Source organism: Mesocricetus auratus, unplaced genomic scaffold, assembly GCF_017639785.1.
Source record: "Mesocricetus auratus isolate SY011 unplaced genomic scaffold, BCM_Maur_2.0 Super-Scaffold_100010, whole genome shotgun sequence".
Classification (NCBI taxonomy): domain Eukaryota; kingdom Metazoa; phylum Chordata; class Mammalia; order Rodentia; family Cricetidae; genus Mesocricetus; species Mesocricetus auratus.
Genome location: NW_024429194.1, coordinates 20,024,298 through 20,166,307, shown reverse-complemented (window position 1 = coordinate 20,166,307; position 142,010 = coordinate 20,024,298). Strand labels below are relative to the sequence as shown.

The 142,010-nt window shown below is 46.5% G+C and overlaps 1 protein-coding gene across 1 annotated transcript; it reads right to left on the bottom strand.

Moving 5' to 3' along the window:
* Positions 1-29,224: 29,224 nt before the first annotated feature.
* Iqca1 (IQ motif containing with AAA domain 1) lies at positions 29,225-140,050 on the bottom strand. The gene is made up of 19 exons (XM_040753052.1): positions 139,759-140,050; positions 131,858-132,182; positions 129,794-129,913; positions 127,243-127,434; positions 125,639-125,710; positions 116,144-116,349; positions 94,339-94,423; positions 88,653-88,793; positions 80,816-80,891; positions 73,988-74,094; positions 73,738-73,830; positions 71,329-71,399; positions 68,552-68,634; positions 61,835-61,942; positions 58,071-58,270; positions 46,741-46,827; positions 40,980-41,157; positions 35,296-35,534; positions 29,225-29,830 (listed from the first exon to the last, which is right to left on the bottom strand). The coding sequence occupies exons 1-19, from the start codon at positions 139,767-139,769 to the stop codon at positions 29,708-29,710; spliced, it is 2,517 nt and encodes an 838-aa protein (XP_040608986.1). The 5' UTR covers positions 139,770-140,050; the 3' UTR covers positions 29,225-29,707.
* Positions 140,051-142,010: the final 1,960 nt, after the last annotated feature.

The window sequence follows — 142,010 nt, the reverse complement described above, 5'->3', positions numbered from 1 at the left end:
CAGTGGTTGTCTTTGAAAGGCAATCATGGCAGGTAGATCCTGGCTTCCTCTAAAGCGGGGAGCTTCCTTTTCTCTTTTAACTTTTAAACAATCCCTGGCAGGGATGAAAGCCCCATATTTGAAAGAACTGTGTTTTTTTCTTCTTTGTATGTGTGTGGTGTATGTATACATCTGCCTATATGTGCATGTATGTGTGTGTGTGTATGTGTGTGTGTGTGTGTGTATGTGGTGGGGGGGAGAGGTCAACATCATGTGTCTTTATTTTTTTTTAATGGTTCTACCTTATTTACTGAGGCAGGGTCTTTCACTGATCCTGGGGTCCCCTGATTCATCTGGCCTGGATGACCAGCAAGCCTCCTGTCTACCACCCCTAGAGCTGGGGTTGTAAGTGCTCATTGTCGTGCCTAGCCTTTGTGTGGATGCCAGAGGACTCAGATCTTCAAGCCTGCTGCATGGGCGGAGTCGTGTCCTTAGACCTTTACCAGCCTGGATTTAAGATTAAACATAGCCAATTCTGGGAGGTTGGAAGGACTGTGGCACAAGATGTTTTTATATAGCCCAGTCCGGTTGAAACTGGTCCTTTTGTTACCTCAGCCTCTCCAGTGGTGGGGCTACAGGCATGAACCATTATGTCCAGCTCAAGGTAGGACTTTTGGAAAATGATTAGGATAAAATCCGTTAGAGTGTAGGCTCCATGATTGAGTCTGGGTGGTTTTGTAACAGGGAGAGAGACACACACCCACAAAGCATTCCCTGTCTCTTGTCACACAATAGCCATGCCACCTTGGTACTCTACCAGCGAAAAGGCCATCGCTAGATAAGACCTTTGATCTTGTACCTCCAGAACCTTGAGGCATAGGAAAGCTTTCTTCTTTATAAAGTGGCCTGCTTTAATTGCTTTTGTTATAGCAACAAATAAGGATCGAATTGACTTTTCTAGTGGCTAATTTAGTGGTTTCCCTGACTGAGAGCTGGGGGGAGTCAAGAACTTTACAATCTGGCTAAAAAATTTCGGATTCTTTCTAGCTGTGTCTCTCGCACCTTTTCAAGGACAACAATTTCAACCAAGGCGTCAGAGTGAATAGTATCAACAGTATGAACCAAGGCATTAGAGTGAATAGTATTTACAATATCAACTAAGGCAGAGTAAACAGTATCAACAGTATCAACCAAGGCATTAGAGATAACAGTATCAATCAGGACATTAGAGTGAACTTTTTCACTGTTCTGTGGAAGGATTGGCTTGCCCATCAACTTAGTGGGTGGCAGAGTGGTTTTCATGGTGACTATTTGTGTAATGAGGAAGCAGGCTCACTTAGTTGTCTCTGTGTTTTGATGGGGTGTGACACCAGTCAGGCATGCTAGGTATTTCTGGTGACTCTGGCAGGAGTTTCCATTCTGAGGTGCTTGACTTGAAGGTCTAAGCATTGTGCTGCCTAGACGGAGGATGGGGGTGAGGGTGTGTTCCCCAGAACAAATACCTGGATGTCTTTCACCAACTCCATCCCCCCACTTACCGTTCTGAGACAGGGTCTCATTTGGTAGTCTGGGATGGTCTTGAGCTCATGGTGATCCTTTTGCTTCAGCCTCCTCAGAGGTGGCTGGAAGTCTACACTTCACTGGTAAACCCCTTCTGAATCCTGTCTTAGGCCAGGCACTGGCTGTGCAGAGGACATAGCAAACCTTACACTACAGGCTGATGATAGCTTGGGCTCATGCCTTCACTTTCTGAAGTCCTGTTTGGACCTTACACTACAGGCTGATGATAGCTTGGGCTCGTGCCTTCACTTTCTGAAGTCCTGTTTGGACCTTACACTACAGGCTGATGATAGCTTGGGCTCGTGCCTTCACTTTCTGAAGTCCTGTGCCTCCTCGCTGTACTTTCTTTTCTCATAGCTCAGGGGCAGGGACTTCTGTGTCCTCACTTGGCTCATGAGAAAATGGGCAGGAAATCACTGACTGAGGTCACACTGCGTGTCCTGGTTAGGGTGACAATTACTGTGACGAAGCACCATGGCCAAAAGCAGCCTGGGGAGGAAAACATTTGTTTGGCTTACACTTGTGTATCGCTGTTCATCACTGAAGGACTTCAGGACAGGAACTCAAACAGGGCAGGAATCTGGAGTCAGGAGTTGATGAAGGGACCATGGAGGGAAGCTGCTTACTGGCTTGCTCACATGGCTTGCTCAGCCTGCTTTCTTATGGAACCCAGGACCACCAGCATAGCGATGGAACCGCCCACAATGGGCTGGGCCTTCCCACATCAATCACTAATTAAGAAAATGCCCCACAGGCTTTCCTACAGTCAGATCTATGGAGATATTTTCTCAGTGGAGGCTACCTTCTCTTAGATGACTCTAGCTTGTGTCAAGGTGACATAAAATTAGCCAGCATGGCACTGTTTTTCCAGAAGACCCGAATTCATTTTCCTGCACCCAAATGGTGGCTCACAACTGCCTGTCACTCCAACTCCAGAGACTCTGACACCCTTTTCTGACCTCCATGGGTGCCTGCATTCAGGTGCACATAACCCCTTATGCACACACACACACACACACACACACACACACACACACACACACTTAAAGACAATAGAAACAAATCTTGACAACATCATTTGATAATCTTTAATATCTATTTCTTATTATATCTTGTAGTAAACTAGAATAAAAGTGTGGGAGAGATTGTCTTTGTGAAAGTTACAGCCAGCATCTTAGCCGATGTGGGGACATATTTTTCACCACTGTCAAAAGGGAAGATAAAGCAGCTCACTGTCCCCATTTCCTGCCTGTCTTGGTTTGGAACCAATTGAAAGGAGGCGCCAGACCTAGAGGGTCAGAGTGTCAGCCTCATTACCGATGAAGCCATCTGCAGATTGTTGCTTCCGATCTGAAGCCGGATGATCTTTCTAGAAATCCCTGAATTAGACAATGTTTGCAGTCATTGCTGGCTGGCTGGCTGTTTTCTCCTCCCATGTCTGACTGAGGCTGGCCTCTGCCAGGAAGCTGAAGGAGCAAAAGATACTTCTCAGTAGCAGAGCCAAAGAGAACCCAGAAGGGATGAAGTCACACAAGCAAACTCACTGTCCTAAATGAAATCCTCGCTGGGGAAATGCATGGGACATGAGAGGGAGGCCAAGAGCATCTGGGAGTGTGGCACGGATGCAGCTTCCTAGATGCGAGCGAGTCTGTGCGTGAGGGAGTGTGAGGCCAAAGGAACCCTAGCAATGTCCTCCCTTCTTTGAGAAGTTTTAGAAATTGGGCTAGGACAGAAATAGGAAAGAAGAACAACATGTATCTTAAAAATCCCCAAATGATGGGGCTGGAGCAATGGCTCAATGTTTAAGAGCACTTACTGCTCTTGCAGAGGACCTAGGTTCAGTTCCCAGCACACATATGTTGGCTCACAACTGTCTGTAACTCCAGTTCTAGGGAATCTAATGCCTCTGCTGACCTCTTCTTCCTTTTAAAAAAGATTTATTTATTTATTATGTATACAGTGTTCTGTCTGGGTGTATGCTTGCACATCAGAAGAAGGTACCAAGTCTCATAACAGATGGTTGTTTATAATGTGGTACACACACACACACACACACACACACACACACACACACACACAATGAGCCATCACTGTCTGCAGATGATATGGCTTGTTGTTAACACAAACATAGACTGTGGAGATGACTCAGTGTGTAAAGCACTTACTGCAGAAGCCTGAGGACCTGTGATTAGGTTCCCAGCATGCAGGCAAAAAGCCAGGGTAGTGATAAGACCTGTAGTCCCAATGCTGGGAAGGCATAGGCAGGAGGATCCCTCAAGCTAAGTTGAACAAGTCTAGCTGAATGTGTGAGGCCTGGGTTTAGTGAGAGGTTTTTGTATCAAAAAATAAGCCGGAGAGAGGTTGAAGAAGACATCCAGTGTCAGCCTCTGACCTCCAGATTTGCCTGCACACAGATGTGTGCATGCACATGAACACACACATGCCCATACATACATACAGCACACACAGAGATTTTGAAAGCACAAGCAGACCAACTGAAACATATTCATTAGAACCTATAAAATGTGCAGTAAGCAAGACTATTATCCCACAGAATGACAAAAATAATAGCTTTTCTATAGACCAACAAAGTAGAAAATTGGACAAGGTGTGAGAAGGGACTCCTACATCAACACCGAGGAAATTTGACAAAAGAAGAATGTTGGGAGGAAAACCCACTCTACCAAGTATGTGCCGACTGCAGAGCTTCATGGAGCAGCCGCAGAAGAGCTCTAGGCAAAAGGAGCCAAGGACATTTATAGCTAATTCACAAGGAAGCAAAACTATCAATAGATCACTCATGACAATACTAAATCTCTCCAGTACGTAAAGAAGTACACATTTAAAGGAGACGTTAAATTAATAAAGGAAGGTTTGTATCTAACCTGAGCTGGACATAAAAATCTGGAGGGCAGAGCATATAGTCTGATTTTCCTTTTTGGAGCATGTATATGAAATGGTGTAGAGAGAAAGGTGAGTCTAGGTACTGCATTAACAGTCATTGCTAAGCAAGTATCTGTAGCTTGTAAGAAAATGACTTTGGTTCTGTGAATAGTTGATGCTGGGGATAGTCCCCAACACCTCATAAGCTCTGTGCAGTCTACCATTGAGATGCATCTCCAGCCCACAAAACGGTTACTATTATTACTATTTTTAAAAGAATACATTTGTGAGAAAACTTAGAAACCGCTGGAGAATAAGTAGAAAACAGTGTCTTGAGGATGAGAGGAGACCGTGGTTGTGAGTGTGGTGTGGCCGTGGGGATTAGTGGCTGATGGAGCACAGAGAATCACAATTGTCCTCAGTGGATGGTGGGTCTTGAAACTGTTGAGCTGGAGAACTGTCATTTGCAGGAGAGTGAGCCTTTTCTCCAGGCGAGCATTTTTCTTTGGGAGGGGCCACTTGAACCCCTGCAATCTGGAACCAGCCCAAATATCCACAAGAGGGGATTGGTTCAGTAGTCTGTGGTGCATTGATCCAGAGGGGCTTTGCGTTGCTGTGAGAGCACTGTGATAGTGGGTATTTAATGGCATGGAAATTTGCTTACTGTTTATTGCTAAATTAAAATCTGCTTTAAACTGAGTGAAGAGCGAATCTGTTCACTGTTTTTCAGTGATGTGCTTTTTAGGGGTAAGAACTGCAGGAATTTTTTAAAATCTGAGTTTTAAAAAATAGTGAAAAGCAGAAGAAAGAGATGAATTCAATGTGGGCACATGAGAGGCACAGAGATCCAATGACCCCACAAAGTCTACCTTTGAGGTCCTGGAGAGAGGATGAGGTTTAAGTAGAGGCCAGGGGTGTGTATCTAAGTGGTTCTCCTGACAAGGTGTGTTCCTACCTCTTAATGACCCACCACTATCTCCTCTGTAAGGCATCCTAAAAAGCTGTAGATCTCTTTCTTGAGAAGTTTCCCATCTGGTTGGTCCAAGCTTTTTTTCTATAGTGATTTTTTTTAATATCAGAAGAACATTTCTAGATGGACATCCATTTTGTAGATAATGGAATGGCTTTCTTGTAAGATGTGGCTTTCAAATGGTTTGAATGAGTCAATAAATGCAAAAAACAAAGTCAGCCAGAAGGTGGTTGTCAGACAAAGAAGAACCAAGGGTCAATTTCACATGTGTGTGGCTGGGAGACAGGAGTAGAGGAAGGGGTTCCTAAGCCCCACTCGTGAGAGGAGGCCTTTAGCTTCTGAACTCCAAATGCTAGATGTACGGTACCTGCAGAGGCCAGAAGAGAGTGCTGGATTCCGTGGAAATGTAGGTATAGACAGGTGTGAGCTGCCATGTGGGTTCTGGGAACAGAACCTTGGTCCTCTGCAACAACAGCCTGTGCTCTTAGCTGTTGTGGTATCGTCCTAACCCCATCTTCTAGGACTCTTGGCTGGAAGAACAAGTACAGGGCATCAGTACATAAGATTCCCCACTAAACATAGAGAATGTGAGGGCAGGGCTGTTGCCATGGTGATGCTTGATACTTACACAGGGAGAGGAGTTGGGGGGAGGGAGTCCACAGGCCGTGGGAGGGATTGGCCAGAGAAGGGGAGATCTGTACTCAACTCAGTGCAAGCTGGGATATAGATGTGAATAGGAGACTCCGAGGGCAGGTGTTCACGCAGAGACTGGGTACGGAGAAGAAAATATGGGTCAGGCGTTGTGGGAGATCACAGAGATGAGCGAGTGTGCCCTGCAAGGTGAAAGCTCATTGAGAGGGACTCCACTCCACGAAGAGTCCTGCAAGCAGATGAAGTCTACAATGGGGCGAAAGGAGCAGGTGACCTGAGAGCCAGGGCCACTAGCAGGGACATTCCGCAGATGCTGGATTGATGTGACAGATGCGGGGCTGTCCCCTATCCAGACTGGTGAGAGAGTTCTCATGGTGTCTTCTCTTCTGCTGAAGTAGAAGTCAAAGCCGCTTTGTGTGAGCAGGGCCCGAGGTCTGGGCAGAGAGCTGAAGCACAGCAGGGAAGACTGGAAGCGGCTGTGGCTGCTGGTGGGCCAGGAGGCCGTGGGAGGTAGAGACACAAACGAGTAGAGTCAGATCTGTGAGTCAAGGATGGGTAGAATTTTGGAAGATGGAAATGCGTTTGCCTAGAACTATGGTTCGCAGCCTGTGGGTTGCCACACCCCATGGGGTGTCAAATGATCCTTTCACAAGGGTCACCTAAGATCATCAGAAAACACAGACATTTGCAGTTATGATTACGGTTATGAAGTAGTAGGGATGGAGGTCATGAGGAACTGTATTATGCTCACAGCATTAGGGAGGTTGAGAAGCACTGCTCTAGGTGGAGGAAGGGAGGAGATTGAGTAAAAGGAGAGACACAGGCGCAGCTGGGCCAGCAGAGGTGGAAGGCACCAAGTGACCATGCAGCCTCGGAGAGTGGACACTGGAAGTAGGTTGGGTCCCCAGTACCAGACATCAGCTGTCAGTGAGAAACTATTTAAGTTTTCTGGAGGCATCTTGTGACCCTGGAAGAATGCCATTTGAGGAAGGTTAATCTGGCATAATTTATGGGCAGGAAAGGAAAGGGGACCCTGGGAATAAGGAGAGCATTCTCTTGTCACAGACATCTAGAAAGAATGGCTAATGAGTGGCAAAACAATGAGATTAAACAATCCATTGATTGTGCATTTAAACTTCTAATTTTAAATCTAGCACACTAATTAAGCATAAATTATTTTGCCATTCAAATGTATTCTGGTTGAAGCTTTCTCTCTGCTGGAGGTGACAGGGGAGGAGGGTGGAGGGGAAGTAACCTCAAGTCAATAATCAGGAGCGTCTTGGCTTCCCCTGAGGAGTCCAGGTTGTGTGGCCTTGCTCGAGGGTCTCACCTCCATACACACTCGGCACTATGCAGTCGTGACGAGGGTCTGCTCTCTAGGAAGGGCCGCTCTTGAAGGTGGACTGGAACTGCCTTGGCCTTTCCAGTCCTCTACTTGTCAAGGACATCTGGAGTGGAGCGCAGCAACAGGGCGCCTCCATGTCAGAACAAGCTAGAAGGTAATCACACTGAGGATATGGCCTCTCAACAAGGTTATGTGGGACAGCAGCCATTTCTCTAGTGGTAGACCAGAAGGTGCAAGTCAGGTTTAATGGGGAAGGAAGGAGGGCAGTATCTTCAGCTCTCCGTGGTGGGCCAGACTGCTTGGGGGAGAGGTAGGGTAGATGGAAGAGGTGGCAGAGAGTGAGGCAGGCTCCCTGTTCTCTTCCACTGAGAGGTGGGTCCAAAGGCCGGTGCCTCCACAGAGCTACTGTTAGCTCTGACTGCTGGGGCGGATTCATCTCCCACAGCAGTTCTGTCAACTCACCTGCCAGACAATGCCCACATTTGGGGTGGGAATAAGCTCACTTTCCCGGCCAGCTGACCTGAAGGATGGGCCACCATTGCTGGGAGAAACTCTCTCTGAGTGATCTGTTGGCCCGAGTTTAGGCTCAAACAAAGCGAGTTCCTCCTTCCCCTGAGAAGGTGGAGAGTACAGACCGTGTGAGCTCACCATCCCCGTGTGAGCTTTCTGTGGAGGCTGACAGCACCACCAGACAATCACGAGTCTGTGGGACTTACAGGTAAGGGGCAAAGGCGGATCAGATGACACACATTCGACGGCAGAGCCACAGACCATGTCCAGGAACTTGGGTTTTATTCTGGAGAATTCCTGGGAGAGATGAGCTAGTCTGGAACAATGGGCGATGCTAGAGGTGAATGGAAAGAAGACCCCATCAATAGCAGGGTCAGGGTGCAGTGGAGCCCGGCAGAGAAAGGACTTGTGGGTGACCTATGTGATCATCAGGGTGCTGGGAGTAGAGTGGTGACCCACAGAAGGCCCTCACAGGTGCCAGCATGAGGGGGTTTGCTGTGAATGCACACGAGATGCCACAAGGGAAGATGAGGGTCGGAGAATGCTCAGGAATGGGTGGTTACTGTTTACAATGACCAGGAAGTCTCTTTAGATTAGGTGACGATGGGACAAACACTGAGAGAAGGGTGGGAGAAACTCATGCACATGTAGGTGTTTGGAGTGGCAGGGGACTTTCTTTAAATAGCAAAGACAAAGGCCTAGGGGGCAAGGAATACGCTGGGCATGTGTGAGGAACAGCCAGAGTTGGGCCAGAGTGAGGCCTAGCAAATTGGGAGTACATCATGGAGGGGCTTCGAGGTCATGGTAAGGGCATTGGTCCTTCTAGAGGAGATGGAAGCTGCTGGAAGGTCTGAATCAGAGGGCAGCTTACCCTCCTTAGTTACCGAGACAACGTCTCAGGGCAGATTGCAGGGGCAAGAACCTTGATGGATAGGTGTGAATGAGGGGGCAATTGGAGGAGTAGTGGGGTTCTTATGGTCCTAGCTGGGGAAAGCTTCGAGTAGAGCTTTGTGGAGATTGATGTGGACTTTTGGAAGAGTGAACGGCCCATTCTGTGTCTAAGGGAGGGTTGAGTAGGCAGTTGGAAACACACCTGCCAGTTAGTTTCAGAAAAGACAGCCCAGGACAGGCATTCGAAATGATTAGCGATTAGATAATATTTGGGACCTTTCATCTGGGATGCTGTGATCCAGGGAGTCAGAATAGCCTAGGGGACCAGAATCAGGCAGCTAGGAAAAGAAGGTGTGGAGGGACCCCAGGAGGAAAACGGGCACAGTCAAGTCCCCTCACTTCAACTGTGTGCTCTGAGTTTTGACAAAGTATTTGGCCATGGAAGTCGCCCATTTCAGCACCACAGCTGGGACAAGGTAAGGAAATGAGGTGATGCTATCGATGAGTGCTGGGCAGAAGGATTGTCCCCTGCCCTGGTAGCATGGGAGTCTCTTGAGAACTCTCCAGCTGGAGGCTCACCAGTGTGCATCAGCCTAGGAAAGCATGCTGTGAGATACAGGTAGGTTGTAAATGGTGGTATTAACCCGGGCTTCCCCAGGATGATATGCCATAGAAGGCCAACGGTGAGCCTCCTGTAAAGGGGACCTTGCTCTTAGATAGATGAGGACCCCAAGGAAATCAAACAGCCTTCACATAACATACAGCTGAATTCCCCCATTTAAACATACTTTGTTTTTATTTTATTTTCAATTTCTCTCTCTCTCTCCCCCTCTCTCTTCCTTCCCCTCTTTCTCCTTCCCCCTCTGTGTTCGCTCACGCGCATGCGCGCAGCACGTGCGTGTGTGTGTGTGTGTGTGTGTGTGTGTGTGTGTATAGGTGCAGGTGGAGGCCAGAAGAGGGTATCAGATCCCCAGGAACTGGAGTTACAGATAACTGTATGTGAGCTGTCCAAGGATGTTGTGAACTGAGCCCAAGTCCTCTTTAAGAACAGTGCACACCCTTAACTGCTGAGCTGACTCCCCAACTCTGAATTCCCTCATTTTAAGAGAGTAATTAAGGTTTTGACAAATGTATTTGGTTGTGGGCATACTGTTGGAGATAAGGATCAACTCTGGGGTGTGTGGGGGAATCCCTCACCAGCTCCAAGTCAATGCTCTTGTCTATTCTTTGGGAAGTGTTTCTGTAGTTGCATGAGGAAGTCCGTTGGCTGTAGATCTGGCAACCGATGGGTGAACACTTTAGCAGTTAGTTAACAAAACCCTGAGTGTATTTAGTGCAGAAATAAGTGAAATAGTATTTTATCCCTCAGAGCTTATGGCGCTACTCTCTTCTTCCAGGTCATAGTGGGGCCTGGGATACCTTCCTGAGTGTGTACAGAGAGGCAGACTGGTCATCCAAGAACAATTCCATCTTGCCCCGAGACTGATCGCATTTCAGATCGGTATAGTGTCACCCTGGGTAAACTGTGGAATATTGTCTGTCCAGCTCCATTTCTGACAGGCCTCGGATCCCTCCCTGCAAGGAATGATAGGCGGGAAGCTCTCCCTTGGGATAAGGGGAGAGTTCATATCCAAGCTTTTAACTACCACTGGCTACACCAGGGAAGCTGGGGGAGGCTTTCTTAGGATGCCTGAGGGAGACACAGCAACAGCTCCACCCATTTTCCATGGAATACTCACTGTCTATGAATGGAGGGGCTGGTTCATTCCAGAAATAGCCTTCACTGGTCCATTAGAATGGTCCAGAGGTTGGCGTTGCTCTCTCTACCCTGGGATCTGAGAAGTGACTGGAGGTACTGCTCCGATCAGCCAGCAGTGGGCAGCAGTTCCCTTGCCACTTTGCCAATGGCGGTCTGACCTGGGCTCACAATCTGGGCTTGGAAGAGAATGCTAAGGCTTAGGGAGGTGAGCCCCAGCAAGGGAGTGAGCAGAGAGTGCTCTATACCCACTCTGTGAAGGAGAAGTGGGTTTGGCTATAGAGGTGGGGCCTGGAATGTAAGTGTAATCAACACAGCCATTGTAGCCTTTGAAGTAGATCTGGGTTCCTATCCCACCAGCCATGTATAGACTGGCTTTTCTGTCCCTTAGTTGTCTTGTCTAAAGTAGGAGGAACACGACACTTCTGTGGACAACCAGTAATCTTGACAGCTTTGACTTGTGGTGAGGACTTCATTGGCTGGAACCCGTGACCTCTTTCTTGAGTGATGGTGTTAGGGCAGAGTGTCTATTTATGGATCATATACCAAAGTCCTGTATTCCTGTGATTTTTCTTGGGAGCAAGGAGGGTAGCCGAGAGTGGCTCCCAGAATGCATGGTCTGATGGGTGAATCACCAAAGCTAAATAAGGTTGGATGCACAGTAAGATCAGGTGATATGCCCCTGCCTCAGTTTCCCTTCTGTGTCAGTAGCATCCTGGGCTAGCTTATCTGCAGCATTTATTAGCTCTGAGGCTCCTGATGTATGTCTGCTTTGGGTGTGAGATTCTCCCAAGGTAGAGCGTCAAAGCATGAGAGGAATGGAGAGGCTTTTCCCTGACTGCCCACAGTCCTGGGTTAGCCAGCTTGTCTGGGCACACTGAGCCTTTGCCTCCTTGCTGATGGCCGTTTGCACCATAGGACTTTGCTTCTCCATGCAAGTCCAGGGAATCAAAACAAATCAGTTTCTAGGAGGACCTGAGGGGTGACTGGAAACCAGTCGATGATTGCCAGGGCTGAGGATGGAGCTGGGCAGAAGAGAGGAGGCATCCTTTGTTCAAAGATGGGGCATCATTGGGCTGGAAATGCAGCCTGCCAGTGTGTAGACACAGACACCTGTATGTGTTCACACTGCGCAGTACACACATGCAGCTGTAGTCATGAATGCAACTGAAACAGGTAATGCGAATGAGAGTCTTGTGTTTTTGTCAGTATTTCTGTGATGTTGCATTGCAGGTTTTGTTTTGAACATTTAATTTTAGTTGTGTGTGTGTGTTCATATGTTTGCAGGTATCTGTGGAAGCCAGGAAAGGGCATTGTATACCCTGGAGCTGAAATTATAGGCAGTGGTTAGCCGTCTGACATGGGTACTGGGAACTGAACTCACATCCTTTGCAAGAACCGCACGTGCTCTTAGGAATCATGTCTCTAGCCCCTGTGTACTTTGGCAAGGCATCACCTCAGGGAAAGCTGGGGAAGGGTACATAGGCTCTCCATCTCCTCTTGGGTTATTTGCCACAACTCAGTGTAAACAGTGATCTAAGAAGAGAAAGTGTGTGTGTGTTTGTGTGTGTGTATGCGCACACACCAGTGCACATGGGCACATGTTTGTGTGTATGCTGGGCACATGTGTGCGAGGATATACATATGGAAGCAGGGGGACAACTTTCAGGGTGGTTCCTCAGCCACTGTCCACCTTGGTTTGTAACTCACTGAGTCGTCTGTCTAAGCTGGCCAGAGAACGCCAGGAATCCTCCTGTCTCTGCTTCGCATTGGGACCAGTAAAGGAGCTGATATCCCTCCTCAAAAGCGTGGACCTCACGTCTGTAAACAGAGACACGGGTCTCATACGGCACCGCACCACAGTGGAGTGCTGCCTGGGACAGCTCATCATAGCTGTGTGGCTTCACAGGCGTCCAGAGCTGCGGGTGACTGTCTCAGGCAGCCGGTACGCTGCTGTCTGCCAGGGGCTGTCTCAGGTGCCAGGGTCCTGTGCGGGCTCTCTGTGCTCCACCATCTCTTGTCTCTTGTCAGCTGACACGGATGACGTAGGGCTCTGTCCTCACTCTCCGCCTACTGTGAACTCTCTCCCTGTACACAGTGCGCTTCTCACGCCCTGGCTGAGTCCTCTCTGCATTTTGAGGGGTTCCTCCCTGAGACAGAGTCTGCTGGGCAAGCTGGAGGCTGTTTTATTGCCATGCAGTTGTCCCAAGAGCTCTGGGGAGGTGGCAACATGACAAGTATCCCGTGCCAGCTTTCAGAGTTCCGTAGCATTTGGGCCTTTGTTCCTGAGGGAAGTTCAGGGAGACCCAGGAAGACTTATTTACCTAACAACACATAGGATACTTTGGGAGAAAGCAGCCTGTGTTTCTAATCTCCAAGCAGCTCTAAATGGCCCCAGTACAGTCACATGTCCCCCCATCTTCTGGCACCTGTTATAACCCAGCCATTCTTTACCCCAGGGAGAATGGAGAATGAGAGAGGTTTTGAACCATCCTGCTCAAGAGGTTTCAGCTTTTCTCCAAGGTCAATGGTGACCTTTAGGATGTGTATAGGGTCCTAACGTAATTGTTTGAGATGATAACTAAATGTCCTTATCCATAGTGATCACCATGTTTACATTTAGAGTATAATAAGATTTACATCATGGTGAGGTCCCTGACAGCGTGGATCTGATTTGGGGCAATGGTGAGTGGAATTTGTACATGTTCACTTTAGGGATCCATGAAGCAGTAGTTGCATGGGTAACCCCCTGAGGGAGAACTGAGCAGGTGTCCAATGGTCCTCAAGCTCTCCCCATGCTCCTAGAGGTGTGAGGGATGGTTTCACACCTGTAGGGATGGGGACCATGGGCCAAGCAACTGGCTGTGTCTGTCCTCTCAGCATGGAGACAGTGCTACGTGTCCTTGGCCACTGGAAGGGAGACTGGCTGCCATTTTCTGCATGTGCAAATAGGCTCTCTGGTCTTTCCCATGCCCTCATGCCTGTCTTCCATTCGATCAGCTGGTCAGGGAGAGGCTGGGCCCCTCCTCCCCGCAGAACCCACAGCTGGGCTAGCCTTACTAGCATCAGGCTCACTGCCAAGTTGAGAAAGTCAGTCCCCTCAAGTGACAGCAGAGACCCTCGCCTTCCTAGCTGCCATCTTACCTTTGGTTGACCTCGGAACGACCTCTCCTTCCTCACGTTCCTGAGCCTTGAAGAAAAGGCAGAGCTGCCTTCCCTACGGCCACAATCGTCCCAGCCCATGTGTTGATCCTGTGGGGGATGGCATAGACTAATCTCCATAGGAACAAACAACCTGAGCCTTGGCAGCCCTGAAGTTTCTCCCCACCCGTATTCACGCCACCTCGCCACAGGGGCGAACATGGAATCGCGATGATTCGGTTTTCATCAGCTCATTACCACCGGCGCTATTTAATCCTGGTTGCGCAATAATCCCTCCCCCTGTGTATGAACGAGTATGTATTATGCGTGATTCAAAGCCCCTTGATGCTATGAGTAAAAAGACTCTGCATAGGGCAGAAATAATTTGCAAGACCAACTTGGGGTAGAGTATTCTCAAATGGACTCCAGTGGGTCCCACAGCTTTCACAGGGCCAGGCGGGCAGCGCTGGTGAAGGGCTGCGTGACAAAAGGCCTTGGTTGGGTGCATTATAATTTGCTCCAGTCAGTTCCAAAGTACTCACATTTCCAACGATGAGAGGGGAAATACTGATGGCACAGGACGTGGGCATTGTGCTTAGGATAAATACCCACACAAAGGCGAGGTGAGGCGGTTTCGGATGTCTTGTTGAGGAGAATGTAATTAAAAGTACTTTCGAGAAGGCTTTGAAGTCTGGGGCTAACCATTTTAGAGAAAGGTAGTGTCCCCATCAGTATCCCTGCCAGTTGCAGAATGCTAGGAGATTGGGAAAGTTGTGGAGGCAGAATCAATTCATTTCCCCCGGAGGGCGGGCGTTGTCTCTATTTTGGTTGTGTGAATCAGTGCCAGCCTTACTGGTGGGGACAGTGGGCCCTGAAGGGTGCTGTCCATCCTCACAGCCACTGGCGTACACAGTGGAGAAGCCTTGGAGCAGCCTGGGATCAGTTCGGGCCTAGCCTTGCCTGACTACCCTAAGGTGAGGGGTCTCATTTCTCAGAGCCTGTGACCCTTGGAACATGTCCAGGAGGAGGAAAATGCCACAGCTCATTGGTGAATGGCTATGTAAGTGACAGGACACTACACCCCAAAGGAAAGTGTCATAAGTAGCTGGGTGTTGCATAGATGGCCTGTGAGTGTGGGTGTCTGCCTGGAGTTGGACTCTCAGGGCTTCAGAGTGAGTCCTGCTTCATACCTATTGTTCACATTGGTCTTTTTGCTGATCTCACAACCAGGAAGAGCATGTGCTTATACCAGGTTCTTGAAGCTGACATCTGATATCATGCATCTACTCTACATCCCCAGATCTGATGCCACCCTGTGTGACCCCTCTCCTAAGATCCCAGAGTCTGAGAGTCACTGCGGGCCTAGAGTGTGGCCACAGGTAAGCAGACAATGGGCTCCAGGACAAGGTAGGGCACAGAGTAAAAGGGACAGGCCAGGGCAGCTGAATTATGGATTTTGTGGCTGGGCTGGGCAGGGCAGTGTGTGAAGCTGTATTAACCTCTGGTCTTTGTGGTGAGCTTGTGGTTGGCCATGGGTGTCACAGTCACATGGGCATGTGATCTAGCTCTATGCCACACCCAGAGGGCAGAAGCTATGACTGAAGCAGATGGCAGGTCCAGGAGACTGAGATGTGTGACCTTCTGTCCCTCTGTTCCTTGTCCTCTAGTGTTCTGAGGTTGCCCTGTCCCTTTACTTCCTTAGCCATTGGTTAGCAAACATATATTCGTCATATTTTTCACTATCAAGTGATTTATTAAAACTTAAAAATTTCCATGATTTGATAGACTGTCCACTTTAAAACACTCTAAAAGATTATAGATATGTTTCACTGGTCTGTGCTGAGAGAAGATGCTAGAGAAAAAATTAAACTTAAAGTAGACTATAGGGCCAAGAGACTACAAATGCTTCCTTCCTGCAGCTGAATTGATGATACTGAAGAACGGCTTCTATTCGTGCCCAAGCTCCACACATGGCATCGTGGTGGCCCCAGTCTCTATTTCTCCATGTTATCTCATTTCTCTTATGATGGGGGAAGTCCTTCTGTGTATATGTTGTCCTATTGGTTGATAAATAAAACACTGTTGGCCAACAGGGAAGCAAGATAGGTGGGACTAGGAGTTGAGGATTCTGGGAAATGTAGTGAAGAGCAGAGAGTCGCCATGTGATTCTGGGAAGAGAGGACACATGAGGCTGCATCCTTGGTAAGATAAGACCTTATAAAAATATATATCAGTAATTATGGGTTAATAATTAGGTCAGAGCTAGCCGTTAAGAAACCATAGCAAATGGCCAACAGCTTCATAATTAATATAGCGTCCTGTGTGTTCATTTGGGACTGACGCAGCTCTGGGACCAGGCTATGGGAAGATTGCATGGTACACATGGTACCCACAACGTGTGATATGGATTTCCACGTAGAATGACAAAAACTTAAAAGGGATTTTAGAAACAAAAGAACAGAGGGAAGCACTGCTTCTTGATAGCAGCATTTTCTCATGTGGGTTCTGTTTTACTAGAGACAAGCAGAGACTTGCATGGACAGTGCTGGCGGTAAACTTTCAGCCACCATCTTGGAAAGACAGAAGTTAAAACAGCAGCGGCTTTGATTTTAGCAATGTTGTTTAGCAGATAGCAGACATGTGGTCAGAAAAACATAAAGATTTACAGTAAATTCAGATTCAGATAAAGTAAAACCTCTAAAAGGTTTTTAGTGTGTTAAAAAGTATACATAGGCTTGGAAGTAAAAAGAAACAGGATAATGGCTGGGTGTGGTGGCACACACCTTTAATCCCAGAACTCTAGAGGCAGAGGCAGGCGAATTTCCACAGAGAAACCCTGTCTCAGAGAAAAAATAAATAAATAAAAGTAAAAGAAATACAGCAATAAAAAAGTCACACAAAGATGGAAAATACACAGAGTCTGGATACAGTGAGCTACTGTGTTGTCTTTCAGTTGTTCATTTGCTAAGAAAGGAGCAACAACTGCCAAGATACACTTGATTGTAAATGCTGCTGGATTAATCCAACTTATATATCTTAAAAATGCTTTGACTTCTAAGTTACATATAAGGACAGGTTACTTGGGAAAAGAGTTTTTGTTTGTGTTTCCACAGAAAATGAAAGACTGTGAATTCCTTCCAGACTTTTATGGTTTGATGAAGCAAGACCCCCTAAAACAGTGTCCCAGCTGATCCAACATCTAAGACAGCTGAGATGATGTAGCTGTGCAGACTACAAAAACTAGGACCTGACCAGGTTTCTGTGTTTTGTCATGATACCCATGGTATGGACAGCACCCCCAACCAGCAGGAAGCAGTTTGGAATGAACAATGCCCAAATTCCCAAATATTGTTTATAATTTTTTCTTTTCATTTAAATGGGGTTGCTTATAAATGGTAATGATCACAGCCAAACTCTTTCTAAAAGGAAAAAAGGGAATATGATATAGAAATGAATATTTTGTATTGGTATGGATTTTCATTTATTTATACAATAAGTTCACTTTTGTGATAAGTTTATTTCTCCTCTTGCTTAGGTATTGTGTTTGTATAACTCATTTAAAAATGTAATGTATAAGTATAAATACAGATTATAGATAGCTACTTATAATTGTCAGAAATTATAGTTAGGTTAGTTAGGTTTTCTAGATATACAGAGATGTATTTGAGATGGATGGATATTCTTCAAACCTTTCAAAGACCTTCAGAAAATGACATTTAAAATGGTTTAGGGTTTTTCTTGACAATGAGACATGTTGGCTCCTGGCAGCACCAATCTATGTTAGAGAAGATGATGGACATCGAAGAAACTCATTATGGAATTTACTTTCAATATGGTGAAACTAGCCATTTGGGCAAGAAACTGCTCTTGCCTGAACTGTTCGACTGTTGCTGTATAAACTGGACATGCAGGACCCATGGGAAAGTGACTGCTGAACTTGCAAAACAAGATGGAAAGTCCTGAAGGGTTCCTGCTTCACGGAAGAGTCTGATAGACATTCTGCAGGACACAGAAAAATGACTGTCAAGTTGCCAATGCAGATGGATAGTTTAAAATTTCCTGCTTTGCTGAGAAGTCTGCCAGACACACTGTGGCCTATGGGCTGAAAATGGATGCCCCAACGTTACAGAGGAGCTTCGGATGACTGACCAGGCAGCACAATGTCTCTGTCAGTTCTAGAGTTTATATATTATCCTTCTGTTGTCTTTGATGGAGTTGAAGACAGATAGTTGTAGTTTTCCTTAGTTATGATAAAAGATAAGTTACATATAATATTTTAGATTCATAAAGATAGAATAGATAATAGAATATTTTCTTTAAATCTTGCTAAATGGTAATGAACTAAATATTGTAAGTATAGTTCTTACTTGATAACTGTTTTGTTATATATTTTACTATGTTAATGTTAAAACCCTTCTTTTTATTTAGACAGAAAAGAGGAGATGATGGAGGAAGTTTTCCGTACATGTTTATCTTATTGATTGTTGAATAAAGCACTGTTGGCCAATAGGGAAGTAAGATAGGTGGGATTAGGAGACAAGGAGAATTTTGGGAAATGTAGTAAAGAGATGTCGCCATGTGATCCAGGCAGGAAGTGACATAGCAGGCAGTAACAGTTTATAAACAAAAACAAACAGGAAATCACTCTCTCTTCTCTTCTCTTCCCTGCAGAGAAGCTGAGCAGATTTGATGTAGACCCCAACAGAGTAAAAGGCCCGGACCTTACTCTGTAAGGCCATAATGAAATAAATAGATTAATTACGAATAAGAAGTCCAAGTTGCCAGCCAAAAGCTTATAACTATTATAGTGTCTGCATGTTTCCTTAGGGCAGAGAAAGGCAGCAGGGCAAGAAACTTCTCGGTACACTCTTAAGCAATACTTGATATCATAAATCACAGGCATTTAATTATAATTGTAAATATAGCATAGGCTGTAGAAAGGACCTATCAAAAATTAATAAAAGTGACAAAGAAATTAGGCATTTTTGTAAGCCCACTATATAGAGATGACTACTGACCTTGGTGTACAGTCTTCTGATCCTATTTGCACATGTAAACCATGAAATGCATTACAATGAATATTTTCATACAATCATTTTTGTTTTAGTTTAGTTTTTAGTTTAATCTTGGTAACTCTTAAGTGACAGATTTTTAGAGGAAAACTTACATTATTATCTTAATTAATAAATTGAAAAGGAGAGAGGTTGAATATTCAGAGTTTTCTTTGTTCTGAGAAAAGTAGAGACTTAATTAAGTCAGAAAGGGAGTAGAAAGAAAGAAATGAAAAGGACCAGAAGTCAATAAAAATAGATTATAATAGATACAGCCATTAAGTCCAAAATTTGACCCTTCGGAATTTCTGTCTTTATATTTTAAAAAGATAAAAACCTCATGAAGTCAGTGAGGGAGAAGGCAGAAGTAGTTAATGCCGGGAATGAAGTGCAGTGTGAGGTCACAGACATTAACATCAGGGCTATTTGATTCTCACAAATGTTAAAAACAAGAAAAGAATACTGTAACCGCTGTATGCTGAAAAATTTAAAGGCTAGATGAAATAGACAAATTTCTTTAAAATGCAACTTCCCAAAACTAACACTAGAAGAAATAGAAAATCTGATGTCTTATCACACATGAAGAAATGAACTCTAAGAATTAGAATCTTTTCTCCAAAGAAAACTCCAGATGTATTTACATGTGAATGCTACCAAATGGTTTAAAATATCATAGTGCTGTTTTTGAACAAATCCTTCAAAGCATAGGAGGAAGAATATTTTGTTACTGTTTCTCGTTGATGTGAAAGTCTAGTAAGAATTTTGTATGAGAAGCAGGTTACACAATGGTTTCATATAAGAACATATTGAATACTTGAAGCAAAAATATTACCAAATGGGACATGAGGATGGGCAGAACAGAAGGCAGATCAAAAATAAAACCTTGGGCTTGAGAATGCAAGACTGGTTAAATGCTTAATAGTCACTCAGTTATGATATAATCATGGTAACAGTATCAAATGTTGAAAAGCATATGGAGAAACCAAGTCACCCATATACTTCTGTGGAAATATAGTTTTTTTTCCAATCAAGACATTTAAAAAATAATATACCTAGGTATTTGTCTCAGAATTTCTTGGGAGAATAAGTTCACCCTAAACCCCCCACATGAATGCTTGTAACAGCTTTATTTGAAATGGTAAAAGAAAACCTGAATACCATCACATATCTTTGTTTGAGGAAAGCATGAATAAATTGTGGTACATTCAAAGTGTGGAATGAAAAAAAAACACTGGGCCACTGATACACAAATAATCTGGGATTCTTCCATGGAATCACATTGAGTAAGGAAAGCTATTTGCAGCTGGGCGATTGTGGTACATGTCTTTATCCCAGCACTAAGGAGGCAGAGGCAGGTGGATTTCTGTGAGTTCAAGGCCAGCCTGCTCTACAGAATGAGTACCAGGATGGTGAGGACTACACAGAGAAACCCTGTCTTGAAAACAAAACATGACAAAACAGCAACAAAGAAAGCCATTTGCAAAGATTCTGTCCAACTGTATTATCCCACTTAAGTAGTATTCTGCATATATAACACTTTGGAAACAGAGGATCGATCTGTGGTTACCGTGGCTAAAGGAAGACTTAGTTATAGCAGGGCAATGTCTTAACGGTTCTTCTGGTGTTAGAAGTGCTCTGTGTTTTGACAATGGTCATAGATACCCAAACATACACAAATGGCAAAATTACATAAAACTTGTAAAATTATACTGGGAAAGTCTGAATAAAATTAATATGTTTTAATGACATAATTATACACAGTACTACTATTGGAGGATAGTCAAAGTGTACAAGAGATCTCTCTGTTATTTCTTATTAGAATACGAATAGATAATTACTTCAATGAGAATTCAATTAAAATCATTTAGTTAAATTCAACGTGACAACTAAATGAAAGAGAAAGGTAATCATCTCAATAGACAGAGGAAAGTACCCGATGAGTATGTATATTCACACGTGGCCAAAAGTCTTAGCATGCCAAGGTAATGCTTCTCTATGTGTGTATGTATGTATATGTGCATGTATGTACATATGTATGTATGCATGCATGCACAATCATGTATGTGGTCATGTGTGTGGTGCTACACATGCATATGTGTGGGCGGGGCTGTGGAGGCCTGCAACTGAGGTTGGGAGTCTTCTTTGATCACTCCATATTGTTCATTGAGGCAGGGTTGCTCAATTAAACCCAGAGCTGGATGACACAGCTAGTCTAGCTGGGTAGCTTGCTGTGTGTGTATATGTGTGTTGTGTGCATGTATGTGTGCATGCGTGTGTGTGTGTGTGTGTGTGTGTGTGTTGGGGGCAAGGTGGGCAGGTGGGTAGGATCCTTGTCCTCACCTTCTGAACACTAGGACATGATTCAGGCTGTTCTGCCTACTTGATATTTACATGGGCTTTGGAGATACAAACTCAGGTCCTCATGCTTGGATGGCAAGCACCTTACCTGCTGTGGCATCTCTGTGGTCCCCAAATAGGTTCTAATGTGGTAAAGTATATTTCCATAAAACTTACATGGACTTTTGTACTAAAAAGCAATATGCTGAATATTCTTCCAATGGACGTTTGAGATTAATATTGCCTGTTGTTACTTCCATTCAGCATTGTAATGAAAGGACCAGTCCAGTGCAGTGAAGCAAGAAAAAGTAATAAAAACAATGATAGTTGCAAATAGATCAAACTTATTATTCAAAGAGGCTATCATCATGAACATAGAGAATTGCAGGTAATACTTAAAGTTTGATTGCAAGCTAACACATTCCTGGATATAAAATCAATGTAAAAACCCAGTCTTAGTTCTATATATCAGTAATGAATTGGTATTAAAGTCTCAAAAATAATGTAAAGATATATACCTAAAAGTACATATTAGGAAGATCTTCAGAGACACTGGTAAATCCACATTCATTTCAGTGCAGTTCATAATGCTCAGATATGAAATCAGCATAGCTGTCCATCAACAGATGGGGGACAAAGAGAATGTGGTGTGTATACACAATGGAATTTTATAAAGACATAAAGGATAAAATTATGTTATTTGCAGGAAAATGGATGGAACCTGAAACACTCATGTTAAAATAAACCAGACTCAGAAAGACAAATCCCTCACACTTTCTTTCATATACACAACCCAGTACTATTTTTATGGAGATGGGGGGCCATCAGGAAGGTCACAGGAGAGGAGAAAGTGGGGGTGACTGAGGAAAGCTCAATGATACACGTGAAGAAAATGCCACAGTGAAACATGTTGCTTTGTACATTAGAAGTTAATTAAAATGTGTGAGATTTATATGCATGAAGAACAAAGCTTCATGAGAAATTTAAAAGTCTAAGCTTCATACTGGGAAACACAACTTTCATGGGCTGGGAAATTCAACAATGCAAAGATGTCAGATCTCCTCAAAGTAATATGTAGATTTGATATAATTTACATTGACTGTCAGGTGTTTTGGTAGAACTAGACAAATCCACTCTATATTTGCTAAGAAATGCAAATGATCAAAGCTATCTACGACACTTTTGGAGAGAAACAAGGTAGGTAGGCCCACACTAGGGACATACAGCTTCTGTGATAGAGGGAGGCATTGACATAATGAGACTCTTACGAGGTTTGTTGGAGTGGGCCATCTATGAACACTTATTTTAGTTTTTCATTGTTATTTTTTAATACATGCATTGACAACACAGAGAATCCTGCAGTGGCCAAGGCAAAGGTGTGTTTTTAAATGAATGGTCCTAGACCATTGGATCAGTTGTATCTTCATACAGGTAAAAAAATAAATAAAACTTAAGTCATTAGCAAACGCCAATTCTAGATGAACAGGTAGACATGAATCTGTTAGGTTAGATATTTAGACTTCTAATAAGAGCAAGCAAGTCCCATAACCTGAAGCAGCTGAAGAGTTCACTCACAGAACACAGCAAACATTGTATCCGCATGGGAAAACTGATCAGCAAAGTGATATTAACTTTAAAAACTTGTGTTCTGCCAGGTGGTGGTGACACATCTCTGATCCTAGCACTCAGGAGGCAGAGACAGAGGCAGGTGGATCTCTGTGAGTTCGAGGCTAGCCTGGTTTACAGAGAGAGTTCCAGGACAGCCAGAGTAACACCGAGAAACTCTGTCTCAAAACAAAACAAAACAAACAACAACAACTAAAGAACTTGTGTTCGTCAAAAGACCATTTTGACAGTTGGGAGGAAACTAAAGAATAAGAGACGGTATTCATGGCTCATGTACCTGCAAAAGTTTTCCCCAGGATACTACAAACTCCAAGAAAAGTTGGAAGAAAGAGATGATGACCCAGTGAGCAAGGTGTCAACCAGCTTCCCAGGCACATTACACAGACTGTAGCAGATGAATCTCAGCTTAGGGAGAGCTGTGTCACCCCAGTAGTCACCAGGGGAAGGAAATCCAAACTCCCCTGTGATACTGCCTCCCACTCCAGGGCAGGGACTATGAAAACAGCTGGTTGTGACAAGTGTGGGGATGATGTGGAGTACTGAGAATCTGTTGGTGCTGATGGAGAAAATGCATAGCCATGGCAATAAACCACAGCAATGCTGGCCACCTTGGAGGATGATTCATCAGGAGAGCAGTAGCCCTCTCAAGTGTCTGCTTCAAAGCAATGGAAGCATGATGCGCGATGACCTTCTGTATGCTGTGAATATGTTTTATTACCATTGGTTAACAAAGAAGCTGATTTGACCAATAGCCAGGCAGAATATAGCTAGGTGGAAAATCCAAACAGAGATAGGGAGAGAAGGAAGGCAGAGTCAGAGAGATGCCATGTAGCCGCCAGAGGAGCAAGATGTCATTACCTGTAAGCTACAGCCACGTGGCAATACATAGATTAATAGAAATGAGTTAATTTAAACGTGAGAGCTAGTTAGTGATATGCTTGAGCTAACAGACCAAACAGTGTGTAATTAATACTAAACCCCAGAGTGATTATTCAGGAACTTGGGGGTGGGAGAAAAACTTCCAGCTACATGCCTATGCATACATAGAGAGGTTCTCACACAAGCGTCCACAGAGGCCCCAACTTAAGGGCAAAGGCAGATTCTCCTTAACTGTGAGATAAAAACTCTAATTGCAGTGTCTACACAGTAATCCTGTTACATGACAACAGTGGATAAAGGCTGCTGTGTAAGGAAAGTCGAAGAGACTCAGTTGCAGTTTGGATGAGAAGATACCTGGCAGAGGAGGGCATGTATTTACATCTATGTGAATTTTAAAAACAAGTGTGACCCGTCTGGGCTGTCATCTCAGGAAGGGGTAGAGTGTGTCAGAAGGAACTGGTCCATCTGGTTCATGGGGAGTCCTTTTCTGTACCTGTCACCGTTTAATAAACACAAGAGTGGCTACCCACTCTAAGATATTTGCATTTTGGTAAAAGATTGTGGAAGAGTATCTCTTTCAAAAGAACAAAGATGAAGGAATGGTATTAATTGGACTGACAAAGATCTATCATCTCTCATTAACCTATATCTATCTATCTATCTATCTATCTATCTATCTATCTATCTATCTATCTGTTCTCCATGTATTCACCCTTCATGTAACCATTCATCTTTAGTGTCTTTGCTTGGAAATAAATACTGTATTTACTTGAATTGGATACTTGATTTCATAGCCTAAAACCCACCAATATATCTTCATGTTTCTGCCTGTGGTGGAGGGTGGGTACACAGGCAGGCAGTCTCTCATCTGTTTTTCACTTGGGTGTAGCTATGCCTGTGTTGAGAAGGAATGCAGACATGTGCCCACCACTGTGGGGCTGTCTCAGAAAGCCTTCCTCATCTACATGCAGAATGTGATGTCCATTGTGATCTTAGGAATTGAAGGGTGCAGGCTCCTGAATGAATCCACAACTTACATGGCAGAGAAGTGTGGATTATATGAAGCTTTGGGAGTTCATTGGTCACAGTAGATTTACATCCATTAATTTGTATGCTATGTATCCAGTGTTGAAGCCTTGCTTGTCTTAACTCTGGATACCTAACAGCCACATGGTCAATCTTGCTTTCCTGGATTTCTCCTTCCAGCACAGCTTGGAGAGTGCAAAGAGCAGATAAACTTTATGAGAAAACACAGGCTTATGTAACGGAGTTGCTGGGTGGGGCGTGACCAGAAAGCTGGTAGGTTTTGTGTTAGCAGCCAGCAGCACCCTGGGTGAGGCAGAGGCAGCCCATCCATCTTTCCTGCAGCCTCCTGGGACACAGGCACAACCTGGCCCAGATGGCTGTGTGGGTAGCTAGCAAAGATCAAAGGCAAACATTATGTCTGGGATAAAGGCAGCCTTGGACTAGAGTGGGTTCTGGCTCTGACACCAAAGTTCAGGCTTACATAAGACAGGATGCTCAGAGAACCGCGTGCCCGGTAGGAGTGGACGCTCAACCCCCCAGCTGTTCATGTCTTTCTAGAGTGTTGTGTCTTGGCCTTTCAGGATGGAAATCCCAGTGTGCTAGTCTGTCTTCTGGGTGTGTGGCAGCACTCCTCTTCTCCTGAATGGCTCGATCTGTCATGGCTGAGTCCCTGTAGATCTTTTGTCCTCAGGGTGACAGGAACTCAGGGACTGAAGGAGCTGTCTGGGGTTCCCCCTAGGTCTTTCATGGATGAAGAAAACAAGACTCTAGGCCATCCAAAGCTCCACCTCTGTCTACAGCTGTCCAGTCAGACTTGGTACCTCAGGACTTGCATCTGCCCCTGCATTTTCTGGCCCTATGCTTAGTGGAGATGCCCTTACAATGTGGCCTCTACCCACAGCGCTTTCCTGGAGAGCATCTGTGGGCCCATCCTACCCAACTTGTGAATGAGGTCCAACTGGGAGCTGTGGTTCCTGCGTCAGCCTTCCCGCTGCAGCTGGGGTGTCCTCTGACTCCATGAGGAGCAGCAGGAAGAGGATGTTCACACAGAGTGCAGCGAGTAAGCGAGCAACACCACCCAATGTTCACACAGAGTGCTGTGAGGAAACAGTCAACACCACCCAAGCACCTGCCTGAGTGTCTTCCGCATTTGCTGGGCTGGTTTGGTCCCTGCTGCAGTTCCCGGATGTGGCCTGAAGGCCCAGGGTTGCACAGGTTAGAGGCACCAGCCATCAGCCCTCTGAGGAAGTGGAGGCCTCAGGGCTGAGTGTGTGCGTGTGTGCAAACCTGTGCACATGTGAGTGTATGTTGAATCTGTGTATATGCATGTATTTATTTTTGTGTGCAGCTTTATGTACATCTGTAGTGCCTGGTGTGTGCATGTGTATGCACATTCTGTGTACATGTGTGAACCCAGATATGTATGTGCATTTAGCATCACACAGTATGTGTATTTTGCATATGGGTTTATGAATGTTATATATGGTTATACATGCAATCTTCATACAAGCATGCAAAGTGTTTGTGTGCCTGTATGTGTGGGTGTGTTTGTATGTGTGTCACTGTACTGTTTAAGTGGGACTTAAACATGTGGGACAGGGCCTAGAATAGGGGACCATGACCCTCCTCATAGCCTGCTGTTTAGTCTAATTTCCTGTTAGGTTGGGGCTTGAGAAGAGGAGGGGACAAGGCTCTAGAGATGAGGTCAGGTGTTTAAGAGTGATGGACAGGGGTGTCCTGGCCCCATCTCCCAAGAGGCTCCTCCCTAGTGAAACAGATGAAAGGTTTGGGATAGAGGACTGGGGGCATCACAGAGGGTCCCCAAGTTCTGCAAGGCTACAGGAGGACTGCTCTTCAGGTTCTCTGGCTCCTAGAAGGGTGTTCCTGTTAGTATCCAGACATCTGTACTGGCCTACTCTTGGGGTTCTGACAGGATAAACCCTCAGCTGCAGCCACTAAGATCACCACCTGTGAACAATCACTATGTTCCCTTTTAAAAGGGCCCTGCCCACTTCCCATCTTCTCCCCGCCCCCTCTCTCTTCTCTTCTGATACTCCTGTCCCCAGAGGCCAGTCTCTCCCTTTCCCCTCCCCAGTAAAAAAATATCCCTCCATCACAGCTCTGTTTTTCTTTCTCACACTTTTTAAAGTCACAACAGATCCCAGGCCCCATGCGGGTGGAGACCTGACCGTAGTGCTACTGCTGGGCAGAACCGCCTTGTGCTGGCTTTTCTGTTCGCCTTAGCTTGCTTCATTTGCCCAGGACACCAAGGCCTAAGTGTACGACAATTAAAATGCAAGTGTGTAGACTTAGCTTGCCTCATATGTCCTGGGTTTGATCTCCTGTACGCAACACAAACAAAAGGGAAAGAAAAAAGAAACAAATTCTCTGTATTGCAGAGCTGACAAAGAAGGCTGGGGTTGTGAGTTTGAGTCGGAGTCCTTGCTTCATACAAGTAAAATTGGCTGTCTAGTCACTTTTGAATTGTTGAGTTCCTAATCCTTTGGTCAGCAACAGAATTTTCCCCTTGGTTTTTTCTCTCTCTCTCCTTCTCCCTCCCCCTCCTTCCCTCCCTCTTCCTCCTTCCCTTCCTCCCTCCTTCTTTCCCTCCCTTCCTTCCTTTTTCCAAGTGGAGGAACTGAGTTAAATACCTCAGGCAATGAAACCGTCATCCAACAACAAAATCAGGGTGTGATCAGGGTGTGGTGGAGAGACCACACCTCCTCCAGAACTTGGGTTCCCCTTATATCCATAAAGCCCACTGTGAGACCTAACATCTACGCTGCCGGACTGCATCCTGCATGCCATGGGTTTTCTAGGTGACACAGAGATGTGGATTCAGGAGAGTTGACCCATGCACCTCATCAGGCCCTGACAATTGGCAGTCCCTGAGGGGTGGGGCTAGTGGCAGTAAACCTGACCTTTCAGACCAGCTCCTAGGGCTGTCTAGAGCTTGTGGGTACCCTCATCCACACAGCATTTAGTAATGTTCTTGTTTGTACCCTCATCCATACAGCATTTTAGTAATGTTTTTATCTGTACCCTCATCCACACAGCATTTTAGTAATGTTCTTGACCATTGGACCACCCAGCAACTTCCTGAGCATCACCTAGAAGGTGACAGCCCATGGGAAATTCTAGAAGACAGACGGGCCGCCTTTAAGCCTCTAAGGAAGCAGAACTGCTAAGAGACATATGGTGACAAATGAATACCCCTGAGAAAGGTTGTTTCAGGTGCTCTGAGCTCTGTTTCACAAGGGCAGGCTGGGTGCGGAACCACCAGGGAACTCTTAACTCTATTCCATAGAATGCTCCCTTAACGAGGGGCAATGACATTAATTACTGCCCCTTCACTTAGGAACATGCTCAAGAGGCACTAATTGCCACATAACGGCCCAGGAGTAGCTGAGGCCATGGCAGAACTGCAGAGAAGTGTGTCCCCTCTTCTCACCCACCCTTCCACTGGACCCCACTGTCACTTGCTTCCTTTCCTCCAAAGGCTTTTGTGTCTCCTGGGAGAGACAGGCTGGGCCTTAAGTGTGATTTCAGACAAGCCTATCCAGTTTGACAGCTGCAGTCGCTTTGTGGAATATGGTGGGACAGACTCTCCCAGAGCCTAAGTGACAGGACTCTCCTGTGTGCTCCCGACTCTTGCAAAGGGGCACAACACGGAATCCAAAGGATGCATCAGTAACTGGGCCCAGAAATTTCTATTCTAGGAATTTATCTGGGACACCTGTGCTTTCAGGTGTGCACAGAGCATGCCCAAGGCTCGAGGGCGAGCGAGGGTCTCTGTGTCTGCTTGTTTGTGCTGTCTACCACATACAGACACAGGCTGGGACATGTGTGGCTTGGGGGAGAACTAGTCTTCCTGTGAGCTGTGAGCCATGGGTCATGCTGCTGGGTCCTAGAGAACTTGGATATCCGGCCTGGCCTGTGCGTGGGAGACATGGAGACTCTGTGCTGTACTCCAAACTGTTAGATGAGGTATCCTTAGCATTGAGATGTAATCACCCTATCTCAGTTATCTCTCCTTGCTGTAGCTAAGCCCTCAACACTATTTAGTGTGTTTCCCACAAAATAGCCTGCTATGTTCTTACAAGGTTTCTATGTTGGACCCCTTAACTCACCTATCCTCAAATATTTCTATTTATCTCTTTACATTTCCTCATTTGGGTTTTGTTTTATTTGCACTTACCCTATGCTTGTTTTTAAAAGATTTATTATTTTTGGTTATGTGTAGGTATATATACATGAGTACAGATGCCCTCAGAGGCCAAAGAGGGTGTTGGAGTCCCTGAAGTTGGAGTTCCCTGGAGTTGGGTTGACAGACAGTTGTGACCTTTGTGATGTGGGTGATGGGAACCTAACCTAGGGCTTCTGCAAGTGCAAAACACACTCTTAACCATCTCTCCATTCCCTACCCCATTTTTATGTTGTGGTTTTTGCCAAGTCTTTAGACTACAGAGGTCAGGTGGCCTCTAGAGGTCAGCCATTGCAGTGCAGGGGTCCAAATATCAGAGGGGGCGGGGGCACCCCACTTCCTGAGTCTTATCCACATGTGATAGACTCCACAGTGAAGACCTTGCTTAGCTCCAACAATCAGATTACCAAGTCAATTCAAGGACAACAGCTTTATTTCATTATGTGATATTCATTACTACTGCAAATAATTAATGTATTAAAATATGTGCAATAAAATATACAATGTGCATGGGTTAATAAACAGCTAGTGTACCAACAATACAATCATGGTGCTCTCATCACTGAGAGACCTCCCTAACACGGTATAGTCTTGGTGCTCATACTGACAAGTGTGTGAGTTGGGGAGAGTGCAGGGTATGTAGAAAGAAAACTTAAATTATAGACAGACGTTTCATGAGTTAAGGAACAGTGGCAATAAATAGAATTGGCTGTTAAGGACACCTCGCTTGGTATCCAGCCTCCTAAAGGATGGCCGAACAAGCGAGCAGTGCCTGGGATGGCTGCTTGCATCTTAGCTTCTCCTTGGGCTTCCCCAGGTGGGCAGGGGTGAGCCTCTCCCCGATGACCTGGGGCCATCACCATTTCAAAGATGCTCAGGGTAGCTCCTAAGGAAGAAATTACTTCTTCTTTTTCCCCTTTTTCCCTTTCTTTTTTCCTTTTTCCTTCTCCTTTTCTTTGATGCCATTGACCGATAGCAACATCATTCGTTTTCTCCCAAGAGGGGTTTTTGCATACCAGTTCTGAAATGAAGAGGTGTTTAGGAAATGATCAGACAACATGAATATACTGAGATAATCCTGGATGTAAAGATGAATCTGCTAGGAAGGGGACAGTAGGTGGCTGTGAGACACTGGGCATTTAATGTGTGTTCAGGACAAATGTCACATTGCATTTCTAGCTTGGGTTTCTGTGACTTAAAACTTGTCCTCAGGTAGTTAGTAGTTCTAGAGAACCACATACCAACTTCTACTTTCAGTCCTGTCTAATTAAGACTGCCCTGAGGATGTGGCTTTCCTGGTAATGTGCCCATTACCTCACGTGAGGTCAGCCATTAGCAGCTCAATTGGTAGACATGTATGACCACAGGCAGTCACCCAACTGTGGAAAACATGCCACTGATAATATTTTGTTCAAAACCAGAGAAACATTTCACTTTATAACCTTACAGATAACCTTGAGAAATTATTATATTGCATGCTGTTTATCACTTTACAATTAAGTTAAAAAGATTTCTCCTTTCCTCCTTTGCCCTTCTCTTTCTTGTGTGTGTGTGTGTGTGTGTGTGTGCCCACATGTGTGCAGGTACCTGGGTAAGCCAGAAGAGGGGCATCAGATCCCCTGGAGCTGGAATAATAGCAGTAGTACATGACCTGAACCATACTAGGGAACCACACTAGAGTCTTCTGGAAGAGCAGCAAGTACTCTCCTGAGTGCTCTCTCTCTAGCTGTAGTTCACAATTTTACATGCCCCTTGTACACTTGTGGGAGGACTTCTCTAGGAAGAGTATACAGAAAGTGAATTCCTGCTGGTTACATGACATGGACCAACTTGTTTTTGGTGAGTGGGAGATTATTTCAGTCATTTGTCTCAAAATGTCTTTGCTTTCTCCTGTCACTTGGGTGTTAGTTTAGCTGGGTATGAGTGATCATTTTTTCTTCTCAACACTCTGAAGGTATAACTTACTGTTTCCTGGAATCTCTTGCTGTTGAAGAGAGGTTTGAATGTCCATATTGTTTCTTTGGGGCAATGTAATAGTTTTTAAGCCTTGTTTGTTATCTTGTTCTTAGACTCCTAATAATGGACAAAGATGGATTTGCTTCTATTTGTCTGTTTGACTGCCTAGAATTTATTTTTAATCTGATACCTTATGCTTTTAATTTGGGAAAAATTTCTGGAGGCATTACTTTAGACTTATTTTGTGTTCTTTTCTTCTGAGAATTCTGTTAGTTGAAGATCAACTTCTTTCAATTTGTATATTTTAATTTTACTTTTATTATAGATGTTCTCTGTTTTATTTTTCTGTGATGCCTTTTTAGGGTAACTCCCCAGGATCGATTTCCAGTTCTGTGATTTTCTCTTCAACTTTATCTACTATAGAGTTCACCCTTCTCTTAGTTTCTGACATTTATTTAACAACTATACATTTTAATTTACAAGCATTGTTTTGTGGTTTAAAAAGACAATTATCTCTTATTATTTAATTTAGCTTTGTTGTAAAAGTGAACTTCTAGTGTAAATCATATTTTCACTTGAACATTCATATTTTCTTGAACATGTAATTATATGTATTCAAACCATTTTGTTATATTGTTCTTTTACATTTTTTTAAATTATTTTTTAAATTGTAATATAATCACATCATTTACCCTTCTCCTTTCCTATCTCCAAACCTTCCCATATTTCTCTCTTTGGTCTCTTTCAATTTCATAGTCTCTTTTTAAATTAATTGTTGTTACATAAGCACTATATTTTCTACAATATATTTTTTTAATTTTCAAAATTTTTAATTTAAATTAGAAACAAGCTTGCTTCACATGTCAATCCCAGCTCCCTCTTCCTCCCCTCCTTCAACAACATTTTCCTATTCTGCTTTTCACATTCATTTTAACAGTTTGTGGTTCCTGTCCACCTGAAGGTTACATTTAGTGGCTCTTATGTCTAAGCAACAAATAGCATATTCATTTAATTTTCACTTTAATGTCTATTGTTTTCTAGTAGTAGATATTCTACTTGTTTCTTTTTCTCAGGTATATGTGTTTTCTCCCATGTAATGTTTCTGACTTTTTATAATTTAATCATACTTAATATGTAGTATCCCTCAGATTTTCTGTAAGTTCGTAGTGGTCCCAGTTCTGTTACTGATATGTGCTGGGCCTCCCCATGCTATTCCATTCTGGGTTATAATGCTTTTTTATTATGAACTTGTTTTCATCAGGTGTCATGTTTCCTGTAGGAATCAGATGTCCCTTGACTTGAATGCACTTCCACACAGAATGCCTTTTCTTTTTGCTTTTGATAACGACTTCAGAGGTTTCAATGATCATATACTTTTTGAAACATATTAGCATTTCAGGTTGAGATAGATTCTGGTGCCCTGGAGTAGTGTTGATATGGATCCTTGATAGATAATGTGCAGGCAAGGTGTTCAATATAATATAGAAGACTTATTGAACAAACTCTCTGATGCCACCTGGAAGCATCCCAATTCTATGCAGGGCCCATTTTGCCATTTCCTCACATATGTGTATCTTATGCTCCTAGGACTCAGCTAAATGCATTATCTCAGAGGCTAATACCTGTCTGAGAGTTATCTAAGGACCCCTGTATCCTTCTCTTAGCCTTGGCTCCACTTCAGTCTGAGTCCTTAATTCTATGGCTTAGGGTCCAGCTAATGAATGTGGTCTTGGAGTCAGTCATGAACTGCAGCTTTGCTGCTCTTGGTTGAGTGCCCTGCAGTTATCTGTTTCTTGTATTGTTTTCCTTTCTTCTCTGTTGTTTCAGAAAATTACTTAAATCAGTACTCACAGCAGCATCTTTAGGACCTCACACACAGTTCTGGAATGATCCCACCATCTGAGGTCAAGGCATTGGTAGGACTGTGCACCTCTCTGGAGACCCCGGAGGAGAGGCTGATCTCTTGCCTTCTGCTGCTTCCCCAGGCCCCTGCTCTTCTGGCCTGTGGTTCCCTGTCCACCCACAGGCTAGTGACATTGGGCTAGATGCCAGTGAGTACCCCTCCAATGGCCCCCTCTCACTCTCCTTTCTGATCTCCTCATCTACTTTCAGGATTCCATTGAACTCACTATAATAGTTTAGGCTGGTCTGAAGATATTAGGGTCAGCCTACAGTAAGCTTACTCTCCCTTTGCCTTGCAAGTTCTGTGTACCAAGCTCTTTGAGAGACTCTTACTTACCCACTGTAATGGTTTGAAAGAAAATGACCCCCAAAGGGAGTGGCACTATTAGGAGGTGTGCCTTTGTTGAAGTAGGTGTGTCCGTGAAAAAGTGTGTCGCTGTGGGGGTGGGATTTGAGGTCTCTTTTGCTCGAGCCTTGCTCAGTGTGATACTCCATTGACTTCCTGTTGCCTGCAAACTATTTCTCCAGCACCATGTCTGACTTCAGGCCACCATGTCACACCACGATGATAATGAGCTAAACTTCTGAAAATGTACGCCACCCCAGTTAAATATTTTCCTTTGTAAGAGTTGCTGTGGTCATGGTGTCTCTTCACAGCAATAGAAACCTAACTAAGACATCCACCACACCTCTTTATGGATCAGGCCCTCTCCTCATAAAATAGAAGGTTATGAGGTCTAAATGATTATATCATCCATAACATTCCACGTTTCTTCCACCACATCCAAGGAATGGGACAGAATGTTCTTAAGGAGCTATGAGGTCAGCAGATACATTCTCAGAAACACAGTTCGGGAAAATTTATGGTTCAGATTGTGCACCATGTCAGCAGTGGTCATCACAGTATCTAGTGGTGTGATGACATCATCCCATCTGTTCAATAAACAAGTCACCAACAAATCTATGAAACATCTACTTGGGGCCAAGCATTGCCCTAGCTGCTGCACTAATGACTGGGGAATAGGCTAATGGTGGAGAAATGATTTTATTTCTTTAGAAATGAACAGGATAACTAACTCCACCAAGAATGGAGACAAGGGGCATATGCATTTTTGCCCAGAGTCACAATCAGCCCTCAAACACCCTAACTCCTAGATAACAATTTGCAAAGTTAAAAAATAACAGTTTTAGGTTTTAACATGCTAAACCACATTCCTCAAAATAAGGAGGGAACTCAGTGTTTTAGAAAGGGGTGAAAAAGGCAGAATTTCAGAAAAGATTATATCACTGGGAGATAATGAATATTTGTTAACTAACACAGTCAATGCATCATAATGTTAAATTAAACAGCTAACAGGATAGAATAAAAAAAAAACCTCAAGTGCTCAACAAACTGGCTGAAGCTGAAGTTTTCTTTTTCAGTTTTGTTGGGGATGACAAAGCATAGCAATGGGCCAAACCCAGCCTGTTGTCTGTCTTGCAAAGAGTTTTTTTGGAAATCAGCCACCGTCATTTGTGTACACTCTGTGTAAGAGGTTCTTATGTTATGATTCACAGGTGGCCCAGGCAGCAAGGCTATTAAAGCCCAACTTATCTCTGGGTATTTTCTTTTTCTCTTTCTTTTTTTCCTTTTTGGAAATTTTTTTTGAGACAGGGTTTCTCTGTGTGTAGCCCTGGCTGTCCTGGACCTTACACTGTAGACCAGGTTGGACTCAAAGTTCACTGGCCTCTGCCTCCCAAGTGCTAGGATTAAAGGTGTGCCCCACTATTGCCCGGCTCTCCCTCTGAATTTTTGCAGGAAGTGCTCACCACTCTCCAGCTGGGACACTACTACTGGGACATTATTTTTACTGTTTCTCACCGAAGCACTTGGGACAAAGTAGGAAGTTAAAAACAATTTTAGGCTTGATGGGAAAGTAATGCATTCTAGAGGAAATTTGAGCAGGCTCTTGGAGGTGAGAATCTTGAATGAAAATTTGAAGCCTCCTTTTGGTGACAGTGTGACACTATGGTGACCTTCTTTGGCACAGGTAATGCGGGGCCCAGACACTCACCCAGCCCCTGCTTTGACAGCCATGGCAGGCTGCAGAAAAGACTCAGCAAGACGTAGGCCCCTGACTCAGCAGCATGTGCTGAGATCCTGGACCTTGCCTGCACTTTCCCTAATTACTGGGAAGAAACTGCCAGATACTCACCATGTGGTAAGGAACCAATCGGAAGTTAGCTGGTGGGGGAGAAGTAGAGAGAGAGCAGGAGGAAGAGGGGTTGATTTGTTTGTGGTAGGCAGGGCCTTGTACATTCTAGGCAAATGCTGAGCCACTGAGCTCCACCTCCACATTCCCAGCTCTGAAATCTGTGCCTTTGAATCCTGAAATTTGGCTGTTTATAACTCTAGAGGTAAGGCCACAGATGACAGGTTTTTTTGAGATCCAAAAGACACGTGCTCTTAAAATAAAATTCACAAGACAAACTGACCGAGGTGTAAAAGATTTTGTGATCTCAGAATGGTGAATTTCAAATTTCCCTGCATGTGGTAGGACTTGAATCTATGGAACCTGGAAGCTGGAGGGGAGAGGATGTCATGTGACCAGTGTTTGTCTAGGATTTGGCTAGCAGGGTGTTCTTTACCTTGAAGCTCTCTTCTTCCTCTTTGTACACTGGGTTCATGGTGGTCATCATGGTGATGAACTCGACGGCGGTGAGCGGTTTGTGAGACTGCTGCCGGACTCTGCGGTCCGTGAGCACCTCCTTGACCACTTTGACGATCTGCCCTTGAGTGAAGCCATCAGTGACTTTAGACAGGCAACTGATGTTCAAGGAGTTGGTGAGCACACCTCCATTGCGGAGAATGATTTGTTTCCACAGAACTGTCAACATCCAAGACAGTGGGAAAGATGGAGAACAAAATTATGGCAGAGTCAACAACACCAGTCAAGGTCTCTACTCATCAAGAGAGGAATCCTCAGAGAAACCCACCCCAGTTGGTCTGCAATTCAAATGAGCAGACAGTTGAATCGGCTAGATGCATCTCCTCTGGGGACTTTTCCAGTATTGGAGATGCATACTGGAGACCCACAAGTCTGTCGTTCCACTCGGGTCCCTTGTAAATTCACAAAGAAAAAAGAAATCCATATGGTTTTAATATGGCACCTGTAAAAATATTTAAAAACTTCCAAGATGGGAAATTCAAAGCTCATCAGAGTGTCATGTTTTCCCCATGAGTGTGGATAAGCGGGAGATGCGTGCCTTTCTCTTTTTAATTATGAGGTTCATTTCTTATATTATCATTGTAGCTGGAATAGGAACATAGATTCCCAATTTTTATTAGTTGGTGCCAGGCTGCATGTAGCACCTATCAGCACCACACACTGGATCAAACAGCAAGTTTGTCTTCTTCTCCCCCTACCCACTCCCAGTTAGTACTCTGGCTGACTGCAGCCCATCAGATGGGTGTGTAGAAGGACACTTCTATTGGAGCACAGGGACCCTGTAAAAATGAGTCATAAAATGCTTTGTGGAGCTTAACTTTAGAGACAAGTCAGTGCCTTGTATGATCTCCACAATAACATCATGTCCAGCAAGCTATGTTCCTATTGCTCAGGGAGTTTCAAGGGGATCACCGGGGCCTGCTGTTTCCAAACCCGGCTGGGTGAGGAGTTCTGTGACTGTCTTTCTCTTCATTGGGAATGTCTGGTGAGACCTCAGAACATTTTAACTTCCCCAAGGAACACCAAAACTATATTTTAAAAATGGCCACTCTAATGGAGATCTGATGATTGGGTCTATTGGTCTGGGGTCCCTTCTGGGCCTATTCAATGACTCCATGAATCCACTCACTCAAAGCAGCCAAGATGTAAAGTTCTGCTTGCTACAATGAGGGATGACATGGCCGAGGGAAGACCCATGACTATGTTAGGGAGCACCACGGCCCAGATAAGAATTACCCAGTGTTCACCCCTAGGTTGGGTGTATGGTCCTTGAATGAGCCAAACTGCTGCAGCATGAAGAAAGATGTTTTTGGCAGCTTGTGGGGGAGCATACAGGGCCATGGGGTGCTCCTATTGGCTCAAACAACAGCCAACTTGTTGGAATTCTACTGTCTTTAGTGTGTTTATTGGGGATGGAACCCCAGTTAGTACTAGTGGGAGAAGAAAATAGAGCAGTGTACCCGACATACTTGGAAGTCCCAGCCTGTGAGAAGCAGGGGCTTCTCTGTACCTGCATTACTGCTGTTATTCAAATTATTAACATTGCCTTCAAGTTTCTTAACCCCACCCCCAATCATCAACTATGAAACACAAACCGCAGAATACTTGTGTGTGTGTGCATGTGCGTGTGTTTAGAGACAGAACATACATAGCAAGCCTATAGAATTTTCATCCAAATATAAACAGCACAGCATCCGAAATCAGAAAACACAATCTCCAGCAAAAATGGCAGACAGCAGCCTCAACTAGACAACAGTGTCACTTGCAAACAGCTCTGGCTTTTGCCCAACCATTCTCAATCTATAAAAAAACACCAGTGGTTTCCAGTGGTGACTCTGGCATGTGAGGAGGGGAGAGTCATAGGTAGCCGAAGCCCCAGCAGAAGTCAAGATGGGCTTCAGTCTCCATATACATAGGACCGCATGAGGCGGAACTGTCCGTGGGTGGGCAGTGAGAGTCTGGACGCCCCAGACACAGAGCCTTCATACTGTCTCTGCCACATGTCAGGTAGTAGTAGGTATGGCCTTGGATGTTTCCAGCCCAGACCATCCAACTGCCTCTCTCTCCACCAGTGAGGATTCACTAGTCATGGAATGCAGAGTCTGGTGTTGCCAGGAATGTTTCTTATATACAGAAACCAGACTTACACACACACACACACACACACACACACACACACACACACACACCATGAGAACAGAAGGAAGACTATCTGGAGGGAAGAAAGGGACCAGTCAGTGGGGGTGGAGGGGGACTGGAGGGTGGGGGAGGTTCTTTAGCAAGCTACAATGATACAGCATGACAATGTTTTCATGAAATTCACTATTTTATATGGCAACTAAAAATCATTAAAAAATAAATGCTAGAATTTGTGTAGCACTGTTCTGAAAATTTCTCAATGTGCACACCTTGCAGACAGTTCAAGAATCATCACCCTGAGTGGAGGCATAATGTGGATGAGAGGGGACTTGTCCTCCTGCCCACTGTCACCTCAGGGCCAGGGTGGATGAGAGCAGAAGCCTGATTTCCACCTTGTGGTTGACGAGTTTGATCTGTTAACCTTTAAAAGAATGTGTCTTATGGGTGTGACGGCACATGCCTCTAATCCCATCATTTGGGTGGGATAGAGGCAGGCAGATCTCTGGGAGTTCAAGGCCAGTTTGATCTACACAGTGAGTTCCAGGCCATCCAGAGCTGTCTCAAGAGAAGGGAAAGGAAAAGGATAAGGGGAAGAGGAGGAGAAGGAAGAGGAAGAAGAGGAGAAGGAGAAAAAGAAGAAGGAGAGGAGGAAGAGGAAGAAATAATAATCTGTGGTGCTTGGTGCTACTGGAGCCACTGTCCTCAGAACCTATGGAACCTGGCATAGAAAGTCTCAGCTGAGACAGGAGCTCCACAGTGGGCCCAGGCCTGGCAGGAAGCTGGTATGACGGGGGAGTGCAGACGGGGCGGAGCTAGTGTGGTGGGATAAGGGGCGTTCTGGTGGGGACTCCTGTGTGTGTGTGTGTATGTGTATGTGTGTGTGTGTGTGTGTGTGTGCACATGTTCTCACCTGCAGAAGCCAAGGTTGATGTGTGTGTGTATACATATTCTCACATGCAGAAGCCAGAGGTTGATGTGTGTGTATACATGTTCTCACATACAGAAGTCAGAGGTTGATGTGTGTGTGTGTGTGTGTGTGTACATGTTCTCACATGCAGAAGCCAGAGGTTGATGTGTGTGTGTGTATACATGTTCTCACATGCAGAAGCCAGAGGTTGATGTGTGTGTGTTGTGTGTACATGTTCTCACATACAGAAGTCAGAGGTTGATGTGTGTGTGTGTGTGTACATGTTCTCACATGCAGAAGCCAGAGGTTGATGTGTGTTGTGTGTACATGTTCTCACATGCAGAAGCCAGAGGTTGATGTGTGTTGTGTGTACATGTTCTCACATGCAGAAGTCAGAGGTTGATGTGTGTTGTGTGTACATGTTCTCACATACAGAAGCCAGAGGTTGATGTGTGTGTGTGTGTGTATGTGTTGTGTGTACATGTTCTCACATGCAGAAGCCAGAGGTTGATGTCCGATATCTCCCTCAGTTCCTCTCCACCTCATTCCGTGAAACAGAGTCTCTGTTTGAACCCAGAGTTCACTGAGTTTGACCAGGGTTGCTGGTGGGCGGGTGGAGTTAGGGAGCCCCTTGCCCCTGCCTCCCCAGAGCTGGACAGCAGGTGTGCACCACCACGCCCAGATGCGAAGTGGGAGCTGGGGGTCCAAGCTCAGGCCCACACGTAGGTCAGCAAGCATTTCACTGCCTGGGCCAGCGCTCCAACTCCATCATGGGCTTCCTCTTTTGGAAGGGAAGGCCCCTCACTGCAGACCAATCCATATTCCCCTTCCTCTGTGGAGAAGGGGAAGAATCTGGGCCCTGCCAGCTACTTTAGATGGCTCCAACTGGCCCGACCCTGGCTGGGCCGGCCATGACATAGTATCTTAACATTTATTTTATCTTGTGCTTCATAGGTGAAAGAGTTAAGTGATATGATTTGGGTGAGCATCTGACCCCCAGGGGCCTTGAGTCCCATACAAATGTGAAGGCATTGCCTCTGCTTTCATCCCAAGTGGGTGGGGCCTGTGATGAATTGTGTAATTAGCCAGGTAGACCCTGGGGAAGAACAGCTAGGGTGAAGCATTAGGGTGGCTTGGGGGGGGGGTTCCTGAGGACCACACGAGGCATTCATCAACCTGGGGGCGGTTTGTACAGTGGCTTGATTTGGGGACCAGGCAGACACTGAGTTATGTTTGGTAAGCTTTTCTTCTAGCCTCCTCCAGCTGCCTGCTGATCTCCGCCCACACCACCCCACTCAGCCCACTCAGCCCTGTGGCAGGTGTGTGTGTGTGTGTGTGTGTGTGTGTGTGTGTGTGTGTTCATAAGCCTCTGGAGCTCTTGCTGCTGGTAGATAAATGGCCGAGTAGTGGCCCAGCCGTGGATTTGCAGCCTCCCGCAGGGCTGGCGGAAACTGCTGTGATCACCTTGGAGGCGGGATCGGTCCTTCTCTAAGACAGATGTTCTGTTGCACTGATAGTGAAAGCCTCAAGGTCCCAAGGGGAACACCCACAGTATTTATAACAACGGCAAAAATGGTGGCCAGACAAATCACTACTGGGAAGAAATGTCCGCGAAGCAGGCCCATGGTGGATGTGCCCTGGGCCCAGGAGAGGCACTTTGTCTTCTCCACTCCGGTGATGAAGCCCGAACACAATCAGGGGAGAATCTATAGTATGACCTGAGCTCTTGAAGATGCCTGGCATTTTGTCACAGATTGCAATGGCCTGTGATGTCAGACAACAGAAGCCACTCAGTCCCAAGACAGGCCTCATATTGTAGTCCCTTAAAGTGAACACCCCATGTCCTTGCAATAAATCGATGTAAAGTAATGCAATAAAAGAAAAGGAAAAGTGATGAAGGGGGGCCCTGAGAGGAGCACGGTCTTCTCTGCAGCTCCGCATGGCACACTCTTCTCCCTGCTCCCCACAGCACAGCCCTTCAGTTCCCACCGTCTCTGCCTGGCTCCTTGATGCTTCATATCCTCCTTTCCTGCCAGGCTGCCGGCCACACCCACCAACCCACCTTCCCTCTGGTCTTTTGGTCTGGCTGGCTATGAAGAACACAGTGACCCTACGTGATAGACAAGCCCTAGGTGGGTAGGGACATAACAGGTCCCAGAGACTTCTTTGTGCTTTGTGTGTGACACTCTTTGCAGATAGAGTCACTAGCAACTTAGCTCCTGAAGTCCCCAAGTTCCTCTAAGCCAGTGGTTCTCAACCTGTGGTCACGACCCCTTTGGGGGGTGTCAGATGACCTTTACACAGGTTGCCTAAGGCCTTCAGAAAACACAGATATTTATGTTATGATTTGTAAGAGTGGTAATTTTACCATTATGAAATAGCATAATGTTATGGTTGGGGGTCACCACAATATGAGGAACTGTATTAAAGGGTTGTAGCGTTAGGAAAGTTGAGAGTCACTGCTCTAAGCCCACCCACAGCCCTCCAGCTCTACTGGCCTGCAAGCAAACCCCAGTGGTCAGGCCTTGGTGCCGCATGGAAGGCCTTAGGATACTTGCCGTATCTGGAGGCGTAGTCAGGTCGGGGCACCAGGATGATCTTTTGGTACACCCTGCAGAAGGACTGAAGCTCAGCGTCGAAAGGGCGCTGTGTGGTCCCCACAATCAGGATCCTATCGTCTGGCTTCAGGAGCTTCAGGAGTTTGGGAAGGTGCTTCTTCAGGCGTTTTGGTTCATTCTGGGAGGGGGAGGGAGGGAGAGACTAAGCCACAGGGAGAAAAGCGGAGAAAATGAGGCGGAGTGTGTGGGGACAGGCACTCGTTCTGATTGTGGCCTCTCTAAGAGTGCCCCTGGATGAGCACTGGGAGGTGCCTCCTGCTTGGCTGACTTTTTACTGTAACCATTTCCTGCCTCTGGCATTCAGGCAGAGAAGGATGGGAAGAAGGAAGGAAACACCCAGGACCTCGACCTTCAAGGGGCCATCTAGAAGACTCACTTCTTAGCGGAAGTTACCCACTTTATTCTGTGCTGTCTAGAAGATGGATTCAAACTCTCCTTTGCTACTCAAGGCTCCACAAGGATCCGAGGCCCTGGATATCATGTCACCAAGGTCTCTGCAACCGGAGCAGCATGAGGGCCGCTGGAGGCTGAGGCATTTCAGGGTCACGTCTGCACCAAGGAGATGCTGGAGTGTGGATGAGTTTGCCGTGGACCCCAGGGAGAAGCAGAGCTCGTCCTGTTGCCATGGACAGTGCCTGCCTTAGAGTTAAGCCTGACTGGTACAGCTAGATGAAGAGGAAGCATGGGAAGAGAGTTTTGACAGAGATGCCCAGTCCCAGCCTTGGTCATGATGGCACCTGTTGGCTCTTTTCATGAACTTAGTGGCCCATCATGTGTCTTCTTTGGAAAAAAATGTAGATTTTTTTAGCCCATTAAAATTGGGGGACTTTATTATTTTATCTGGCTCTCTTAAATTTCCACACAAACTTTAGGATTAGCTTTAAATATATGTGGTGGAGTCAGCAGCCATGTTTGTGGGGGTTACACTGCACCTGTAGGTGGATCTCGTGGTGATGTCACCTGTGCTGGTTAGTTTGTCAACACAAGCTAGAGTCATGAGGAGAAGGGCCCTCAGTGGAGAAACTGCCTCCATCAGATTGGCCTGTGAGCATATCTGTGAGGCATCTTCTTCTTCTTTTTTTTTTTTTTTTTACGAGACAGGGTTTCTCTGTATTGTTTTCGAGGCTGTCGGTCCGGCCTGGCCTCAAACTCACAGAGATCCGCCTGCCTCTGCCTCCCGAGTGCTGGGATTAAAGGCGTGCGCCACCACCGCCCGGCCCTGTGAGGCATCTTCTTGATTAACACTTGATGTGGACGGTCCCAGACTACTGTGGGCTGGGCCACCCCTGGGCAGGTGGTCTGAGTAATGTAAGAAAGAGAGAAAACAATAGGAACCATGCCAGTGAGTGGCATTCCTCCATGGTCTCTGTTTCAGTTCCTGTCCCCTGGTCTTGCCCTAGCTTCCCTCAGCAGACCTATAAGATTGTAATAAACCATTCCATTCTCAAGTCGGTTTTTATGACAGCTACAGAAACTTGACTTAAGCCTCCATTATAGCAACATTAAATCTTTAACTCAAGTATACTGAATGTCTTCCTGTTTATTTAGGTCTTTGGAATTTCTCGATAATTTTGAGAAAGTCTTGTGCTGCTTGTGTGACCTGGTGCTTTTTAAAAGATTTTCTGTGGAGGGAGATGGGATGGTGGCAGGCTGAGGGGTGAGCAGAGACGGGGAGGGTAGACCAGTCCTTTAAGAAGCCAAGTAGGGCAAGCAAGCCTCGTGTAGGTGGATAGAGTGGGAGGGGAGCCTGTGGGAGACACCCGAAGACTGGTGGAGAAACGGCTGATCTAAGGGTTCCAGAAGGCTCGAAACAGGGACACACCTGCATGGCTGAGCCCATCTACCCTTAGTAGCCCGGTTGCTATGGTGATGGCAGTGCCCACTCTTCCCTTTCTGGGGTGGGATATTGTTACTTGCATGCCCCGAAGTGGCAGGGAGATCTAAAATTAAGTAGCCTATTTGGATGACAAATGTTGATCCTGGGTGGCGTCCGTGGCGACACCTTCACACTGAGGAGATACGTTCTCCTGGTTTGGGAATGAGAAGGCAGAGGCGTGTTCATCCAGTCCCCGACTCCCCAGTGCTCAGACCAGTACAGTTCCATTTCAGAGCTGTTCATTCAGCACAAGACCTGCTCATCAATCATGCGGGGAAACGTCTCCTGATTAGCTGGCTACCTCCACATCCGCCACCCCCCACGGCTGGCCTGCCAGTCTCTCACAACTGTATTACTATGAGCAATTTCAAATTAGTGGCTAGCATCCACACGGCAATTTCAATTTGGTTTTCTGCAGTTAGCTCCACAAAAACGAGCACCACAGCCAGTGCCAGCAAAGCAAGCAATTCCCCGGTGGAGACCTATTGTGGAGGCAAGGAAGGCTGGGGCTAGATGGAGTAACAAAGGTAATGGTGCAGAAAATGCAGGAGCAGCACCCTTGCCTCAGACTTTATTTTCATCTCTGACGCGACTGACCGTCTGGTGATAGCAATACCATGGGGCAGACACCGGCAAGGGTCTACCAAGGCAGGGCTGGTCTCCTCAAAGCAGTGTGGGTGAATCCACTCCCCACGGGGTTTGACCTTTCTGACCTTTCTGAGGCCTTGTCAAGGGTTGCCGGGGTGACACGGAGGATCAGGAATAAGTAGGAGGGGGACAATTTCAGAGTTCCTCATTTTTGGCTCCTAAGACAAGAGGTTTTCAAAAGCAGGTCCCAGGAGAGATATGGTCCTGGGGAGACATGGGATGCAGGATGGAACAGAGGACTGGCCCTGTAGCAGAAGGGGAAAGTTAGTTTCATATTAAAGGTCTTCCAGTCTGTGAGGGGAACCCAGGCATGCTGAAGGTATGGCCTCCATATTTAGCCTGTTCTGAATCCCTCATTACTCCTTCCTAGTTGTGTTCTCTTGAGTCATTGTTTTCTTTTAGTGAGAGACCACCAGGCCTCCTCTCAGGGCTGCTGGGAGTTGACCTGATGTGTTTGCTGTGTCTTTTCTATCTGCCGTCTCTGCCAGAACCTGTCTTCACACCCCACAAGTGTGGCATCCTGACACAGGCTCCACATTCCAGTTGTCTCCTGGCTGACTAGACCTTCTCCATCATCTCATTGCTCAGATTGGGGCAAGCTTCATGAATTTTCATATGTGGGAGTCTTAACCTGAGGCAGAGCTACTGGGATGATATGTCACCGTGGCTATGATTTCAAGGGATGTTTCTTGAATCTCCAAGCATGGCAAGAAGCCACTCTGAGCCAAGTGGCCTCGCTCTCTGTGCTGTGGCGGTGGTCAGTCAGAAACGGCCTCCTGGTTTAGGTAGATGTTTTCTTCTCTGGGCATTTGTAGTTTGGAGATCTGGGAATCCTTTGGGATAGAGACTGGGATATGTTGGGAAAAAAACAACTCTGGGTTCCATGTGGACAGGAGCTGGTGAGAATGTTGTCCCAAGTCCTCTTTCCCACTGTAACAATTGCTGGCCTGGCCTTTGGCCGCCTCCTCTGAACATGGGTGTCCACTGGTGACTGCAGAGCTTGGGTAAATAGAGTGCGAAATCAGACCCGGCATGGCAGGAATGCATTGAGAACTTTGGGGCCCTGCTCCCCTGAGTCAGGCTGGAAGTTGCTGTGCCCACGTTCTTTGGATCTTCCCCACAGCCTCACCTCCTGCTGGGGTGGCTGGGTCACCCCTGGGCCTTGTGTTTAGGCACCTTAGGAATGCTTTTACTCAAAGTCAGTGGGATATTTTACGTGGTGGTTTGAATGACAATGGTTCCTATAAGCTCTTAATATCTCAATAACTGGTCCCAGTTGTAGAACCGTTTGGGAAGACTAGGAGGTGTGGCCTGTTCAAGGGGGGGTGTGTCTGTAGGTACAGGCTTTGAGGTTTCAAAAGACTCATGCCATTCCCCGAGTACACTCTGCCTCCAGTTCTCAGACCAAGATGTGAGCTCCCAGCCCTTCCTGCTGCCATGCCTACACTAGGCCATCATGGACTCTAACCCCCGGAAACCATAAGCCAAATTAAGTGCTTTCTTTTATAATATGCCTTGGCCATGTTGTTTTATCACAGCAATAGAAAAGTAACTAATAATATTCTGCGACTTGTGCAGGGTGTGATCCGTGGTCTTCAGTGTGGGGGATTTCCCCCTGACAGTCACGGATCTTCTCGCCCATGCGAGCAGAGAAAAAGTTCAATTTGTCCACAGCGAGGCCTGCGCCTCCCCAGCCTTCCTCTCCTACAGAACGGACTCAGCCGTGGATGGTGTTTGCAGGCCTGGGGAGACAAGAGTGGACGGGCAGATGTGGGTCTGGAGGGGTGGTCTGTCTGTACCCTGACTTCTCCGTCCCGCCGGCTTCACGCCTGGCACACTGCTTCCCCACGCAGGGGGTCTCATCCTGCCACTCGCCACCAGCATCCCATAAAGTACTCTCATCCCTCCCCACTGGCCTTTGACCTCTCTCATCAACAGGTCCCGTTCTTCACATTCTCTGTGGACTTGGGTTGCTGTAGTATCTGACAGCTAACTGGTAGTGCTAGGGGATCATGGGAGAGGAAACCAGAGAGATTTCCTGAAGTCAGAGCCTCTTGTGGCTGATAGTTAAATAAGCAGAGACTAGGAGAGGTTAAGTTACTTAATGGAAGACATGCAACCGGCTAAGGTGAATGGCAGAACCAACCCCTTGAGTTTCACAACACTGAAGTCCTGTGGGAGAGCGAGTTGCCATGCCCATTAGCAAGCCACACTGTGATTGCATCATGCATGTGGCCCCTGGCAGAGCGTAGCCCTGCATTCCCCTTTAGACGCACGATGCCTTTAGACAGATGATCACGAGGTGATTTCTGTCATCAGTTTCTCGGACTGGGACGTTTTTCTTCCTCAATGTCTCGACATGGTCAGCAGGGGGAGCTAACCACCAGATTCCCAGATGAAATAACAAATGAGTCTCCCTAAGAGGTTTTGAAATGACAGGGCAATCAGAGCTCATTTGGAGAAGCAAAGACGGAGCTTTCGGGCTTTACCCAAATCACCTCTACCTGCTGAAAATGATGTATAATACATAAGTGATTAAAATCCTCGCGGATTTAATCAGAAATTCACAGCTAACCACTATTTGCTTTGCTACAAATTGGTGTGGGATAACAAGCCCTCGTATCTGTTATTTTTTCTTTAACTTGTGGGAAATTTGCTGGTGATTTGTGGGGGGAAGTGTGGGGGAGGGGGCCATTGAAAAGAGAGAAAAGGAGGAAGGAAGCAATTGAGACTGAGCTCCCCAGAGGCCCCAATGCAGGGCACTTAGCTTTGCTGTTGATGGCCTTTGTTCACGAATTTCAGGCCCTTTGCTATTTGTTATTATGAACAATAGGAAATTGTAATAATAACTCCGTGTGTGCCCCTGGCTGTAACTGAGCAGAGTTCTCTGAATTGTTTCTTTGCTCTGAATCATGTTTGGGCTGAAAAACCTCCCTCCTTCCTTCTTTCCCATTTTCTTCCAAATTATGCCTCATAAAAAAATCAAGGCACTGGCTTCTTTCAAATACTGACAAGCACTTAAGGCAGAGAGAGCCCTACTGTGGAAGGATTTAAAGCCCCTGTGTCTCCTTTACTGTTTTGAAAAGCTAAGACTTTCTTGAAAAGTAGAGACGGTCCCTTGTGAGGAAGGGGGAAAAAACGTTAGAGAATGAAAAGCAAGTCACCAGGAGGACTCACCAGCCTCTCAGCCTGCGGAACTTTTTTGTAGAAGGTTTTCTCCGTGTCTTGGATCCACACCACGGAAGGCTGAAGCTGGCGGGCCACCTGCAGGGGACAAGAGCCAGCCTAGAGGTGGATATATTAGGGATGGTCGCTTTCTTTCCCTGTGGCATCCCTGGTACACCTCAAGGAAGGCAGGCCCCCAGGACGCCTAGACATGTGTCTGTCCCCAACCCCATCGCAGCTGTCACCCACACAATTAGCATCTCAGTTCCTGGCTGGGACATGGGGTGGTCTCTACCTCCACAGGCCTGTCTTAATGGACACATTCCTGTATCAATGTCCAGAGCCCCTACCTAGCTTGGCTTGTAATAAACCACGGGTTTTCAGCTGAAAGTGAATGGGACCTGGGCCACTGTTTTAATCACAGCGTACGCACAGTTCCCAGGTTCATTCAAGTTTGCTTGCTATGAGAAAACAGTTTCATCACAGGCTCCCGTGATGCTGTTTGCTCATCTCTGTTCACCTGTGCCTTTGTGACTGGGGCTCCCCTGCAGGACGGTGGTGCTGAGCCTTTCTGGAGTGAGCGGGGCTTCGTGGCAGAGTTAGGACTGGACTTAACCAGGGCATGTGAATAATTGCCACACACCTAACGATTTCCTCAAAGCACTCCCCTAGTAGCAGAGTTCAAGGATTTTTTTTTTTGCAACAATTTCAGCTTTGTGTGAAATTGTGGTGGACAAAGGCAATATCAGCTATGGCACATAGACAGAGTTAGGAACTCTTATTTATATATTTCTTGGAACATTGTTGAGGGAACATCGTCCAGGCAGCAGTCACGATTTCAAACCCAGTCATTTGTTCAATGGCTGCTAGAAAAGTCCCTAGTGGCTTGATGGCAGAGTCTGTCTCCCTGGCATGATGTGCCAAATGGGAAAGTAGATTGTGAACCTTCAAAGACAAAGTAGATGTTGACTGAACTTAATTCTACACCTGTGCCAGATGCATCTCTGTCCCCCAAACACTCAGCAAACTATAGGATTCAGAACACTTGGGGAGATAGTACGTTTTTAGACCCTGTGCCCCAGAGTTCAGAGAATTCAAGTCTTATTTTTAAATCCCGGTCCTCAGGCGGTGTGGAGTGTAACTAGGGCAGTCTAGAGTGGAACTGCTCTGTGTCAGACACGGGCACAAACACTGCACATGTCAGAGCCAGCACGCATGCGACACGGCCATCACCCTCTGAGCCCTGCCTGCTTATCCAGGGCTTCACCTCCATTCAGTGTCCTCAACCTGATCCCACAAAGTATGAAGCATTACCAACATCCAATTTGTAGACAGGGACACTGAGGGTCAGAGATGACCTGAGCTAGACAGCTACAAAGTGGCAGAAGCAGGACAGAGGCCAGCGTGACACAGGAAGCACAGATGTGTTTCCATAGTGTGTCCTATACCTAGGACATGGGGTAGAGCCAGAGTCCTGTCTCAGAGGAGAGAGTCAAGGGCTCTGGAGATGAATGCATGGAGGACAGAGGCCCAAATGCTCTCTGCTGATCCCACAAACCCAGCTCTCTTTCTTCATAGACGTTCCTTCCATCGGGCCCTACCCTGAACCATTGTGAATTGTGAATTTGGAGCAACCTCCATCTGTGGGTGCTTAATTTCTGCCTTGCTTCCGGTGGTTTATTTTTGGCACCAGAATCTGAAAAGATGTTTTCTGTTCCCTAGAGTTCGGTTGCTAGAGAAAAAGAGAATGAAGAAAGTCCAGTCAACGGGAGGGGTGGATGGCTCAGCCAATAAGGTGCTTGCTGTGTAAGCATGAGGCCTTGAGTGTGAATCCCTAGAGCCCAGGTTAAAAGCTACATAGTGATGAATGTCTGCAACCCCAGTGCTGGGAGCGAGATACAGACGGATCCCTGGGGCTCACTGGCTAACTGGTCCAACCAAAACTGCCAGATCCAACGTCAGTGAGAGAGAGAGACCTTTTTCTCAAAAAATCAGGTGTTCAGCGACTGAAGAAGACAATTAGCTTTGACCTCTGTCTTCCACACACACGGGCAGGTTAGTAGGTAAGTATATTCTCTCTCTCTCTCTCTCTCTCTCTCTCTCTCTCTCTCTCACACACACACACACACACACACAAACCCTTCTGTCTGTGCTAGTAACTGACTAAAACAGTTTGTAAATGTCCACGCCCCCCCCTCCAGCTTCAGTGTCGCTTTGCAGGCTGCCAGTGAGGGCGAGGCTGCCTGGCAGTGGGCTGAAAAAAATTCTCAAATCAATTATCTAAGGAGTGGCCAGCATCAGCCAGGCCACCTGCCCCGAGGCTGCCACCCGTACGGTGCATACAGCCCGCAAGATGAAGAGACATCCTTTCTGCTTCTGTCATCCTCATCTACAGTCTTTCATTGAACAAAACCAGTGCTCACAGATGTCGACTTATTTCACGGCTCTCCAGCTTCAGCATTCTCGAGGGAAGGTTGTGCACACACTGCAGACGGAAGGCCTAGAGCCAGTGATCCCGCTCCAGGCCTGCCGGGTGGGACCCATCACGTTTAGGCACCAAGAGGGCTCAGAGGGAGGCACAGAACGGTGCAGGATGGAGGCTCCACCTGAGCAATGCCAGCCCAGGCTGGGAAGCCATGAGAAGGCACAGTCAGAGGGAGACAGTATCAGGGAGTGTCGCCTGCAACTTGTGCTTAAGAGTTTACGCTGCCATGTATGCATGTATGTATGCATGTATGTATGTATGCATGCATGCATGTGCTGGTCAGTGGAAGGTACATGATGGGACAAAGAGGAGCCAGAGTCAGATACAGCCTCCTCTCCCCACACCACAGTAGCTCTCCTTGGGATGATACTGGAAGCTCTTGACCAGTGGTTCTCAGCCTATGTGGTTGTGACCCCTTTGGGGATTGAATGACCCTTTCACAGGGGTGGTCTAAGACCACCAGAAAGCACACATATTTACATTCCCATTCATAACAGTAGCAAAATTACAGATATGAAGCAGTAATTAGAATAATTTTATGGTGGGGGTCACCACAACATAAGGAACTGTATTAAAGGGTCACAGCGTCAGGAAGGAAGCACTAATCTAGACCATGGTGTTCTGGCTGGGAAAGGATACTTGTGTGAGTGGGTACCACTGGCATCAGGGTTTTTAAATTTTAAAAATTAACATTATAGATGGTTATGTGAGGCCGTTTTCATGCTTGTATATAATACACTTTGAGCAGATTCCCCTAATTCCTCTCTGCTCTCCATATCGCTCCCATCTTTTCTCCCGTGACCCCCTTTCCCTCAGTTTCCTGTCTATGTCCATCGGGTCTCTAAACACCTGTAGCCTCCCTCTTCTCTCACCCTATCAGAAAGGTCACACGAAATAGAGTCACCTTGCTTTTGGGAACATGAGTGTCTAATTTTCCTGCCCTTCCTATGGAAAGCTGAGTGGAGGGTGCCCCAGGACTTCCGGTGCCTGTGTAGCGCTGGCCAGAAAAGAGAGGCCTCAATAACTGAACAGTGAGATTAGAGAAAGGGGGGCCAACTTTCTTGGAGAACGAAGACACAGGGGTGAGGAACTCTGAGGAGCAGGACCAACTTTCCCAATTCTTGCCTGAATGTAAAATGAAGATAACGTTCTCTTTCTTCCTTTAGAGGCTCAGGACGAAGGAGTTCTGAGACACTGTGTGGGGTGACTGAGTCATAAACCATAAAAATCAAGAACTCAGGGACCCGTTTCAAGGAACGAGGACCTCAAAGAGCCAGGAAAGCAGGGGATGGCAGGTGCGAATGCAGGAGGATCAAGGACAGCAAAGACCAGGGGACTCAGAGGGAGGGTGGCAGGGGCACCTGGGGTGAGGACTGCAGACACAGACTAAAGCGGACAGAGCTTCAAGGTTTCTAGATGGTCACACTGGAGGGAAAGCACCTGTCATGCTTTGAGTGGGAACCAGGCTCTTGGGGACTCGGCATGATGCATAGCACGAGGAATTTTTATGGTGGTTCCAGAAGGGGTCAGAGGCTGGGAGCCATGTGATGCAACTTGCTTAAATCTTAGACGTCGTGGATAGTATGTGAGGTCTGTTGTAATTGACACTATGCTGGGAAATGGGCAGCCTTGGCTCTGTGGGCATTGAGAAGGGTAAGGATGGAGGTGGGAGGCTTCTGAAGAGGGCAGGTGAGACAGGAACAGTGGGTGCCAGGAAGGTTGGCATGCACTGGAGGGGCATGTAGAGTTGGCCATACACTCGAGAAGTTAATATGGGCCTGGTGTTTGGAGAAGTAGATGTGGGGTAAGCAAGGGAACAGTACATCTAAAGAGGACCAGATGAGGGAGATGATGTCAGTCTGAGCTACCATGATCTTGAGGGTACCTGGCATCAAAAAAGACCAGTGGTCCAGGAGGGAGATTATCTATGAATGGTGTTGGAAGTCTCTGCAAGGGGAGGAGGGTTGGATAGATTATGGTTGGCATAGAGCCCAAGGAATCTTCCACGAAGCCACCAATGAAGGAAGATGGGGCCCCGGAGGGAAAGCCATCCTGGAAGCAGGTGCAAGAAACAATTGGCCACTGGCAGTGCTGGTCAGGAAGGGGAGTAGCTAGGATGTTACTGGTGGCCTTGGTAGCAGTGTAGGGGCCAGAAGTGTGCGTGCAGAGTCTGGAAGACAAAGAGGGACTTTCAGGATGTTGTGCAAGCAGGGCATTGGGGGAAGGGCAGCCATGTCTAGGCAGTGTGTGTCTGGGCCTGAGTACAAGAAGACCACAGAGCTGTCACCTGATGAGATGGAAAATCCGGAGAAGACAGCCTTGGAGGAAGACAAGGTAGGAGATGTGGATGGAGAGAAGGAGAGAGGGCTTCCACTGCGGGACAGTGTGTGACACTGAGAGACTAGGAGTTAGACAGACTCCCTGGTGGGCAGACAGATAGATACAGGCCATTGCCAGGCAATAAAGGTGGCGAATCTCCAAGATGGCCAGCTTCTTCCTCAGCCTTCTGACTTGAGATAGAAGTCTGGCAACCTAAAACAAAGACCTTGCGGGCTTTTATCTCCCACAAGCAGGCTCTTTGCCGATGGTCTGACTCAACAAGTTCAAGGTCTGCTCAGGACATGTTACCACAGTTCTGGACCAATCAACCATCCTGCCTTTCTTCAAGCTGGCCAACTCTTCAGGGGCTTTCAGAGCCCTAGCTTTTGATAAGAGACTGGCTAGTTTTGATTTTTTGAGTCACCCTCTGCAGAGGGCTTTCTCTATGTGTGTGTCCACTGCACGGGTGTTCCTTATCCCCAGCAAACACTGTGTTCCAGCTGACGATTCTGTCCTTGGGTGCAGGAGATTTCTCTGCTGCTACCTGTTGCGCTTCAGATTTTTCCTGCCTTTTAATTCTTTAACTGGCAGAGAAAATGAACCCAATCAAGTCCCTGAACTGTGTCATTTGGGGGACTCTGAAGACTTTGTCAACTGGGCATATTGGCAGATATACTGGAAAGACATGCCTGCCATGGAGAAAGTCTCTTTTTTATTGCAGCACCCACCAGCCAGAGCTCCAGAGCACAGACTGGCACAGATATCTTGACTTCGTCCATCCCATCTGTCTTCAGACATTTCCTGTCTCTGCAAACCCCTCCATGCCAGTCACAGAAATGAGAAGGGTCTGTGACTCTGTGAGTACTGCCCCATGGACTGTCATGTAGGCTGCCATTCTCTGAATAGGAAATGTACTTCTCTAACACCCTGATAACACGAGGGACTGTCATTCATGGTTCTAACCTTATTTTGAGCATATAGATGGTTTCTGACCAACCCTAGACCTACCAGTACTTAGATGTACATTTTAGGGGCATGTGATTGATATTCCCTTAGAATGACTTCTGGGGAGACAGGGCCTGTAGTTTTAAAGTCACAGCCTTCTGGAGGGCCTACCTGTCTATACTCCCCAACCCTTAGTGAACAGACCACTACGAGGTGACTAAAAACATGTCAACTCTGGGGCCATTAATCTGTCACCTGTTAAAAGGGTGGCATTTGTTTTCTTTGCCCCGGTCTCTACACTCTTTCAAAGCTTTGTCACAAAACACCAGTGTAGGCCACAAGGCCAGACTTTGACTATGCCAGCAATGGACTATGTGTTTAGTTTGCTACCAGCATGGCTGTAGGTAATATCTCTGCATGGCAGATACGATAAATAATGGCCAAGTTGAAAGTGGTGGTTTAAATAAGAATGGCCCCCATAGGCTCATATCTTTGACTGCTTAGTCATCAGCGAGTGGAACTACTTGAGAAGGATCAGAAGGATTAGGAGGTGTGGCTGTTGGAGAGACTGTGTCACTGGGGGGGGTGGGCCTTGAGATCTCAGAGGCTCACACCAGGGCCAGTCTCTCTCTTCAAAGTTCTTTTTATCTTTCTCTTCCTGCACTTGTTGACTGTTAGTATTTAGTCTTAGATGGAGTTTATTTCCCCCTTTGGTCTTCATTCCCAAGCGACCTGCTTCTGGGAAGAACCAGACCCAGGGTGCCAGAGCCACTGCTGGCCTCACAGGGTCCACAGTCACTGAATGGGTTCCATTTGTTTAATAACAGCAGTTCTTTACAAGATCTTGCAGATCTCTGTAGTGATACAAAATGCTAGACACCTGTCTTCATGTCCTATCTGTGCCCGTCACTATCTTAATTGTGGTCAGACTCACCTCAGACCACTACACAGGCCTGTTTCTCATTTAAAAACTATATTATCAGGTGGTGGTATATGCCTCAGGAGGCAGAGACAGGCAACTCTCTAAGTTCGAGGCCAGCTTGGTTTACAGGGTTCCAGGACAGCTGAGCTACACAGAGAAACCCTGTCTTGAAAAACAAAACAAACAAAGATAGAGAGAAAAGAAAACGTATTTTGCCTAAGATAATGATGCAGGGCTAGCTAGACAGTTGCCTGCTGGAGCGGGTATGTTTCATCCACCCCACACTTGCATTTTTTCTACCAATTTAATCACAAGCTCAGTAGCCATCGTAAGGCCAGGACATCGTGCGAGATGATGCTGGCCTCAGTGGCCGTGCAGTTCTTTGAGGGAGTTGACCATCTCTAATCCACCAAGGCCAAGGCCAGGTTGTTTCCACCCAAGGAAAAAGGCTTTTAAAGCCACCATGGTGATTACCAAACTGTAGCCGGCTCCACTCCCTAATCAACAAATGGAGCAGCCTGGTCCCTCTGCTCAGCACTGGCTCCTTTGACTTGAGTTGACAAGGTTTGGATGACGGGGAATCATCTCTGCTATTTCCATGTCTAAGATGCTGACAGTCACTGTTACTGGAGGCTCTCCCTGCCTGTACCTCAATTTGTCTATCTGCCTCACTCACTTGGAGGCTGTTTACCAACACTAAGTGCTCCAGCCTGCCATTCCATACTCTTTTCATATATGTGAGTATTAGACAAAAAAGCGACAGTTTGCTAATGAAAAATGGTATTTTTTGCTCTTTTAATTTTCACATAGCGATGGAGAAGCTTCGTTTAAATCATGCAGATAGTTTGAGGTCATGGACAATTAAATGTAATTGAACCTCTAGAAGTCATGTGGGATAGTTCACTCCACGGCCAGCAGAGGGCTCTTCAGTCCTATCAAATATCAAATGCCTCTGTCAATTTCTGACTAAGCTGGATCTTCATGAAAGCAAGGAGGCCTCCATCACTGAGGTCTGTGAGTCCTAATGGTCACCACGGGCATCAGACCTCAGGGCACATTGGCTAAGCTGTTAGAACATGCTTCCATCATGGTATGCTACAGTCATGAGCCTGGATGTCTTTAGGATTCTCTCTCACAGGATCCCTCTTGACTGGAAAGGGGGAAGTTTAGGAAAACAAAACCCAACTAATACTTTCTAAGCTATTGCCTCAGTTTGCCAAACTGGAAAGGACCACTCTCCTCACTCATTCCTTCACTCATTCGCTCTTTATTCCACGAGCACTGGTAGAGCAGGCACTTTGGCTGGAGGGAAGGAATCTTCGATGGTGGGTACTCCTCCCTGCCTATAGCGGTGCCGTATCCTGTGTGTGTGTGTGTGTGTGTGTGTGTGTGTGTGAGAGCATGCATGTGTATATGTGTGAATGTGGTGTCAGAGATCGACCTAGATGCCATGATTTGGGACACTGAGGGGTCCTTTTGAATAGTACATGAAGACATTTTCTTCTACACCCCGACTAATAACATTCTGTTGTTAATTGCTGTCTTCTAGAGCTATCTTGCATACAATCAGCAAAGTGACTTCAAGTTCCAGCAAGAGGCTAACTTAGTTTTGAAACTGAAAATGATAACCAACAACAGTGCAGAAGTATCCTAAAATCAGAAGTCTAGTTGATGAAAAGGCAGTAAACTGAGGCAGGGGAGCAGAAAACTAGGGATGTAGGGACCCATAAGTAAGGCTGTTCACTCTGATGGGCAGTGTGTTGGGGCGGGCAGAGTAGGGCTGATAGGAACAAAACATAATGGTGCTGTTACTGTACTTAGGAGAGAGGTCATGATGGAGTGGTGCTACCCAGTGTAAAATACAAGGATCCTTTAAGAGCAAGGGCCACAAAATGGATTTGAATCTGTGGTTGCGAAGCAAATCTGAGGTTTGCTTTCCTGCGCTGTTTTCTGGGTAGCGTGGGATACTGAGCGCCCCTCACTGGCTGCAAGAGCATGCGCAGTTTCCTAGCAGTTGCAGCTTTCTCCGCAAAGATTAATTCAGGCATAGGGATTAGTCTCAAGAGGCATGATGGGTAATAAGACACTTCTGTATTCATCTCCAGCAAATCCCACAGAGCCAGCCTTGCTGCCCTTGAGCTCACCGCCTGGGTCCTACACTCTCCGGCTTCCTGGGGTCCTAGTGAGCCACACTCTCTGGTTTCTTGGGGTCCTAGCGAGTCACACCTTCCAGTTTCCTGCCCTTGTCTGGGCTAAGCAAGCTCCCAATCCTGCTTTCCTCTGCTTAATTAAATGCAGATAACTGCTATGTCAGTCATGCTGGGGCACAGAGGCCTCTTGGAGCAGTCTTTAATTGAATGACTCCCACTCCTGAGACTTCTGGGTCTTTCATTAATCAGCTACATACACAACAAAGGTGACGCTTAATGAGGTGTGTGTCAGGCTTCCGACACCACAGGGCCTTGGTGGATGATGTGCAGGTCTACATTTTAATAGCTGATGTCTAGTATTTCCTGTCTACATAATGTCGGGTTGTGATTACTCTAGTGAGTGCAACGATTGCTTATCTGTTATCAAGACAAGGGCTCTCACTTTCCTAGAAGGAGAACACAAGGCTCAGGTCACTGGCGGTGCCCAGAGTCACATCAGGAACTACGTGTGGAGTGAAGGAACCCAGGTACAAGCTGTTTATTCATAACTCAAGTTAGGAACTATGGAGGCTCTGGATGAACTATGGGGAGGTCACACAGCAGCACTGTGACCATGGAAAGTTATTCCTTCATATTGTGACACCAACCTGATCTAGACAATTCCTCTTTGAGACTCTCCCCGGGTGATTCCAGGCTGTGTCAAGTTGACAGTGGGAACTAACCAGCACACATACAGAGCAATGTGCACAAGAGTGTCTGTTAGGGAAATGACGATGCTTACAATTCACGTGTAGCCAGGACTTGCATCCAGGATATACAAACAATTTCAACAAACCAAGAGGCCAATACAGAAGGTAAGCGCAGAGGGAGCTGGCGAGATGGCCTAGGTGGTAAGCACCTGCTGAATAATGAAGACCTGAGCTCCATTTCCAGTTAGAACTCATTTAAAATAGCTGGGTACCAGTGTGTGCCTCCAGTTCAGGGCTGGGGAGGTAGAGACAGGCAGATCTCTGGTGCCGGCTGACCAGCAAACCCAGCCTACTTGGTGAGTCCAGACCAGTGACTGACCCTGTCTCCTGAAGTGAAGTGGATGGTATATGGAGAATGACACCCAAGGTTGACCTTTGGCTGTCACATACCTTCTTACACATGTGTATGCTTACCCTACCCTCACAAGTGCATCCTACACATGCAAGTACAAACTCACATCCATCTCACCCGTCTGTCCATCCGTCTGTCCATCCATCAGTCCATCCATCCGTCCATCAGTCCATCCATCCATCCATCCATCCATCTACCCACCCACCCACCCACCCATCCATCCATCCATCCATCCATCCATCCATCCATCCATCCATCCATCCATCCACCCACCCACCCATCCATCCATCCACCCACCCACCCACCCACCCACCCACCCACCCACCCACCCATCCATCCATCCATCCATCCATCCATCCATCCATCCATCCATCCATCTCATCCGTCCATCCGTCCGTCCATCCGTCCGTCCGTCCGTCCGTCCGTCCGTCCGTCCATCCATCCATCCATCCATCCATCCATCCATCCAGAGTAGTCAAGGTCCTGAAGAGATATTTCACAAGAAGAGTCAGTCATGTGAGCAGAGCACATTGGAAGTGTTGTGCTGTAGGCACTCCCTAAGGGCCCTATGGTGAGAGGTGACTGAGGGAACAAAGCCCATTTCACTCATCTGAGATATACTGGGTCAGCATTCCTAGGAGGGGCCCATGTCTGTGTTTCAACAGCTCTACCATCCCCATGCTTTGTAGCTCTGAAAGGCAGGCTCAACCTAGTTCCCAGCCTGGACAGTGTGTGCAGTCACATTGGTTTCTATAGTCAAAGCCGACAGTCTAATAACTAAAGGCGGGTTGACCAGCAGGCGGATAACCTCAAGGTCCTCATCCAAGTCAAAATTACATCTTGTAAAATCTTCATAGCATATATAAAAGATTCCTATCAGAGTTCTTTAGGATCCATTCCTTTTGGTGATGGGACCCAAAGGGGTTGTTAAGAACTTAACTAAGGTCATAGAGCTGGCAGTGCACTTGGTCCTCTGAGGTCTGTGACCCTGTGTCATCCTTCTCTGTTAGCCTCCTTGCTGGGCTTAGCTCCCTGCAGGTTCCTCCTTCAGACCCCTTGGGAGAGCCAGAGCTCAGAGATTACTGAAGTGCCATAATTTATACCACATTTAGACCATCCAAGCGCAGATCTGATGCTGATGAGCTGAGGAAGTCAAACGTGGGTTTGATTTTCCAGGAGACACGCAGGCATTTTCAGCAGGGAACCCTGTGGCCGCAGGAGTCAGGGCTGGGCAGCACAGTAGGGTGTTTACACCCTAAAAAAGCTGTTTCTAATTGTGGGATGCTCAGGCCAGATGTGAGAACGAGTTAATTTATGGGGGTATGAAACGGGAGTTCAACACCAGTGTGTCTGCTGGTATAGAAAAATGACCTGCAGGGATGAGGGCCACTTAGAATGGAAAGGGAGCCACAGTGCATACCTTGAAGACCAGGTGCAGCATCATCTGGAGGCCGCTTTTGCCTGGGTACTTCCCAGCGATGTTTGAGGAAGACAAGTTGAAGAGGTTAGCTCCGGTTTCTGTGCAGATGGCGTGAACCAGCATTTTCTTTCCTACCCCTGGAGGCCCGGCCAACAGCAGCGACTTCACCAAGGGAGCTTTCTCGTGCACTTCTGGGGACCCTGCAAAAGGCAGAGGCCAATGCTGTTGAGTGCTTCTGAGAAAACCAGCGTCCTCATGACGCTAGGGTGCCGCAGGCTGCGGCTGCGTTGTATGAAGGGGTCTCTGTGGCCATGATGAATACATGGAAATCATGTCAAGCCCAAGGCTCACCTTCTGCCCCAATGGGCTCTGGGGCCTCTCTGGGGTCCTCCAGGCCAGCTTTTGTTCCCTGGTCCTGCATTTTTCCAAACTCACAATTTTAAAGAGCATTCCTGCAATAGCTTACCCAAGCTTTTTTTTTTTTTCTTTTGTGATGGTTGTGGGGTTTCTCTGTCAAGAGCTTCACTAAATCCTCTGAGAGCTTGGGAATGGAATGCAGAGAGACAGACAATGAGGTCGGTTGAAATGTGTTCATTTTCCCCTGGAACCTTCTTTTCCACTATGTATTGAAGCACACGAGACAGACGAAAAGGTCAAGGGCCAGGGGACAAAGCCTGGAGGTGTTCCAACTGAGCTGGGCCTGGACAGTCGGGAACCAAGGTGACCTGGCACTTGGCAATAAAGTGACTTGGATTACCATCTTGCTGCCACCTGTCTTCATCCCCACAGCTATACTTCAGGATAGGTGTTCTCCAACACGGGGTTGGGAGTGGCAGAACAGAGCAGGGGACACCCAGAAGGTGCAGGGGGCACAGAATTCAGTGCTGGGCAGTGCGGTGGGGGGGCAGCTGTCCTTGAGGGACCCTGGTTTTCATGACTCTGGGTGCCCATGCTTTGGTTGTTAATGTTAATATAATGATAATAATATTAATAATAAAATCTGAGACAGAATCTCACCCTATAGTCCAGGCTGACCCAAACCTTTCTCTCTGCCTTTCTAATGCTAGGATCACAGCCATCATGACTGGCTTGATATAATTTGTTTCTTCCTTTCCTTTCAGGTATAATTGAAAAGATACAGGGAATTACGTGAAACTCAGAAACATATTTTTATAGTTGTTCTCCATATTCTTTCCAGTGACATAAACAAGGGTGCATTGTTTGTGGTTAATGGGGGCGACAGCAATATGATACGATGAAGGAGGTACAGTTTTTTCTGGCAGGAGAAATAGGTCATTCACTCCTCTTTTGTTCAGTCTTGCATATGGAAGGATGCTTTGGCCATGGTCCCGGCAAGATCGGGGTGCTCCTGTGACTAAGTAGGTTGGGTTTTAAATGTGGAAAGTCTTGAGACATGCTGCTGAGAGTCAGGAAGGAACCGAACCCCGAGAAAGAGAACCTGCAGCGGGAAGCCAGGATGGGGCTGAGACTCGGGTGTGCCTGGAACGGGAGGCAAAGGGTGTGTGGAACCCCAAGATCCACAGATGCTGGAGAAGCTGAAATTAAGCTAGGGGCCTCAGCTGCACTTTGGAGGAGGGGATCCCAGGAGCATCGTGTGAGAAAAATCTCAGCGATGGAGGCACAATGAGTGACCAGGTAGGTCCTGAGGAAGCTGTGTACATTTTGATTGGTGCGGTGTCAGGGGAAAGACAGAGACAGGCAAGCGAGGAGACTGGTGACAGTTGGTGGGCGTCTGAAAGGGATGGGAATTGTAGGCTTGTCAGGGTTCTAGCTGGGGCCAGGGGTGGGAGAGTCTAGGAAGGGGTGGTCAGGGGAAAGGACAGTGTGGAGGATGGAATCTGGGGATGGACAGGAGACGCTGGGGACGATGTGCCGGCTGTGTACGCAGGATGTTCGGTTTTGAGGGAGGGATCGCCCAGACCACTCAGAGGTGAGGAGGGTGGTCCCGGGAAGGTCCCTGTGGTTGGGGCTCAGCTAACCCAGAGAGTCAGGGGTCTCACAGGCCTGGCAACTGCAGCGCTTCCTGACGTGCTCGTGGAGCGGTCTAGAGAGTCAGGACATTTCTAGCTTTGGGCACAGGGCCTGCCTAAGGTCTGGAGGACTGTAACAAGAGGGTTGGTGTTCTAGGCCCTTCTGCTATCTGGAGACAGAGGACTCAGGAGGGGAAGTGACCGTAGGAGCAAACCCAGATCTACCCAGAAAACGCCCTCCCCAGTGCCCTCAGCCTCTTCTCTGGATATTCTGGGACCTGATTAGACACATCCTGGGCTTTCTCTCGCATCCTGGGGGGGTTTACGGAGCCTCAACCCTAGTCCTAGTCGCGTAGGATGGGACTCTGTCTCATGGCCATGTGTGGAAAGTGGCCTCTGTGGGCTTCTGCCTGTGGCTGCCACTGAAGTGACCCAAACAATCAGTGTCCATTAAGGCTTTCCCTCGTTCCTTTTGTAACAGGATGCCACTTTCCACATGAGGTTTCCCCAGTGACTGTGGAGAAGCAAGTGGCCTCTTCAGGAGTTGTGCAGGCAGCAGCCAGCATCTCCCCAGGTTGCGTGATCTCACTGGCAGCTGGAGGTGACACTTGAACTTTACATCGAACACCCCGAAGCATATCTGTGCACACAGCTCATCTGCCCTGCTTGTGTCTGCATTCTTGACAGGTGACATAAAGCTCTCTCAGGAGAACAAGCTCTCCAGCCAACTCTGGCTGGGAGGGCTTGGCAGCTGTTGCTGACAGCCAGGGATGGGGGTGGAGTGGGGTGAGGTGGGGCATGGGAGGGTCCTCCATGACAAAGGGGCGGGGGAGGCTGAGATGCAGGCTGCCTCCTGAAGGAAGGCTTCCGCAGCAGAATGGAAAACCGTGCACAACAGGGACCTGCAGACTAAGGGGACACCCTTGGGCAGGAGGAGGTCCTTCAGACCTGTTGGCTTTCTGTCTCCTATTATGTCACAATGAGCTGCGAGGCTTCATGTGCTTTATTAAGTTGGCCCAGTGAATGGTACATACTGAGTGTATTGACATTAAATCATGCGCTCCAATATACTGTATTTGAATGAGACACAATATGAAAAAATAGTACCTGTATATTTATTTATATTGCCCTTAAATTACATTTACTGCTCCTGATGTAATAGCAGGAGAGGCCATAAGGGTTTCTTGCCAACAGACTTAAGTTCTTAAGTTAAAGCCAGAAAGTTATTGAAGCAGGTGAAACAGCAGTCATGTCTAGTTTCAGAGCTGTGGGCAGATCTCTGCCTGTTGGGTGTTGTCCTCCCAAGGCAGCCACCAAGCAGAGGAAGACTGACTCCATGCCTTCCTGCATCCCTAGGCACATCCTGGGGCCGTGTCTGGAGAACTGTGATGGAACTCTTTTCGGGTATCAGGGGGAGATCAGGAGAGCCTCGGGGAAAGGCTTAGTGCACGGGAAAGTCTTTCTACCAATTTCAGAGAGGCATTGTCTGCTCAGGACCCAGCCACAGAAGGCAGTATGTGAAGGCACACAGCCACTTTAGCCCTTGGGCTCAGCTGACTGACTTCGCAAAGGCCACCTCTCTCCAGCAGACTGCCATAACGCAAACTGGACCCAAAGATGTCACAGAAACATTCTTCCCAGCATGCCCTTCTCTGTTGGGCATGCACTATGGAAGCGAGATAAGGCTTTGTATTAAAGTGAAAAGTCCTTTTAGGGTCAAACAGGAAATACCACCAAGGCAAGCCTCAGCTTGTGGAAATGGCCAGTCCTTACCCAAAGGCAAGATCCCATACAGTGTGATGAGCTGTCTGACGTCCAGGAGGGAGGGCATGGGCTCTATGGCTACCTGGCGCAGAGTGGTTCCCAGATAGCTGTACTCACCTGGGGAGGAAGGAAACCTGGATGAGTGAATGGGAAACCAAGCTGGGATGTAAACTGAAGGATCGGAGAACCTAAATGCAACATGGAAGAGCCGTCATGGAGGGCACGTCTGTCCTCGTCATACTGAACTATTAACCCGACGCAATTCAGAGTCATCTGAGAGGAACACTTTGATCAGGGAATTGCCCAGATTAGATTGACCTGTGGGCTTGTCTATGGGGGGATTGGCTATGGGGGGTTGTCTATAGGGGAGGATTGATACAGGAAGGCTCAGCCACAGCGGGTGGCACCGACCCTAGGTGGTGGTTCTGGGCTGTATAAGAAAGCTAACTAAGTAAAGATGAGTAAGGGAACAATAGCTAGAAGGGTCAGGCAGCAGAAAGTCTTCCTCCATGAGTGGTTCCTGCCCTGACTTCTGTCAGTGATGAACTGTGACCTGGAAGTGTAAACCGAATAATCTCTTTTCTCCCCGGGCTGCTTTTAGCTAGGGGATTTTCATCCCAGTTACAGAATGAGCCCAAGAGAAACCAGGCAAGAAAACATAGCTATACCAGCAGTAATAAAAGGTAAATTACATTAGCAGTTACAGTTGTTACCCACGGAAAAAATACTGGCTGCTTAGCACGTACCGGGTCCCAGATTTGATCCTTAACATTGTCACTCACGGTCACCATAGAGAGAGAGAGAGAAGCATTGGGTTGTGTGAAGCCAGATAAAGTTGTGAGTGTCATACAAAGAAGCTAAAGTGTTGCAGGTTTTGCTTTAGACCCTAAGAGATTATTTCTTAAGTTGGCAGAAAGTTCCATAATAAATTATCTAAGATCCATGAGGCATGTGTGCTGAGCAGTGCGGTGTGAAAGGAAGGGTCTGAGTCCAATTTAGGATAAATAGAAACATGTCCTGTTGAGGGTAATACTAATTCACATTTTATCATTTTTAAAGGGTTGCCAAAGGAATAATATGGAAATAAATCTCTACAGGTTTAATTAAAGATATCAAAGGGCTTAATTGTAACTGGCCATAAATCTGAAGTGTTATTTTCTAACTCATTTAGATAAGGTCACCAAGAAAATTAGTTTGGCTGTCTCCATTTGTCACAAGGATGGACCTTTATGGACCTCCATGATTCCCGTGATCTGTTTCTGAACCCGCAGTGAAAATATTCCCGGAAGGAGGCAGGACGTTTGACTGTCCCCCTAGATGCTTTCTTTCCTACTGTAGGTGCTTAGTGACACCGGTGTCGTGTGTGTGTGTGTTTGTGTGTGTGTGTGTGTGTGTGTGTGATGTAATGTGCACACTCCTGTGTGTGAAATGTCAAAGACACCCCATGCCTATATAGCATTTCCAAACGTGTGGAAAATTAGAGCTACAGTCAAGAGACTGGCTGCTGTCTTGTGCAGGGCAGCCTTCCAAATCCTCAGCATTGAAAAGAGTAGTCCTTGGCAAGGACGTCGGTACTGGTTGGTGGAATGAGTGATAGTGGACACTTCCATTACGGATCCGGGGACTCCTGCATTTTAACAAGCAGGTAATAAATAGCAGAATGGTTAATTTAGCCTCTACCAGAAGGGAAAGGGACCTTGCAGCAGCCATTAAATCTAGTGCTTACTGCCAGTAAACAGGACATTAGAGGGGCTCTGAAAGTGACCTCAATTCTCTTGCTTATGTAAATCCATATTAATATCCAGGCAGACCGTATTTTCTGGAACCTAGCAGATTTTATTTAAACAAATTATATTAAATTAAATTAGTGGGTGTTGGTTCTGATAGAGAGAAGGGTCCAACTAGCCCAGGCTGTTTGCCAAGTTATGAGCCTCACTCTGAAAGCATGTCTGTGTTTTATGATGGCCCAGAATGGGAGTCATTATCCCTTCCTGTCTCCAGAGCTCAGAAAGTTCTGGATCCCCTGTACAAGCACCAGATCTTCCAGCGAGAAAAGGGGAAAGCCAGAAGGAAGGGTATTTGAGATAGAGGACGTGAAATGGGGCTAGCGAATACAGGACAATCGGAAGAAAAGAAACACAGAGGGCACCGAGGCTGAACCGAGTTCTGGAACAATCTGTATGCTGGAGTCTTTAAGCCCAGCTTCTCACCTGTTAGGAGGGTTCTTTCAGATAATGGGACCACAAGGTGTCCTGCAAATGAGGTAAAGCACCCACACATCAGAAGCAGAGGGGAGCGCGGGTGTTTTCCTCACAGCCTCAGAAGGAACCCACCCTGCCATGTCTCAGCCTCAGACTTCCCGTCTGCAGGACCCCGAGTCTACCAGTGTCTACTGTTCAAGCTGCTAGGCTAGTGGTTCCCCTTGAGACAGCTGTACCACGCAGATACAGAGTGAGTCAAACAAGAAGCAGCAGCATGGGAGAGCACAGCTGAAAGCAGCCAGGAACACAGAAGATCCCTGAAATCAAAACAAAATCAGCTACTTGTGCTTCCATTCTATTTACTATAGAAATAATAAAGGAGTGAAGAACGAAGCAGTTTATCACAATGCCCGTGTGTGTGTGTGTGTGTGTGTGTGTGTCTATGTGTATGTGTGTCTATGTGTGTGTGTATCTGTGTGTGTGTGTCTGTGTGTGTGTCTATGTGTGTGTGTGTCTATGTGTGTATGGGGGGCAGGGGTCAAGCTCTGTTGTTTCTTAGAAGCTGCCCACCTTGGTTTTGAAACAGGGTTTCTCATTGGCCTGGAGCTCAGCAGGTAGGTAGGCTTGTTGGTCAGTGACCACCACGGTTCCACCTGTCCCTGCTTCCTCTGCACTAGGAGGTGCCACCATATCTGACTCCTTGTCTATGGGTTCCAGGGACAGAAGGCAGGTTCTCATGCTGACTCACCTATCTCCACAGCCAGTAATCTAGCCTCTTAAAGAAATCGTTAAGCGACAGGGTGAGGGCCCACGGGAGCATCCATGAACACCAACAGTGCTCCTTGGCACAACTTTGACATTGGCTCTCACCCCTGCCACTCAGTGCTCATGATGCATGGTGGGGACTATTTGCCTCATGATGGTCTATAGACAAGCCTAGTGTTGCATAGTTACAGAGTTAAAGTTCAGCTATAATGATGCACATTGAAATTTTCTGGAAATGCTGAAGAACTAGGTTTGTGTCTGGTGTGAGTTCCCCAGCTTCCAAAAAGAGTACAAATTCCAAGTGACCTAAGATGTCTCTAGTGAACTCTTGCAAGATGATGCTTGTGTGCCATGCTGGCATACACCGAAGCTTTTGAGACTGGAGTTTTGGAGGCTTGTGGAATCGTCCAAACTTTAGCAGAGGTGATGAGCACCGAGGAGAATGGGAAAGGCATTAAGAGGGCTTTGGTCCATTTCTCACTGAGCACAGCAGCTGCTGACCTACCATGTAGGTGGCTGCATCTCTTGGTGCTCTGAGTCGATGTGGTGTAGGAGGAGGTGGGGGATGCAGGGCACCTTCTCATGGTCCACCAATGACGGTGACAACAGCACTGGCAAGGGGACAGCAGGAGCAGGAGCTACTGAAGGTCTGAGAACTGGGGGTGTGACTCAGGCAGTGTTGACATTTGTTCATTGAGGTTGCTGCTACTGTCATTTCCAGTCCACAGTAGCAGAAATGGAACCTTTGGAAGATCCAGAAAAGGGCAGGGATTCTGGATGGCTGGAGTGGGCTAGCCTTGCCCATCCGGTAGACATCCAGTCTTAACCCTGTGGTAAAGGAGTCAGTGGCCAGAATACTTCACACAGGAACCCTGAGTGTGCTGCTCCCTAGGGGTGGGGTCTCGGCTCTTTAAAATGAGTGTGTTTGAACAGCACTGACCACTCAGTGGTTACAAAGCCAAATTGGATGTTTTGTTTCTTGTACACCTGATTATCTAGCCAGAAGCCTGCAGCTGGGCTTCTGAGTACAGGGCCAGTGCTTGGAGCTGAGCATCTGGGCAGGGGCAGAGCTGAGAGCCGGGAAGGCAGGCCTGACTGCTGCTGTATGGATGACATCTGGAGTTCTAAGGGGGCTAACGAGAGAGAGGAACTGCAAGGCATAGGGCTGCAAAAGCTGGTTCAGATCCCAGCATTGTTGAGCAGTCACGGCTGGACCTGCATTGTGCCCCTGGTCTTAGGAATGTGCAGCCTGCTGTGTAAGGAGTCCTTGCTCTCCTGTCCCCATAGAGGACAATTAGGGCCATGAGGTGATATCTTTTATAGGGCATGAGTCACCCAGGCTCAGCTAGGGGCCACCTCTGTATAAAAATGCTAAGGAAACCAAGAATAGAAAATCAAAACCAGTGAGCCAGAAGATGAGTGAGAGTTGATCACTTTCACTGACTCCTTCTGGATGAGAAGACCACATACGAACTGCTGAGAGGTGCTGAGAAGGAAGCTCTTTCCAGTGGTGGGCCGTGCGTTTACGCACACCTCACGCTTCCTTGACTACCACTCCTTTAACGTAGGAAGTCTGTTTGGCTTTTCTGATGAAGGGCACCTGCAGACTTGAGATGACGGGTCCCCAAATCAGAAATGGATCTGGGGGGGCAATGACCAGTTATCAAAACATCATCCTGAGCCCCCTCCATCTGGCTGGCAGGCTATGCCCAGACAGAGGCTGGGGAGTGAAGGACTGGATTGTAAGGTAGCCTCCTATGTTGCCAACCTCTGCCAAGAGGGCTGAGTTGGATTAAGGGGGGGGTGAAGGAAACCAGGGCAGGGGATATGCCACAGAGGGTAAAGTGCTTGCTGGGCAACCATGAAGAATTGAGTTTGTGAAAGCTATGCTCCGTGGGGTACATTGCCTGAGTGCTGGGGAAGCCGAGGCACGGGGATGAAGGGGAATTCATCATCTAGCCATCTAAATCCATGAGCTTCAGGTTCAGTGTGGTACCCTATCTCTAAAAAGCAGGTGGATGGAGTGCAGCCGTGGGAGACACCAGAGGTCAACTTCTCTCCACATGCCTGTGTACATACGTGCACAAACACAAATATGTACATACGCATAACACAGACACAAAAATCTCAAAAGGTAAACCATGGGATGGTGGTGTAATGAGGAAGTGGGTAAGACCATAGAACAGGAGAAGATTTCATAATCAAGGCTCAATAAACCGAGCCAAACTCCCAGACAAACAAAGGTTGGGTAAGGCTTGCCTGAGTGTATGGGCCAGGCCTGTAATCTGAGAGATGCAGAGGTAAAAGGGCATCTGGGTGGCAAAAATCCCCAGTAGATTCTTGGACATTTTCATGAAAGATGGCTTGGAACAATCTCTAGAGTCCCAAGATCCCTTCACACCCCACTTTCCAAGTGAGAGTCTGGGGACAGTGCCTTCACCACCAGTTCAACTTAAATGCCGCCAAGTGAGACAAAGAGGCTTCAGGTACCTCCAATGGGAGGCCCGAGGACACACCAATGCATGTGGTTTTCCTGCCAAAATGATTTAACCTGGACAAAAATGTGAAGAAACCATTCTAGAAACTCAGCAGAGGGGCTGTCTAAAAAGCAACCCATGCCCTTCAGAAAGGTGCAGTTGTGAATGGCTCAGAGAGGTAGGTGTGCAACTTAAGTTTGCTTTTGTCAACTTGACTCAGCTGGACTTGTCTAGAAGGAGGAAACCTCAACTATGAAAATGCCTTCACTGGATTGGCTTATGGGCAATCCTGTAGGGCATTTTCTTAATTAGTAATTGATGGGGAAGAGCCCAGCCTGTTATGGGTGGTGCCATCCCTGGGCTAGTGGTCCTGGATTATGTAAGAAAGCAGGCTGAGCAAGCCATGAGGATCAAGCAGCACCCTCCACGGCCTCTGCATCAGCTCCTGCCTTCAGGCTCCTGACCTGACTCCCTCAGTGATGGACTGTGATCTTGATGTGAAAGTCAAATAAACCCTTTCCTCCCTAAGGTGCCTTTGGGCATGGTGTTTATCACAGCAAAAGACACTTAACTAAGACAGAAGTGATGGGGTTCTAGACAGACAGATGAGGTTCTAGACTAGACAGAAGGAGTTGCAGGAGAATAGACAGCCACAACCACATGTACACCCTCAATGGGATTTGAGACTGAGAAAGACATGCAGTTGTGAAGAACACATTTCAGGGCTGGATAGCAGAGACCACATAACAAGTGGACTATAGTGTGAGCATTAGTGTTAGGTTTTCTGAGTGTGACTGCTCTTTGTGGTATTGGTGGAGACTGTCCTTGACCCCTAGTGAAGTTTTCTTCACCAGAGTAAACACAGCATCTCCATCAGGGTGCAGAATTATGTGAAATTTTAAGCATGTTCTTAGGTCACCATAGATACATTTTTAAACAAAAAAAGCATAAGCTCTTTGTTGAAGATTGAAGTCATCACGGTCCCACCTCCCTCCTGTGAAAGGGCTGTGTACTACAGGAGTCCAGGGGCAATGTGTGGACACAAATGCCTGAACCATTCATTTCTTCACATTGGGTCATGCCAGAAAGAACTGCTCAAGGAATTCTGCTAACGGGTTGAGAACCAGCTTCTGCCATACAGCACCCTCTTTGGTTGTTAAAGTCAATTTACCGGCAGCCACCATGACCAGTCATCTGCCTGGAAAGAGACACAAGTGACATGCATTTCTAGAACCCACGAGTTCTATGTGACAGATGCAGGCACTGTTCTTAGTGTACTTTACCGATGTAATCAGACAGGTTGACTTTCAGAGCCTGGATCAGCAGGCCTTCTTCAACCAGCTCCTTGTAGAGAGACTCGATGGTCCTGGGGAGGAAACACATTGTCTCTGTCACCAGCACACACCAACACACAAAACCATGACTGCTCTGAAGTATGCTTTCACATATGCAAATAAATGTGTTTTTGAAATATTTCTACAATTTGGAGATAAATTAGGCTTTTTGAAAACAGTATTTTCAGCCAACCGTGTGGATAACTGGATATTTCCCATTAATAAGAATTATATTTATGGGTGTCTGAGACCTGCTATGACTCCATTGGTCTTCATGATGGTCCAAATATGAGTTACAAAATTACCCAATAATAGTAATACAATGAGCCTACAGTTTTATATTCACTTAGCATCTGTAAGCCCATAGATCATTAGCCTTTGTGAAATTTCTATTTCTTTTTAACTTGATAGTATAGTGGCTTAACATTTACAAAAAAGAAAGGGTGGTTTATGCTGGAGATAATTCTCTCTGTATGTGTGTGGGTGTGCGTGTGTATGCCCATGTGTGTGTGAATGTGTGTGTGTGTGTGTGTGTGTGTGTGTGTGTGTGTGTGCAGGCCAGAGGTTGATGTGGTTGTCTGGAGCTCACTGACTCACAGGCTGACCAAGCCATCTTCCCAGTCCTGAAGATTTTTTTTTGAGGCAAGTTCTTTCTACATATCCCTGGCTGTCTGGAACTCACCATGTAGAACAGGCTAGCCTCAGACTCATAGAGTTCCATCTGCCTCTCCCTCCTGAGCTCTGGGATTAAAGGCATGCATCACTATGCCCAGTCTGAAGATAATTCTTTTTTTTTAATTTTGTTTTGTTTGAGACAGGGTCTCACTGTATAGTTCTGGTTGTCCTGGAACTCACTGTGTAGAGCAGGCTGGTCTTAAACTCACGAAGATCTGCTCCTGAGTATTGGGACCGTGCCACTACTCCTGGCTAAGATAATATATGGAAGACAAATCGTCCAAAGCTGTGTTTGTGTCAGGTGGGTGCAGTTCTCCGTGTTGTATATAAGTGCCAAAGCAACAATGACAACAACAAAAAGAACAAAAATACTTCTCAAAAAGGGGCTTGGGCATACAGCCAGGATTCAGGCAAATTAAAACCCTCCATGTGACACAGCTTAAGAGTCATTGACGAAAGGAGTCTAAACTGAAGGGTCATCTAGATCAGACTGACCTGTGGGTATGCCTGTAGGGGATTGTCTTTATCACTGGTTGATATAGGAGAGCCCAGGCCACTGTGGCCAGCACCATTTCTTAGGCAGGTGGTCCTATCTGAAAGCTATGTAAGCATGAGCCAGCGACCCAGACAGCTAGCAATCAGCATTCTCTATGTTCCTGCTGTACTGCTTGGCTGTAAGTGACGTTCTTGGCTGGAGGTAATGCTGTGTGGAATAGTGAGCAGGCTCACCTTCAAGTCCCCATCCTGACTTCCCTCAATGACGGACTATGACCTGAAGTTTTAGATGAAACATCCCTCTCTTGCCTGAACTGTTTTCGACCAGAAAGGAAACTGGGACATACTGCCTCTGACTTATTTGTGACAAAGTCAAGTGCAAGGACCCGTGTCAGATCATGTCAGCATCTCTAGCAGTCATTGTGGGGAAGCCACGTCCGCGGCCACGATGGTCAGCACCACTGTATGTGGTGACACTTCAAATGCAAATGAAAGTGGGCGAACTCTTTAACTAGGAGGGAAGAGGGTCGTGTCGGGAGGCCCAGTGTTCACTCTTGGTTCCTCATTACTTCACTCTGTTTTGGAACCAAGGCAACAACAAAGGAGGAAAACACTATATAAAAGCAGTGGCTCTAAGTGTTCGCCTAGCCCGACCCTCTTCAAAATGACCATGTATCGAATATGTACGCACTGAACAGTTTCAACACCCATGTAATGACAGATGTTTATCTTTCCATAAATGAGGGTACCATAATCTCGAAATGTACCCTAGGACACTTGTAGGTGCCAAGAGGCCAAACAATGTAACTTCAAGGGGAGCTACTTCCAAGTATGCACCAGATGTGGGGTACTCTGTGTGCCTCAGCGGGCGTCTGCAGAGAGACTCCCAGAGAATTCAGGTAGGCTTCCTTTCCCATGGATGTTACTCCTGTCTACGAGCAAAACCCACAGTAAGAGAAGGAGGCTTCAGAATGAAGCCTGACTCCCAATAGGCAGGCGTTAACTGAACAATGTGATGTCTGCATGGCCACACTTGAAGTTTACAAATCACAAGCTATCTATTAACACTGAGGTTGGGCTAACGAAACTCAAGATTGCAAACATCCCCTTGGAGACCTGACTGCATTGCATCTTTGTACTGGCTCCCTCATCAAACAAAAAGAAGTGCACAGGACACAGGATGAGGTTGTAAAGGAAGAGAGGTTCCCTCCGCCCAGAAGGAACTCAGTGTGCTTGCCCTGAAGTCTCATGCTGTTACTTTCTCAGCCATTTTTAATAAGTGTCATCCTCTGACTCCCATGTTGATATTGGAATTTTTAGAAGTTACAGGAACTTGGAGGTGACGGCAGCTTTACCTCCAGGCAACCGGTCCTGTTGTGCATTTTAAAATCTAGGGTCTACACAAGGCTTCCTCCCGTGTCTAGAAGGAGAGGGGCTGCCTCACCTTGGCCTGAGCTGGGACTCAGGGTGTATCTCTGTATTCCTTATTTGCTCTTCTGTCCACGCTCCACATCTGCCCCCCCCCGTTCCCCCCCCCCAACAAGTCCAAGCCTCACCTGTCAGCTGTCAGGTCTTTGTCCTTCTTTCCCCGTCTCCCTTTCTTCCTGCCTTTCTTTCCTTTACCTTGCTGGAAAAAAGTGGGAGTGAGCAACGTTTTCATGAAAAGTGAGCAAGCAGATGTCTCCTGAAGGCGTCTCCGCTTCTTTAAATTGCTTTTGCATCTTTGACAAAAATGAGTTGCATGTATTTATGTGCAGGGCTGCCCGGGCCCTCTGTCCTGGGTGCATCTACATACCGCTGCCTGTCAGTCTGCATTCTCCTATGAACAGCACATAGTGTTGGTTAACACAGCTGTGCTGCATGGAGGTAAATTCCTTCTATACTTAATTTGTTGAGAGTTTTTCTCATGATAGGATATTGAACTGTGTCACATACCCTCTCCCGTCTCTGAAATGACATAGAACAAGGCAATTGATCACAACAATGAATAATTCAAGTTTTTCAACTCCATTCCATCCATGTGGTAGGACACAGGAACTCCAAGATACTCATTTAGTCTATGGGGACCAATCCCCATAGGAGATAGACTTAACAATTAATTCCTACATTCATGGCCCTTAGGCATGAGAAAGATATTAACATGGTGTCACCAGCAAATATAACATCCACCAGTTATATAGTACAAGTAAGACAGAGTGCCATTCATTTGCATAGAAACCAGAACCACTAAATGAGGTTTCCCATGGCCTCCCTGAGGAAGACTATTGTCTGTTCTGAGATAGAGAGATGCCACTGGAGAGTGTGAATGATGAGTGTCCAAATCAGACTTGCATTTAGGAAGGACCACTCAGAACGTCAGATAATCTCTGACCAAGTCACCATCTCCAGAAAGCGCAGGAGATTGCCATGGGCTGTCCTTTTTTTCATGTCCCACCCCTGGCTAATGGTTTCCCTATGAGACTCCTTATAACTGATTACATATTAGCTCGCCTTGGTCATCCTTGGGTCACCTGGGTTGGGACTGGGCTGTGAAAACTCTTCCAGCTACACAATCTCCAGCAATCCCTTGAGAGCACCTGACACTGTCGTGACATGGTGGAATCTTGTATATTCTAGATCGCAGGGAATGAGATGGGGTCAGAGGAGGGAAACAAGACTGGTGTGGCCTTGGGCTTTGCTGGTGAGGAAGAGAAAGCCTGCCATCTGATAGGAGGTCACAGTCACTTTTGAGATCAGCTCAGTTTCTGTGTCTAGTCATGAATGCACCCCCTTTCCATAGATGAAGACACACATGGGGTTTAAAAGTGGCAGAAAGAGATGTCCTTGTAAAGGAGAGAAGACTGCCTCAAGCCACAGTGCTGTATCTTCAGAACAGTGCTCTGAGGGACAATTTGAATAACTTCAGAGTTAAGCTATATGTTCAGCACAAAATGGACCAAGATAGCTATCAGAAGGCCGAGTGTTCCCTGAGATACCAATACCCAATACAGTGCAACTGAGCTCATGAGTCACAGGCAGGACAGCTTAGCGTCTCCTGCAGTTGCAGATTTCTTCTGTCTTTGACAACACTGCTAGAGAAGAGTCTTGGATTTCTCTTTTGAGCATTCTGGCCCAGTTGCTGGGCTGTCTGTGGGATGAAGGCGGACACAGGAGGCTCCAGGAATGAACTGTACATGATTCAGTCCAATGGCTGTTGCAAACCACCATGAGATGGATTTGTGGCAATTCAAGATTTGAACTCAGCCAGTGTCTTTCAGTCTGATTCTTGCACTCATAAACCATGTTCATTGCTAATGGCTTTTACTATAGAACAACCTGCAGGAGCAGATGAGGGCAGAGTGAGGATTTGCTATGGCCCCACAGATAGCGCTCATCTTGTGTAGCGTGATACGAACCTGTAGTGGGTGGTCCTGGGGTGGGTACTTTCAAAGGAGGGGTTGGTCCTACTTAAGGGCGATACCACTGACTGGTGAACAATGAAATCAGCAAAAGGGAGGATGCTTGATGTCCTAGTCAGTGTTCTGTTGCTCTGAAGAGACATCTTGACCAAGGAAACCCTTATAAAAGAAAGCCTGTAATTGAGGCTTGCTTACAATTTCAGAGGTTTAGTCCGTTACCATAGTGGGGAGCATCATGGCACACAGGCAGACATGGTGCAGGAGAAGCAGCTGAGAGTTTTACATCCAGATCCACAGGCAAAAGAAGAGAGAGCCACTGGGCCTGGCTTGGAGTTCTGAACCCTCAGATCCCATCACCCAGTGACATAGTTCCTGCAACAAGTCTACACCTCCTAATTCTTCCTAAGAAGCACCACTTCTGGATGACCAAGCTTTCAAATACATAGTCTATGGGGACCATTCTTATTCAAACCGTGTTTGATGTAGGACATCCTGGGTACAACCAGCTACCCAGTAGGCATTGCTGTCCATGGCTGATTCTGCTGCCTACGCTTGTTTAATACCCACCTTCTTCCCTTTCTTTCCCCGGACAGGGTGTTCTATCTCTTTGTTCACAGCTAGTTTGAGGTTTTTCAGCTCTTGTCTCATCAACTCGTCAACCTAGGAGAAAATGCAAAGTACATACACTGCTTTTAGATGATTTCATGTGCCTTGTGTCTCCTTGGGTTCTTGGACTGCTTATCAATTTGGAAATTGTAAAAAGTGTAATTGTTGCAGCAAATGGCTTTTTTTCTACTGGAGGCAAGTGTAGGCATACCTGAACCCTTATCTCCAACTCTAATTCCTTCCGCTTCTCCTCCTTGATCATTTCTGGGTCATAGTCCTGAGGGAAATTCCAAGATTCATCTTTATTCATCCACGTGTCTGTACTCCACAAAGATAGAAAAAAAGGAAATGAAAAAAAAGTTAAGTTCAACATTTAGGCTAATGAAGGCTGCTAATCTGTCCAGTTTCTAGAACAGTAGTTTGAATAAAGAAGCTAGAGAATGATAGGGTTCATGGACCTGCCTTAAGATACTCTAAGAAAATGGAGAGAAAAATGGAATGTGAAAACATGGATTAAAGACATGGGAGTGGTTGGTTTTGTCAACTTGACACAACCTAGGATCTCCTGAGAAGAGACATGAGGAATTGCCTAGATCAGAAATTGTGATGCACCATTTTGGGGAAACTTAAGACAAGAGCCCTTGGGGCAGTCTAGCTTCAGGAAGACATGGACATAAAGGTCTAGAGTCTAAAGTGTGAGTCACGTCTGCATGCTATAGACATCAGCCTGGTGGCCATGTGGTCACGTATGGAAAAACAATGAATGTCACCATGAACAAGGGTGAGGCAGGCCCACTTTACTTCCTAGACAAGCTCTGAGGTCAGCAGATGTTAGCTGGAGCAGAGCCTGGATGGATGCCAGCAGGGTCCAGCAAGCATGCTCACTCACCTCACCTATGTCCTGCCTGAGAATGATGTGACCTGAGCTGGGTGAGTTTATCAGAGCCCCCACCTTACCACACCATGGTCTCCAACACCAAGATCTGTGGGTGAGTCTGTGGGTGATGTCAGAGGTGAGGCAGGGGCTGGAGATACAGAATGTGAACTTGCACAAAAACAGAGAGAAAACAAATTTCAAACCGGCACATTGTTCACAGACTCAGTTCTTCCATGTGTCCTCCCTAGACAGGGCAGCTGGATGAGAAGCACTTCAGAGACGGGGTCTAGAGTACAGGATGGATGTCAGGGTGAGGAGAGGGAATGAAAGGTGTTACCGGAGGGGAAGCTAGTTGAAGGTGATGAAAGAGTTGGGACTTAAGTTCAAGGTGTGTCATCATCTGGTCTGGCAGGGGACAAGCCTGGGGAAAAAGGAGTTCCTTGCATGGGTAGGCAATGCTTCTACCAGAGGACATATATTATTAAATGAAGATCCCAGTGTCAGGTGTGGGAAAGTCTCCTGTAAGAAGTTGTTGGCAAAAGAACCCCCAGAGACCTCCTGAAAGCAACATAGGCTATGATCATTTCCATATGGTAAGACTCTAATGCTAAAGACATCTAGAATGAAGACATATAGAAAGAAGACATATAGAAATGAAGCTGGAGCTGATCAGGAAGCTTGCTCCATGCTGGTTAGCTTTCGTAGAGCTAGAAGTTGCTATGCAGGTGCTGGGGAAGAAAAGTCATAGATGGTCTTACCCACCGTTGGACCCCACAAGCTGCAGGGTACGGTGTGCCCTCTGGTGCAACAGTGGCATTACTATTGTGTGACAACCAACCACTTTCTGACTGGATTGGAGGCCGGCTCCACAGGAAGAAATTCATGCCTGGAACTGTTAACCTGGTCAACACCCATGGCTGTGGAAGTCACAGACCATAGTGGGGAACCTGTTACTGTTGCCTTGATAAATGGACATGTTGCCAAACTACCTTCTCAATAGTTATGTCTATACTCATAGATTACTGCTAGCCTTAATCCTTGTCAGAGAAGCTTCTGTCTGAAACGGACAATTGTTAATGGGCCAAGTGCCAAGGAAAGGTGACTGTTGAGCGTCCTCAATAGTATATATATATATCAGTCTTAGTGAAATGCTGGCTTCAAGGATGTGACATGGCCCCTGTACCCATGCACTCATGACAGCTATGTTCTGCCTTCACATCATCATCTGCATACCATCAAGCCAATCAGCATTTCAACATGGGTGGGGAGGGGGCTCGTTAATCCCTACCCCTAGCTAAGGAGCTACTGGCAGTTTATGGCTGTTCTAGTGGGGGGTCAATTTTGGGGACGTTACTGCTGTGGTCATCCATGTATGTAGATGGTCCCATACCATCACATGTGGGAAGCATTAGTTGGACTCAGGAGATTATGAAAGAAGTGAGAACATGAAGGATGAAGGAAGACATGCTGAGAAGAGTTTAGGGAGAGTGGGAAAGGGGACCTGGGGGTGGATATAATCAAAATACATTACATGCATAAATGAGATTGTCGAAGGATAAATAAAAATTGTCTTAAGAAGCTCATTTCCTGAAATGCACACTATTCTAAAACGTAGAACAGCTTAAATGTAGGGCTGACATATACCTTATTTTTTGAGACAAGGTCTCACTAGCCAACTAGCCTTGACCTAGAGGTCTCCTATTTTATGACAGGATTATGGGTATTCGCCACCATGCCTGGCTCACTGGCCTCTTTCTCTGTGTTAAAAAATCTTATGTTTCTCCCTGACAATAGTAAAAAGAGCTTCAGTGTGTTACAAAGAGCCATTTACCAACGCTAACTACCTGACACGCTCCCACTTTGCAGGACCGGCATATTTTCAATCACCACAGGTCTACCTCTCACATTAAGACATCAGAGAGCAGTGTTGCTTTGCTATTTACAGGGACCCGCTTCTCCCCAGACTCTGAGAACAAGACGCTCAGTAACAGGAGCATGGAATACTTAATGCGACACGAGTATTCCTGCCACAGCCACAGTAACACGTTCACACACTGGATCGCAGCTTCGCTTTGTAATATAGCTCCTCACAAGGAGACCTCTGATCTCCCCTCTAGAAGGTCTCAATGGGCTGATTTTCACCCTGAAATGTTGCTTTCTCATGACACTTCTGCACGGGGCACTTTTCAATCCCTTCAGGAATTTCATGGGCGTTTGTAAATGCAGGAAGCTGTTTGGGACCCTCAGAGGGCACTTGTTGGCCCCACTCCGTTGCAGCCAGAAAGAGCTTTTTATCCTGAGACTTTGAAAAGCAGGCCAGGGCCCTTTCACATGGAGGGGAAGGGGAGGGTGGTGCGGTGGGGAGGGCTGGAGGGGGCTTAATCTTAGTGATTAAAATGCTAATGTATTATTAGAGAAGGCAAACCTTTGGTTTTAATGAGAAGGATTCTAAGATGTAGAGATTTCTATTTAAGTCACCAAAGGCCTGGAAGATGACAGCCAAGGCCCTCATCTAACAGACCCTCGCGGCTTCTCCCTGCTTCTTGGATTTCATGGGAACAGGCTGTACCCAATAGGTCATGGTGGAGGTGGGATAATGCAGGTTGCAAGATCTGGCTTCCCATGGGGATGCCAATCACCACTCCCCCAACCTACCCAAGTTCAGTTTTGCTTTTTGTCAAAAAAGAAGCACATACACAGTGCTTGCAAGTGTTAAAAGACAGCGAAAAGGAACCACTAGGCTCTATCTGCCTCTGGCTCCCACAGTCTGAGGCATTCATTTCCGTGGGTACAAGGAAGTCGATTCAGCGTTAATTACGATGCTGCTGGGTTGATGAGTCTCAGACCAGGCCTTGCTTCCAGAGCAACTAGGTGACAGATCTTGCCCTCTGGGACTTGGGTCCCACTGAGGAGGGAACACACACCCATTGCTTGGCATCTGAGCTGAGTAGAAAGGGTGCAGGTGGGGAGGAGGCTGCCACTCTGCAGAGGCCCCCAGGGAGGCTTTTCCTGGCCTGAAGGGACAAGCTTTGTGAGCAAGGGGAGTAGGCGGCACACAGCTGCTGTGGGGGTATGTTGGGCATGCTAGGTGAAGAGAGGTGCCGGGGGCGGGGCATGAAGGTGTGGCCTCAGGAGCCCCTTCAGCTGGCAAATGCATTGCTCTCTCCGATCTGCATAGTGAGCTATTTGGTTTAGTGTGCCCAGAGTTCTTGAGAGTCTACTGTGACAAGGGAGGCTTTTCTCCCCCAGTGTCTTCCTCTGCTCTCCTTTCCTCTGCATAGTTGTATGAAAAGGGGAGGGGGAGTCAGGCCTTCCAAATTCTGAGAGCAAATATGTACACATGGCCGTACACACCCTGGAAGCCTTTCCTGGTCAGGACATCTTAGATGATGCTACCACCAGAGTGAGGGAGAGAAGAGGAGACAAGAGTGTGGCTGGCAGCGAGCAGAGATCAGGGAGGACCTGTGATGGTTGTGAAGGCATGGAGGGTTCCCGGGGGACAGTATGGAGAAAAATGAACATGGCATTACTCCTCTCCTCTGTGTGGAAACCATCCTGAAGGCTGCTGGGAGACAATGAGCACACAGCACAAATAGGGTGGTGAAAAGGCCGAAAGACAAGACGGTGCCGTGCAGTTTCTTACCAATTACCAATCTTGTTCCCCCACCTCTCTCTGTCTCTCTCTCTGTCTCTCTCTCTCTGTCTCTCTCTCTCTGTCTCTCTCTGTCTCTCTCTCTCCCCCTCTCTCTCTCTCTCACACACACACACAGACACACACACACACACAGGCGCATAAGCACACATGCAAGCCCGCACACGTCAGTGGAACCCCAGCGAGACCTGGACTTGCAGAGTGGAATGCTGAGGGTCCCGACTGCTCAGGGCATATCTCTTGCTTTCGTCCTAATTCACACAACTACCCAGCTTGGGCCTTCCCCATCTGATGCCTTGCAGGCATGTTGATGGGTGACATCATTTTTGGATCTCCAGATCAATATAGCATCCAGCACGGTGGAGACAATCAGAGTTGGCTGAGTGAATACATGAGTGGACAGATGTTTTTGGTGGCAATTGTTCCACTCTATGTAATTAAATGTTAGGATGAATCCTTAGACTTTAAAGATGGCAGGCTTCCCAATGGTCCCTCTGGACAAGGGCAAGAACTGTGTTCATTGCCTGGTTCCTATGAAGACTGAACAATATGGACATGGAAAAATCCATTTGTCTTTGCATGTTTTGGGCGCCTGGTGAATGTTGGTTGGCTCCCTTGGCTTCCTTCCTCCTCAGTGGATTGAGGTGCCAGATGCTAACAGTGCCATGGTCACCTCTGGCTTTCCACCAGAGCATCCTGAATGTCCCTGCCACTAGTGGTTCGTAAAAGAATACCTGTTAGAATATACTTAGCACAGTGAATCTATAACTATAGTGAAATGGTTGTTGTTTATAACCCAACTTATTGGGGAAAACACCCTGAATCAATATTAAATATCTGTCTATCTATCTATCATCTATCAAATATCTATGTATCATCTATCTATCTGACCCAGTGTTGTTCAGATCAGACTCAGACTGGGAAGGAGGCCCATGATTGACTGACATTTGAAAAATTTCCCCTTTACATCCTTATTACATTTCCCAAGAATTTCCACAATGGTACTAAGGATCAGGGTCACACTGGCCAATCATCCATAGCTAAGATTTATCTCAAGGGTGCAATGGAACTAAGGAGCTGGATAACAGTCCTGGAAAATTACGATGTATATCTGAAAGGGCAGAGCCCATATGCTCACACACCCGGCCAGGTTCCGGCTACGCTAATGGAGTTGAGCCACGGACAAAACAACCATCAGAATGAGAGGGATCTTGGTCTGAGAGGATTAAGATTTGCACATATGGAATTCATTTCCTTGATGTCATGCCTTTCTTCATGCCACTAAGCAAGAGTGTGGTCAGCTGTGGAGTGCATGACTGGGGAGAGTTCTAGAATGTTCCCCACCCTGTGTGTGTGTGTGTGTGTGTGTGTGTGTGTGTGCGCGTGCGTGTCTTTCTCCTCAATTTTCCTGGTTTCATTTCTGTTGCTGTGAAAAATACCTTGACCGGAAAAACAACATAAGAAGGGAAGATTGATTTGGCTGCAGTCCATCACTGCAGGGCTGACGTCAATGCAGGGCTCAGCCAGCTAGTTGTATCACATCCAGGGTCAAGAGAAGAGAGAAACTAATTTCCCATGCTTCCTTCTTGCTGTCACCCAGCTAGCCCTCTCTACTCTGGTACAGTTCAGGGCCTCAAGCCAATGAATGGTGCCACCCACGGTGGGCTAGGTCTTCCTTCCATGTCAATGAACATAACCAAGACAGTCCCTACAGACTCACTCACAGGCTGACCTGTCTTGACGATTCTTTTAGGTTCTTAGGTGATTTGGGGTTGTGCCAAATTGACAATGAAAAACTGACTGTGCTGGTTAGTTTATTATTGCTATCATCATCATCATCATCAAATTAACATAAGATAGGATCATCTGGGAAGAGGGAGTCTTATTTTAAAAAGTGCTTCCATTGCAAATGCCTTTAATCTCAGCACTTGGGAAGCAGAGGCAGGTGGATCTCTGTGAGTTCGAGGCCAGCCTGATCTACAGAGTGAGGGCAGCACAGCCAGGGCTACACAGAGAAACCCTATCTAGAAAAACAAAACCCAAATCAACCAACCAACCAAACTGCCTCCATCATATTGGCCTATCACAAGTCTATGGAGGCATTGTCTTGATTAATGAGCAGTGTGGGAAGTAACAGGCTATAATGGGTTGTGCCACCTATGTAAGAAAGCAAGGGAACCAGTTACTGGGAGCAAGCCAGTAAGCAGCATTGCTACATGGTCGCTGCTTCAGCTCCTGCCCCCAGGTTCTTGACCTGAGTGCCTGCCCTGACTTCCCTTCATGACAGACAGTAAACTGGAAAGTGCCTTCCTCAGTTGCTTCTCTTAAACAAGGACAGCGGCCACCACGACAACTCATGCTTTTAGGAAGCATGAGGCGCAGGAGAGGGACGAGTTTGGGCTGGATTTACATAACATGGCTTCCAGTGATTGAGCACTTAGGACCTGTCCACCCCCCAGGAGCTTGGGCACACTCAGCAGACAGGGTACCACACATCCTCCAGGACTGACCTTTGTATAAGCTATTCCCTTCCTCCATCAGTTGAAGGAAAAAGCTTGGTGACATTTTCCATTCCTCATCTTCTTCCTGTTCAGAGCAGAGTAATATTCTTGTGAATGACAGGTGCAATTTATCTGTTAAGGCCAGACAGCAAAGGCATATTTCCCCTGCCCACCGGGGAAGTTCTCCTGCTAGTGATGGGAACAGGGAGTGTCACAACCAGCACTGGAGGCAGGGAGGGCCAGGCGACTGAGACATCTGTAGCCCAGGCACTGTTTCTCTGTGGTGGCTTTCCCACGGGCCTGCTTTGGCTTCCATCTTGTAGGGACCTGCTCACTGCTGTCTGAAGGCTGAGCTCTCAGTTTGGGTCACGTCTGCATGCCCTCTCAGTGTCCCCCCACCAGGCTTTGAGTCAGGCTTTGCGCGCTCTCCATCCAGAGCTTTCCTGCACCTCTTGCTGTTTCTGGGCTTCTATGTGTACCAACGCTATTCCTTCCTCTTGTTTGCTTATCCCCTGAGCCTGGGAACCAGCCGCGGGATCTTCTTTCCTGGGGGTAAACTGACTTCCCCTGTGGAGTCAGGGTATGGAGAACTCTGAACCCCAAGTGCCCACTGCAGAGAGCCCAAATACACCACACTTGGCCTCTCCTGTCAGTTGTATACATCAAGACAGGAGACTGCCACCTGTCAGCTGTGCAGTTGATAGCTCTGCTTTGAGTCCCTTTGTCCCTCTGTTCCTAATTGTGAGAACCAGCCTTGCAGGCTCTCACCCGGTGTCTCTGTCAATCAGTAGTTTCTGGTGAGAAATGTCATGCATGGTTCTTGTTACTGTCAAAAAGGGCCAAAGGAAGCATGCTGGTCACTGTGCCCATGAGGTATCTCTAAAGCTTCCCCCATGCTCTTAGCACCTACATGAGGAGGGGACTGTATGTTGTTATGAGAATCTCTTCATTGGAAGGCCTTCCACTCCATTCCATTCCATTCCAATAGCCCTTCCTTTCCTGGGTTCTGGTGTTGGGCTCTGTGGTGGCACCACTCACTGTGAGTCCACATGCCTTGGAGACTGCATGACCTTTGTGCCTCCGATCCCCACTATTTCTCCTCCTTACTTTCCATAGACAAATGAGCACCAAACCACATCTGTTTGACTCCCCTGCTTCCAGGGACCTTACCCTCTTCTTGTCTCAGCCTTCTGATAGGATCCTTGCATGTACACTGTCTGACTTGGGGCCTCCTTCTCTGTCCTGTTAGAAACAACTCAGCTAAGAGCTGACCAACTTTAAGACTTCTTTCGACTGAAGCCCTGCAGATCCCTGAAGCTCCCAAAGTCTCAGTCTGTAGCAGACTGCATGCAGCCCTCTTAGTTCTGGTGCCTGGGCTGCTTCCTTGCCCCTGACACTGTTGTAGCCATATGGAGAAGGATATTGTCTACGGAGAAGGATGCTGTCTATGGAGGAGGATGCTGTCTACAGAGGAGGATGCTGTCTAAGGAGGAGGATGCTGTCTAAGGAGGAGGATGCTGTCTAAGGAGGAGGATGCTGTCTACAGAGGAGGATGCTGTCTAAGGAGGAGGATGCTGTCTAAGGAGGAGGATGCTGTCTACAGAGGAGGATGCTGTCTAAGGAGGAGGATGCTGTCTAAGGAGGAGGATGCTGTCTACGGAGGAGGATGCTGTCTACGGAGGAGGATGCTGTCTAAGGAGGAGGATGCTGTCTAAGGAGGAGGATGCTGTCTAAGGAGGAGGATGCTGTCTACAGAGAAGGATGCTGTCTAAGGAGGAGGATGCTGTCTACAGAGGAGGATGCTGTCTACAGAGGAGGATGCTGTCTATAGAGGAGGATGCTGCCTAAGGAGGAGGATGCTCTCTATGGAGGAGGATGCTGTCTAAGGAGGAGGATGCTGTCTAAGGAGGAGGATGCTGTCTAAGGAGGATGCTGTCTAAGGAGGAGGATGCTGTCTAAGGAGGAGGATGCTGTCTACGGAGGAGGATGCTGTCTACAGAGGAGGATGCTGCCTAAGGAGGAGGATGCTCTCTTTGGAGGAGGATGCTGTCTAAGGAGGAGGATGCTGTCTATGGAGGAAGAGTTGTCTTGTGTGTACAGCAGCATGTTCTTTCCTTCTGCCTCCTTTCTCCCATCCCCTCTTTCTTGCTGCTAATGCTGTCTGATGGTTTTGGACTTTGGTCCCTCTCCTCCAGGAGTCCACCACAGCCAGCTTTCCACCCCCAGCACTGGCTGGATTTTGCCCACACTCTCATGAGCCTTCTTTCCTTGTGAGCATCCTCCACTTTCCAGCAGACAGAAAATCATAAATAGTGGGGTGCCCCTTAGTCCTGGAGTCAGCATTTCTGCCTATCACAAACTCTTACTGGGTTAAGGAGAATATAAAACATGCATGCTCAATCCACAGATACTAAATACTATGCTGCCCTTTACCCATGGGAAGGAGTGAGGCACCAACACCTGCTACAAGGATGAGCTGAGGGAAGCTAGACAGATGGAGGACCACATTTCAGAGGGTTCCACACATAAGAAATGCTCAAAGTCTGTCTAGTTAGAAACCAGTCATCTGACCCTAGATGAACCTTGTGCTCTGCTTGGCTAAGGTGGGACCCTTCCTCCCATGGGCTTTTGCTAGGCTGCAGGTGCCAGGAGGTCCCTGCTCATCAGGAGAGACACCCGAAACAAGTGGTACAGGCTGTAACATAGATGCCCAGGGTGCTCCTGGGGGTTGCAGAAGGAGTCCAGGACCACAGCTTGTCTGGCAGGTAAAGAAGTCACCTGCCTTGCAGAGCCAGAAAAGAATTTGGTCCCAGAAATACCCGAACTCAGTGCGGGAGAAGCAGCTAACAGTGGTCATATTACTTTAATCTCATATTAAAGTAACACTCATTGATTAAGAAGCCCACTTGTGGTGCTGTTAGTTCAGGGTTGGCTGTGGTTCTACCTTTGGTATGGAGATACCTAGGCATGAGCAAAAAATCTGCAAGGGAGGTGTCGAAAACAACAAAACCAGAAGCAGTGACAGCTGGTGCTCACGGGCAGAAGTCCAATCTGTGTCCAATTAGAGGACAACACTCTTAGTGTCACCAGCTTCTTCCCTCTCCCTCACGTGTCTGTTACTTTCCTTTCCTATAATCATCCCATCACCCTCTTTTGTTCCCCCTTCCCCCTCCTTCTGGTACCTTAATTCAAATAACCACCAACCCCGTACACTTAGAAATCTAACTTCTACATACAACACTCATCTTTCAAGTCTGGCTTCTTTTGCTTCACGCGATGATCTGTTCCATCTGCCCAATGGCACACTATTGTTATTTGTGGTTAAATAAAACTCCATTGTGAATATGGACCACATTTTAAATTTTGTCATGTGTCCATGGACACCTAGGGTCATTCTTATCTCTGCTGCTGTGGAGGGTGCCTCAATGAACATGGACATGCAGGGATCCCTGTAGTAAGATGACTTAGAACCCTCAGACACATGCCTAGGGGCGGTGTAGCCAGATAATTCTCTTTAAATCAGATTTTGAGGGCCCCACAGTGGCTGCACTAATCTATACCACACTAGCAGCATGAGAAAGGTTCCTTTCCCCCAACAACATCACCAGCATTTATCGTATTATTTTTCCTTTGTTTGCTTGTCTTTTTGAGATGGGGTCTCTCACTTTGTAGCTCCGGGTGCCTGGAACTCTCTATGTAGACCAGGTTGGCCTCCGACTCCTAGAGATCCGCCTGTTTCTGCCTTAAGGCTTGCACCATGAAGCCTGGCTCTTGTTTGTATTCTTGGTGAAAGCCATTCTACATGTGGTAGTCAGTTTTCTAGTACTATTTGAAGAGCCTGTCTTTTCTCTGGCATGTGTTTTTAGATACTTTATAAAATGTTGGGTGATGGTAGTTGCGTGGGTGTAACTCCAGGTCCTCTTGTCTGTTCCACTGCCCCACGTGCCTGTCTGTGCCAGACCATGACGTTTTGGTTGCTGTGGTATAGTCTGAAGTTGGCTATTGTGATGCCCCCAGCCATATAGCAGTATTCTTTTTGTTCAGGACTAATTTGGCTTTTGGGATTTTTTTGTGCTTCTGTGTGGATTTCAGGATTATTGTTATCTTTTTCTGTTTGTGTGGGGAATGTCAGGGGAATTTTGAGTGGAGTTCCATAGACTCTGTAGAATGCTTTTGATGATAGGACCATTTCACAATGTCAATTCTGCATTGCTTGGCTTCCTACCCTCTCTCTGCTTTGATTTCTTTCTTTGGATTTTGGAGTTCCTGTTGAGAGCTGTGATGTGTGTGTGTGTGTGTGTGTGTGTGTGTGTGTGAGAGAGAGAGAGAGAGAGAGAGAGAGAGAGAGATAGACAGAGAGAGACACAGAGAGAGGAGGGGCAGGGGAGGAAAATGAGAGATCCAACAGACACGCAAAGAGAAAGAAACATCAAGCCTAGAGGCAGGGCCTGGGAAGGCCCCAGATCTGAATTCTGCACAAATCTTCAATTTGGCCTAAGGGCAGGGCAGCAGAGGCGGGGTTGGCCATTGGTGTGCTGCTTTGGCTGGAACAAGTATAACAACACCTCGGGGCTGCTTCCCCTTTTATGAGATTCTATTTCTCTGTACACATTGTGGACTATCAGTGTGCCTGGACTGAGGCACCCTCTGGGCACAGATGCCATCTCACACAGGCTTCCTGCTCTGTGTGAAGCCAGCACAGGGCTTTGAATGCAACAGGTGTTTGAGGCACAGACATAAAGGCAAAACTGGCCTTTTCTACAATACATATCAAGTTCTCAAGGGCAAAAACCATTGTGAGACTGGTTTGGCAAACATCTAATCCTGGCGATTTTAAAGAGAGAACACTAGACATTCTCATGACATAATAGGGTCCGGCTTTCCATGTAGTAACGACATAATTGGCAGTTACATGAGCTGCCTTCTCACTGGAGGGTAAAATACAGTGGAGCTTCTGCTGCTGTCTCGAAATGCATTTCTTTCTTTGATAAAGAGCCTTTGGCTTCACTGAGTAACTCTTCTTTGACTGCTGTTCTAATCATCTGATACATCACTTCTTTGGACAAATGTTGTAGAATTTTCCTCCAGGAAGTTTGACTCTGCCATCTTCATCCTAAGGTCATTAATTCCCCCCAAATCTTTACTTGGATAGGGTCATCTAAGTGCACTGCACACGTAGTTGCAGCCCTGTGTTTTCTGATGGAGCTTTCTGGCCATGACCCTCCAGCCAAGTTGTTGGAGATTGTTCTGAATAGAGGAAATCCCAGCTCCAGGATCTTGCAGGCAAGTGAGTGTCATGCTCACAGATCGCTCAACATCCAGCTAGGAAGGTAAGGTGGGTGAGAGGTGTGGACCTGGTTGTGTGTGTGTGTGTGTGTGCGCGTGTGCGTGTGAGATCTGTTGTGGGGTATTTGCACACTGTGTCTGTGTGAGGATGTATTTCTGTGATTGATGTAATAAAAAGCTGAAGAAGAGGTTGGGGGACTTCTAGGGATAGAGAGGACTCTGGGGAGAAGAGAGGAAGAGAAGCCAGTCAGACGAGGAAGAAGTCAGACATACAGAATGGGATAGAGGCAAAAGCCATGTGATAGAATATAGACTAATATAAATGGGTTAATTTAAGTTATGAGCTAGTTAGAAACAAGCCTAAGCTTTTATGATTAATAAAGTCCCTGTGACATTATTTGGGAGCTGGCTGATGGGACAGAAAAAGTCTAGTTACATGTATCTTCAGAGGAGACGGGTGAAGGAGCTGGCTTACAGATCTGAATTCTTAGCTCCTTCCAATCCAGGTCAGGGAGGTCACACTTCTTGTCCCCGTGCTTTGCATGTTCTCCTGTCTTGTGTTATCACTGATGACTTTAGCAAGCTTGTTTTTGTCACCCAATGAGCCCAGCGCTTCCAGGTAAGGAGCGTGAGCCCCCGCACGCTCCACCCTTGCATTTCTTCAGAGCCACGCAAATGTCACTCAGGGCCTGCTTAGGGCACATACTGCCGTCCACCAATGCCAGACTGCAGGACCTGACTCCCCTGCAGGTACTCACGCCACCCACTGGAATCTCCCGCTGTCTCACGGCAGAGCTACCTCACCCCCATTAATTCCGCAAATGACACCGTCACACACAGCACTGAGAAAAACCTAAAACTCAAAGGAAAAGGGCCACTCTTACGGCTCTGTACTGAGGGGACTTTGATTGTTCCCTGCTGCTTGCCTCCAACCCCCCGTGTGTAACTTGTCCATCACACCCCAGTGCCAAGGAGTTACAGGGTTCCCTGTCTGGAATGGTGCAGCAAGCCATTTACTTTTGAGTCTTACTTGGTTGGTCAGTGTGACTAACTAAACTTCATTTGTCCTTCCTGTGCCACCGCCACCACTTGTGTGTGGCGGGGAGTGTTGTTTCCTCACTGCCGCTTCCCAAACAAAAACCAGGGCATCCTCCTGACAAAAGTCAAACGCACAGTTATCAAAGAAAATTGAGTCGGATTTGGGTCAGAGCACCGTAGTTTTAGGTTTCGTATGGCAAATTGTATCAGCTCGGTTGATGATTCTGTGTGGGCGAGAAAAGCCTCCTCAAACCTTGACAGGCACGAGCAGCTCTGGGTTTCTAATGAAGACAGACCGTGGCGTTCAAGTGCAAGGCCAGAAGTAGTTCCAACCATGCTGAGGAACTATTGGCACTTGATGGCTTCACAAGCCCCGCCCCAGTGCGTGCTGGGATATTGGCTGGCTTGCTCCTTTGCTGGTCTTATGTGTGCAGTCACAGCCATTGTGGGTTCATGTGTGTGACAGCCACATCTTGTCTGGCAAATACTGTTTCGCTGCAGACATCTACATCCCGGTCTCTTACAATCTTCCTGCCCCTCTTCCATGATGTTCTTAAGTGCAAACACAGAGACTTGAAGACAGTGACTCCATCCTTTTCTCACCCCACTGACCCAAAGGATAGGAACTCCAGACAAGTCACTGATGACGTCAGCTAAAAGTTCAGCTTTCTGCTTGCATGATGTTTTGGAAAGAGCATACTTTGCTAATAGCGGCTAGTTAAAAAGGTAACTGATCATTTTTAAGATAAAGTCTCTTCAAGGTTTAGAAGAACCAGTCCACTGTGCACAGCAACATTCTTTGGGGGTGACTGTGAAAAAATGAAGCTGAACACAAGTAAGCTTGTAATGTGCACGTGTTCATTTCTCTCTGCTCTTGACCGTCTGCTTCAAACTCCCGCCATGCTCCATGACTTCCCTGCTATGATGGGCTGTAACTGGAGTTATGAGCTGCAATAAGTCCTTTCTCAACTAAGTTGCTTCCTCCTTCCCCATCACAGGGTATTTTATTACAGCAAGAGAAATAAAACTAGGACAGTATGTAATTTAAACAAATAAGGCAGGGCTAATATCTTTTTACCCAACTATCTTCTGGGTAGATACTAGCTACTTACACTTTATTGGTGATTTCTGAAGGTGCTGTTGAGGCAAACCCTCAATGTTAGTATTTCTGATGAATTTAAATGAGTACACTTGGGCTAACAAAGACAGGGTTATTTTCACTTCACAGTGGCTCCTAGGTTTGCGAAGCAGCTTGCCTTAAAGGAAGACAAGTGCGATGGTTTATTTTGGGGAATAATCATGCAAATTATATAAACCGACTGAGTTGTCCACACTGACAGTTATCCTGGTAGATATTTATGAAATGTGGAAAAGATTGTGACTGATACTGATCAACCTAAAATACAATGGAATCTGAAGCTAGTGACATAGACCTTAGCAGACTTGAAGCTACCCGACCCCCCTCCAAGGCCAACAGAAGGAAGACAGAGTCATACTTCTAACACTCTTGAACACTCTTTACCTTTACAACCTTTTCTTTCACGCTGACTTTCCTCTCCTTCTCTTTTTTGCTTTTTTTGGGCTTATTCTCCTTTTCCTCCTTTTTCTTTTTCTTTTTCAGTTTTTCTTCTTCCTCTTGACTGGCTAGGATATCCTCAATAACCTATGGAGAAAACCAAAACAATCATAGCAGCTCACACCCATCATCAGGAGGAGGACATTTCCCATCCTGCGGGGCTCCTGCTGGAAGCAGTCACCCACCTTGAGGAGGATTTGTCAGGCAGAGCTGTCTGTCTACTCTCAGAGGAGGGATGGATAGAGGTCAGATGCCTCTCTCTGTATCTGCACATTTTCCAGGGGTTGCACTGACACTGGAAGATGCCATGCTTTCCCCAGATGGACAGTGGCAGCAGGATGTGTCAGTCCTGTCACATTTTAAACCCAAGTAATTCAACCTGAGAACTGTTCCTGCTCTGTTTTCTACCCAGACGATGGATGTGTGTGTGTGTGTGTGTGTGTGTGTATACATGTATGTATGCAAATGCAAGCTAGAGCATTTGTCCACCTCAGTAGGCTTCTAATAAATAATGTTTTAATACCTGGCAGAGCTGGTCTTCTCCCTACGGGGTTACTTTTGCTCCAGGATTGATTGGGTATCCTTGGCTATTTGTTTTCTACCTGAAGCTTAGAGAGCTCACCCTCATCCCCTCTCCTCTCTGAGGCCCCAAACAAATAATAACACTATGAGGATTATTTGGGATTAATTATATCTATAGAACAATATTTAGCAGAGCTGGGGTTTTGTGGTGTTGATCATCTGAAGCAAAGGGCAGCCCCCTCCATTGTCTAATCTGTAACTCTTACAGCACACAACCGTTACTGAGTTTACCACAGACACTGCATCTGTAGGGTGGCGTTGGCACTGAAAATGACTTCTGTGGTGCTTTTCTCCACTAGCGTTTGCACACACAGACCCCCTGCTCTGCTCACTAATAGTGTACGGCTCCTGTTTCAGCCCTCATGTTATTCAGTTTTTCAGCTTATTCTATTTGCTTTTCTGTGTATAGGATACATCCACAGTACATGATCCCTTGCCCGTCCCAATTTCTGTGTCATGTCCTTTGTCTTGTCTGAGAGTGCACAGTAGTTCACATAGAACAACGTTTAATAATGGTGGTGTAATGGCCATTTCTGTGTGTTTCTGCCATTAGTGGAACTGTTTCTCGTGAATTTAATTAGGCATGACATTGGGTTTCAAACCAAGATGGAAATATATTGTTATGTTAAAGAACGGTAGATATATTTCAGTTTTATTGACTTCAACCTTTTATTGAGAATTTCATGCATGCGTATAATGTGTTTTGATCAAATCCACCAGCATTCTTACCTCCTCCAATTCCTCTCCTATCCTCTCCACCACTATTTCCCCCCAACTGCATGTGCTTGATCTTTAAAACTGACACACAGACACTGAGCCCCCTCAGCGCTTCCTGTATACGCATTGGTGGGTGTGGCATGGGTAGCCTTCTCTGGAGCCACATCTCCGAAGAAATCCGACTCTCCCTTCCTCAGCAGCCGCCAAGTGCCAGTAGCTCCTTAGCTAGGAGTGTCATCTCATACGCCCCCTCCCCTGTCCGTGCCGGGGTTTTGACTAGTTTGATCTTGTCCAGGCAGTTGCGCACACACACATAGCTGCTCTGGTTTGCTGTCATGTCCAACAAATCATGTTTCTCTGTGGACACCACTTCCTCTGGCTCTTGCAATCTTCTCATTTTCTCATCCACAATGATCCTGAGCAGTCTATTACTCTATTTAGCAAAACAATAGTAGTAGGATTCCCTATGGCCTATGACCCACCTAGCTATGGGTTTAGGGGCCAGGCACAAATTCTGTCTCATGGAAGGCTTTAGGTCTAGTCAGAAAGTATTGGGTTACATCTAGAATATTTATGCCCTTATTGAACCAGTGGGCATATCTTACAGGGTCAGTTAGTACTATAGTTCATGGGGTTCACAGTTGGGCAAGATGGTTGAGTACTTTTCTCCCTCAGTACTATAATTAGAACCTTCTGGCACTATGAAATTGAGCCAGTAAAGATGAAGCTTCCAAGTTAGTACCAGCCTGGTACTTTCTCCATCTCTTGTGACTCAAGTGGTATCTGCAGCAATAGGGTATTCCCATCAAGTTTTGAAGGGTAGCCAAGAGCATTAGAAATGGCTTGTAACATTTGAGGGTCTTTGGAATCCCACTGACCAAAAACTCAAAGGATGTTCCTACTTTTCAGCATCAGGGAAGAATGCTGGGTTTGGAAATAACCCTTCCTTATCTATGAGATGAGTCCATGCTCTTTTCTTTGGTCCACTTCCCATTTTGCAGTGCACTCACACATAACTTAGACTCAAAGTGTTGTTGCATTGTGGAATAATTGTCACTTTATCACCATGGTTTACCTCTTTAGTGTGCTCCTAGTTTTAGTGAGCCAGTGTTCCACCCTCCCCCACAGTGCTGGGAATTGAACTCAGGGCTTGATGCATGCTCTCTCATCTCATCACACATGGTCCAGGCAGGAAGCTTTAGCCTGATCTCCGTCTCCAGACTGGTAGGCTCAGGCTGCAGATGCAGCCTTTGGCGGAATGTGGTCTGTAATCACTGGTCTTTTCTCACTTTCCATCATCTGTCATTTAACGTCAAGCTGCCCTGTGGTCCCCTTTGCTTTATCGGAATGTATTAACCAGGCGCCCTCAGGTTTGTTTTTAGTTTGACTAGATTTAGCTCCTCCCTTTCATGTTTCTTGTGGACAACCGAGACATTCCACCAACATTCTTAATCCCATAATCACGGCTCTCTAAACCACAGTGAAGCGTGTTTGGCTGCTTGCCCTGGTCTGACTTTCAAGATCCTACTTGTTCCTGAAGACTTAGCTGCAGGGCAAGACCTAAACACACACACACACACATACACACACACACAGAAGAAAGAAAAGAAACAACACCATTAACTTGATGGTCTCTTAGGGTAGGGCCTGCTGACCTGCCCAGTAACAGTGCTGGTATTGCATGCTTCTGGTATTCTGGGGGAGGGCCGGGGTGTGGTCAGGGTCTGAAGGGATGAGAATGATGCTCAGCATGAACATGTCAGGTTGAAGAGGAACCCTGCACCCGACCCCATAGGCTACAGGGTACTCAGTGGGCAGTCTGCCTTAGAGGCTGGTGAGGTTTCTGACCCTGAACTTAAGAGTGGGTACTTCACTGCATTGGGTTCCAGGTACTTAGCTCCTCAGAAGAACACTGGAGGAGTTGCCCCCCCCCCCGACTGGCAAGATGGCCCAGCAGTTAAGAGCACTGATTAGTTTTGAAGGGGACACTGGTTCCGTTCCTAGCTCCCACATGGTGGCTCACAAACACCAGTAATTCCAGCTCCAGGGGATTCAATACCCTCTTCTGACCTCCACAGGCACACATGAGGTGTATATACACACACACACACACACACTGGTAAAATATTTATATACATAAAATAATACAAACCTTAAAAACCAAACAAAACCAAAACTAACCAACCAAAAAACCCAAAACACTAGAGGGCATGACGTTACTCAGGGTTTTATCTTTAACACTGCACACATATATGTGGTGGTACATTCTTGTAACCCCAGTACGGAGGTACTGGATCAGGAGGGTCTGAAGTTCAAGGCTATCCTTGATACGTAATGAGTTTGAGGCTAGCCTGGGCTACAGAGACGACTTCAACTCTTTCTCTGGTGTTTTTCATCCATGCTATAAACAAGGCAAACATAAACAACTTTCACACTCTCCCATGGCAGGGATCATGAGCTATGGTGTTCAGGGCTCCTTTCATGGTTGCCTCCCTGCTATCATGGTTGTGTTTAGTATGGCAGAGGGTAGCCACACCCAGACTAAGGTCCTTACTATTTGCCCTGTGTGAAAAGGCCTGCCATTTCTAACTTTTGGCAACCTGTCTTCTTATTTTTCTTTAGTACATATTCTTCAATGGCGACCCTCAGGTGTAGAGCATGCATACTGAAATTCTGGATGCCCAGCCATCGTGTTTGAGAGTGGCATTTTCCTATAGGCACACAGAGCTGGTTTTCTAACTTAGAATTTTTATTAGCTGTGTGCATAAAGAGACACAGCAAAACTGTTTTATAGTGAAAGGTCTTTGCCAGTAATTAAAACCTTTTTATCTTTAAAACCGTCCTGTTCACATTCCTGATGCCCTTTCTACAGAGACGATGATTTATTGTTTTCTAAGGACTCTTTAAATATGAACGAACCATTCGTCAGAGGTGCCCCACGCATTTCACTGAGGGGTTATTTTCCATTGCTTGAGTTTTACATAGTGCATTCAGTTTGTTTTCTATGTGATCTCTGCCTGTGGCCGCATGCTTCCAAGTCATCCCCCACTATTCTGATTATTAAATATTCTAGCAATTTCTTCTGCCAATTTGTGGTTTCATATTCTTACAAGTAAATATTCAATGCAAGAGGAATTCATTTTGCAAGTTAGGAGAGGCTAAGGATGTAACGGATTCTGCCACTGAGAGGGCCTGGCCATCGCTTTACCTGCTGTCCATTCTCCCTGCTTTGAAAGGAGCCGTCAGGTTGACTGACTTCTAATTTGTGTCTGAATTGGCTTCTGAACACGTTATTCTACAGTTGTCCTCTGTGGCTTGAATTTCAGAGCCAGAGCTTGTGAACCGTGAGTTTGCCCAGGTTGCTTGATCTTCACAGGGCTCATCTGCATGTGCTTTGCATGGCAGCTGGCCCAGAGCATTTTCTCAGTGAGAGGATGTGCCACTATTGTGACTGTCATCTCTAGTCTTTCTGTAATTCTTGGGCATCACCACCATTATGGATTCTTTTACTAAACTTATTTAGAGATTTCCATGCATTTTCCATAAAAACATGAAAATATGTTTGTCAATACAAAAATTACTTTGATTTTGATTGAAATTTCATCAAGGGAGGGGATTAACAGACAAAGTATACTTCTATTTTACTGAGTTTTCAGAGAAATGACCCAGCAATCTCTTTGTCTACCTAAGGCTTCTCTCACCCTCCCAGTAAAGTGTTACCCATGTAATTCTGGACGGTTGGGTATCTGCCAATTATTTCATGTTGAAATTACTGCGTTTTCTAGGAAGATAACCCATAATGTGAAATAATAAAATATTAATGAAAGTATTTACAACTGTCTGTTTTAAAATCTTGTTGCAAAATCTTATTGCATATTACCATATAGAGCTGAGAGAAACCATCTTAGAGTTGGGGGGAGCAGCCTGAGGTGTGGGCAGACAGGGGAGAACATGCTTGACATGCGGAGACCATGAGAAGGCAGCTAGAGATGTAGAAGATGGGGGAGTGAACTGGTGGAGTCAGTGGCCTGATGGTGGGGAGGGAGAAGGGATGGGGAGGTACCAGGAACCAGAACTTAGACTGTTAAGAACTGACAAGAAAAATGGCTTGATATGTCCTCACAGTTTTTTCAAAACTGAACAGGAGAAAGAAGAGATTAGTTGTGAAACAAATCAGAAAGGACCTGTGAGGTGATATTCACCCTGGGGTATGTCATGAAGGGAGTTCTGAGAAAACAAGGCAGGCATAACATACTGTGAATCCACTCACATTCAAGTCTAAGGAAATGTGACTGTGGTCTCACCACTTTTTACTTCCCGTACGTTCCTTTACCTGTTCTGGGGTCTTGTTGGAAAAAATGATAGCTGAGCCTCCTTCTTCTTCGTTGGGGTATTCTGGAAATGTACCCGTTAAACTCCTGTGGAGAGAAAGAATGTGAGTTGAAAGAGAAGCAAAATGAGTCTCTTGGGTAATGCCCCACTTGACAACCTGTGTGCGTTAATATCAGTAAGTGGTGGTTCTCAGGGCAAGGTCCCCTGTGCCCAGGGCTGGCAGGGTCTCTGAGTAGCACAGGACTAGGGACAAGCAGCCTGAGGTCTCCTGCCTCTGGGGACATGTTAGTCTGGGGTGGACATCTCTCACAGATTCTATTTTTTCTTCCTTTGCCTTTTTTTCCATTTTAATATCAAGATACTTTGTGGTTTAGTTTCAACAAAGAGAGAAGCACAAATCATTTCTTCCTGTTTAAAACTTAGGGTAAACACAGGGCTTTGAAACTAAACAGAAGGGTGGAGTTGTACAAATGGCATGTCCTGAAAGTGTGCGAAGCCTTCACACACGCTTTAGGCTTTAGGAAGTTCGGGGCTCCATGTTTGATAGCGTCCAACAAGTTATTTCTTTCTGTAACCATATCATTTCTCCAAAGAGAAAGTAGGCTGTGGAATTTAGTGTGGGGAATTACTGAAGGAGGATGTGGTCATTATTTATAAGAGAAACTGACTTGGACATAAGTGTTTCACTTATTCCACATGTAGAAAAAATACACTGGCTGCTGAATCAGAGCCTTTCATTCCCAGAAGTAGAGGGCCCAAGGCTTGGAGGAGGTGGACATGTTTAGCCGTTTCTCAAACTCTTGCCTCAAGGTGCTCTTTTCGTACTTTTTGAGGCCCTCTAAGGGTTTCTGCTTATATGAGCTGTGCTATTGATATTTACCCTATGAGATGTTAAAACTCAGACAATGCTAAAATATGCATGTTCACCTAAAATTAATAAACTTATTTTATTATTAGTGGAAGAAGTTAATAGCCAATCCTATCTGGCTCTGAGCACTTTGAGCTACAACAATGGGTTGGTAAGTTATGCCCATGGCTGCAACGGGGGCACAAATGCCATGGGAGTAACCTACCATGTTCTGAATGGATTTAAGTCCAGCTTCACAAAGTGAAGCTACACCTAGTATCATTATTTAGGCCAAGAACCTACAGCTGGGCTGGTCACAGGCCTTAGGCAGGAACTGTTAGTCTGCTAAATGGAAATAGTAGTAAACCAATTCCTAATGAGTTACCACTATACCCATAGAATAGTACATTTCTCAACTATCATCACAAGAGCTTCTATTTGCAGTAGATGGTGATGGTGCTGGGTAATTTTCTGTCAACTTGGCACAAGTTACAGTCATCAGAGAGGAGGGAACATCAATTGAGAAAATGTCTCCATGAGATTAGGCTGTGGACAGGCCAGTAGGGTATTTTCTTAATTAGTAGTTGGTTGCAGAGGGTCCACCTTGGGTTGTATAAAAGAAAGCACAGTGAACAAGCCATGATGAGCAAGACAGTAAGCAGGACGTCTCCATGGCCTCCGCATCAGTACCCACCTCCAGGTTATGACCCTGTTTGAGTTCCTGTTCTGACTTCCTTGAGCGATGAACTTTGATAGGAAACATCAGCCAAATAAACCTATTTTCCCCAAACTTGCTTTTGGTTATGGAGTTTCATCACAGCGATAATAACCTTAACTAGTGATTGACATAGAGACCCACAATCAGCCTAAATAAAAACATTAAAAGACTGCAGAATGCTCAGCCCTAAATGGCATTTAAATCACACTCCCTTCCTCCCAAGGTTCAGGAACCACTGTAGAAGAGGTGGCCAAGAGAGGATGAGCTCTAGATGCAGTGGATGACTACAAGGAAAGAGTATCTTCTAGACACAATGGGGCAGCTGAACATACGGACTTATAGTGGTCGTGACAGCATGCACAAGACCTGTGAGAGCTCAGGCCAGCCCAAATCATAATATTGAGGTATGTGTGTGTGGGGGGGTGGTCATGAACACCCAGCCCTAGCCAAGGAGCTATTGGCAATAGTAGCTACTGGAGAGGGAGAGTCAGGTTTCTTTAAGAGTGTAGCCCCTGGTGGGTTGGCTATGCTCCAATAGAAGGCCATATACCCAAGAATATATAGGCAGCACAAATGGCTTTGCGGAGTAGAAGAAAAAAGCAAAAGCAAAATCACATGGGTGGGGAAGGGGACATGGATCTGGGAGGAGTTGTGGATGAGGGGAATATGATCAAAACACACCACAAGATGCTCAAGGAAGTGGCAGGCAAACATACAAGAAGCAGCCATTTATATGTTTGCATAGACACACTTTTTATGAGCAATAAACACGGTTTTCAAAGTCATAGACTTTTCAAGTCTACTAGAGTCTGATCTACTGGAAGCTTGCTGGATGCTCTGCTCTCCTTCCATGCTGCAATATGTTGTGCTAGATGGAGATTCAGGAAGGAACTCTGGCCTCACACACACCCATAGTGTGAAAGGATGGAGTGTGCTGACAGTCTTCTAGGCTACTTGGATTATCCTGCTGTGACTTGGCATTGCAGCTGGAGTGTATTTTCCTGTAGCTGCTTGCCATAAGGAATCAACCATCTTAACAAGCTTACCCTCTGTCATTAAATTACTGGTCTGAGCGACCTATGGGGTGTACTGGGAATGTCAGGTCTTCCTCATTTAAATGATGATCCATTTGGTTCTTCAAGGCATTTCATCCCATGGTAAGATTCAATAGGGATCATCAATTTGACAGAATCTAAAAATCTCCTAATGGGACTCTTGGTTGTCTTTGAGTTTCTAAGCTCGCTTAACTGAGGTGGAAAGACCCATTCTAAACACTGTTGGCACCGTCCCAGGGGCTATGATCCTGGCCAGATACAAAAGGAAAGTGACAGCACCTGGGAGGCACACAAAGGCAGGTCTCTGTGAATTCCAGGCCAGCCTTGTCTATAGTAAGAACTTGCCTCAAGGAAAAAGAGATACAAACTGAGTAAGCTGTGTGTGTGTATTTAGAAACACATAGGGATACGTGCACACACACACACACACACACACACTTTTCATCGTATGTATGTGTGTGTGTCTGTGTGAGCATATGCTGTGTGTATATGCCTTGGAAGTCAGAGGTGCTAGATCTCCTATAGCTGGAATTACAGGAGGTTGTGAGTCATCTGAGGTGGGTGGTGCTAGGAATTGAACTCAGGTCCTTTGGAAGAGCAATACATGTTGTTAACCTTAATTGCTGAGCCATGTCTCCAGCCTTGTGTCTTAATTTTTCTCCTCTAAAAACCCAAAATCACATGATCCCACTTTCACACTACTTCTTAATTTTAGAATGTGTCAATTTTCATAGCAGGAGTTAGCTAACATTAAAATCCCACAGTAATTTTTGTAAAATAATATTAAATATATTCATCTTAATGATTATGTTCTGTGTGTCCCTCAGCATTTTAGGCTTTGGGACAAGCTCCTGTGAGCACGAGAGCTGCAGAGCAGAGGTGCTGATGGTCTTGTAAGACAGAACAGCAAATGTTATTTGGGCATCCATAGTAATTTGGGTATTATTTATGGGGCTTGACAGCTGTGACTGCAGGAGATGCCCTTCTGGAGCCTCCCAGAAGGAACTGAAGACCCCAAAATTATACAGTGTCAGGACCCCAAATTATACAGTGCCAGCACCAAGATGCTTTTGATTAACAGTGGAAAACAAAGTATCTGTTTTGGGGAATCACACGTCTCTGTCCCCACGCCCACCCCCATGGCACACTCTCCTCACAGTCTTGGATCCTATGGATGGTAAAAGTTGCCTTCTTGAACCTGGACACCTGGACACCTGGACACCTGGACACATACAGTAATACTACCCGTGAAACTGGGAATCCATAGTCGTGTGCCAGGAATATTTGACTGTGTTTCAGATGAAAGCACTGAGTATGGCAACATTTTACAAGCTCCTATAGCCAGGTATTCCACCCATTGGCGAGCCACCTTCCTGTCACCCCCTTTCAGACACGCTTCTGTCCTCCATCGTCTGCTGTCCTGAGAATCCTGCAGCCCCTCCTACGACATGCTCACTTTCCTTAGCTCTACTTGAACCCAGCTGGGAGAACTGTCACATCTAACCACTTCATTAAGATTTCTTCCAGGATGGAGTATTGAGCTGTGACCTTGACCCCACCAGTGCTTACATGGAAACCTTAACCTCAGCACCTCGGGATCTGGCCTTGTGGGAAAGGAGATCCTCGCAGCTGTGCTTGGTTAAGACAAGGCTCCACCTCACAGTCCCCAGAAGGAACCAACCTGCTGACACTCTGGGCTTCCTGCCTGGAACCCAGACAATGCATTCCTGCCTCTCGGCCACCCAGACTTGGGATGTAATTACAGCAGTGGGACAGCATCCTAGTACACAGCTTATTGGTTTTCTGCTTTCTAAGGGGGCATTTCATCATAATGCCACATCTTAGGGTTTTATTGCTGTGATTAAACACCATGACCATACTTGAGGAGGAAAGGGTTTGTTTTAGCTAATAGTTCCATACCACAGTCCATTACTGAGGTAAATCATATCAGGAACTCAAACAGGGCAGGAACCTGGAGGCAGGAGCTGATGCGGAAGCAATGGAGAGGTGCTGCTTACTGGATTGCTCTTTATGGCTTGCTCAACCTGTTTTCTTATAGCACGCAGGACCATCAGCCCAGGGACGGCGGCACTCACAGTGATCTGGGGCCTCCCACAATAATCATCAATCAAGAAACTATACCACTGGTTTACCCACCAGCCAATCTGGTGGAATTATTTTCTAAGTTGAAGTTCCCTCTTCCCAAACTGACTGGTGTCAAGTTGACATAAAACTAGACGACCATACTGTTTTGCAGTCAGAAGGCAGAGTCCTCTTTTATTTATTTATTTATTTTTGGTTTTTCGAGACAGGGTTTCTCTGTATTGTTTTGGAGGCTGTCGATCCAGCCCGGCCTCGAACTCACAGAGATCCGCCTGCCTCTGCCTCCCGAGTGCTGGGATTAAAGGCGTGCACCACCACCGCCCGGCCAAAGTCCTCTTTCTTGAAGGTTCTCTTGCCTCAGTTCCCAGTGTTCTCCACCCCCACTATGTTTCTTGCTTGCTTACTGAGTGCCTTCTTTTTTTCCAGAGACATCTGGTCACATACAGGATAGACACAGTTCCTATCCCCTTCTTGGTGGGGACGCTCTGTGGGCTCCCCTTTCTCACACTGATCTCTGCAACCCAATCCTTTCTGCTGGGTCCTTTCCCACCCTTACCTGTGTGCATCTGTGTGAGCGTATGCTGTGTGTGGGTGTCTTGGAAGCCAGAGGGGTTAGATCTCCTGTAACAGGAGGTTGTGAGCCATCTGAGGTGGGTGCTAGGAATTGAACTCAGGTCCTTTGGAAGAGTAATACAGACTCTTAACCTTAACAGCTGAGCCATCTCTCCAGCCTCGTGACTTACATTTATTCCCTGATTTCACATGATCCCATTTTGCCCATTTCCAGTGTTCTGCATCCACCCCTTACCTTGAGCTCAGGACTCAACCTGAGGGCTCCCCGTTCTGTTTGCCCACCCACACAGCCTGTGGTCTCACCCAGCTCACAGTGTGACTCGTCACCCGGATGCTCAGCTCTTTAATGGCATCTCCAGTTTTCACTTCTCCCTGGCTCTCACCTCTCCCTGCTGCTGACCCAGATCCAGTTGCCCACCCAACACCCAGAAGCATAGAAGTTCTGAGATTTAGTGTCTGCAGCCCAAGATTTCTTGCCACTCTGACCCCCAAACCCTTCCTCCTCCTACTGTAGAGAATGGACACTCTGTTCCAGTCACTCCAGGGAGTGCTCCAAGGAGCACAATCTGGAGTCATTCTCAGATGTCTCTTTGCCGCTGGTTCTACCTTCCTGGCATGTGTGGAGGGTGACTGGTTTTAGGACTGCATTAGACCCAGGACACTGCCACCAAGCACTTGCTTACACCATGAGCTGGTGTCTTCTTACTGTTCTGTGGCCACCTGGGGTAGGTGGCAGGTGAGCAAACCCTTTAAAACACAGAGTCATACTGTGTCATTTTCTTTGCTCAAGGATCCCAAATTTTTTCAAAACAAAACTCTTGCCCATATCATTAGGTTAAGCTTTGCTTCTGTTCTCTTGGGACAATTAATACCAGGTCCCCTTTGTTTATTCTTTATTTTTATTCTTAAGTGGCCTTAAGCTGTCCTGGTTTGGGACATGAGTTACATGGTTCTCCAATGACCCTGGCCCCGTGTGATGCTGCACCCAGCCTCCCTCATCCCGTCTCCTGTACCTTTTCCTGCATGTCTAGCTCTGGTGGGTCTGGCTGTCTTCTGGTCCCTTCATTTTAAATCTGCTCAAATGTCATACCTCACCACACTGTATGGCATAAAAAGACCAAACATAGTAATAATTTTCTCTCAAGTTACAACCAAAGATCTGGTAGAGCCACATATCTGTGGAATGAAGAAGGGGGAACATCAAATTGTTTTAGGTCTCTCTCTCTGCAGTCTGGAAAAATAGTTGAATGAAGGCAAGAACCTTTTCTCTTTAAAATGAACTTGGAGGAAGAGTTTTCTGCACAGTTCCAAGATGCTCAATGTGCTGAGATTATGCATAATTATTAAAATTACAGGTTTCCTTCAACTATGACTCTAAAGCCTTGATTATCTTTAAACTTGCACGGGTAGCATGATAGAATGCCATTCCAGAATTCTGCCTCCTCCCCACCTCCCCACCCATTTCCATTCACGCTCAAATTGACGAGACAGGCATGGTCACAGAAGGCTCTTCAAGTGGGCATCCGATCCACCAGGCGGAACAACCAATGCAGAAGCTTTGTAGGAAATACCATAGCCACTTGCATGGGTCCTACCAGCTCACCCTAGTCTACAGAACAAAATGGGGTGGGGCGAAGAGGTGGGAGGGTGGGAGGGAGACAGGGAGGGGGAGAGGTGGGGAGTCGAGGAGGAGGAGGGGGAGGAGGAGGAGGCAGCTAATGGGAACAGAAAGTTTGAAAATGGATGCTGTCCTGGCAAAGCAAGTCTTCAGAAATAGTGAACTATTTGTCAACACTACAAGCAAGAGCTGGCCTACATTAGGTATGATGTTTTCTAAAGCAAACTTTTCAGTTCGAAGGGCATTTATTTATTAAGTGCGCATGTTGACATATGTGCATGTGTGTACTCATGCATGTCAAGGCCAGTAGACAACTTTAGTTGTTGTTACAGGCTCTCCCAATGGCCTGGAACTCACCAAGTAGGCTGGCTGGCCAGCGAGCCCCAGAATCTCCTGCCTCTACCTTTCTTTCCCATTGGCTTGTCTGTTACATGGGTTCTGGGGGTTGAACTCAGGTTCCTGAGCTTGCAAGGGTCAAATAACTTTACTGAATGAATTATCTCCCTGGTTCACCATATTTAATTTTATCAAGACAAATATTAATTTCCAAAAAAGAAAACTTTTGGTTATCCCATACTGTGTTTCCTGAAATGTGTTAAGAAAATGAAGACACTGAATTTTAGAGATTATTTAATACTCTTAACAGAATGAATCTCACCTCCCCATTACTAAGTGATAAATCACCTCTAGGAGGTTGCAATGCAAAAACTCAGAGAGCAAGCGTGCCAGCCACTGGAGTGTTCATCCCTGCTGGAGGCCACCCGACTCTAGCTTTGTAAGCTGTGGTGCCCTGGAGCTGTACTGGGGTGGGGAAAGCTCTAGATAGTAGCTTTTGACATTTCCTTTTCTTCTTCTAGGATCAATCACAGGGCTGGACTCTCAATGCTTTGATCCCAACTTCTCCAACCACACTCCTCCTCCATTGTGGCTGTGGCCTCAGGACCTGGCTTTCATCCCTCTGTCTTGGCTCTCTCAGATGGGGTAGTGACATCCTGAGCCTGCCCCAATCTCAGACAAGAACCGTTGGCCAGACACCATGGAGCCCAGTACTGCTCTAATTTCCAGCTAGGGCCAGCAGGCCTATCTGGCTCTCTCTACCTGGGGGGGATTCTATACTGTCTGTGAAGCATTTACCTGGCTTCAGGCAGTGAATATTGTTGTCCTGTGCATTAAACTTCGTGCATTAAAGAGAACACTCCTGTACCTCTGAGCTCCAAGAGGTAGGGTTACACTGGACTCCTGTGGGGAGGCAGCAGGCAGCCTTTCCTACCCTGCCCTGCCCAGACCCACTCAGGCTACCTCAGTCACTTCAGGCTACAGCCTATGGGCATCTGGGCTAACAACAGCCTATTCCTCAACATCAGAGACTCTGTGCAAGAAACCCTTTCCAGGGCTTATGTTCTCATGGTTTTAAGCAGAGGGAATGGAGCTGTGCTCCACAGTCACCAGGTTCCTCCTCCCACTGAGTGTTTGCAGGATGCTGGAATGCATGGAACACCCATCAGTTCTTGAAGTGAAGACACGGATCTTAGCTGGAAAAACCCGGCAGTGGGGACCATCACTACTCCCTTGCTTTAACTAAAGAGCAAAGGGGACAACAGGAGATCCCCTGTACTTGTGTCTTCAGAGCCTGGGGGTGGCCTGGAACAGGGCTGTTGAGCTCTTTAATCAGCTTCAATATCACTTTCTTCAGTACAGCAAGTAGGAATGATGTGTCAAATGAAAAACCAAACCAAAACAAAACTGCAGAGCAAAACAATTTGTAATCACAGCAACTGTCATACTCGGCTGGTTTCTCTCCTTTTTTAAAGAGTCTTAATACTAAATAGACCTCATCATTTTTGCAATGGGTTTGCCCAATTTTATTTTAAAATATTTACACTTCTGTGGCGTCTCTCCCAGGACATTAAGTTCTCTGTTTCTGTTACCAGCTCTGACAGCGTAGTTACCGTGACTGTATTTTTATGTCCTGGCTCCCTTTTAAAAATGCATTTATCAGAAAGTACTTGTCTACGTCTTTCAGCTCCCCGGCTGCCTTCTTAGTCCACTGATCTGAGTTTATACTTTATTAGCACTAAGCAGCTCTTATTTTTCTTTATAATGTACTTTAGAATGCATGGCCATTTGTTCTTCCTCGTTGGTCTTGGCTTCTTCCTTTAACCCTAATGACTTTAATAATTATATTTCCTGTTCAACAAATAATCCTGTTGGGATTTTAATTGAAACTGTTTTATCCCTATAAATCTCCTGGGGTCAATTCATCGTCTTTCCATTCAGCCAGAAGCAGAGTCGATCTCCCCATCTATCCAAGTGATTCTTTTGTTTCTTCATGGTGTGCTCTCATTACATATAGCTCTGATGTTTCCCTTGCATGTGTTGTCCATTATTATTTAACACTATAGCTTCCCACTCTCTGGAAGACACTTACTCTTGTTATTTCCCCTTTGTACTGTCCTGGTTATCAACTCTCATTCATATCATGGCACCAGTTATGGGTAGGGACAAAGGTTGTGCCCGCCGTCTGTGAAGTGTGTCTCTATTGAGGATATAGCGTCTTTGATTTGTCCATTCATCCTGCATCTGTTCATTCACAATATGCTCATTGAGTATGTGTGGTGTGCTAGACAGTGTCTATGGCCGAGAAAAATCATCAGGTAAAGGATGTAATGGTCTCTCCACACTTAGCTTACATCTTGTCATGTTTAAACTAAATGTCATTGCAGTTTATGCCCTTTCTCTCATGTTTTAGATTTTCAGATAAGAAGGGGACATTTAACTAGATCAAACGCCTTCTCTGCACAAGCAGAAGTGATCATATGGCTTCATCAATGTCTGACTTCCCTACCGTGTAACTGTATTTGTAAGGACAGATATTAGCCTTCTGACTGTACATCTCTTGGAAAGGCCAAGTGCTTCCTGAAATAACTGAATGAATCACAGAAATTCTGGATGTGCTAAAAGTAAGAAGTGAGTAATCAAAACACAACAGGCTGTCATGGACTCAAAGAAGCCAATTCAATCCTTCACGGTAAGAGACCAATATGAGCCCGCCCACTCCCTGGCCTTTCACCATTGCTTGTAGAATGAAAAACAAACACTAGAGACAATTCTGAAAGCAGAAAAGCAGGGGCAGGCTCTACTAAGCTAGGATTCCCATGAAGGAGGGTGAATCCATATGAAAGGGTGTCCCTGGGTGCCCGAGAGCCCAGGACTACTCTGACAATAGCACAGTAGTCATACTTGCATATGGCACTGTGTGTGTCTATGTGTTTGTGCATGTGTGTGTGTGTAAACATGCGCATGTATGTGTGTATATGTGCATGCAGATGCATGTGTGTGTGTGTGTGAACATATATATGCATAGGTTTGTGCCTGTGTGAGTATATAATTTATGTGTGTATGCATGTGTAGGGGATGTGCATAGATGTGTGTGTGTGTGTGTGTGTGTGTGTGTGTGTGTGTGTTGGAAATTCAGGGTTAGGGTTAGGGTTAGGGTTAGGGTCTTGAATTTCTGATACTCTGGTTTCAGCCTCCCTGAGTAGGTGGGATTACAGGTCTGTGCCATCAGATCCCTCTCTGCTTTAGGACTTTAAAGGATGGTTATAGCACCATGCTCTTGTCACATAGGGTGGAGGAAACTGAGGCAGGCAAGCACACTGCCCATGTATACGTCAATAAACTGAGATTTAAATAAAGCTTCACTCTAGATCAGGGAGCAGTCGGGAGACTGGGTGGAGTTTACTGGAAATGAGGAAAGCTGTGTGGGAGCTGCCATTAGCTACTCCTTCTATGGGGGTAAAGTAGGAAATCCCCTTGGAGTGGCCTGTGAGATGCCTCATCAGATAACTTCCTTGGCTCCACCCCGGCCAAGCCTGGCTATCTGAGTTCAATTTCTGGAACCCACGAGAAGGCAGAAGGAGAGAACTAACTCCACAAAGTTGTCCCCAGCCTCTCTCCATGTGCTATGGCATGAGCACACACCCAAATAATAATAATAGTGATAATAATAACAATAAATAATAATAAATTAAAAAATCTCCAAGGGGACTAGGGCATTTCCATCTCTGCTAACCTTAGGTTTGTTATTTTAAAAATAGGAACCTTGTGCCCCAGAGACAATTTTTGTATTTCCTTTGACTTCTGGAAATTCTATAATTTACATGTCACAAACAAAAGGAACAATGATAACTTCTTATAAAATTACTCAGTGACTAATGCTGTCTTTCTCACTAAAAATATGATGGACATTAGCATTGTTTCGCTGCTCTTTTATCTGAACAAGCTGAAGGGAAACACTCTGGCCTCGTATTTTTCTGTTAACAAACGGGAGGGGTGGCGCACTTGGTAAAGTTGGGGTCTATTAAAAATTTATGGGTATTGTCAAAAATTCTCATACAAATGTGCAAATGGCCAGTCTGGAATTCACAGTGATTTAGAAAGCTCAACTCCTCAAATGATGAATTTCCCCCTGAGGCCCGACACCAAGCTTCAACGGGTCTCACCGTCTCAGACGCACAGGACAGAGATTTATCTGTGTTTCATCAAGTATGAAAAATATATGGATGGAGGGGTTTCCGGCCGGTCCCCCCAGCCATCCAGCCACCTCCATTAATGTCAGCAATCCCATAAATTTCTCGCAAGTTCTAAAGTGAGCAGCTTGTGCCACTGCACAGAAGCCTCTGAAGGTGCCACTCGCTGCCTATAAAGTCACAGACACTCAATAAAGGTAATGGCCTGCACATGGGCTTGATTACACAGCCTCCTTGGGACCCAAGTGGACCTGTGCTCAGACGAGCACTGGAGAGCCCTGTACACCCAGTTTCTTGATCCCCTAGTGCTGGATAAGAGGGTCCATCTAGTCATAGACACCTTGCTTATTAGCAGATGTTATTAGTTGGTACCACTCCAGATCAAGGTTTCCTTCTTGGTCCAAGAGTATCATCTTGAATTCTGCTCATTTGCACGTGACAAGCACACACACACTCCCATCTAGCCAGCTTTCCCTTCCCTTTACAATTTAATTAAAAGAAATACAATATTAGGGATCACATGAGAACCTGTGTTGGTTTGTTTCTCTGTTGGGAAAGTGACAAGTAGATCTGACTTCTACTTTCCTGTCCCAAATGCTGTTTTTGTAGAATTAATATTCAGGACAGAGCTGACCCTGTTGGGAGAAAAGCAAAAGCTTTTCTTCATTGCTATCCTGTCCCTTCCAGACAAGGCTCAAAACCCAGCCAGCATCTTCCCCGTCCCTTCCCCAGCAGAAGGAGTTTTTGTCTGTCCTGTCCTTTCCCAACCCTCTGTCCTTTTTTTGATCAAGTGGTAAGTGAGTATCACTAGGTTTACAAGACATAAAAGTGGGCAGTGTTTACCCAATCATGGGTGCAGAAAGGAAACACTTCAGTCTGTTCAGAACTGGAAGGCCCTGAGTGCAAAGACCCATGTGTGTGATCTGTTACCACGGTGTTACACACACTGCAGCATAAATACTTAGACGTTAGTATTTAAGCCACGTCTAAGCCCAAGATGAGTTTTCATTTTTCAGATGGTGTTGGGCCACCCTTTGGAGATAGGGCCGTTAGTGGCCACCCTGCTTCTGTGAGGCCATTGCCATGGAGAAGACTACTCTTTCCTTGCAGTCTGTAGGGTACATTGTGAATGCAAAGTGTCCAAGGCTTTTACTTGGACTTATTTCTGGGTCTAGACAAAGGAAATTAGTCTACTGCATTTGCTGAAGAGCCTAGCATCTGTCTTTCAGTGAGCTCTGGTACCTGGATTGGGGACCACAAGAGCCCTGGCTTCTGGCAGCTTTTAATTTAATTTACTGTGGTGAGCCACATCAAAACACACGCTTTCCCATGGGTTGTGCACTTGTCCCCAAGGCCTCGGGGAATAGTGCCTGGACCTTGAGTCCTTACCCACCCTTTCTTGGGTCTCCTGTTCAACCTCATACATTTTCCATGAAAGCAATGGCAGGGAGGAAGTTAATTTGACTTCTTACTGAGGTAACCCATACATGTGTTTGTGCCTCCTCTGCTCACCTCAGCTGCTTTTGAAAATTCATGGAATGTGAAATTACACAAAGAATTCACATAACAAGCCCTCGACTAATCTCTTCCTGTGTGACCATCCCCTCCCCTGTCTTCCTTAAACCTCTGTTTCATTTTGAATATAACTCAGGGTCCCTGCAGAAAATGTAGAAACCATGAAGGGCGGGGGAACACAAGTGACAAAGACAGCTCAGCTCCTAACCACCCAGAAGGTACCTGACAGGGGCCGGCTGGTGGCTTCTTTTGATGTCATTGAATGTTCTCAGAGGGAAGCGCTGACCTTTCCCTGGAGACCACCCTGGATCTGCACAATGCTAACACTCCTAAATGTCTCTCCCCTGTATCTTCATCTTCCATCTGCTAGTCACTAGGTGGACTTCCAGCCAAGTTGCCCAACTTCCGTAAGTCAGCAACGTCTCATGTGAAATAACTAGGACCAGCCACAGCCAGCTTTCTCATGTCCTGGACTCTCCTCTTCCTCCTCCCCCTCCCCCTCCTCCATCTCATTCCTTCTCTCTCTCTCTCTGGCTCCCTCTTTTCCTTTCAGCTACATTTTATGAAGACATGAAGCAGCTAAGGGAAGAGGAGAAGTCAGGAGTAGCTCGGCTCCTAGGCGGTACCTAATGAGCCCTGTGACTGTGAACACTATTGTGGTTTGACCATGAACTATCCCCCACCGGCTCATGTGTTTGAACACCCAGTTCCCCCATGTGCTGATGTTTTTGGAAGGCTGTAGAACCTTTAAAAGGTGGTGCATCATGGGAGGAAGTTGTCACTAGGCGTGAACTCCGAGGTTTCAGAGCCTGGCCCTACTTCCTGCCATTCTCTCCTTCCTGGCTGTAAACTCCTTTCCTCCTCTGCTCCCACGGTTGTCTGGGTCTCCTTAAATTGGAAGTCGAAATAAGCCCTTCCTCATTTACGTTGCATCTTGTCAGTCAGCAAATTTCTGTCCCCTCGCAGGGCCAAAGTGTGGAGACTGTGTTGATGGGTTGGTTCTAGAGTTCCCAATGCATGAGAGAGAAGGCAGGTCAAAGTCTCCCAGACTTAAAATGCCAAAGTATAGCTCACAGAACTGTGTGCTAAAAAGATGGGTATGGGAGGCAGATTTAACATCATTCAAACTGTGTCTCAATTATCAAGACAGGTATCTCATCGCAGCAATGGGAGGTCTGATTCGGGGATTACACAGCACTCAAGATCCTCCCAATCTCAGTTTCATTGGTGGTCTACTGTTTCATTGGTGGTCTACAGTTTCCATGGGGCTACGGGATGGGTTGTCTGTCTACACTGTGTAAAGCATTCAAAGTGATGGCAGGGAAATTAAAACGAGAATGACAGCTGGGAGGATGATTCCAACCGCTTCAACCTCTGGGGCACCTGTAATGGCTATGCGGGCTAATTGCCCTGGTTGTTGTGTAAGGTGTATAGTGAAAATGTGGAAGACTAAAGACCTAATTAGATAGATGCCTGTTAGAGGACGGTTATGAGCACCTGGCACAGACCCCACTCTGGCATCACAGGAAGCAGGAGGGCTCATCTGAGACTGTTAGGACTGAACTAGTGGAAACAGAAGTGGTTCAGGCAGGGACCGCAAAGGTCACAGTGGGGGAAACAGGACTCCATTCCCTCAGGCCAGTGCCAAAGCCAAGGTTTTGCTGTCCACTGAAGACAGCAGCATAGCCAGCAAATTTCTGTTCCCAGCCTGACCCGGCCAGGACCAGGGCATGGGGACTCTGCACTGACAGGTTGGTCTAGTGTTCCTAAAGCATGATGTGAGAGAGATGACAAGGCCTTGCCGCTAAGGTCCCCCAGTCTTGAAATGCCAAAGCTTAACTCAGATAACTAAGATGGGGGTGGAGAGCAGACTCAACTTTGTCTAAATTGGACTTTGATTTTTTAAAACACAAAACCCCTAAATGACCGAAACCTCCTCCAGAAAGAATGAGCGTCTGCAGGTGATGTCCGACAGTTACTCCCATGCCCTGGGGCCTGAGCACATTCCACACTTGCTGCTTTGTGCCCCAACCCTTTTATGACCCCTCTCCCATCTGTGCCCCCTCCCTCTCAGGCCTTCCTCTCTCCACCACCCCCACCAGCCAATCTCTCCTTTGTAGGCTGGTAGGCAGCACTGTGACAAAGAGGTCACAAAATATGCCTAGGTAATCTATGGGGCCTTGGGTAGCATTTCTCCCTGGTGTACAAATAGACTTTGTCTGCCCATCCCACAATGAGGGATGCTCTCAGCCTGGACTCTTGTGGGAGGGCCTAGACTCTGCCCTGGATGACATGATAGACTCTGGAGATCCACCATGGAGGGCCTCATCCTCCCTGGAGCTCAGAGTAGAGATTGGGTGGGGGACTGGGGAGCCTGGTGGGGAGAGATGGGGAGGAGGGGAGGGAGAGGGAGCTGGGATCGACATGTGAAACTTAAATAAAGAAAAAAAACAGAAAAATATGTCTATGGTTGTTGTTGTCAGAGTGCTAGACCCAGGGATTGAAACATGGGGTACTGAGGACATAGCACATGTTCTGAACCATGAGCTGCTTGTCTAATGGAGCACCATGAGTACACGTTATTCTAATGGCATCTTTTTTATTAATCTATTCTATCCTGCCCATGAAGTAGACATTAAGACTGTCCCCATCACCAACACACATTTAGATGAGGGAACAAAGGAAGAGAGAGGGGGTAGGGCTCAAGGACACAAAGACGTAAGTGGTAGAGTGAGATCTGAACCCACAAAGCCTCTATCTAGGGCCTCAGCTCGCAAGAGAGTGTGAGAGCATGTGTGCGCCGGCAGCGCTCACAGTACATTTGTTTGTTGTACACACAGGGTGCGTCATTGTGTCATAACATTAGTAGGCGGTGGTGGTAGCTACATGTCCAGCCAGGCATTTCATTTGATCTTCACAATGACTAGTGTGTCTGCTGGAAAAAAAATGACCTAAGCCTATATGTAAGTCACAGCACTCATGGGCTTGAATATGAAGTGTCAGCCACAGACTCCTGTGTTTGATCACTTGGGCCCCAGCTGGTGGTGCTGAGTCGGAGTGAAAGAAGTGCAGCACTGAGGGTAGGCCTCAGAGTCCCTGCTCCATTTCCTTTCCACTTCCTGCTTCCTGATTACAGATTCATTGTGTCCAACCAGGGCTAGGGTTCTGCTGTCCTATCTTCCCCGCCATGATGAATGTATCCCTTCAAACTGTGAGCCACACAAGCCTTTCCTCTTTTAAGTTCCTTCCTGTAAGAACTTGATCCCAGTGGTGGTGGGAACACTAACATGGGAGCCTGCTAATATGTGAGAAGAGAGGCCATCAGACTGAAGTGACTCCGACACAGTAGCCCCATTTGGAGGGCTCCCTAGATATCAGGGTAATTTTAAACAAGGTAAGTGTTGATTGGTTTTAACTGTCAACTTGCTACACCTATAATAACCTGGGAAGAAAACCCCAGTGGAAGAATTGCCCAGATCAGGTTGGCTTATGGGCCTGTCTCTGGGGAATTGTTTTGATTAGTACTTCACCAAGCCCACTGTGGGTGACACCATTCCCTAGGCTGGGTCCTGATCTATATGAGTGAAGAGAAAGAAGCAGAAGCTGAGAAAGAGCAGAAGCAAGGAGCATGTGCATTATTTTTCTTTGCTCTTGAGTGGATATGACATGATTGATTGCTTCGGGCTCCTGCCTCTGTGACATTTCTGCAGCCTGGCTGTAACCGGACTGTAACCTGGGCTAACAATACAGACCCTATCCTACACTGTTCTTTGTCAGGGTGTTTAATCGCTGCAACAGAAATTAAACTAAGTCAGTGAGCAATGAACAGCAGCGGGCTGAGGTACCAGGAGACTCCCCAAACAAACTTGGGATTTTCATCTGTTAAGACCGGAAGACCCAGAATTCATCACAGTTTCCTGGCGATGTAAGCAGCTTACATGGTGCTGATGCCAGTGAATGGGAGGAAGAAAGACTGTTGCATCTTCAGTGATGAGAGTCAGAGTTCTACAGACTGGATCTCGGTGTTGCAGCCTAGCTGAGCTTCTGTTTCACAACTGCGTTGGATGAGGCTATGCTAAGACCCCTTCATGAGACTTTGCGATGAAGTTCACAACTGAGCCCCGAAACTTAGTGCAGTGGATGGTGACCTCAGGTGAAGACACACACCAAGTACACGCACTTTCTTGAAACAGCTGTACTGCTCAGTGCGGTAGGCATAGTGGAGAACCCTGTTTTTTGGGTTCTGGCCCTGGGGCTAAGAGGAAGAATGAAGGAGAAGCCCAGGAAGTTGGTTGGCTCTTGCTTAGCCAACAACGGAAGCACCTTCTGACTAGTTATGGTTCCCAGACTGAGATCTTGACAAAAGATGCTACTTCAAGTAGCTCACACTACACCAAGGGTGAGGTATACACTGCCACACTCTGCAGGAGGTCTTAGATCCTTAGAGTGTAAGGGACAGCGAGAAGACACACCAAAGAGGGGTGTGGAAGATACTGGCAAGGACCTGGTGCCTTCCTTGGCATAATAATGGCAAATGAGAACCTAGACAGTCATTATTCTTAAAGCAGGTCCAAAGCTTAAGGACCTTTAACACTCACTTGAAGGAAAAAACCCAGCACCAAGACACAGAGAAGCAGATAAACCACAGGACAGCTCAGAGATGAACATCAACAAGCAAAACCAACTCAAGTAAGTTGGGGATACACATCGGTAATCCTTGCACTCAGAGGGCCTTGAATTCAAGGCTATCCTAGACTACAGAGTTAGACCCTGTCTCAAAGAAAAAACAAAAACGGAATTATTCCTCAGCCCCCAAATAATTAAATGAGCCAAGTGGTGGTGGTGCATGCTTTAACTTTTCGGAGGCACTGTTAGGTGGATCTCTGAGTTGCAGGCTAGCCTGATCTACGGAGCAGGTTCCAGGACAGCCAAAGCTACACGGAAAAACCCTGTCTCAAAAAAATGTAAGCCAGGTGTTGGTGGTGCACGCCTTTAATCCCAGCACTCAGGAGGCAGAGGCAGGTGGATCTCTGTGAGTTCGAAGCCAGCCTGGTTTCAGAGCAAGTTCCAGGACAGACTCCAAAGCAATACAGAGAAACCCAGTCTTGAATAACCAAAAAAATTAAATTAATACAAATTCCAAGATCATTAGATAGCCCTTTTTAAACCCACTCTGCAAAATATTAAAAAGATTACAATCAGTTTATTAACTAGTGTACCCATGCAATTGAATGCCAAGCATTTATTAAAAAATTATTTTGGAAAGCATTACAGGGCCGTGGGAAAGTTCAATGTTGGAATTTTAAGCATTAGCAAAAATATGAATAAATAAAACTAATTAAAATATATATGAGAGAGAAAAGAGGAGAGAGATTTGACCAAAAATGTTCACTGTCACTGTTTCCATATGCTGAAACTAAAACTATACGTAGGTTAAATTTTCTTCTTTAAACTCTACCTAAAAAAAAACAAAAAACAAAAAAAAACCTCTATCTCAAATGAATAGGTGTTATTTTTGGAGTTTAACTTTGCAGCAGGAGTGGGAGCGGATGAGAGATGAGGATAAGATTGAAAACAACCAAAAGTCATCATACATGTGTATGAAACTATTACTTTTTGTAAAGCTCCATCTAGGAGGGCTTAGGAAACAAATCATCAGAAGTTTCGGTGTTGCACACCTGTGACCCAGCCCTTGGAGGTCAGAATCACTGCCAGTGACGCGGTGAGCTGGAGCCTGAGGCCAGTTTACACACACTGATCAGACGAGCCCAGAGTGAGCGTCTGCTTATTGCTTGTGCTCCTCGTGATCGGCCGACCTGCCCCGTGCATCTTTTTGGAATTTATTCTGAGAACTAACCGGGCTTCATACTTCAAAAGACAATATTTGCTTTTATTTGCCTTTGATTTAAAAAGGAAAGAGGCAAAGCTCTTTATCAAAGTCCATCAGACGACTTTAATCCAATTATGAAAACAAATTTACCCTCAACCTTACATTACTTCAAAAAGAGGAATTTTTATGCCTTTGTGATTTCTGCCCAGTGTGCCACGAGGGAGCCTCGGACCAGCCCCCAGATGCTGGGGTCAGGAGGAAGTGTCCTCAGAGGACCCACCAGTTGTATCTTCAAAGAAACTCATAAATGCTGGGACAACCCAGCATTCCCAGAGTGACAGCCAGGGCCTCCTGGGACGCAGGTAGGGAAAATAATTCATATACCCGTTGCCATCCTACTTAATTCGATACTGGGAACGACACAGCCACATGTAGAATGACGACATCACCTTATCTACTTCCCTAAAATCCAAGTGTCTTAAATATTTTACATAACACAAGTAGATTGCCTTTGCCCCCTCTCATGTATTTTTAACTGATTTTTAATCATAAAAATAATACTGAAATAAAAGAATTCTCACAGTACAGAAGAAGATAGACTCTAGAGTACCCGCTCTCCTGGGAGTCAGGCTGGAGGCAGCCTTCAGTTTCTGCTGCACCCTTCCAGATGCTTTCCACACATGTGCACAAAGTTTAGGGTGTTGGGTGTGTTGTGAGCACAGGATCCCCTTATCTGCACTTTTGCCTTCTGTGGTTTTGGCTTCGGTGACCCGCTGTCAACAGTGATCTGTGAACACGAGCTCAGAATTCCAGAATAAACACTTCATTCCTTTAAAAGAGTGTGCCATTTGGAGTAGTGTGATAAAACACAGAGCTGTGCTATCCCACATATGTAGTACACACTACAACTACACACACGTACACATTTTATCTAGGAGTATCATGGTTCCCGGTCAAGAGGGAGGCTTGGGACCAGGGGTGTGTGTGTGTGTGTGTGTACCCTTGTTATGTACACACAACAGTGAGCTCACCTAACACCTCATTTCCCATCACATGGCCCAGTATTAAGGTGATAACTGACAGGCATCTGCTCATGCCAGCAAGGCTGGCCAAGCTTCACCCAGGTGTGGTGTTGGGTGTTTGCTGCTTGGCCCTACGCAGGCAGGCTCCATAAGAAAAGAAGTCATGGAAGATTCTTGGGAAGGGGCCATCTGAACTGACCACACATCTATGTAGAAAAGATAATTGACTCGAAGCAACTATTTGAAAGCAGAAGTGCAACTTTCCCTTAGGAGCAGATATGGGTGGAGAATAAGACTGAGACACTGGGTTTGAATATGCTGAGAAACATCAAATTATGTGATTTTTAAGAACTAACACACTATCATATTGCCGGTACCCTATCCATCTTGTGGCATTCTAACAGCTTGACTTGAGGTATAACTGATAGGTGATTAACTGCTCAGATTTCAAGAGCGGGATTTGATAAGTTTTGACAAATGTGTGCATTTGTGCAACCATCGCCAGGAGGAGAAGACAGAGAGACTGGCGGGAAGGAAGGAGGGGGTGCATGCTATCTGCACATTTCTCTCCCAGGATGAGTCCACCTGTCTCCCAGAATGAGTTCTGGACTCTCTATCAAGATCCTTGTTTAAACGCCCCTCCCAGGCAAAGGAAACTTTGCAAATTCAATCAATATGGAATTTGAGAATAATCATCAAATGTGTAGAAATGTCATTTTTAAGAAAGAGTAGAAAAGAAATCTCTCATAAAAAGCATATAACTGCCACACCTAACACCCACCATGAAGTTTTGGATAAAGTTCGACTATCTTGCATGGAACAAGTATTCAGTTTCCATATGAGGGCAATATAGAGAGGTTGAAATGACCTTCCCATTCCCAAACCCACTCAGATGGCTGTGGACAGGGCTTGGCTGTCCAGCTGTTGGAACAAGGCCCCCTGCCTCTGGACAGCTGTTTTCTGGGAGCCTCCCTATGTCCCTTGTTGGCCTCTACACTGACAAGAAGGTGAATGATGAACCGAAGGGAGGTTCCATTGCTTCCGCTGGGTTCTTTTCTGTGAGGGAACTGCTTAAGTCTAGGTCCCCAGAAGGGAAGGATCCCCGGATGTCTTGCTGAGATATGATTTTTCTATTTCTAGCACTTCAGTTTTCTCGTCCCAGTGAGCTGACCAGCACTGGCATCGGTGTGTTCTAGGAACTAATGTTGGGGTGCTATAACACCCCAGCATGGGAAGAGATGTTCAAGTCTCCTTCCTCAGTGCCTGTGACAGGGCATCCTTATTTCTCTCCCTTGGGATAACCTGTACTTTAACACATCTTCAGCATACAAGTTCCCAACCACATTGCATTTCATTTAAAGGCAGTAAGAAGTCTGGTGCAAAAATAGGCTTGGGGCCTTGACCTCAGAACTCCTCGTAACTCAACACTTCAGGGAGTCCTAGGGCCCGGAACCGGCAGTTGCCTGTGACTGACAGAGGACCAGGGACTGAGAGATGAAGAAAGCTCCGAAAAGCAATGGCTTGCTGATTCTCAAGGGAAAGGCAGTCAGGCCTGGTTATTTCCAGTTCCCTGGGCTTTAGGCACACCTGACCATCTGTCCGCTACCCAGTGCCTTCTGCTTTATGTAGTCACGGAGCACTGTGTGGGCCACATTTAAAAAAACAAACAGACCAAGAAGCAATTTAATTTAAAAAAAAAAAACCTTTCTGAATCCTTAGCGTCAGCATTTGACTGTTTCAACATGAAGTCAAGAAACCACACATCTCCATCCCGCGTCCCTTGGTGTTTAAGACCATAACAAGCCAGGTGGCAGCTCGTGTTTAAAATCCCAGCACTCCATCGCTGAAGCAAGAGACTTCCTCTAAGTTCAAGCCTGGCTTGACCTCAACAATGAGATCTTGTCTCAAAAACAAAACAAAACAACAAGCTAATGTACAACAACAACAACAACAAAACCACCCAACGGCTTGAGCCACTCGAGAGGAGACTGATCACCTGCATTCAATGAACCACCGGCGGATCTGGTCCTGAAGTTGTTCCTTGATGTCTGGGCCTTCCATTAACTTCAGCTCCTCCTTGATGGTCACTAAGGCTTCCCGGTAGCTCTGTTCGTGTTTCAGCTGCACCTCATTCCGCAGGCGTGTCACGTGTTCGGACTGGATGATGGCGGCGCTGACTTCGTTAAAGAGAGGAGGTGGCTTCTGGAAAGAAAACCCCCCAAAAGGTTGAGATTCTGAAAGGCATAGGATTGAGGAAAATATTAGGAGTCTGATGTTGTGTCGTTGGAGGTGTCTCACCACAGACACGTTATCAAAAAAACACATCTAGAGTATCAGAACACACCAGTGTGCGAGCCTGAAGAACTCTTTCACTGTGGAGAGAGATGACAGGGTTCACTCCATACCACGGCACACACCGAGGTGGGTGATAGCTCAAAAAACATGTATTCAGATCCAAAGAATCCAGGATGTGTTGGTTATGAACAATTCCAAAACTCTTGGGTAAAATCAATCTTTTATATTTTAAGTTGGTCATCTTAGATAATTTGTCACAGTGACACCAAACTAGTCTGAATAAAGTCACCCACATTTCAGAAACCAAAGTTTTCCCTATTTTCTTGGTCAGTGGAGGAAACATAATGTGGAAAAGGGACCTGTTTGTCACAAAGACTACTAAAAAGGGCTGTGTTCGGATTATTTAGAATGATCTAAAGATCAATTCTCCACTCTCTAAAGAAAGACATTGGGCAGCTTAGTTCAGGTACACATCCCAACACATCTTACAGAATGGTCCTCCTCTGCTGATCTGTCAATCAACAAGTTAGAAAGTGGTTGGTTGGTTGTGGTCCATCCTCTGGGCCCTAACCCTGAGCCATGCACAGCATGTGCACCAGGTTGTAGACAGACATACCTCAAGTGGTGGGAGGATAAAACTCAGTTCTTCTGAAGCTCCAAGGGAGCAATACCAGGTAGATTAGCCCATACCTCTGCAGCAATCTATCCAAGTACCACTTTGGAGACTAGCATGTGACGAGGTAAAGGGGTGTGAAAAGGAGCCAAGCCTGGTGCTTATAATCCCCGAGGTCAGAAAGGCATGAGCAGGACAGCTCTCCCATACAAGGGAAGAGCCTGGCCTCTAGAGCTAGCCAGAGGTTCAACCAAGGCTGTCAAATCAAAAGCAGGGTGACTGGGTACTGAAGTCAGTCTTTTATGGGTCCTGAGAATCAACACACGTTTCTGGAAAATCTGCATGTTGGTATTAAACACTGGTATATTTAAATCTAAAATTATATGGAATAATTAAAGTCAACTGGGTCGGTAACCAAGGTTGACAATACTCAGAGCTCATTACTTCTGAGCTATTCTCCTGCTGCTATTTATATCTGTTGTCTCTCTGGCAACACCTATTGCATTAGTTTGAGTAACTTCTTAGCAGTTTAGGGGAATAGCTTGGCCAGTCCCAGGGGCTGCTGAGATGCCTAGTGGATTAGTGGCTTTGGCACTAATGTCCCAGCATAACCAGGCAAATCAAAGTCCAGACTCAGATGTTCTGGGAATTCTGTACCTTGGTCAGTAGGACAAACAAGCTTCCATGTGCTCGAGAGCACATGCGTGTGCGTACACACACACACACACACACACACAACCACACACACCTACCTCTAAGAAACACTTCTGGACTCTCATGTGGAGGAGATTATATCACCTATCCATCTGCTAGAATTTAGAATCCAATTAAAACCAAACAGTCAAGTGAAACAGAAGAGGAAGATACATGTGTAATACTTCATAAGCGTGCCCACTAAAATCTTTTAAAAAGGCCCGATTTTCTCATTTAGTATGAAGAGTACTTTTTTATTAAGGTGGATCCTGTGACCCTGTGTGTGTGTGTGCGCGCACACACGCACACACACATACAGGTACAAGCATGTATGTATGTGTGCACGCATGCACGCAAGTGTGAAGGTCAGTGGCTCATTTTGAGCATCTTCCTGGAATCTCTCATCTAAACCAGAACTCTTGTATATGGCCATTCTTCTGGAACGTCTGCTCCTGTCTTCACTTCCTGAGAGCTAGGATTACAGGTGGGCCACCATGCCCACCCAGCATTTATGTGGGGGCCGGAGGTCTGAACTCCAGCCCTCATATTTGCACATTAAACACTCTGACCCTCTGAGACACATCTCAGGCCCCTATAAAATCATTTTACAGGCTAATCTAACCCTCTCGTGACTTTGTTGTGCTTTGTCTCATAAGCCTTGCACTGTGTCTCCTCAGTGGTACTCTCATTCATCTTTTGAGGTAGAAATGAGAGCCTGGAGGATCCCATTGGACAGATGTGAAAGCAGAGGTCTCGTGCCAATGAAGATGGCTGGCTCCTTCGCTCTGTGCTGACGGTTCCTCGCTGTGTCATTCAGATGGGAGAGTTCATGCGTGTTTCTCCACATAGATTTTCTCTGGCAAGAAGGCATCAGGGTCATTTGTAACTCCCTCCTCTTGCTGTTTTTGCATTTGAAGGCTCTAATAAATTTGCATCCTGTGCTAACTAGTATCCTGTCCTTTGGACACAAACATCTTATCTTCTTTAACAGCACTGGTCATATGAATTCAAATGTGTTAGCTGGCCACATAAACAGCAACTCATTTAAAAATAAATTGGGGATATTGAAGGGAGAGGGAGAACATAACATACGACGTACTGAAATGCATGGGCTGTAGATTAATGCATGTTAATGAAGGCTCCCCATGTGAGCAAACCATTACATTTGCCAGCTCTCCACAGTTAACGACCCAGAACGGAATAACGAAACCTACATTTCCAGCGAGGTCCTCTGTCAGCAAAAACACACACATTAATAATTGATGTTGCTGAAGAAATGTGACGTGAAGTGATGCTTCCTGAGTTGGCGGGGTGGGGGACAAGACTCCACACTCACCTAATGCCCATGTTTAGCTAATGTTTGACAGGATTCGGCTTTTAAAACCTTTGTTGAAATTAGGAAGGGAAAACGGTCATTTATAAAAACCTGTTTGGTGTATCAGTCCCAAAAGACTGGGAATCGTGTGGTTTGGTACTGGTAATTATCGAAGGAACGTCTGTCTGTGGGGGGCAGTTGTCACCCACACGGGAGGAACAGATCTCAGTTAGTGCCTGTGTCACACCAGCTCTCCGGGGGCCTGCACGTGTGCACTGTGTTTCTGGGAGGCATTTAGATGGGCTGCCTTGACATCCAGGGTTCTGATTTCATAGGAGGAAGACCTTACAACACCCTACTCTTCATCAGGTCCCATTGCGAACATGCCAGCTGGTGGGTGTCCCATCATTTCAGAGTCCCCTGTCTTTCTGTACACAGCTGTGGAGTCACAAGCATCCACTCTGCACAGAGATAGGCAGGAGATCTTTCTCTTGGGTCCTCCGGCTTCAAGGAGTTGAGTGTGAATCTTTAAGACCTACCATTTTAGCCACCAACAATCTGTTAAAGAGTAAAAATGTTTTCTAGCCCATTAGACCCAATCTCTTTAAAATTCCAGTATTTTTAAATATTTCTTATTTAAGAACTATGATAGGATAGGGTGTTGGTGAGCTTTTGGGTCTTTAGTGGTCAAGGCTGAGTCCATCCCCTTGGTGCTCTCATAATTTAAGGTCAGCACTGTGAGGTAAGTTTGAATGATTTACAAATGTGAACTCAATTAGGCCTTACAGTGGCTTTAAGCAGAGAGGTTACTACGGCCATCTTATATGTGAGGTAGTAGAGGCATAGAGATATTAAGGGCCTTGTCCAGGGTCACACAGGCAGGACACATAGTGTGAGGCCATTTTGTCTGATAATAGTTTCTCATGGACTTTGAAGGCAATGTAAATTTGAACTTGGTGGCTATTGCTGAACTGCCTTATGTGGATGTGGTGGTTTTCCATAAGGCGCTCTCCCTGTTGAGTCTGCAACAGCATCCTTTCAAGGCTTCATGGTGACATAAGCCTTCCTGGTCCCTCTCTAACCTAAATGGGTTAAGAGACAAACAAAGAAAATACACTTGCTAGCACTTTAAGGAGGGTGGCATATGATGTTGGTATCTAAGCCAGGATCTTAAGCTTTCTGAACGGCAGAACAGACCATGCCTGGCCAGTGTTTATAGTATGCTGTGAGCTGGACACAGCTTCGCATGACTGGCTCTACACAGGACACTATGTTGGCACCAGCAGACCCAGGAGGCCCATGTGAGCCAGCCAGGCTGACTGGAGCCTTGAGTCTTGCACACAGTTCATGAAGCACTGAGAGACTTTGTAAAGGGGCTCCTGTAGGATGAATGAAAGCAAGCCACCAGCTCAAAGGAACCCATGAGGGACTCCTGGGACCAGAGGACAAAGAAAAGAATTATTTTTGTCATTTAGTATCTCATGACCTCAAAGCTTGGGGCTGTAATTAAGCAGAATATCAACAATGGCAAATAATAATAAATTATTTCTTAATATATAATTGACATATATGAATATATGCATATGAATATATGCATATGAATATATAATCAGTATACATATTCATACATACATATATACATATATGACTTGAAATCAAACTAAGGTGTGTCAGATTAGGTAACTGGATGGTAAAACCCTACTTAATCAAAAAGACAGGACTGGCCTCACCTTTTCTCCAATGCAAGTGGATCATGTTTGTTTCCTTTTGAAACAGAGCCTCTCACCCTGTAGCCCAGGCTGGCCTGGAGTTAGTGAGCATCCTCCTTTTTCAGTGTCCAGGATAAAAGTAATGGAGACGGTGCCTGGCTGAAGTGAGTTTTTAAAGCCACTAAGCACTTCAGGAAAGGCTCCTCACCAGAGGGCGTGGCGGGCCAGAGGCGTGACGTGATGCCTCTGTAGGCTTTCCTCTGGTAGGCCCCAGTATCGGGGTTCCCAGCTGTTGCCTTGGGAATCCCCGGAAGGTCTCTCTGCTACTTAGTAAGGAAGCATCCAGACAGACGCAGCCTCGTGGACTTTTTCAGATCACGTTTTGACAGGCTAGTTTTCAGTTCACAGATTCAGGAGGGTGTAGCAACAGGAACCTAGACACACTGGATCTCTAGGTCTTCATGGTACTTTACACGAGAGCTTAGTTTGAAGTATGCTGTGTTTTTACACATGAACTTTCAGGACTTATTCAAAGTGTCTTGTTTTAAGGGTCACTCAACCATCATTACATTTTATCATTTCCCAAGATGACATCAACCACGTTCCTGTGAGGTATTTCCAACTTCATACTCTTTCAAGGCCTCTCCCTTTAAGCTCTTAGAATGTCTTGCTTGCTGCCTTTGATGGATGTAGTCCTGTGCTGGCCAAAGAGGAAACTGAGGCTCCCAGGGAGGGTGTGTGAGACTTGGGATCCTGCCCCTGACAAGGTACAGAGATGGTCTTTGAACCAAGTCTGCCTCTAAGGTATGAGCTGCCCACCAGAGGCTCCAGACCCTGTGATTGCAGGAGAAATGCTTGTGGCTGGGTGCTGCCTCTGCCAGAACACTGAGGAGACAGGCAGCTCTTGTCATGCTAAAAGATACAGCAGGGGTTCTAAGAGCCTCGGTCACAGGGTGTCCCAGTCTTTGCAGGGGTTAACAAGAATAAAATTCTAATTTAGTAGCCCCAAAGCAGTGGAGAAAATAGCTTGTTTGATGGTGGAGTCTGAAAGTGAGTGAGGTTTATGGTGCTTTCAGGATTCTGATGCTGTTTGTAGAAGTGACAGGCTCTTCCCGTTAATAAGTGTCCCCAGAATTCCTCATTACAATGCAGACAGCGATGGCTTCAGGGTAATGTAAAATATACAGGACTCTGACTGCCGATGGATGGCTTTGAGAGGGCCACAGGAGAGGATGGATTGTGTTCATTAAATCTCCTTTCATGGGCTCCACGTCATCGGCTCCGCCAATTAAAATAGCTCGACATGATTTTTAGACCACTATTTATTTTCCTCTGTAGACTTTATAATCTAAATCTTTAAAATGGCAATATCAAAGCAAATAATTGATATGCCAATGGTTAAGAGAAACATTTGGCTGGGGTAGAAAACAGAGTGATGTCCTTTTGCTCCGGTTCCATTTTCAGAGACCAAGTCGTCACTCCTGGAAGCATGGCCGGCTTGTGGAGGCACAGCTAGGCCAGTTAAACTGCTGGCTTTTACGTTGACAAAATGGATTGAGATGAACACATGGAAAACTGAGATTTGAAATGAGGAGGCAACACCCTCATCAGTGACAGAGTGGAAAATATATTCAATTGAAAACATGCTCTTGCTTTGGGATAGTGGATTTTTTATGGTCATCAGCCAGCAAACTGCAGATAACATTCTTTCAAAAATTGAACCCATGTATTTCTCCATGGTTAAAATTTCAATAGGACATGTATTATCAAGAGACAGCATGCTGGGTTAAAAAGCGTGCAGAGAAAGTGTGCGAGAAAAACACAGCAGGGGAGCTGTTCTCTTTATGTTGCGCAAAAGGCACTGTGGAGAAGTTCTTAGGTTTGTATCTCTTTGGAGCCCAGCACATGGAAATTACAGAAGAAAGGGAGGAGTCTGAGTTATACATGAGCAATCCATCGGTACCAGGACAGGACAGAAGTAAAGATTGAAGGGGGAATGCAACAGTCTTTGGCAATTGCCTGGGATGATGTTTATTTATTTATTTATTTATTTGTATACAGAAGACAGCCAGTAAATGGAGGCTAATGAACACATCGAATAGAAGTTTACTCAAATAGAAGCTGTTGAGTCAAAAGTTTGAACACTGTGAAATTTCATACAGTGCTAAAATATATATGCCATGAATCTTAAGATTGCTAATTTGAATTTTAAAGTAAAAACAACCAATATAACCAGGTTATTTTTTGCATGTATGCATATGGTGTGTGTGTGTGTGTGTGCCTATGTGTCTTTTGCATGTGTGTAGACACACCTGTGCATTTGGGTACATGCCTTGATTACCCTTCACCTTATACATGGAGGCTGGGTTTCTCACTTGAACCAGATTTGACTAGTTTAGCTAGCTGTCTTCTTCCAGGAATCCCTTCTCTCTGCCCCTGCACACTAGGATTACAGGAGGTCTCAACAGAGGGACTGCCCAGTCAGAGTGGCCTGTGGGTATGTCTGTGAGGGATTATTGTCTTGGTTAGTGATTGATACGGGAGTCTCCAGGCCAACCTGGAGCAGGTGACATTTCAGGTGCCACTTAAGTACCATCTATGGCTCACTCAATTTTTAGTGCGTATTTTTAACGTGAAGTCCATAGCCAAGATTTATTTGTTTCTTTCTCTATTTTGACCCAAAGTTTGTTGTCCTTTATACTATATGTCACTTGGGAGAGGGAACAGAAATTGCTTATGATTGAATTTCCAACAATTCAAAAGCATATAAAATAAGCCCCAGTTCCTTTCTATATGAACACCCAGTAACAGCAGCCCTTCATCTGCCTCCTCGGGCCAGTGGAGTGGGGAGGTGACAGGGAGGTGGCAGCAGGGTGTATGCTGAGCAGGTGCTTCCCTGCAGTGGCGGGGGATGGGGGCGGGGCTAGTGTCTTGGTTCACTCTTCAAGTCATCTGCACTGCTCTGCCTATCCCAGCAATGGCGTATGACCAAGGCTACCTCTTGTTGGTAATTTACTCTGTCTCCCAAGCGAAAGTCATTTGTACTTTATCGGTTTGTTTTGTAAGTTTTGCATCGCCCTCTCCAGGGTCTGACTGTAGCTGAACTGCTTAGGCTGAGGGTGTGGACGTGACGTACCTCTCGTCCTTCATGGACAAGTGCTCCAAGCCCCAGGAGCAAGGTCCAGCCAGGCCAACTCACTGTGTGCCGGCATTGGTGCTCAGCCACACCGGTCCCCATTGTGTGGTACATGACACCACCACATCCACCTCCACTGCACTGACTGATCTCAGCTCCACCCTGGTCTCTGGAATGAAGTTTCCGGAATGGCTTTATTGAAGCATGGGGCAAACGCCACGGGCCTTGGTGCCTGATTCTCCCAGGCCTGGACTAACCCAGAGGCTGGAGAACCTGCTGAGCCTCAGCTACTGTAATTGGCTTCATTGAGGTTTCTTACAGCTTCCGTGAGTTTCGATATTTATATTTCCCTAGACGATCTTCTCTGTTCAGTGTCTTCTAATTTATGAGCACAGAGGTTCAAGACACTATCTAATAGTTGGGTTTTTTTTTTAGCCTGTGAGTGTCTGTGGTTATTTATGGTATATTTATATTCCTGTTTCTTCTTTTCTTATTTAGCCTCACCAGAGCTCTCCAGGCAGTTAGCTATTTTCACATATCCAGTCCTTGTCCTGTGAGCTCTGCTGTTTATGTGGTTTTATCTGAGGGTACCAATGGAGCCTCCAGCAACTCGGCTGGCTCTGTGTGACGCACCTGAAGCTTTTGCTGCAGGACTTGGTGGGAATCTGGTATCCTTAGTTAAAAATTCCTTTAATGCAAACTGAGCCTGTCAATCAGTGAGACCCCATCAGGAATGATCACATCTCTGGTGATGCAAGTGTTAGCTGATTTCCTGGACTCTGAAGGGATATCATGGGTAAAGGAGCTGTAATTATGGGATTCCACCGTAAGATAAACAATGCCCAGTAGTTTAGCAGGATCCAGGGAGAGAATGGGTTTCAGTTGAGGAAGAGAGGGCTCTGAAATTGAAGTTGTGGGATTCCCCGGGAGGGCTGGGCTCTGCTCAGGACACGTAAGCCCTATTCAGAAGTCCCATACTCCATGCACAGACTATAAGGGGATGCTGGTGCCCTGCCTCCTGGTCCCTAAATCCCGCTGTAACCCCTCTGAGGAAATCTGTCACTCAGTTTTGACTCATAACAGAGCAATGGTGAAGGTCTGCATACTGTGAGTATACCTTCTTTCCCTGCTGTCCCTAGGGGAAGCAAACTGCCACTTCAGGGTCCGAGAGACCAGGTGCTGGGCTGTCTCCAGATGAGAGCTGACACAAGGAGTGGGATGCTGCCAGCAGCCATGTGACCTTGGAGGCAGATTATTCCCCATCTGAGCCTCAGATGAGACCCCAGCCCCAGCTTGGGCAACACTTAGTCGTGTGACACCCCAGGCAGAGAACTGAGCTGTGCCAGATTCCTGGTCCAGGGACCTGTACCATAACACAGGTGGTTGCCTAAGCCACTGTTTGGTGTTAACACAGCTATGCAGCAATTCATCCATGACCGTGGGAATGGACCCTCCAGCGCCAGCTGGACCAAAGCAATTCCATTCTCACCAGCAAAACACTCATGAAGTCAAGGGCTCTGTGGACACTAGGCAGGAGTGGGTTATTCCAGACTCAACTGCCTGTCTCCCATCTGGAGTACTCTGCATCTCACAGAGACGTGTGAGGGACACTCCCCGACCTCTAAGGTCCCCAGCTGGAAGTCACCCATTCTGTTTCCCCTTCTTTCCACAGACACTCACTAGAGAAGAGGCACAGCCTGCAGAAGCTCCTCTGTAAGGATGGAACTTACCATACCCAGGAATATCATCTCCTCTTCCCTCTCTTTCACTGTTTTCCTGCTTTGATGGAAACCTCGCCAAACCTGCAAACAAATGGATGGTTACTCCCATCAGAAGTTCTCCTGTAGAAACTGCCCAGTCCAAGCATTGTGACGACCAGCCCGCACTGGGATTATTTTTTAAATGTTATGATAACAAGCAACACCTTTCTTTTCTCCCTTCCTTCCTTCCTTCCTTCCTTCCTTCCTTCCTTCCTCCCTCCCTCCCTTCCTCCTTTTTATGTTTTTTCTTTTTATTTATTCTTCTCTCATACAATGCATCCCAACTGCTTGTCCTCCGAACACACACCTCCCATCTCCTCCCAGGTCAATTGCTCCTCTGTTTCCCTCCAGAAAAGAGCAGATCTCATGGGGATATCAACCAAGCATGGAACAACAAGTTACAATAGGATTAAGCACAGACCCTAATATCAAGGCTGGAAGAGGCAACAACTTTATTAAGTTTTTATTTTCTGTGATGCGTGCGAGTGTTTCACCTACTTGTATGTCTATGCAAGACATGGGTACCAACAGCTACAGGGGCCAAAAGAACTCATCACACAGTTACGAGCCAGCACGTAGGTGCTGGGAATCGAACCCAGGTCCTCTGGAAAAGCAGCCAGTGCCCTAGTCACCGAGCCATCTCTGCAGCCTCCACAGACAACAGTTTCAGAGAAGGATAATTACAGAAATGACTCATAGCTGTCTTTGAACCTGACCTGTGATTCTTCAAGAGAAAACTCCAGGAGTCAGAAGAATGAAGCTATACCTAAGGGTAGTACTTCACTGTTTGACAATTAAGACCTTCCAAAGTAACATGGGAAGTAACAACTCAGGAGCTTCCAAAAAATGGTGAAACTAAAGCTTAGCTTAGCTTAGGCCATAGAGATGCAAAGAAAGGGATCTGTCTGTCCTTCCCACTGCCCTCTCCCACAACTACCCAAGCACAGCTGGGGACAGTATTCCGCCTCTCAGGTCTGCAGCAGGTCCTTATATTTATTTCCCTTTTAATTTCATTCTGATTTGTGCCACATGGCTGTAGTTTTCATCTTTCCACAAGCAACCTTGCCCTCCATTAGGGAAAAGACAGAGTACACTAGTAGCAACACTATATAAGAAAAATTCGGTTGCCAAGGCCCCTCTAGAGGTTCTGAACCTTAGTCGCGGTGGCTGGAATGTACTAAGTGGTGAGCTTGTCTTCAAGGCCCCAGGAGCTGCTCCTGGCGTCTCCCTTCTGCAACTGTCTCAGCATGAATGCAGTTTTTTAAAAACCTCATTGTGGGTTTACATCCTCGCTAGATTCTAGCAACATTCTTTCCAACAATTATCCCTGCCCTTTTGGAAGTCTTTGAACATACTGTTCTGCATCTTAAACTTCCTACTTTACAACAAACAAAGTAAAAATGAGATGATGTTTCTCCAGGGTAAGCCAATAAATCTTTGTGGGGTTCACTTAACTCAACACAGCTTTCCTATAGGTAGAGCTTTGGGTTTTGAATTTCAGAGCTCAGCCACGAGGCTGGAACACGTTGCCTGCCCCCACCACCCCCAATCCGGATGTGCCCGTATGTCAGTACTTTTTGAATCTGCAGGGCCGCCAGGCCGGTGTCAGCGAGTCTCTGGCCCAGCAGCTTGATCTCCTTGGCTCTGCACTCCTGGAGGAAGATCTGCTTCATGAACAACGCCCTGAGGCGGCCCTGCCTTGCTCGCTCAGCGATCTGGATCAATTTAACAGCCTCTTCCAATGCCATGCTCTTTACAGTGTATTTCTGCAAAACAAGCAAACAAACAAACAAATAAACAAATCCGGCAAATCAATATTTATACATGTTGAACTAGACCAGCAAGGGCTTCATGGGCAAAGGTGCTTGCCTGCTGCCAACTGTATGCTATGCAACTGTGTTCTAGATTGCTTTTCGGTTGTGATGAACACCATGACCAAAAGTAACTTGGAGCGGAAAGGGCTTATGTCACCCTTTAAGCTTCAGTTCATCATCAAGGGAAGCCGAGGCAGGAGGTCAGGTCAGGAGTATGAAGCAAACACCACGGAGGCAGGCTGCTTGCTGACTTGCTTCCAGGCTCACCTTTAGCTACATTCTGGACAGCCTGAGTCCATCTGCTGAGGGATGGAACAGTGGGCTGGGAACTCCTACCACTAGCCATTAAGGAAATGCCATCCTCCCCACCCCATCCCCGCTAAAAGAGGGAGAATTAGTTTCTTCCAGGGACAATTTCCCAAAGAGGATCTCTAATCCTGAGTGGTCATCTCAGGTCACATGTACATATGAGCAATGTTAAATGGACTCAATAGGTTGTAGATGCATGTATAAATGTATGTATATAATGTCTCCATCGTATATAACATATATAACTATATGTACATACATTCATTTTAAAGCAAATTATAAATATATTTTATATAAATTATATAACCATGTACAATTACATATAGTATGTATAATGTCTATGTATATACATGCAACAATAGTAATTAAAGTAGAGACCATGAAATTGGAATTAGGGAGGAGTCAGAGGAAGAGTTTGTGGGGAGTGGTGTAAACACAGGGCTTACGTACAAAATTCTAAAAACCAAGCCAAAATAAAAATCTTTTTTTCTTCATTTTTTATTTAAGTTAGAAACAAGCTTGCTTCACATGTCAATAACAAAAATCTTTTGTAAAAAGAAAGGCAATCCTTATAGACATGCCCATAGGCCACTCTGATGAAAGAATTTTCTCAGCTGAGGTTCCCTCTTCCCAGATGTGATAAGTTAACAACCACAGTTAGTCACCCCAGACCAGACCAACTCCTTCCAAAAAGAGTGCTAAGTGGCACCCCAAAGGTTTAGTTTCATAGGAAATTAGACCTGAGATGACCAGAAATGTCAAGCAGACATACTTATTAGTGCTGCAAATTCTATCATTTGCTTAATGGAAGAAACAGGAATGGAAACCACGTCTCTGAGATGAGGACTTAGATATATTTTGAGTAAAAGGCAGACATCAGCAGCAGACAGGCCAGTGACTAGGATGTTAAACCGTTCAGAACCTTTGACTTCTGTGTGTGAAAAGGTGGAGGCTGGGGAGGCAACTCAGTCGCTCTCAAAGCTGAGGAACTGAGTTTGAATTTCCAGCAGTCAGCTGAAAATATGGGCATGACAGTGCGTGTCAGGAACCCCAGTGTTGGGGGTACATGCAGGGCATAACCAAGTGGATCCCTGGCACTCAGTGGCCAACCAGCTATCTGAATTAGTCAGGTCCAGGACAGATGCGAGATCTTGTATGAAAAGTAAGGTGGAGGATGATTGAGAAATACACTTGTATGTACATGAATAACACACACACACGCAATGGATGTCATTAAAACAGAAAAGCGTGTGTTCATTCTGCAGGCTGTGGGGTCTCAGGTGAGATACGTAGAAACAGGGCTAGGTGATTGGTATATGCCATTTTAGGGGTGCAGATGTACATAAGCAGGCTTTTTTGGGAGTCTTCAGGGGCCCATCGAGACCTGAATGAGATTAGGCTGAGGTTACTGTTGTCCTGAAAGCAAGGGAGGAATCTGTAACAGAGTAGAAGAGACCCATGGGAGAGTGTGTCCCTGGAGGGGTAGAGGTACATTTGCTGCCACATCCAGCTTTACAAGGGGTCTGAGGGTTTGAACTCAGGTCCTCCTGCTTGTGCAGAAAACTGTTTACTCCCCGAGATATCTCCCAGGCTTTTCTTTTCCCAGTGACGTCCTTCTAGGTGATCCAAATGTCACTCAGTTAAAACTCATAAAAGGCTAGAGAGCAACAGAGAACACAGTTGTGAATTCAGTTTGTTCTGAACTTGGTGAGTTTAGTTTCTGATTTTACCTGGTGAATCGGATAAAAAAAAAAGCGAAACCAGCTATCTGGCTCCTGATGCAATGCATTATCATTTGATCTTTATTCCATATAAAGTAATCATAACACATCACTAACAACCACCCTAAAGGTACATAATCCCTGACAGACCTCCTAGAGCAAGCAGGTAGGGGAAGCGCTTTTCTCTATTTGAGAGTCTGGTGAATGTTTCCCAGACAGTCGGGAGTATGGAGGAGGAGGTTATACAGACAATGAAAGACATTTGTGAAAACGATACAAACCACATCAGGAAGGCTCAATTCACTTTCATTTAAGATCTGAGCGAGGATCTTCTCTCTTCCTCTTATGACTTCCAACCTCTCCTTCAAAAAATACTTGGGTATGGGGACCTCCAACTGTTGCTGAAGAAGAGAGAATAAATATGAGGTCATTCCGTTAGGATCCCAGCACTCAAATTTACCTAGAATTGTGTAGGATGAGCAAATCACCAACACTCACTTGTGTCAGGATGGTGAGAGAAGGTGAGGGTAAGAGAGATTGAAGACCTGAGTTCAAACACAGGTCGTCACATATGGAAGCATTTTGAGGAACTCATAGGACAAACGGCAGGGCGGGGGGATGAAGGTGTCTCACTATCCCCCACCCCTGCCCCAGCTTTATTTCTGGCTCTAGCTACACTGGTTCCATTCTTTACAGATTCCAGCTGAATTAGGCTTTGTCGACTTGGGAGACCCGTTCAGAGCAGAGACAGATGCCATCATCTTCTGGCTTCAGATTCTCCCAGGGAGGGTCTGACTGGTGTCCCAGTCTCTGTGGTGAGGACTTCAGTCCTACCATACAAACGGCTGGGGGCTGGCCAGAAGAACAGCCAGCAGCATGGACTTTGTGAGAGAATGGCCACAGCTGCCAAGAGCAGAGAATGCTGACTGGAATGGTCCACCCCAAACACAGAGGCATCCACAAGGTTTGCGTCTTTGCCAGGACACTGTTCACGGAACCCAGACACTGCTGTTGTCGCAGTGCTCTGGCTCCTGCACATCAAAGGCATCAGATGGTTTGTCCACCAGTTCCAAGCTGGTGGAAAACACTGTTGACGTGATATTACAGCATAGACTTCCTGGGAGATGTCTGTTCCCCTGTCACCTCTCTCTTCCCTGGGCACAACCGGCGTCTCCCAACAGCAGCATTTCCAAGGCGTAAGGAAGGTGGCCACTTGGGGCAGTGTGCATAGCAGGGAAAATGGAGGGAGCCCAGCATGTCAGTCTCCAAACCTCTTTAGACTGTAACCGTTTAATAGCCTTGAAATTAGATTTAGATGTTGAATGTCACCTTACTAATTAAATTTGGGGCTATAATTCAATAGAGAGTTATCCCACACTTGACCCAGGCTGTTCCTCCTCCTTTCACCTGGGTGAGCCAAGCACACCTGACTGAATTTAGGAGTTAACTTTTGTTCTTAGAAATGCAGGAAATGCACTCACAAATTCTGCAGTGTCTTGACCCACTCCAGTTACTCCCTTTAGTCTATTCTGATGTCATCGGAAAACAATACTAGAAGAATCTTCCCCAGAAAAAGGAATGACCTTTACAAAAGTCAAAATATTTTCCAAGTGAAGAAACCATTAAGCCCCATGTAAGAAGACATTTTGTCTTTTTAACTTTACCTGAGGGAATCTCCCTTTCAAAATCAAGGGTGAGCTCACAGGGCCTACAGCTGGAAGAAATGAAGCATCTAGAGGCCCTTGAAAGTTCATCCACCCAGGATATTAGAGAAACCTCAGGCAAATGTCTGTCAGCAAGGCAGAAAATGTTCCGTGGCAGGGGCTAAGTGACTACAGGAGTGCCCAGGTCACCCAGTGGCAGAGAGAGGTTCCTTGAACAATAAGGAGGGATTCTGCAGTACCTAGGGGACAAAGGCCATAGCTACAAGCCTACTGGGTCAGTACTGACCCAAAACAAAGGAAGAAAGTCATCCAGCTGGCCATCCAAGTGATGATGGGGTAGTATAAAGCATTGTGGACCCAAGTAGTTGGGAGACTTTGGGCTATGGGGTATTTGTGAGGGGGTCAGTCTACTCCATTTCAATCATCATGACACAGTGGCACCTCTGATAACAGGACTTCAGTGTCAAACAAACCCACAGGCTGTGTAAAGATTGGTCTACACAGACAAGGAAGCAGTCAAAGCCTTCCTCATGATGGTGAGGTTTAAGAAAGAGAAGGTTCAGGCTTTTAATTCAATGAGGTCATCACATGTAAATATGGTTAAGAAGTCTGAAGACAATAGGACACAGTATCTTATTTACAACAAAGCCCTAATGAGGAAAACCATAACACAACACTTACTGGAGCCAACTTCAGGTCCTGTAAGATATCGTCAAAATAATGGAACTCTGTCAATTCCAACTCTACCATCTCATTCTTCAGTTCCAGAATGCGACCCATCACTCCATCCAGGATCTTGCGAATCAGCATGCGTTTCTGTGGATGGACTATCTGGTCGTAGACATTCTCCATGCTCCTGAAGATCTGCACATACTTTATGTAGAAGGTGGCTAACATCTGGAAGACTATGACCTTGTTTCTCTGTGGTTCTGTTATCTTCTGAGACTCTTTGTCAAGCAGAGAATTGAGGGCTTCTTGGGTCTGGTGCCACATTTTATTATACATTCTGGAGGAAGACACAGAGTTTAGACAACCTCATGTATAAACTTTATCCCACTGGGCACACATATTGGCCACCTGGTATCATAAAACAGAACACACAGGCAGGAGCGAGTTCAGGACACAGTAAGTGACTGGAAGGTTCTCTGGACAACTTGCAGTGGTTTGACATGCCCATGTTTTTCTTACAGCCATTACTATGAATAGCAAATAGTTTTTAAAAGCCTCTTTATAAATAATACAACTGCTCTTCAGCATGTCTATGAAGCCAAAACAATGAAGCAATCTATATCCAGAACAATGAGCTGATCTTAACTGATTTAAATGTGTGTGTTTATAAATATGATGGAGTGTACATTGAAACTACCATTTTAAAAAGCAATTCCACATAGCCTTGTAAAGTTAGATATGTGTAGACTCCTTGAATTAAGTTTTATAACTATGTATCAAGTATAATTGTAGCAATTCAGGCATGCTAAGGGAGTGCTCTACCACTGAAATATATCTTTTGCCCTTTAGAATCTTAGTGTGTGTATGCAGATGTGTGGAGGCCAAAGGTCAACCACCATGTCATTTCTCAGGAGACAACCACCTTGTTTCTTGAGACAGGGTCTCATTGGCCTTGGTATTCATCCAGTAGTCTAGATTGGCTGGCCAGTGACTCCCTTGGATCCCCTCCCCCTTTTATACCTCCTAGTGCTGGAAGGATAAGAGTGTGTCATCATATCCAGCCCTTTTTTCTTTCCTCTTTTTAATAAATTCAGGTCTGTATGTTTGCAAGGCAAATACTTTATTGGCTGTATTTTAAAAGATAATAGTAAGTTAATAGTAGTACTAGTTGCTCTTGAGGAGGGCCTGGGTTCAGTTCTAAGGACAGCTCAGAGCCTCTGTAACTCCAGTTCTAGGAGATCTGATGTTCACTTCTGCCCTGAGCAGGCATTTCATGCAGATGGTACACATACATACATACATACATACATACATACATACATACATACACGAAGACAAAACACTAGCACACATAAAAGAAAAAAATGATTTAAGAAAATAGCAGAAGGCTAGAGACAGCCCCCCAACGAGGTGAATAACTGCAGTATAGTCACCAAACGGACCGTGTCATACAGATGTGAGAAGGTGTGGATGACCCATAGCTAAAGACAATGATTGCTGTCCTTAGAGCCATAAAGAATATGAGGAGGAGGGTCTGAGGGGTCTGTGCCTGCTGGGTCCTCTTGTACCACTTTTCTGGACAGCATCTACACAACAAGAAGCTTGTTGGATGAGTGTATGAAATGCAGACTGTTCCATGCCCTCCCTGTGGTGGTAGCCCCTGAAGGCTGGGGACATCATTCACCAAAGGGGCTACCAGGGTATCATACCACTCCCATTCTGTCTTCTCTGTTGGTAGGTGTAGCTTTAGATTTGCCCAACATGCCTGTTCAGACTGAAATAAATTTGGCCTTCCACACTTAAGAACTATGGCTGAAATCAGCTAGATATCATGAGGGACTGGGCAGAGGCTGTTCTGGAAAAGATGACAGCCCTCTCCCCTGACTCTGAGAAGCCAGAGCTTGAGGTCTTTGATGCCCTTGTGGCTCCAGACTAGACACTTTCCAGGTGTCCTAGTGCCTGGTCTCCAGCAACCTGTTTGAATTTGTAACTAACTGCTGGACCTGGAGTCGCTTAGCCACCTGCTCCCTGGAGTGTGCAAGAAATAGTCCTGGGAGTCACGTGAACTGATACAACTCTACAGTCAAAGTCCTTTCCAGCCCTCTCAGAAACACCAGAGTGTCTCCTCTTCCAGGGGAGCTCTGGCTTTGCCTTCAGCCCCCTGCCTGCTGCACAACCTTATGTCCATCTCTCCCTCTTCAGTTTTCCTGATGGTTCTTCAAGATGTTCAGGTGCTCTTCCTCCTCTTGAGTCCACAGCTTCTCAAGTCCTTTATTGTCACTCAACAAGCAATTTAGGGAGCACTGGAGGTGAATACTAAAACTCAATCACCTTGTTTTGATGGCACCCAAATGTGAGCAATAAGCTCCACCTTCAGCTTTCCCTGACCACCCCCCACCACACACACACACACACAGTGCTGTTCCTCAGAATTGTTGCTCTATAATCTACTGTGCTGATAAACTTCAGTGCTGCAGTACTCCCTGGCTGATGCCTGATCGTCAGTGCTGCTTCCATCTTCCTGGCCCAATGATAAATGTGCTCTTGATGTGAGAAGGGTCACATGGCCATGGTTACAGTGGTATGATGGTGATAATAGTGACAATGATTGTGGCGATGGTGATAGCGATGATGATGGTGGTGATGGTGATGGTGATAGTGATGATTGTGGTGGTGACAATGGTAACGATGATGGTGGTTAATGATGGTGATGGTGGTGGTGACAATGATTGTCCTGGTCATAATGATGGTGGTGAACTGATGGTGATAGGGGTTGTTACTTAATACACATGCCTTGAGCCACTCTTCTGAGAGCTTTCTGTATAATAGTGCCTGCCATCCTCACAATACCTTTCTGAGGTAGTTAAATGATTTTTCTGGTTTGTAGATGAGGAAACATAGCATTCAGAACCTACTGCTCAAGTCACAGGGTTTGAGGGCACACCATGTCTTGGTGTTCTGGCTCACTGTTTGTCCTCTGAGCTTTATGCTTCCTGTTTGTCAGGAGGAAACAAGCATGAGCACTTACTGCTGCAGACACAAGGTCACTAAGAAAAGCAAAGACTGTGTGAATCCAAATCAGAACTTTTCCTGCCTCCCATCCCGTTAAGTTAGGATGATGAGTGTGACTTCTGGCAGTCCATCCACACTCATTACTTCCAAAAATTCAATCAATAGAGGACTATGCTAGTGAAAGAGCTAGGTAGCTTCTCACAAAAGAGAAGAGGGTTGTTGGGAAATCTGCGTTATGACTACTGCAGGACATTCCACTCCCTGCATACTTAGCAGTTAATGGTAGGTGTCACTAACCAGAGGCAGTGATTGTCAATGAGACAGCGAGAACCACAGAAGCAATGTGCAGCTGCTCAGAGCATCTAGTGTGCCTGACTTTCTGCAGCTGCGTGTTTATACCCCAGAAAGATGGAAACAGGGAGGACAGGAGAAAACACAGATGAGCAAGTCAAAGGCAGTGTCAGGCTGGAAAAGGAGAGGCTGTGACCGGCCATCTGCCTGGAGAACGCAAAGCCACAAAGTTGTAGAGTGAGAAGGAGGTCATGTTGCCAAAGCCCAGACTCCTGGAATCCGAGAACACAACTTCACTGGTCACTGACCTGAGAGAACGCAGGCCAAGCTCAGCAGCAGGCTCCACATCATAGGATTTATTTGGGGGACAAACTAGGGCTTGGGGGCTCAGCCAACAGACACAGTGACGGGAGAAAAGCACAGGCTGCTTTTGTTCAGAACTCAGATCTGAAACTCCACTCAGCAAGCCAAACACAGCCAGAGGAAAAGCATTTCTAACCAAGGCAGGGAGCGGGGGACAGGGATGGGGGGTGACTCTTGGAATGACTGTGGCTCAGCATGCAGGAGCACCCCACTTACAGCCACAGAATGTCAAAGCCGCAGGGCAGTTAGGGGCATTTGCGGAAATACTCAGCAAGCTGACAGACAGCACATTCCTGAGCACACAAAAGTGATGGCTGCCACAGGATGCTGAATCCAGAGACCACTGCATCCTTACCAGCAACATGACCCTGGAAATCGGAGAGAAAGAGCAAGACGGGCTTGACAATAAAAGGGTTTTTAATACTGCCGTTTGTAGACGGCTTAACTGCCCAATGCAAGGAAAGCAGTAACAGTAAGCAAGGTTGCAAGGCTCAGACAACACCTGCTTAAGTGAAGGGCCAAGCAAATAAATAAATAAATAAATAAATAAATAAATAAATAAATAAAGAGAAATTCCAGCTATATCCCAGCTCAAATAAAGGGCATTAAAGAATACTGGGGTACTACACAGACCTAGCTGAAAAACATCTTAGAGTAGAGTAAATATTACAATTTTAATGTGGGTATGGAATAAACAGTAAAAGATGAAAGGTAACTGTCTAGTAAGTTTTCTGTTACCATAACAAACCATGGCTGAAGCAACTTAGAAAAGGCTCATGGTTCCAGAGGGTTAGAGTCCATGACCATCATGGCAGAGAGTGCGGCAGAGGACAGGGAGGCATGGTGTTGGAGCAGTAGCCAAGAGCTAACATCTCATCAGCAAGCAGGAAGTAAGGAGCTAACTGGGAATGACAGTGGCTTTTGAAACCTCAAAGCCCGTGTCCCGTGACACACTTCCTCTAACAAGGCCACACCTCCTAATCCCTCCCAAATAGTTCCACTAACCAGAAGCAAATACGCAAATATATGAGCTTATGGGGGAGATTCTTATTTAAACCACCATAGTAACTTATACTTCAAATTGCTTACCCCTGCAGCAAGCATTACATTAAATAAGAATTCTGTTGATACATGTGCCTCCTAAGAGCATGGATAGGTAGCTTGACCCCACCCAGACCCACATGCATCAACAGACTCAGGCTTCCACCATGGGGATCCCCAGATGCCTTAATGCAACAGAAATGCATGGTAAGAGGGTGCCGGGATGGAGAGAGCCAGCTAGGTGGCTGTGCCCTCCATAGAGTCTACATGCTAAGGTTAAGCTACAGGGAGTAGCTAAGGTTAAGATCTTCAGCTAAGGTTAAGACAGCAGGGAGTGTTCAAGGCTATGGCAGACTGGCTGTAGCTGAAACATTGAGTCAAAGACAGTGCTGGTGACTGGATCCTCACAGGTCCTCCCTCTGGGCTGAAGCCTTTCTCTTCCTCATGAGCACTTTTCAAGGACCCTAGGGGCATGGTGCAGGCTGAAGGGACATATGGAGCGTGAGGTGAGCACAGAGATTCCATGTCTTGGGCTGATTTCCTCGCCACTAAAGATAGCTCCATCTCTTTCTGATAGACATGCTCCCTGAAAATTAGGGCTGCCTGCCTCGATCCCTTCAATGAATCTATAGCCACACTGCACTACTCTGGCCTGTCCCGGCCACGCCAGCCTGCAGAACCTCCTTCACGGATGTGAGGTGGCATGAGTCCACACTCCCTCCCTGCTGTGTCTGGTGGTTTTGCTCACGTGGGACCTGTAAAGACAATGTGAGGCGAGGGATGCGGGAAGGCGCTAAACTAGAGCATCATGGGGGCTCGTTTCACAGACCACTAAGAACCCTGTCTTCCGGGGTGTAACACTGTGGCTTTGGTGTACTCAAGGTGCTGCTGTATAACCATCACACTGTCTAGTTCTAGAATGTTCTCATCACTCTAAGAGAATCCCGTCCAGTCAAAGAGTCACTCTTGAGTCTGCCTCCTCCCAGCCCTTGGCCATGAATCCCAAGTCTACCTGCGCTGGCTTTATCCAGACAGTCCCATGTACAGTCACACCCGATGCATACATCCTAAGTGAAAACCCATTTTTCAGAAGCTAGCATGGCACACTACAGAGAGAGAGGTGGGAGTTTTCCTCTTAATCAAGAGCTGACCAGGCCGAACACCCAGAGGACCAGACATAAATCATTAGCCCAGGAGATGATCTACCTTCGAAACTCATAGTATGGTGTCTACTTAAGTCTGACAGCTTTGATACCTCCGAGAAGCAGAGAGACTTAAGAGTCGTCATAGTTGGGAGCTGTCTGTGGATGGAGTTGATCTAGGCCACTCTCTGTGAGTGGTGTCCCACACTCATGCCGTGTAGTGCCTTCACTCGTGGTACGGCACAAGCCAGGACTTCTGGCTTAATGCCAAGCAACCTGAGATACTGTGGGCACATACTTATGTGTCTCACCCGCTCCCAGTCAAGGGACCTGTGGGACATTTCTGTCCTGCCTTGAGCAGAGTGATGATGCTTCAGCCGTCACAGGTATGACGGTGTGGGGAAATTAGATGTGTTCCAATCCTGAGACAGCCTAGTGGTTAAAAGGGCCCATGATGGATTTCAGAGTTGGGGACATAACCTAGACTGCGAAGTGAGGAGGACAGTGGGTAAGGGCTGAGAAGACCGCACGGTTACTCTGTTCCTGCCACTGATGGCTGGGGAGGGACCCCAAGCTGAGTTTCCTTGGGAAGTCTAAGTGTGTAAATGGGGATTATCTCTTGCCACTGACAGATAATGAACCTTCCCTTCCCTCCTTCTCACTGGGGCCATGATGGCCACCCCTTTCTCCCCACCCTCCTCTCTCTCTCTCTCTCTCTCTCTCTCTCTCTCTCTCTCTCTCTCTCTCTCTCTCTCTCCCCTCTCTCCCCCCCTCTCTGTGTGTTGGATAGTGTAGATGTTTGTAGGGGGTGCTCTTTAATGTGGGTCCCTTCTGTGTGGAACCCTTCTGTCATGGCTGTGTGCTGTTCCAAGGGCCTCCTGGCTGGTCACACGGCCTCCAGATGCCCTCTTTCAAACTCCTAGCTCTGAGTCCCACATCCTCACGGGCAGACATCACTGCCCCTAGTGTTTCTGTGTTCTCTTCCATATACCCTTCTCTCAGAAGAGCACTTCTTTTTGGCTTCCCTGTAGATGTCTGGCACACTCAGTTCTGGCTTGTAAAACTGACACCTGTAAGATTGGTACCAGGAACTGTCTGCTGGCCCACGTGGTCACGCAGCAGCTCTCACTATCAAGGGTGGCGCCCACCCACTCCTGGCCTCCTGTGCTATCTCAGGTCCTGCACCCCCAGGCGTTCCTTTGGTACACAAAAATAAAGTGTTTTCGCATCTGACGACTCTGTCACCCCGTCCTCTGCCACTGAGGGAGGCTTTGGTTCCCTGGCTGAGTTAGCTCTTCTCCCTGCTGTCCCGGGCTGTCCCTTTTGCCTACACTTGTCCCTGGTCTCATGCAGACCATTCTGGGGCCACAATGTCAAGTTCCTACTTTGTCTCCAGGAAGCTTAGACCTTCGTTCAGCTCCACGGGCCTCCGTCTGCTCTCCTGCTCTCCCCATACCCCACTCCTCAACCCCATGCCTCCAGGGGTTGGAAACCTCCAGGCTTAGGTTTCCTGGAAGACAGTATTGGGAAGCTGGGCCTGGAGGTGTGGTCTACAGTTGCCACAAGCAGATGCTGTAAGCCACTGCCCTGCGTTGTGCTGGGAACTCCCTTCTGCCATGTGGAAACACTTGGAGATTCAGCTTTACAGGGTGGTTATGACCATGGCTGGGGCCTGGAGCTTAACTCCAGTTAGCCACAGCGCATGCTCACAATGGGGTAACTGCAGAGCCAAGTATGTAAGGAGGTGACAGAGACACACTCAGCAATGGCCTGGAATGCAGTTTTGGATCTGGGGTTCTCAAAAGCAACCCGTTCATAACTAATAGGAAAGTCGCTTCAGTTGGCCATGGGCATGTGATAGAGGCCTGTGGGTAGGGCCCCCCTCTGGGGAAGAAGGGAAACAGGCTAGTGTCTTTTTGCCAACACGACAGGGATAATCGATGAACTTTATGAAAAATAAAAAGGAGGAGAGAAGAGGATGGTGGAGAGGAGGGTGAGGAGGGGAGAGGGCAGAAGAAATCACCCTGGAGAAGCCACAGAGGCTACAGGTAACCCATCACTTACAGGTTCGACATGGCTGGCCTCTTTCTGTCTCTCCTTCACCCACCAGGAAGTTCTCCCTCGCCCTGCGAAGGCTGGCCTACTTCAGAGGGAACCCCCAGGTTCCCAGAGGTTGAGGGCTCCTCTGGAGGGAAGGACAGGGACAGTGTAGCCTGTCACTGGGGGCAGGGAAAGGTTCGGAGAGGTGGGTCACCCTCCTGGGAGAGCAGGCACGGACCGGGGTTCCCTGCTCTGGTTGCTGCCTTGGGCTCTGGAATCTCACTTCTCCCATTAGAGCCGCTCCAGGCGACCCTAGCAACGGGGACTCTACGCCTGCGCAGTGCCCTCACGCGTTTCCCGTTTCCCTGGCAACTTCTAGGCAGCGAGGGGGTGAGGAGTTGGGGGCGGGGCAGGTTCTGCAGCTGGCCGATTGGAGAACTATGTCCGGCTTTCGAGGTCCTGCTGGTCTCGGTCCCAAACTGCCTCTACCCGGGTCTTGGACACGGACCTTTCTGCCCGCAGACCTCAGTCTTCCCATCTTCAGAGTGGGCGCAGAACTCACTCATTCATCCCGTACTCCAGCGAGCGCAAAGAGAGCACAGAAAGGCCGGTGCTCCCTAAAAGGGAGGTGTCCTGTGTGTGTGAGCTGTTAGCCACCCTCAGGGAGGCTTTCGGATCTGCTGCTTCTTTCTCTCTTTCTTCATCCTTGGTTAGAGTTGAGATTTACTGGCAAACTTTACAAAGAGTCTACAGTTCTCCTAGGGGTACGTCCTGAAGAGCCCCCCCCCCGGCGCAGTGGGGAGGGAGGGAGAGAGAGGGACGAGGCGGGAGAGGGGGAAGGAGAAAGAAATAGAGACAGAGAGAGGAAGGAGGGAAGGGAGGCAGGCAGGGAGGGAGGGAGAAAAGGAAGGAGGGAGGGAAGGGGAGGGAGGAGGGAGAGACAGGGGAAAGGCCCACACAGGAAAACAACAGACTTGGGCCACAGACCCCTTCCCACCATTACCGAGGGAGGGAGCAAAGGTGGCTGGAATCTCTCCCCCACCGGGTAGCAGTCACAGGATAATTACAGGGATCTGCCAAACCTCCAACTAGAAACTGCAGTGGAGACCGGATCTATGCCCTGCGGGGTTCCCAAAGTCTGTCTGGGGAGAGCAGCCGGGCAGACAGCACACCCAGGGTCTCAGGGGTGCTCTTTAATGAGAGAGAACCCAAGGAACTAATGCAAAAGGAATCAGCAAAAGCCGAGAAAGGCCAGACGTAACGCGGTTGCTACTGACCTAGAGGGAAGCCCGAGTCACTCACAGTGACTGTGGCTAGTAACATGGAGACTTTTGGGCATTAAGAAGGGCTAGCTGATGTTCCTGGGGAGATGGCTCAGTTGGTAAATTCCTTGGGGAGGAATAGGAGGACCTGAGCTCTGACTCCCAGCACCCAGGTAAAAAGCCAGGTTCTGTAATACACATCAAGAGGATCTCTGGGGCACATTGCCAGCCAATCTATTTTTGTGAGCTCCAGGCTCAGGAAGAGACTCTCTCTCAAAAAACAAACAAACAAACAAACAAACAAAAAAACAAAAATAGATGGAGAGCAGTTGAGGAAGACTCCTGGTGTTGATCTGACCTCTATAAGTGCTGGTTCAAGTGTGCCGCGTAACCCCCCCAAAAAACCCACATAAACATATAACACAGCTCAAGAAAACAAGACATTTTTAAGATGAAATAATTTAAGAATTAAGAAAAAAATTCTTGCTGTGCTCTGGGAGAACCAACAGCACCATGAGCCAAGCTGACTCTCAGAGACAAGTGTTCCAGATGCCAAATAGAAAGTGTGAAACTGCTGAGGGACAGAGGGACCCAAGATAACAGTCAAATAGCAAAACCTAAGGGACCTAAATTAACAAATGCAAATTGAGATCCCAGGACTCCACAGCTAAACCCTAAGAGGTTTCCCTGCATCCCCAGGCAAAGAAATAGCCCTGTCAGGACTCAGCTGGCAGAGAGCAATGCCAGCTGTATGTAACCAACGAGTCATGCGTGAGCTCTTCTAGACAGCAAACTTCTTAAAAAAAAAAAAAAAGATTTATTTGTTATGTATACAGTGTTCTGCCTGCACTATGCCTACAGGCCAGAAGAGGGCACCACATCTCATTGCAGATGGTTGTGAGTTACCATGTGGTTGCTGGGAATTGAACTCAGGACTACCTGGAAGAGCAGTCAGTGCTCTTAACCTGTGAGCCATCTCTCCAACCTTACAGCAAACTTCTTGATGATGGCATT

Excerpts from the sequence above, each read along its gene's own strand:
- Iqca1 (XM_040753052.1), bottom strand. Across the intron at positions 127,435-129,793 it reads AATTGAGCCTTCCTGATGTG|AAATACACTGTAAAGAGCAT; the intron begins GTTTGTATCGTT and ends CTTGTTTTGCAG. Across the intron at positions 116,350-125,638 it reads AGATGATATTCCTGGGTATG|AAGCCACCTCCTCTCTTTAA; the intron begins GTAAGTTCCATC and ends TTTTCTTTCCAG.